This window comes from Crotalus tigris, unplaced genomic scaffold (genome assembly GCF_016545835.1).
Source record: "Crotalus tigris isolate CLP2741 ecotype Arizona unplaced genomic scaffold, ASM1654583v1 scf7180000018301.7375997, whole genome shotgun sequence".
Classification (NCBI taxonomy): domain Eukaryota; kingdom Metazoa; phylum Chordata; class Lepidosauria; order Squamata; family Viperidae; genus Crotalus; species Crotalus tigris.
Genome location: NW_024096931.1, coordinates 6,425,209 through 6,566,542, shown reverse-complemented (window position 1 = coordinate 6,566,542; position 141,334 = coordinate 6,425,209). Strand labels below are relative to the sequence as shown.

Genomic DNA, 141,334 nt, shown 5'->3' with positions numbered 1-141,334 from the left:
TCAGTCTCCTAATCATCATCGTTGCTCTTCTTTGCACTTTCTAGAATCTCAACATCGTTTTTCTTTTATATCGTGGCTATATATATATATATATATATATATATATATATATATATATATATATATTTCTGAGGTTTTCGCGGGTGTTTGTATGTAGATCCTTGGTTATTCGGGTTTTCTCCCACGTAAAATTGGAAGTGTCTTGGTGACGTTTCGACGAAGTCCCATTCGTCATCTTCAGGCTGGTGTTTTTGGCTTCGTTTCCTAGAAGCATGAAGCCGAAAACACCAGCCTGAAGATGACGAATGAGACTTCCTCGAAATGTCGCCAAGACACTTCCAATTTTACGTGGGAGAAAACCCGAATGATCAAAGACCTATATGTATATGTATGTATGTATGTATGTATGTATGTATGTGTATATATATATATGTGTGTGTGTGTGTGTGTGTGTGTGTGTGTGTGTGTATGTATGTATACACACATAGAATGACCAAAGACCTACATACAAACACCCGCGAAAACCTCAGAAAACATATATACATATACATACACACACACAAACATATATATACACATACATACATAGAGAGAGAGAGAGAGCCTTATTCTTTTTCCAAGGACATGTTCTGTCTCTACAGCAATCTTCCTCAAATTGCTGCCTTTTAGAAGTACTGGGATTAATGGATTTTTTTTTTTTCCTGCCAGTGTGATTTTAGCTTTGAAGACTTAGAACTTCCCAAGGGGTCTGTCTCTGAAATGGCCTCCTGCAGGGCTTGCCACGCAGCTTCTTCCCCTCGTTTGCCTTGAGGGTCTGGCTTTCAGTAACACGAAGTCTTTGGATCTAGAAGTTCTATTTCGCTCTCAGGCTAGTCATGAATTATGGGCTTAGGTTACACTCGCATGGCTTGGAACAACGTTCTCTGGTGCCTATGGGAGGTGCCAAATGGTGACAGATTGAGATGTAATCCTTAAAAGAGAGAAAGACTAAATGTTCATGAGCCCCAAGCGCTGAGATATTGGCTTCTTCCCTCCTGACTTGTGGCCATGGAAGAACATCTTTTCCGTCCTCCTTCTCTGCAGTCGATCAATGAGAAAGAAAGATGAAAAATCACTTCGATTAGAACAGCACATCTGGCTGGTTGGCTCCTGTGGCATCAGCCTAGCATGACCTTGGGGAGTCTTCCCTAGAATATCTCCAGAGATCTGGCCGAGCTTCCCAGATTTCAGGCAGAAGACCCTTCATGTAATTATTATTCGAATTGATATGCACTTTGTTGCTAGAGATTCTGGATGACTACTTGCAGTTACCCTGATCATAGCTTTTTCCTTGCCACCCCCTTGCAATTCCAGGTGTTCTGCGAATGCTCTCTATCAGGGGTCTTCAAACGTGGCCCTTTGATGACTTGTGGACTTCAACTCCCAGAATTCCTCAGCCAGGCACACTGGCTGAGGAATTCTGGGTGTTGAAGTCCACGAGTCATAAAAGAGCCAAGGTTGCCTACTCCTGGTCTAATCTAATGAAGAGAAGGACAAGGGGGGGACGTGACAGATGTCTTCCAATATCTCAGGGGCTGCCCCAAAGAAGAGGGAGTCAAGCTTATTCTCCAAAGCGCCTGAAGGCAGAACAAAAAACAATAGATGGAAACTAACCAAAGAGAGAAGCAACCTAGAACTAAAGAGAAATTTCCTGGCAGTTAGAACAATTAACCAGTGGAACAATCTGCCTTCGGAAGCTGTGAACGCTCCAAAACTGGAGCATTTTAAGAAGAGACTGGACAGCCATCTGTCTGAAATGGTATAGGGTTTCCTGCCTGAGCAGGGGGTCAGACTAGATGACCTCCAAGGTCCCTCCCAACTTTATTATTAGCATTATTACTAAGCTGAAAAACGGAATGTCTTGTCTCAGGATGAGAATTGCACTTGGGGGGAATTCTTTATTTTGTATTCCTAGGTTATAAGGGATAAAATAAGTGTCAACCTGAAACAGATCTTACACTTCATAAGTAATTGAAGAGGTCCACAGCTTCCCACTCTCCCGACATTACCAGCGCTGCATGAAATTTGAGCTGTGCTTTGTTGCTTTGAGAATGAAATCCATTCAGGCTTGATCTGCCTTCAAAATACAAGCGTCCCGAATCAGTGAACTGTAACAAATTATTCTGCGTGCTGCTTCTTGTCATAGGAGCCATCCCCCCCCCCCCCGGGAATAATTCCCGGCATTTAATATATTTTCTTCCATGACAGAATGCAGTGACGTATGTTGCTAGCAGAAGAAAGGAGATCGGAGTGATTTGGGGGCTTGTGAGGGTCCAGGGAGTAACTTACTTTAGGTAACTTTCTGATTTGAATTGCACGAATTACTATAGAGCAGTGGTTCTGAACCTTTTTAATGCTGCGACCCCCAACCGGTCGTAAGTCGAGGACTACTCAACTGGTCGTAAGTCGAGGACTACTCAACTGGTGCAGCACCGTTTGCAGAATGGGACTTTTGGTGGGCTCAGCAGGGCTGAGACAGCCTGGACAATTCCTGTTGGCTTTGGAAAGCCAATAGAATTAGACTCTATTCAAGAGAGTCTATTCTATTGGCTTTCAAAAGCCAATAGAATAAAAGGGAGTAGCACAGCTAAGGAAAAGGGGGGAAAATTGACGGACTGCATTGTTTGGCGACCCCCGTGAAATGGTCGTTTGACCCCAAATGGGGTCCCGACCCACAGGTTGAGAACCACTGCTATAGAGGAAAGATTATGGCCATTTAGTATTCCTCAGTTTTAAAATGAAGAGTCATTAAATTGGCCGTTGAGGACATCAACCCTCACTCCCACCCCCACCCCCCAAACTGAGAAGCATGAGACCTGAAAGAACTTGAAAGAGGTGAATGAAATGTGAAATTTAGTTCTTAGGGCACAAAGACAAGCCTTGAAATCTCATCACTCTTTCCTCCCGTGTTGTTGTTTTCCACTCTGGTGATCAATTTTATTTCTCTCTTCCAAATTTGTCCCAAGTTTCTCATATCCGTTTCCTTCAAACCTGATGTTCTCCAGATGTGTCGGGAGTAGAATTCTCTGTGGCCATGGCTGGGTATCAATTCTGGTTCTTTTGCTTTTAGTTTTCTTTCCTTAATGCGTAAAGACCTATATGCCATCTCTGTGGAATATTTTGTATTTATCTTAATTGCTTCAAAATGACTTTCTGCTTTAGCTCATCAGCAGTAATGCTACGTTGATGCTCCCCTGATTTCTAATGAGTAGATGTTGCACATTAACATAAACAGGAAGGAGCACCTAGCCTTCTTAATAAAATACTGCTTTTCTGTTTATTAATCATCATAATCTTTGAGCATGGCTAATCCTCGACTGAAAATGGTTTAACAACCATTTTGCTTAACTCTTAAATTTCATAAACTGATTGTACTGCCGGGGTATAGCTGCATATAACATTAGGGCTTGAAACTCAACATTAAGAAAACCAAGATAATGGCATTTGGCCCTCTCACTTCTTGGCAAATAGACGGGGAAAAAATGGAGGTAGTGACAGATTTTATCTTCCTGGGCTCCAAGGTCACCACAGATGGAGACTGCAGCCAAGAAATTAAAAGACACTTGCTCCTGGGGAGGAAAGCTATGGCAAATCTAAACAGCATACTAAAAAGCAGAGACATCACCCTGCCAACAAAAGTACGTATAGTCAAGGCCATGGTTTTCCCAGTTGCAATGGATGGCTGTGAAAGTTGGACCACAAGAAAGGCTGAGCGCCAAAGAATGGAGGCCTTTGAACTATGGAGCTGGAGAAGACGCCTGTGAGTCCCGTGGATTGCAAGGCGATCAAACCGGTCAGTCCTGGAGGAGATCAACCCCGACTGCTCTTTAGAAGGCCAGATCCTGAAGCTGAAACTCAAGTCCTTTGGCCACCTAATGAGAAGGAAGGACTCACTGGAAAAGAGCCTGATGCTGGGAAAGATGGAGGGCAATAGAAGAAGGGGACGACAGAGAATGAGGTGGCTGGATGGAGTCACTGAAGCAGCAGGCGTGAGCTTAAATGGATTCCAGAAGATGGTAGAGGACAGGAAGACCTGGAGGAACGTTGTCCATGGGGTTGCAATGGGTCAGACACGACTTCGCAACTAACAACAACAACAACATTAGGGCTGCTATTCCCAACCATGATTCTGTCAGGATTTTTACTCTAATTCTAATAACACTTCCCTAATTTGCTTTCAACGGGCATTTCCTGCTGATAGAAATGTTTTTCTTGCATCTGTGATGCGCTAAGAAAGCACAGAAGATTTTGCCTTTTCAAAGAGTGCTGTGTGCCCACTTGTGATTCGCCCAGTCGAATTAAGATTCGGAAGCTGTAATCCTCAAATTATTATTCTGAAATTCCCGTTGCCTGTTGCTTTGAGCTAACTTGCCCACTGATCTCGCTCTGCAGTCACTTTGTAAAAGAAAAATTCCTACAGATGTAACCGAGTTTACGACAAGAGGAAAAAAAGAAATGCACTGATCAATAATGCATTTTATAGCCAATAAAAGCAACTGGAAATTAACCAACTGTTACATTTAGAGCAATCACGGCAGCACTTGATTGTGCCTTCTGCAGTTAATTTCTGTATGTATTTATTCATACATTGATTGATTTTTCTGTGACCATCAATTCATCCTGACTCTTAGCATCCCCACAAAAACAATCACCAAAAATAATAGGCGTCAAAATGAGCAAAACAAATCGGCAACCCAGTGTGCCTCCTAGAGCAGCGGTTCTCAACCTGTGGGTCGGGACCCCATTTGGGGTCGAACGACCATTTCACGGGGGTCGCCAAACAATGCAGTCCACCATTTTTTTCCCCTTTTCCTTAGCTGTGCTACTTCCTTTTATCCTATTGGCTTTTGAAAGCCAATAGAATAGACTCTCTTGAATAGAGTCTAATTCTATTGGCTTTCAAAAGCCAATACAAATTGTCCAGGCTGTCTCTGCCCTGCTGAGCCCGCCAAAAGTCCCATTCTGCAAACAGTGCTGCACCAGTTGAGTAGTCTTCGACTTACGACCGGTGGGAGGTCGCGGCATTAAAAAGGTTGAGAACCACTGAGCTACTGTATATTAGGTCTGTTCAGCAAATCACCATTAGTAAAATTGTGACTTAATGAATCTGTATTCCCAGCTGATGACTTCTAACATGATTCCTGCAACGACATGGGAGCCTGATCCGAAAGCCAGAGGAGGGCACGTTATGCCTCAGTCTTTTTGATAAGATAGAGAAGAGAAGAGAAGATAACCTTTATTGTCATTTTTTTACTGTGGGCACAACGGCACAACATCAAAAAGGAAATTTAGTTGCCCGCTCTCAAAGTGAAACACATACATGACACACACCTAAACATACTATGAACAGCATATGTATAGACCCACATCCCTACATATACGTAGCAAATAAATATTAAATACTGTCCATCTTGAATATGTAACGGAAGGAGGAAGCTTGAGAGTTCACAAGGTTAATGCTGTATGGAATGAAACTCTGGCTGAATCTGGATGTTCTGCTTCGGATACCACGAAGCCCCCTCCCCCCAGAAGGGAACAAGGAAAACAGGCCGTGAAGAGGATGTGTAGTGTCCCAGATAATCTTACGGACCCTGCTCAAGCAATGCTTCTGTGCTATGTCCTGGATGGGAGGGAGGGAGCTGCCAATGATCTTTTCGGCCACTTTCACCACTCTCTGCACTGCCTTCCTGTCTGAAGCAGGGATGCCTCCAAACCAGACTGTGATGCTGTATGACAGGATGCTCTCAATTGTCCCCCTGTAGAAAGTGGTCAGGACAGGGGAAGGAAGATGTGCTTTTCTCATGCGATGCAAGAAATGCAGGCGCTGCTGTGGCCGCGTCACCAGTTTCTCACTGTTGAGCGACCAAGTCAGCCTACCGTTAGCTGCACACCCAAGAATTTGATGCTGGTAACCATCTCCACAGGTGAATCATTAATGCACAGAGAACTGTGGCTGTGCCTGCCTTTTCTGAAATCAACCCTGATCTCTTTGGTTTTTATTGCCCGTATTATTTTAATAAAGCCTCATTTAAATTGATGTTGACGTGCTAGATTTTTAACTGTTAATAAAGAGATTGCCTAAAGAGGCTGGCCAGCCTTAAAGACGTATGATAGCAATTAAAGTGAGTTCTCAGCACTTCACCGTACATTTCCTTCTCTGAAGGATTCCTGCGTTTGGGGATCGATTATCCTCCTCAATCTGGAGTTGCTGCCAAGAAAGGAAAACCATACTTAATGTCTGTAACCGTATTTTTTTCTGGGTTGTGTCCTCGGTTGCTCTTTTGTTTCACTGTCTTTCTTTTTTGCCTCTCAGGAACTGAGAACAGAAGCAATTGGAAGACCCCTCGAGATCAACGAAACCGAAAAAGTGATGCGCGTTGCCATCAAAGATATTTTGGTAAGGACGAGGGGGTTTTCAACTGCTAGTCAGTAAGTTGCTTATTTTTTTCAGTTCAGGTTGTCCTTGACTTACAATACTTCATTGAATGACCGTTCGAAGTTACAACCGCACTGAAAAAAGTGACTTGTGAGCATTTTTCGCACGTACGACTATTGTAGCATCCCTACGGTCATGTGATCAAAATTCTGGCGTTCATATTTATGACGGATGCAGTTGTCCCCGGGGGTCACGTGATCCCCTTGTGTGACCTTTTGACAAACAAAGTCAATGGGAGAAGCCAGAGTCACTTAACAGCGGGTTACTCATTTATCAACTGCAGTGATTCACTTAACAACTGTGGCAAGGAAGGTTATAAAATGGGGCAAAATTCCCTTCACTGTCTCATTTAATGATGGAAATTTTGGGCACCGTTGTTTTCGTAAGCCGAGGACTACCTGTATTTGGACTTTTCAAGATGGTTTCCCTTCTGGAGCTTTTCCATCTTTGTCCTTCCTCTTTCGTCCATCTCACGCCCACCTATCGTAGACTCACAGGTGGTCACTCAGCTCACCTCTGCTGCGTGTGATCATCATCTCCTCCTCCTCCTCCTCCCCCTCCCCCTCCCCCCCCTCCTCCTCCTCCTCCTCCTCCTCCTCCTCCTCCTCCTCCTCCTCCTCCTCCTCCTCCTTCTTCCTTCTTTTTGTAGGAGCAAGTCCAGAAGACCAACGACATGCTGAGCAACGTGGCTTCTGATGAAGCCAGTTTGGAGGCCAAGATCGAAAAGAGGAAATCCGAGCTGGAGAGAAACCACAAGCGGCTGCAAACCCTGCAGAGCGTTCGGTAGGAGCCGCGTTCCTCTCTGTCCTGCTTAAGAGCGTGTGTGTGTCTGTGTGTGTGTGTATGTGTATGTATATATATGTGTGTGTGTGTGTGTATGTATGTACGGGGACACACACACACACACACACACACACACACACACACACACACACAGACATATATAGGAGCTTTCGGCTCCTAGAAGCACGAAGCTGAAAGCACCAGCCTGAAGATGACGAATGAGACTTCGTTGAAACGTCGCCAAGACATTTCCAATTTTATGTGGGAGAAAACCTGAATAACCAAAGACCTACACACACACACACACACACACACACACACACACACATATATATATATATATTTTCTGAGGTTTTCGCGGGTATTTGTATGTAGGTCTTTGGTTATTCAGGTTTTCTCCCGCATAAAATTGGAAGTGTCTTGGCGACGTTTCGACGAAGTCCCATTCGTCATCTTCAGGCTGGTGTTTTCAGCTTCGTGCTTCGAGCAATGTATGAATCCACCTTTTTTATCCTTACCAGCCCTGCCTTTATGGATGAATATGAGAAAATTGAGGAGGAGTTGCAGAAACAATATAGCTACTACGTGGAGAAATTTCGTAACTTGACGTACCTGGAACAGCAGCTGGATGACCAACATCGCATGGAGCAAGAGAGATTTGAGGTGAGCGTTTCTAAATAAATGACTGTACTTGAATTGCTTTAGTCATAATTTCTACCATGTATGTCCCTGAACACCAGTCTGTTGTCTGCTGTTTTATCCTACATGTTGGGGTATATTCAGTGTTGGAGCTTGATTCTCTATATTCTGTAATCCTCAGGATACTGATTTCCATTTTTTCAGAACTGCCCTCTTTTCAAAGAATGGCCAAATTCATAAAAATAAAATTATAAGATAACACCTGGGTGATGAGAGACACGGTGGAATAAATGGAGTTATAGCAGAGCCATTTGTAATTGTGAACACCGTTTTCCCCAGCATTATAGTAAAGTACATTGACCCATGCACTGGATTCTAGTTATATAATTCATCTTTCAAGCTTTTTATTAAAAAAATTACCTACAGACATTTTAAGGAATTACAGAAGTGCTTTGGGATGGGTAAGTTAATTATTTTACCTCTCCAAGCCAATAGCTTACTTTTTTGCAGTGAGAAACATCTTTGGCACATTAAACTTTGCCTAGTTGCATTTAAAAACATCCTAATTTCACAACAATATATTCCTCTATAAACTAAGGGAACTATTCCTTTTAATCTTACACTAGTGTGCCTATGCATTATAGTTTCAGCTTTCCAATTGGGAACTATAGATAGAAAACAAAACACAAGCACTAAATACAGACTTAATATGTTTATATTATACTCTGACATAAACTTAGATGTCCTTAATTCTTATTATAAGTAGTTGGTCTATATTATGTTTGTTTTCTTTTAGTATGCAGCTTTAGTTAAGTTGATGGAACTTACAGATTGTGTTCTTATGGGTTTTTTTCTACATTATTTGTAACTTTTAAGAGTATCAATACATTTATAGAAAAATTTTGCAATTAAAAATTCAGGTTCTTCCTTCAAAGAAGTTAAAGGTTCTTTGGAATCTTCATCCCTGAATGCTTTTAAAATGAGGTTTTAAAGATGGCCAAGGGTTTGAAAAAATAGCTTTTTTTTTTCCTTTTTGCCGTAATAATTGCTTACCTCTTCAGCATATTTGCCAGAAATGTTTACTGCCAAGGGTGGGAAATCATTTATTCCAGCCATTTTTGGAACTGCAACTACAGTCCTTTGTAATCATTGTCTCCTTCATATTAACAAAGAAATTAGAAATTAAATTGCAATCTTTGTAATGGACCTTTGCTGGTATTCTTAGTTCTGAATTGCCTTTTTTTGCCAGTTTAGCAAAAACTTTAGTAAACCTAATGGAAAGAAAATAACATCCTCTGCCCTCTATTTCTTGAGAGGATCAAGATTCTTGGTGATGTGTTTGTTTTCCTGGAGTGTTTTTAAGAAATGGTGCTTTTTTTTCCTCTCCTTGCCTGGGGGAGAAATGAATGTTTATAAGGTGATCTACTTCTAATCTTTAAAACGCTTGGCAAATACAGTGCGTTGTGTTCTTTCTTCTTATGCCGCAGCTGGTGATATTGGATAGATTACATTTTTAATTGGAAAGAGAGACCCAAAGATTGAGCAAATATTTTGTCATCCAGCTGAGACCCTCTGGATTACACGCAACCAATTTTGACTCCTGTTTATGATGGTTGCTGTGTCCCAGGATTACGTGATCCCCCTTGGCAATTTTCTGTAAAGCAGAGTCAATGTGGGAAGCCAGATCCACTTAACAACGGGGTTACTAACTTCACAACCATGGTCACTCACTTACCTTTCTTGTAAAAATAGGGCAAAATTCACTTAACAGATGTTTCACTGAGCAACATAAATTTTGGGCCCAATTGTGGCCGTAACTCGGGGACTACCTGTAATTGCTAAGAAGGTATTTCTCAGAGTCTTGGGATATGACATTAACAGATGCTCCATAATGTGGCATTGAAGGCTCTAATCATGCTTAGCTCCATCCAGTCGTCCCGACTCTCCCCCGAATTAAGGGATTAGTGGGTTGTAAAAAGGGAGTTACTAACATTGAATGCTCCGTGTTAGAACCCAGTGGGAAACAATGCACATAAAATAAGATCTTCCAATCCCAGTATTCACAATTCTCTCTCCCACCCTAACTCCTCGTCGGCCTGTCCCAGATGCACAGATGTCCCTTCTGATATGCACCAAGATAACTGTGACATCCTAAGCTAGTAAGATTTCTTTTAGCTGGCTCTCAGCAGCCCCAGCTGTTCAACTAAGTCCTCTGTCAGAATTAATTTGCCTGACAAACTTTCTCAAGCATTGCAAAATGTTCCCGGGTTTTTATCCCACGGACTCATCAGCGTATTCATATAAAGCCTGTGCATTCAACCAGCTCACCCAAGTAAACTAACGCCATAGAACTTTTTAACCGCATCGGGAGAATAGCAAACGAGCTTTGATTGAATCATTACAATTCATGCTTTCGCCAGCTCCAGGGAGAAAAGTAAGCAAATAAATAGGAGACCTGTTGAAGTAATTTCAGATACAATGGAAAACACACTCGATTTAATTGGAGATGTCCCTGATTGAAAAGCTTTGCAAAGAGCGGGCCATTGAAAAGAAGTACTCATTATGAGAAACGTACACTGGTAAACACATTGTAGTCCCTTAGTGATTCTTTTTAAAAAAGCAAAACAAAAAACAAACAAGCGACAGCAGTGTGGTTTTCTGATCTCAGTTACCAGCATTTACCTCTAGTTCCCATCCCTGTTGACCTTCTCTCCCAGACATAATTTTAAATTTAAAGCTCTTTGTGTCTGAGGATACATTCTGTTCAAGCAAAATAAATAAATAAATAAACTTTTGTGAGTTGGAATTTGGCATTTCCAACTTCTTCCCTGGATTCTGTGCTTGTCGCTCTTCAATTGCTGCATAAGATTTAGGTTTCTTGCTCTAGCATGTTAAATATGGAAGGATTGCAAAAACTAGAGGCCCTTCTGGATTGAGCTGTGAGGATACGAAGAGTATCTCTTGGGTCGTTGAGTGTGTAAGGGAAGGGAAGCCTATAAGGAGTTGCAAAGAAGCAAGAAGTATCAGCTCCTCTGGCTCTCCTTCTCTTTGACTATTTTGGTGAAAGTGCTAAGGATGTTTTAAGGACATGTTTTAAGCAGGAGACCCTATACCAGGGGTAGGCAACCTTGGCTCTTTTATGACTCGTGGACTTCAACTCCCAGAATTCCTGAGCCAGCCATGCTGAGGAGAAAGGGAGAGGTTTCCATGCTTAGCCATGCTGGCTCAGGAATTCTGGGAGATGAAGTCCACGAGTCATAAAAGAGCCAAGATTGCCTACCCCTGCCCTATATCATTCTAGACAAGTGACTGTCCCATGTCTTCTTTAAAACCTTCAGTGATGGAGCACTTGAAGACAGGCTGTTCCACTGGTTAATTGTTTTCACTGTTAGGAAGTTTCTCCTTAGTTCTAGGTTGCTTCTCTTCTGGACTAGATTCTATCCATGGTTCCTTGTCTTGCCTTCTGGGGCTTTGGAAAATAGGTTGATCCCCTCATCTCTTTGGAACCCCTCATATACTGGAACATTGCCATCATGTCACCCCTACTCCTTCTTTTCTCTAGACTAGCCATACCCAAATCCTGCAACCGTTCATCGTATGTTTTAATCTCCAGGTCTTTCATGTTTAATTAAATGTTCTTCATTTAATTCCTGAGCCATCCATGCTGAGGGGAAAAGGAGAGGTTTCCAAGCTGAGCCATGCTGGCTCAGAAATTCTGGGAGTTGAAATCCACCAGTCATAAAAGAGCCAAGGTTCCCCACCTCTGCGCCTAGATCAGGGGTCTTCAAACTTGGCAACTTTAAGACGTGTGGACTTCAACTCCCAGAATTCCTCAGCCAGCCAGGTGAGGGAATAGAAGGGGAGCTAAGCTGGCAGGAACACCCTAGAATCAGGGGTGGGGAAACCTTGGCTCTTTTATGACTCGTGGACTTCAACTCCCAGAATTCCTGAGCCAGCCACGCTGAGGGGAAAGGGAGAGGTTTCCATGCTTAGCCATGCTGGCTCAGGAATTCTGGGAGTTGAAGTCCACGAGTCATAAAAGAGCCAAGGTTGCCTACCCCTGGCCTAGGGCATACAGAAGAAGTTCAAATATTTGGGGTTCCCTCAGCAAAGAAGCCCTACAGACTGGGAAACCATGCGTTCTAGTTCCACTTTAGGTCCAAGGGTGACCTTGGGGCAGCCCCTCGCGTTCAGGAAGAAGAAGGCAATGGCGAACCTTCACGAAATCTAGCCAAGAAAACTGCAGGGACTTGTCCAGGCTGTTGCCAGGAGTCAACCAAGGCCCAGAGGCACACCCAGACGCCAAACCAAAGGAAGGAGAACCACTCAGCACTGCTGCCATGGCTCGTAACATTGATTCTCAAGTTAACTTTAGTTGTATCAAGTCGGGTGCTAAGGAGAAGGCCAATTTTTTTGTAGAGCAGAAGGAACCCACGAGAGCTACGGCTTGTGTAAATTGGAAGAACCGAACAAGGCAATGCGGCTTTTGGGATGAATCCAACAGTGACTCAAAGGGATCAAGAGACCACAAGGCAGACTCTGGACCAAAGTCATGAAGGCAGCTTCATCCTATGGGATAAATCAGATTGTGCATTGCCCGTGTTGATCATTAACTGGTGTTTTCATTTGTTTATTCTGCAGCCGGCTTTGTTCTCGGCTTTTTAACCCTCTTTGGGAGATAGCTATTCAAACTCAAGTATAATTCAACTTCCAGAATCTGCGTTCTCCTTTTATACTTTTCTGTAAGATGATTTATTACCTCGGCGCTTCCAGGAGTTTTTCCCTCCCCTCCTCAGCTTAAACACTGAAGAGATAAGTTCTAGGGTATTAAACAGGCTATTAATTAGTCCATGATCAATAGAAAGAAATGAATGCTTTCACCGGTGCATTGCTAAAGTTGCGTCTGCTTTATCATAGGCTGGAAGCCTCCTATGGTGCAAATTAAAGCAAGACCAAGACAGAAGGAAAACAGATAATATAATTTATACCAGAAACAACCTGGGTGGTTCTCTTCCCTCCCCTGCTTCCCCCCCCCCCCCAATAACTGGATCAGCTCTGCCCAGATCTTGAAGTTTGGCTTGTTAATTCTAGAAGCACTGAAGAACATTAAGTTGGAATTGGAACATGGTTGTGCTGACAGATTTCAGGATAGTTGTCTCCCCATAGGGGAAAATGGAGTTCCAGAAGCAAATGCCTGTGATGTGTGGAGCAGAGAACACACCGTTCCACTCTGCTTTTGTGCATCACGTTTTGTTTATTTGCATATCGTCGCTAGGCCATCACAGATGAAAAGCTTGAACAATGGGAACTATAGATCTGTTTTTCTTTAAATTACAGCTTAACGTGAGTGCAATTGAGTCAAACATCCCCATTTATGTCAGTCACATTTTATATCGTCAACCTGTCTGGCAAAACACAGCCTCCTGTAGACATTTTGCTAACCTCTGTAAAACAGAGGAACAATTGCAACCTTCACATTCTGAATCTCCCTGCTCCAAAAATTCCTTGAATTTTCTCTGTAACTTCGATTCCGACAGCTAGAAAACGTGGCACTTTACAGCCAGGTAAGTTTCTTGCTTGCAGAAAAGATAAATTGTATTCTCAATTAAGTCTCCCATGTCTCAGTCTAAGAGCTGACTTAGGTATTATACAGAGGCTAATAGATGTTCAATGCCCATCTGTTTCAAACTGTAAACATGCTGCAAGAGTGGATTTAATCAGTGATCAAAAATGAACAGGAGAAACCAGAGGCACAAATCGATGAAAAGTTTGTTTTGCAAGCAAGAGAGGAATTTTATTTTTAGTGATCTTCTACTCCAGGAGACTTGTGAGACACCGAGTGAGGAGTGGTCTTGTCTAATGAGGAGAAGGGTTAAGGGGTGACCTGACAGCTGCTTTCTGATACTTGAGGGGCTGTCTCAGATAAGAGGGGCCCGATCTATTCTCCAAAGCACCTGAGGCCAGGATAAGAAGCAGCGGGGAGAAGATCATTAAAGAGAGATACAACTTAGAATTAAGTAGACATTTCCTCACAGTGAGAACGACTGGAGTGGTGGGTGCCATAGTCCATAGGAAAACACGATGCAAACAGAAGAGAAGTCACAAGCAAGACGAACAGACCAGGATTCCAAGAAGCACTTTGCAAACGTTTGCCTTCAGCAACCAGCACCGCCCACACCTCCTCTTTTTATACAGCAGTCCCAAGGTGTTGCCTCTCATTGCCTTCTCCTTTTACTCTGGAGTTGCCATATTGACTGCTGCTGATTTACTCTCACTAATTGATGACGTGTGCAAGCATCAATTAGCAAGTCCATCAGGTGTGAGTCTTCCGAGTCTGACTCAGTCTCCTCACACAGCTGAGCTTCATCAGGAACACGACTGGAGGGCCCAGGCTCTGCATCAAACTGTGAGTCCTGTAATTCCTCCGAGCCTCCCTCTGCCCCTGATGGTCCTTCAAATGCCTCCTCCACCTCCTCCTCAGATTCTTCAGACTCAGCTGTTGGGAGCACAGGCTGGCACGGAATCACAACACCTCCCAGCCCTACAATTCTATGTCTACCTGGGTTAGAACTCCATTCCTTAGTGTGATGTAGCATATCAAATAGTGCTGACAGTTGTCAGTAACTGGTACATCCAGGATCTTCCTTCTTCTCAGCAATTGCCAACTTTTTTCACTAACTTTTCTGAAGTATCAGAATGACACTTCTGAAACGCCACCTTCCAGATTTTGCTGCCTATCTTTGTGTGTGTGGCTTTCTTTAGGAGTAATACATATTTAATATGAAACTTTAGTTCTTCAGTTCTTTATAATACAGAGCATTATAAAGCTTTTCCAGGGCTCTTTTTTTTTTTTTTTGAAGTTCAGTAATTTAAACATATTCCTTCCCTTTAAATGCTGGCTGTTAGTGGTTGGTTAATCACGAAGGCAAAGGAATTATGACAGTCTAGCCACGGAGATAAAATATTTTCCACATGTATCCCTGAAATAATAAAAATGGCATTTAATTATCTCTCTAGTGTCTGAGGTTTTTTTCCCCCCTGTCTTCTTAGCTTAGCCAACATGCTTTTGTCACTGCATTTGTAAGCTTTTTTTTTTTAATATTCTTTTTTACAGTGTAAGCTGAGACCGCATATCATGTTAATTTCTGGATTTTGTGCTTAATGAGGATTTACAGCTTTGTTTTGTGCCTAGATTTTTACCCAGAAAGTGAGTCGTAGGTTTTCATGAAGCTGTCCTTTAAATCGTTCTAGCTCCCTACAAGTCTCCTTTAATGAAGGACAGAAGCAAACCATGGTTTACATTCTGACTATTGTCCTGCAGTGTTTTGAGACTATAGTCTGAACAGTTAGTCCTTGACTTACAACTGGTCACTTAGCAGCCGTTCAGAGTTCCAAGATCTATCTGGGGGACTACATCACCTCGATTTGAAACCGGATACCGGCGGTCCTCAATTTTAACGACCACAACTTGAGCCCAACATTTCAGCTGTCAAGCAAGGCGGTTGTTAAATGAGTCATGTCCCATTTTGTGACTTTTTTGCCTTCGTTGTGCTGCAATTGTTAAGTGAATCTGGCTTCCCCTGTTGACTTTGCTTGTCAGAAGCTCCCTGGGAAGGTTGCAAATGATAATCCCAGGACACGGCTACCTTCATAAGCACACGTCAATTGCCAGGCATCCACTTTTTTTAAAATAATTTTTTTATTTATTATTTTTCCAATCTCTCCCCCATACATATACCGTGATATTTATCAGATGTTAACATACATTCTTTTTACATTCATATATAAGATACTTTTAATAAAATGAAATAAATACATACACATGACTTTTGGTGTTGCTCGCCCATTTCCCCTTTCACTGTATCCACACTCGTTCTTCTCTACCTTCTTTCTCCCTTTCTTCTCTTCCCTACTTCCCTCTTCTTCCTCTCCTCTTCTCTTTCCTTCACCACTTCTCCCCACTTCTCCTCTTCTCCTCCAACCTTCCTACTTCCTTCTCCCTTCCTTTACTCTTTTCTCTCTCCTCTCCTTTCTTCCCTTTCATCCCTCTTCAGATACAATTCAGGGGTAATGTCTGAACAACTTCTCTCTCCAAATTTCCCTATCTGTATTATATACAATAAGATTAATTTTCTCTTACTTTACTACTTCTATTTATCTAACCTTCTCGGTATATACTTCCATAAATATTGATACAACCTCCAGTTATTCAATACTGTGTCACCTGGGTCTCCCTCTTTTGATTGTGTCACTGTGGGGATCCTGCAACAGCCATTACTGTGAACACTGGTTGTAAATCACTCTTTCAATGCCATTGAAACTTTGACCAGTCATTAAATGAATGGTTGTAATTCGAGGACTACCTGTATGACCATTTGGATGGTCTCTACGCCCCCCTAGTCACGTGACTTCAGTACAGCCATTTGCAGCATCCTGCAGTCACATGACTATATTTTACGACGGTTTTGCCCAACACCAGCATTGCTGGAACTTCGCTGGAACTGCTGATATTTTCAGGGTTTTTTTGTTGTGTTTTTAATTGTGTGGAACTAAGCTGTCTTTCAAAAGCCCTCAGTCTTAACTCTTCTCACATCCCGTCTCTCTCCGAAGCCGAAGGAATTCTCGATCAGTTGGCCGTCCTGATTTTTTTCGATCTTCCCTACAGGAAGCAGAAAACACTCTGCGCCTGATGCAGAATAAGCTGAAGGAGGAAGAGAAACGTCTGCTGAAGAGTGGAAGTAAGTTATTTTTTTTTTTCCCCGTGCACCGGGATAGTTCTGTGGACTTTGTCCAACAATGATCTTAAGTCACTTTTTTTAGTGCTGTTGTAACTTTAAATTGTCACTAAATGAACTGTTATAAGTCAAGGACTACCTGCAACCTTTGTTGCTGTTCGCCTACAGCAGAGGTGGTGAACCTATGGCACGCGTGCCAGAGGCGGCACTCAGAGCCCTCTCTGTGGGCAGGCGCGCCGTCACCCCAGGCCCGCCTCCCCCTACGACCCCCTCCTCACCAGCAACCCCCCCTGGAGGAGAGTCACCCCCAGGCGCGGCCCACGCAGAGCAGCGCAGCCAAGGACATGGCAGCCGGGCAGCGTAGACAAGACTCTGCCCTCACAGCCCATCCCACACAATTGATGCTGTGGGGCGTGAGCAGAGGGTATGGCCGCCATGGCGCTGCTGGGCCGCCTGGGCGATCTGCAGCGGGCCCTGGAGGCAGTGGGTGGCCCTATGGGCGGGCAGGGTGGGGCGGAGGCAGGGCAGTTTTGGGGCACTCAGTCTCTAAAAGGTTCGCCATCACTGGCCTACAGACAGCACATGGCCAGACTAAAACAACTACCATATTTTCCGGCGTATAAAACGACTCGGCGTATAAGATGACTCCCGACTTCGGAGAAGATTTGCATGGTTTAGAAAGTCGTCTTATACGCCGGAAAATACGGTATCTTCCTCAGAGGCAGTCTGTGAACTGCTAGAGGATCTATCCGTCTTTGCCCTCTTTCTGCGTCCCAGATCATCCAAGCTTCGCTGCCTCTTTGCTCTCTGCAAAGCAGCCCCTCCCACCTGGGAATCCAGACTACATTCCACCACATCTGAGAGCAGATCCCTCAGTCTATACCCCCACCCTTGCCTCAGCTAGGAGAAAGACAAATTAAGCACGTAGACCTAACATTTCTCACCTTCTCTCATATTGGTCTCTCCTAAATGACATAGTGTTGGCTTTTAAAGTTCTCTCTGAGCTTTTCTCAAAGCTTTTGAGGGCCACAGGACACCCTCGGATTTCTGAGGACGCATTTGGCTTTTAATCAAATATACTGAGGTTGAAAACTTCAGCTTGCAGAAGATAGGTCTTGGCAGGGAAATGTATAGCCATTGCTGGATCTAGTCAGGATTGAAATTGATTTCATTTAGTAATAGTAGTAAAGTTGGAAGGGACCTTGGAGGTCATCGAGTCCAACCCCTTGCTCAGGCAGGAAACCCTACACCATTTCAGACAAATGGCCATCCAGTCTCTTCTTAAAAACTTCCAGTGTTGGAGCACTCAACCGCTTCTGGAGGCAGGTTGTTCCACTGGTTAATTCTTCTAACTGTCAGGAAGTTTCTCCTTAGTTCCAGGTTGCTCCTCTCCTTGATTAGTTTCCATCCGTTGGTTGCTTCTTGTCCTGCCTTCAGGCGCTTTGGAGAATAGCTTGACTCCCTCTTCTTTGGGGCAGCCCCTGAGATACTGGAAGGCTGCTATCATGTCCCCCCTCGTCCTTCTCTTCGATAAACTAGACATACCCAATTCTAGCAACCGTTCCTTATATGCTTTAGCCTCCAGTCCCCTGATCATCTTTGTTGCTCTTCTCTGCACTCTTTCTAGAGTCTCAACATCTTCTTTACATCGTGGTGACCAAAACTGGACTCAGTATTCCAAGTGTGGCCTTACCAAGGCATTGAAGAGTGGCATTAATACTTCATTCATTTACTCAGGTTTTTCATTTGATTTATTTCCTGCAAGGGACAGCTTAACAATCTGGAATGAAAATAATCTTCTTTCTTCTTTGTCGCCCCTTGATCAGATCTCTCTGTTAGAACATATCCCTTCGAGGGGGATCTCATTAAGCTGGACATTGAAATAGATAACAACATAAATTATTAACGTAATAACATTTGACTGGAAAAAATCAGTAATAGATTGGGATAATTTATTGGGGAGCTTCTGCCAGCCGTTTTGAGTCATCTTAAATAAGACGTCAGCAAAGACCCTGCCGATTAATCACCTGGGCAATTTTAATATTGCCAAACAGAGTTAATTTGAACTGAACAGAAAGTCCCTAGGGGGATCAATTAAGGAAATTTAGCCGTATGTTATCATGCTTGTTGATTTTTCCATTGGCTTGTGGCTTTCCTCCGTTCAACATCTTTTTTCCGCGATGCAGAAACTAACGTTTGTACGCTGATAGTATCAAGATCGCCCAAACTGGTAGTACTGCTTTATACTGCGCTGGTGAGATGACACTGGGTCCAGGTTTGGTCACCACAGTAAAGATGTTGAGACTCTGGAAAGAGTGCAGAGAAGAGCAACAAAGATGATCAGAGGACTGGAGGATAAAACATACGATGAATGGTTGGGGAAATTGGGTATGTCTAATGAAGAGAAGGACTGGGGATGACGTGATAGCTGTCTTCCAATATTTGAGGGGCTGTCAGAGGGAAGAGGGGGTCAACCTATTCTCCAAAGCCCTTGAGGGCAGAACAGGAAGCAACCAGTGGAAGCTTATCAAGGAGAGATCCAATGTAGAATTAAGGAGAAATTTCCTGACCGTGAGAAGAATTAATCAGTGGAACAGCCTGCCTCCAGAAGTTGTGGGTGCTTCAATACTGGAGATTTTGAAGAAGAGACTGGCGACCCATTTGTCCAGAATGATATAGGGTCTCCTGGAGGTTTGACTAGAAGACCTCCAAAGGTCTTCTGTTGGAAATTCTCTATTCTATTCTGTAAATTACAGAACAAATGACTGGCCGCACACTGGAGTGTTGGATCTAAACGGACAACTGTGCTGTACAAGGAAATCTAGAGGACCTTCTCTCTTTCAAGATTCACTTTAAATAGCAAAATCCTGCTAATGTTGTCAGGAAAGCTGGAGACGGTAGCTCCGTGCATACCCCGAGGGGCAACAGATTTTAGAGGAATTTGATATCATTTAATCAGGGGTATCCAATCTTGGCTACTTTAAGGCTTGTAGACTCCCACTCCCGGAAGTCCGCACTCAGCCAGTTGAAGCCCACAAGTCTTAAAGTTGCCAAAATTGGGCCCTCCTAATAGAGGTGAAATATTCCTTTTTCAGATTTCAACCTGTTGCAGACACCCAGACAATTGAAAAAAGAAATACTCCCTCTATATCGGGGTGTCCAACTGTGGCAAGTGATACACTGCAGATAATGCAAATATCTACTAAGTGAAGCTTCTTAATGTCTTAAACCCGTGGTGGCGAACCTATCGCACGGGTGCCAGAGGCGGCACTCAGAGCCCTCTCTGTGGGCACGTGCGCCGTCGCCCCAGTCCTAGGCCTTCAGCTGGGCTTTATAAAACCTTTTCGCTTTAGGCCTCCGCCGCCGTGTGCAAAAAAAAAAAAAAGGTTCAATCAATCAATCAATTTCAACTCGCGGGGAAAAAAAAGATCTTGCCAAGTTGATTGATTGAACTTTTTAGTCCCACCCAGTCTGCCATTACCACCGCAGCCACGTCCACCCAGTGGGCCACGCCCACCCAACTGGTCACACCCACCCAATGGGCCACACCAGCACCCGACGATACATAAGTGGGTTTGGGGTTACAGTTTGGGCACTCGGTCTCTAAAAGGTTCGACATCACTATCTTAAACTAAAGGTTTAAGCAAATATCCTTGAATTTGTGGGCGAATTAATGCCTTCCTTCTTTGGAGCTGTTATCCTTCTTTTCTTTAATATTTCTTTCACCGCGGCTATTTTAGGTGGGCGAAGAGACTGTCTGTTTGGCTTAGTTACCTTTCTGCTGAAAAAGGCGTCGTTCTGTGAAATCTTTTTTTTTTTTTTATTAAAAAGTTTTATAAATTTTACAGAAAATAAAAGACAATACAAAAACAAAAAACAACATATACAAATAAAAAACAAACATTACCCAACAAAACCCCCCTTCCCCCACCCCTACCCAAACCCCCCCTTCCCCCCCCCCAGGGCCTCCCAGAGCAGAATATAGGCTTAATTTAAAAAAAGTTAAAAAAATTTATATTTGTAAAAAAAGAGAATATAAAATAGAAAAAATATATAGAGAGAGAGTTAAAAATTATGAAAAAACTATATAGTATTTTTATATCAAATTTAAATTGTATGAATTTTATCCATTTATCCCAAACAGCAAGAAATTTCTCTTGCGTTTGTCCCTTTAAGAAAGCCGAAATCTTTGCCATTTCCGCCAAATGAGACACTTTAAGAAACCATTCCTGCAATGTAGGCAAAGATTCCTTCTTCCAATATTGTCCTACTAACAGCCTCGCAGCTGTAATCAAATTTAACATCAATATAACCTCCTTTGTATCACAATCAATAACTATACCTAACAAAAATAATTGTGGAGTAAATTTTACCCTCCTTTTAAAAATTCTCTGGATATTCCACCATATCTTAATGAGTATTGAAAGGCCTAAAAGAGAAAAGACGGATGGGGGGGGGGACACATTCAGAGATCTTGCATTTTAAGAACGTTTGGCGGGTTTCATCCCCATCACCTTAGACTAGCAGTCAAAAATGAGCATTTGCCTAAGGCCACAAAATAAGAGTCTGAGAGAAGTACAAGGAAATCAGTCCCTGTCAAGTGCTGGATATGGAATTTTTCCCCAGTGCAATCTTTATCTCAGTTCCCACACAGCGCGTCCTTATCACAGACATCCAGACGGGTTGTTTTATTTGTTAGCACAATGCCATAACAATCCAGGCAAGAGACTGAGTTCCCGAGCCGGCCATTCAAAGGAGTTGTCTCACGGATTTGCTTTGCTAAATAAATATTTGAAGCTCCAGAAAAGAACAGCATCGGAATTACCAGGCCACCCCACCCCCGCACCCTCCGCCCCAAGAAACAGGCAGATTCTTTGGGTAAATGCAAAGGACATTTTGTTCTTTGCTGGAACAGAAACAGAAAAAAAAGCGACCGATCTCCCTGTAGGATTTGCCCGTTGCTGCAGTGGAACCAGAGTTCAAAAAGGCAGGCGTCAAATGCCAGGGAAATCTGGAGATTCAGATTCAGTTGGGTATAAAGATTTATTGCAGGCTTTAGCTCTCTGACCAACTGGTGGTTAAGGGAAATGAGCGGGAGATAAGAGAGTCATTCATGGTGGGCTGGGCTTAGATCTCTTGTGGGCACTTAGGGACTCTGAACTTATGACATGTTTGACCCCCCCCTCCTTCGGGCTCAGCCTGGTCATCTCCTGCAGAAGGACTTATTTTGCACACTGGGGATTAGGTAGGTGCTGTCCTCCTTTCAAAAACGTGCCTTTCCTCTCGACTCTTGCTTATTCTGTCCCAGAGGTCTGTGTGTACATTAAGAGTGTCCCAGAAGCTGTTGTGCATTTGTGACAGCACAAATCAGCAGACTTCTGGAGTATTCTTGATTTATTTTTCTGCGTGAAGCTGTACAGAGGAAGCAGGCAACATGTCTAAATTAGATTGCACTGAGCACTTTATAGCCCCCCAGAAAATCTTACACAGCTGTAGATCATGCCTGATCGTTGGCCACATTGTCCATGCCTGATGGGAACTGGATCGCAGTGGGTCCTTGACCTAGATTCTCTCCAGGATCCTACCATCTAAGATCCTTTCGAGGGGAAATTACAGGGATGGAACCCAGACCCATCTAAGCGTAAAGGATGTGTTGTAAAAATTGTGTGGTGGACTTTCCCATTCTATCCTGTTTTCTCCCAAGAGGCTATGGCCGGACCCAGTAGATGAAAACCACAGGGAAATAATTTCAGCAGAAAGCATGGACTTCCTAACATTAATAACAGTTGTTCAGATTAATTAAGTTCCAGTTAAACTGATTTATTGCCGATGCCTGTATGCAAGAATGTAGTCCACTAATGGTCAGCACTAAATTGGTGCTAGAAAAGCGTTAACAGAATTCAAGAGAAATGGACTTAGAGCATTTGTGGGAACCTGAGGACTCCAGGCTGATTCCTCTCTTGACTCTGCCTCCAGGCTCTGCCTGCTCTTCTCTTATAGATACCATCGTAGCAAAACTTGGATTGATTAGAGATAGACAGCAGTTGCTCTCCAAATTTAACATTCAGCTACTTTCAATTGGTTCCTTTTCTTTCCTCTGTAAATTGAATTTTATTTTACAAATGCATATATTGCAGCCTTAATTAATAGGGCCATTTACTTCCCTAAGTCTAAATCTCTTTTCTTCTGTCTCCACTGTTTTTTTTGTGTCTCCGAAATGGTCTTTCCTCTCTGACCAAGAATAAATGCTTTATTATTTTTATCTTAACACGGGTTGGGTGCTATTGTAACTTCTTTCCTGACTGTAGAGCACTGTTCCTCAAGGCTTGGCTGTCCGCTCATCTCAGAGTTGCCGAAGTTGGAAAAACACACACCCACAAACACACACCAAGACTGTACAGAAGTGAATGCTCTCCTGTGCTCTTATTTGTATCTCAAATAAGACTCGGCTAAATGTTGCTAAATATCAATCATTGTAAAATGCATACAGTATCAATACATTAGAACAGTCGTGATATTGTTCAAAAGCTACTAGTTGGAAGTTCAGTCGTAGGGTCTCCTGCTTGTGCAGGGGGTTGGACTAGAAGACCTCCAAGGTCCCTTCCAGCTCTGATATACGGTTACCATTACTGAATTAGGATTGCAGAAGGACAAGGAGAGGCAGATTTGTTTTAAGGAAAGCCCAAATAAAAGGCAGAGAAGCAGCCAAGATCTTACGAACGAGCAGATCCGTTTACAAACAGAAGTATCATTCCGAAATCAAACATTTTGGCTTGTCTAATTGAAAAGCTGGTGATTAATAACCCTCCTGCTTGTGTAACAGGGGGTGGCCAGTGGTACCTCAGGTTCCCTTAGGATGTTTTGAGAAGGGCAAGTAAATTGATAGCATCACTTATTTGCCAAAGGAGGGAGGAGCAGAAATGGCTGGGGAGATGCTTGGCTGTTCTCCAAGGGGCGTCTTGGCAGGCTAAGCCGAGCCCAAGTGTCAGTGCTGCGATCTGTGTAAATGTGAATCTGTGAGTGAGACTATATAGGTCAGTTGACAGCAAACACATCTGGGGTTTATCAACCTTGACCTTCTGTTTTCCTGACGAATAACCGGCTGGCAGGCAAGACGGCATAGTCTGCGCCAGCCAGCGAATGGCCTGCTGGATGTTGTAAACATAATCAGTGCAAGATAACGCATGAAAAATGCCCAGCATGATATCATTCGGCCTGATGCAGATAGGACAATTTGTCTGATGTGTTATCGGTCGTGTGAGAGAGAGAGAGAAAAAAAAAAAATCAAAAGTACCCAAAAAGGAATACACAGCATTACTCAAAAGGGAAAGCAAATTGAAACTTAATAATGATGATGATGATGATGATGATGATGATGATAAAGTTGGAAGGGACCTTGGAGGTCATCTAGTCCAACCCCCTGCTCAGGCAGGAAACCCTATACCATTTTGGACAAATGGCTGTCCAGTCTCTTCTTAAAAACTTCCAGTGTTGGAGCATTCACCGCTTCTGGAGGCAGGGTGTTCCACTGGTTAATTGTTCTCACTGTCAGGAAGTTTCTCCTTAGTTCTAGGTTGCTTCTCTCCTTGATTAGTTTCCACCCGTTGCTTCTTGTCCTGCCTTCAGGTGCTTTGGAGAACAGCTTGACTCCCTCTTCTTTGGGGCAGCCCCTGAGATATTGGAATTCCAGGTTGCTTCTCTCCTTGATGAGTTTCTATCTGTTGTTTCTTGTTCTGCCTTCAGGTGCTTTGGAGAATAGCTTGACTCCCTCTTCTTTGGGGCAGCCCCTGAGATATTGGAAGACTGCTATCATGTCCCCCCTCATCCTTCTCTTCATTAGACTAGACATACCCAATTCCAGCAGCCGTTCCTTATATGCTTTAATCGCTTTTAGCCTCCTTCGTAGAAACAAATTGGTCCATTGATGCTAACTGGGGTGGCTATTCTGAATCTTTTGCATTGTATGCAATCTTCTAGTTCACCTTTTTTGCAATCTGAAGTCACCTCAATCATAATTGCCCCAAAGCAGTGGCTTTCTTTTCCTGCTCTTTTGAGGCCAAGAAGACACCAAAATTGCTGTTGGCTTTGAAATAGGCTGTTTGTTTGTTTTTAATGCTTTCCGATTGTTGCTCAGCTCATCTAGCTGAGAGCACTTTTCCCCTGAAAGCGTTGGCTTTGTTCACACCTACCCCATGTTCCCTGTCATTGCCTCTTTGGTTCTTTCAAAGGGTACATAGATGCTGGGGAGACCAGGTGATCACCTCATCTTGCCTCTCGAGCAGTTAATAACTTGAAGGGTTCTTGTTTTTATTCAGGTCATGATGACTCAGACATGGAGATTCACGAGGATGAGGGGTCGGATAGCGACATGGACGACCGGCAGCTGATCAAGCAACACACAGCCATGGAGATGCTCATGCAAGGTGGGTCAAGCTGCCCCGTCCTCCCAAACGTGCTTTCAAGACACGGCTAGCTCGCTGTCAAATAGTGCAGCCTGTACTCGTGACCGTGCAAATGAGAAAAATGTTTTTTAAGAGATAAAGCAATGTCAGGTTGTACCAGCGTAAATAAAGATTCCTCGGGTTAAAATTCTAAAGATTGCCTTTAGATTCTAACTGGGAAAGCTTTTGTAAGTAGACGGCCAACAGTCTTAGACCAAGTCAGTTTCCTTTACCTTAAGCCCATCTTACCTAATTCAACCAGGAAAAGGTGCTCCGTGGAGGGGTTTGAAACCCCACCAAAAAGGTGTGCCCATTCTGACAGGTGTGAACATTTTTACTTTTGATAGCTCTGCCGACAGTGGAAACATCCATGAACCGTGAGCTTATTTATTGATAGTTCTGCCAGAGCTTGGCTTACATTTTTGTTACATTTTCTGACAAATACTGTGTGTTTTAGGGCGGCCCAGCAAAAGGATTGTTGGAACTATGCAAGGGGGAGACACAGAGGATGAGGTAAGTGACTGTGGCTGAAGTCCCGTGGTATTTTTAAACGTGTTCACCTGCACCTTTTTGCACATTAAAAGAAAAAGTTATTTTAATAAGGGTTTTTTTTTTCCTGCTGGAAAGCAGGAAGGTTTAGCTCCTTTCCCGCCACTGAACTTTTGTTATTTGTTTATGATTAAGCCCAAATCCATTTCCTCGACATTTAGTTACACTGGGTTTAAAATAACAAATCATTTAATGAACTTTGAATGTCGGATTTTAAGTATCCCTGCCTCTTATTTAAATTTTATATCCTGTTTTTATGTTTTACTGTTTTATTTGTACACCCACAGAGTCCCTCTGTAAGGCAGATGGGTGGTTTCTAAATTTGATTAATTCATTAATTAGGCAAGGTTGGACCTTCTTCTTTAAATCAGAGGTGAGGGATAAGCTAGGATTGTCAATAATCTAAAGGTAGTATGTTCCACTATGAACATGATTTCTTTAGCTTATGCTTGTCTCTGAATGTGTTTTTCATATGAATAGTGCAGGTAGTCCTTGACCTTGTTTAATGACCGTTCAAAGTTACAATGGCATTGAAAAAGGTAACTTAGGGCCATTTTTCATAATTATGACCTTTACAACAGTCCCATGGTCACGTGATCAAAATCTAGATCAGTGGTTCTCAACCTGTGGGTCGGGACCCCATTTGGGGTCGAACGACCATTTCATGGGGGTCGCCAAACAAGGCTGTCCGCCATTTTTCCCCCCTTTTCTTTGGCCATGCCCCTGACACCCGGTGATGTATAAGTGGTTGGGGGTCACCACAACATGGGGAACTGTATTATGGGGTCGCGGCATTAGAAAGGTTGAGAACCACTGACTTAGGGTTAGGGTTAGGTCACCATGAACACATAGAGCAAAATGGACCTCGCCAACAAATTGGGAGTGCTTGGATATGGTTAGGAGGGCACTGACTTTTCTAGGCTGCCCTATCTATGTTTCCTGGTAAAATACATGGGAAAATCCCATTGGAGGAAAATTCCACTTAGGGTTAGGGTTAGGTCACCATGAACTCAGAGAGGAAAATGGACATTGCCAACAAATTGGGAGTGCTTGGGTATGGTTAGGAGGGCACTGACCTTTCTAGGCTGCCCTATGTTTCCTGGTAAAATACATGGGAAAACGCCATTGGAGGAAAATTCCACTTAGGGTTAGGTCACCATGAACACATAGAGCAAAATGGACCTCGCCAACAAATTGGGAGTGCTTGGATATGGTTAGGAGGGCACTGACTTTTCGAGGCTGACCTATCTATGTTTCCTGGTAAAATACATGGGAAAACCCCATTGGAGGAAAATTCCACTTAGGGTTAGGGTTAGGTCACCATGAACACATAGAGCAAAATGGACCTCGCCAACAAATTGGGAGTGCTTGGATATGGTTAGGAGGGCACTGACTTTTCTAGGCTGACCTATTATGTTTCCTGGTAAAATACATGGGAAAACCCCATTGGAGGAAAATTCCACTTAGGACAGTGGTTCTCAACCTGTGGGTCGGACCCCATTTGGGGTCGAACGACCATTTCATGGGGGTCGCCAAACAAGGCTGTCCGCCATTTTTCCCCCTTTTCTTTGGCCACGCCCCTGGCACCCGGTGATGTATAAGTGGTTGGGGGTCACCACAACATGGGGAACTGTATTATGGGGTCGCGGCATTAGAAAGGTTGAGAACCACTGATCTAGATGCTTGGCACATGGTTCATATTTATGACAGTTGCCATGTCCTGGGGTCACGTGATCCCCTTTTGCAACCTTCTGACAAGCAAAGTCAGTGGGGAAGCCAGATTCATTTAACAACTGGGTTACGAACTTAACAACTGCAGTGATTGACTGAACAATTGGGACAAAAAAATGTTGTAAAATAGGGCAAAACTCACTGGAAAATAGTAATAACAACAACTACTACCTACAAATAGAAATAGAAAGACTGTGGCAAAAGCAAGCAAGGGTAGTACCAATAGTCATAGGCGCCTTGGGTGCAATCCCAAAACAACTGGAGCACCACTTGAACACCATTGGCATTGACAAATTCACCATTAGTCAATTGCAAAAGGCGGCCTTACTAGGAACTGCTTCCATCCTGCGACAATATCTGTAATACCATCAAACATCCACATCTGCCTATCCCAGGTCCTTGGTAAGGACTCGATAGGTAGACAAAAATGCCAAATCCAGTCTGAACATCTGGCTGACTGTGCGATGATCAATAATAATAATAATAATAATAATAATAATAATAATAATAATAATAATAATAATAAGTTGGAAGGGGCCTTGGAGGTCATCTAGTCCAACCCCCCGCTCAAGCAGGAAACCCTATACCCTATAAATAACCCTATAAATGTCTCACTTAACAACAGAAATGTTGGGTTCAGTTGTGGTCATAAGTCGAGGACTACCTGTATATTCAAATGTATACATGTGCTCTGCATACTAAAAACATCTGGGATTGCGAATAAGCTGTGGATGATTTATAGAATTCACTTTGATTCAAAGTGGTCGTGAACACTGAGAACAAAACTGCTTTGCAGTACAATATCCTCAGAGGCCCTTAACTACCTATTCCTGAATCTTATTTAAATACTTGATTTTGCAATTCCTTTCTTCGTCTGATTGCTTCCAGTGAGATTTAGGAACGCTTAAGTATTTTGCTTTGGGCACACAGGAGTCAGTTACATTTTTACACAGCCTTTGTATAAGACGCCCTTTTGATTTGGACATGAACGGCAATGGAAACACACCACTTATAATTTGCTGCTCTACAATATGGAAAGTCCTTGACTTACAACCCTTCACGTTCAAAATTACAGCAGGCCTGAAAAAAAAAAAGACTTACATCCAGTCCTCTCACTGACCAATATTGCAGCCTCTCCAGGGTCACGTGATTCCGAATTCAACCAACCTGTATTTGTGACAGTTGCAACATCCCAAAGTCACAGGATCACCACTTGCCGCCTTCTGCCAGCTTCTGAGAAACAGCCAGTGGCGGGGGGGGGGGGAGGCAGATCTCCTTAACGACCATACGATTCACTTAAAAACTGCAGTGATTCATTTCATAAACATCGGCCAAAAATAATAATAATCCGTAAAATTGGCCACGCTTCTCTTAACCATCACCTTGCTTAGCAAATGGGGGTCCCAAATGTGGGCTGTAAGTCGAGGACTATTTGTAATAATAGCTTTAGTTTGAAAGTACTTTTCTTTTACTTTATTTGCGGAGCTTACCACCTCTCAAAATAGGTCTGTTGACTTTGGGCCAGGTTTAAGGGTCAACAAGGTCTGAAAATGGCTTGCTGGACCGGGCTATAACAACAGCAATTGCCTGCCAATAACAGACAACACAAGAGCCCCATGGAAGTAACACAGCCTCTGCTCTACTAACGTGTAAAACTAACCCTAAAGTGTCTGCCTTTAAGCAGAGACTTGGCCCATGTGCTTGAGCCAGTCCTGCTGCTGAGCTGTCTTCTCCAGCCTGGTTTGGATTTGAACTCTCTCTTTCTCTTTGCCTTTTTCCACTCACGCTTTTTTTAACCCTCTCTGGTGTCATTCCTCTGATTCCTTTCTACCTCCATCTTGCGTGGCCTCGCATGCTGCTGCTCCCTCTTCCAAAGATCGGGACAGCCCGAGCCCGAACCAAAAAGCGCAAAGCTTCCCGAGCCAAAGCAAAGGTGCGTGACTCTCCTGTCTGCCAATACTGGCTCCCCATCTCTTGCCCCCGTGTCCCTTGCCTCTCTTCTCTGCTTCTTGGGTCCTGCTGGCCATCAGAAGCCATGGGCGGTTGGGAGGACGAGGGTGAAGGTAAGAAGCAAGAGCTCGTGTGCCATCTGCCAGGGATGGGGACCATCCACAGCAGCTTCTTCCCAACCTCAGATTGGGTCTGGAGACCACCAGCAAGGGAGGTGGGGTTGGATCTAATGCAGTGCTTCCAGGTCTTGGCGACTTGAAGATGGGTGGGCTTAACTCCACGCTGCTTCAACCTTGGCGACCTGAAGATGGGTGGACTTCAACTCCCAGAATTCCCCAGCCAGCATGGCTGGCTGGGGAATTCTGGGAGTTGAAGTCCACCCATCTTCAGGTCGCCAAGGTTGAGGCACATGGATGTTATGGATGAAAGTCACTCCAGAACTAAGAAACAGAGCTTTCTCGGGACTAGTTTTGCCAAACCGTGTTTAGGCATAATTTTCTGGGCTGTCACCACGTGTTAAGGTTTAAATTGTGTTTTGGTAAACCCACTGGGTGATGTGGGAACCAGGAAGTGTAATTTTCCTGATTCTGTTTTAAAGAAAAATGGAAAGGCAAGTTTGATAGTGTAAATCTGTTTTCCCCCCTCAAAACTTCCTCTTGTCATTGTGTTTCCGTGTATCTTCAAGCAAAAAATTTCAGAGGATAGGTTGCTATAAAGGGGGAGAGAGCCTTCTTCCAGGCTCCCCCCATCTCTCTGACACACACACGTACACAAAATGCTTTGTTCCTTAAAATTACAGCTTTTATTCACAATAAACCAAAGAGACTATAGATTATTTAACTGGATAGCAACTGTATTCATTCACTCTTATGGACAAATATTATCTATATTACCGTAATTTTATTCACAATAAACCAAAGAGACTATAGATTATTTAACTGGATAGCAACTGTATTCATTCACTCTTACGGATAAATATTATCTATATTACCGTAATTTTATTCACAATAAACCAAAGAGACTATAGATTATTTAACTGGATAGCAACTGTATTCATTCACTCTTACGGATAAATATTATCTATATTACCGTAATTTTACTCACAATAAACCAAAGAGACTATAGATTATTTAATGGGATAGCAACTGTATTCATTCACGGATAAATATTATCTATATTAATTCTTCAAGACCAGGGTGTATTTTTTTTAAAATATCGGATAACGATATTTATCCGCTTTTTCCCACAGGAGGACTCAGAGGAAAGTGAAATTGATCTGGATGATGACGATGATGACGAAGATGATGATTTGGAAGATGACAGCATGGACATCTCGCCCACCAAGGCCAACCGGAGGGTCAGGAAGCCGGAGCCATTGGAGGAGAGCGATAATGATTTCTGAGGAACCTCAACAGGGACACCAAATGCCAACTTGCCCATGTCTATGCCTATGACGAGGCCATATTGAGACAGTATAAGCTGTCCAAGAGAGCCAAGATAGATATATTTTAGGCCTCAAAGCTATTATTGCTTCATGAATTTTACAAGCTTTAAAAATTGAGGACACAAAAATTACACTTAACACCAGAAGCCCTGGCAGTCCTATCGTGCTGATGGTCAAAGAACCCCATCATCTTCAAGTTAGCAGTCTGGGAAAAGAAATTTTGGTCAGTGCTAAGATGAGTTTCTCAGCTATTTCAAAGAGAAGTTTAGGGTGAATTAACAGCCTGAGTTTGGGTCTACTTTACAGATTGCAGTTGAAAAAGCCAACTCTCTGTAACAGAGGAAAAATAACTTTTTTTTTGTCAAAGATCAAGACAAAATTGTCACTTGAGCAAAGTGGAGAAAATCCCCCAAAAGGAGTGGCTGATGGCCCCTCCCATTTGTCCTTGAAGCTATTGGTAGAGCCAATTCCAAGTTGGCCTATTGAGGAGAAACTCTCACCTGAGGAAAAAATAGCTCTAGGGAAAATAGAGTTTATTTTCACCAAATGAATCATATACAACTCTAATGCAATCCCTGGTCCTTCTCTTTTCAGATTCATTGAAGTGTTTGATAGACCATTTTGCTCAAGCCAACACGTATTGTTCTGTACCGATCAGCTCAGTTCTCAACTGTAGGCCAATAAATAACATTTTTGTTTTCCTTTTGATTTTGACCATAACATTCTTGCATTTTGCAAGTAAATTGCTCCTCGCCTCCTCTCCCTTTCCTTTGCTCTTGTATCTTTGTCCCCAGTTAAGAAATTCAAGAAACGTTATTCCAAAATCAACCTATTGGCCTCTTTCAAATCAGTTTTGTAACGCTGCTTCATCTGAGCACCCTCCTCGCAGGAGCAAAAATCAAGAATGTCATGATTGGTGGAGAGTGAGTTGGGCTTCTCTTTGATCGCAGTTTCATGGCTGCATCTCCCCTTCAGGTCTGTCCTGGGTCTTCAGGACACCCATCCTTTCACCATGTCCTCAGTCAATGGGCCGGGCACAGGGAAGGCATCCATCCAGGGGAGAGTGAAACGTCACACTCTTCTTCCAACATAGTCCCAACTGTGCTTTATATCTCCACCACACAGCTGGGGGTATTTGCTCGGATGGCGTCGGAAATCACCTTAGCTCCTGATTCACCAATTTTATTTCCCAGTAAGCTGTGGGAGAGAAGAAGAAGAAGAAGAAGAAAAAGCTTTAGACTAAGCAGCTATCCAATTGCGTCCAATTGGAAGGAGATGTGGCTTCTAACTCCCTGTTGACACTTACCTTTGCATTTTGTGTCCAAAATATCTAAGTTTGTAGTCTACTATGCCAGCTAAGGCACACCTATAGGACCTTAATGATGACCATTTTCTAACCTGCTGGTGAGTGAAAAACTCCATATGGTCTTCATTTCACCATAATTGTGGCAGTAGGAATTTCTAGAGCTTCTAGACCAACTTCTCCAGTAGGCATCAGCTTGGGAACGACTGTTCTAGTTCATCAAAGGTACTTACTTGATGTAGGTGAGGTTGTGGCTTCCCGTCAGTGCTGTGGCAATGCAGATCGCCCCATCCATGCCCAAGGAGTTCTCCTGGAGACTGAACAAGGACACAGAAACATCTGACTATATGCACCGATAGGAAGTTCTAACATTGTTAGCATGTTAAGCGAACCAATTTCTTGTCATTTGTATTTGTGTTTTAGTCTTTGGCCTCATATCTGCTCTGGCTTTATTTTCTACAAAAGATCCCGAGAAACACCAAAGGAATACTAAGAATCAATCAAGACTTATGCCTGAAAAAGAGTCGTATACAACTCTAAAGCCATGTTGGAAACATTCACTGAGGCAACAGTCTTGTTTTGCATTTCCAGTTTCCTTGAGTTTTAGGGGTTTTCTTCCAGCTTAAGACATTTCAAGGCAGCCAGCTGATTTAGGAGCAAAAATTATGGCATTCTTGTAATATTGATAAGCCTTGTACTTTACAAACCTAACAACTGCCTGATGATATGTACAACATTGGTTAGAATAGGCTCCTAAGGCCATCTGCTGCTTTCTTTGTCTGGATAATAAATGCAAAACCATTTGAGTCTGAGCCAAGCAAAATATATATAACCCCAATGTTAGGAGCTGGAACTTGCTCTCAGAGCTAGAAAAACCAATTATTCTAGATACAGAGGAGATTGCTTCCAATTTCAGCAAGAGGGTCCATCCTTGGCGACTTGAAGACTTGTGGACTTCAACAGCCAGAATTCCCCAGCCAGCCACACTGGTGGGGAATTCTGGGAGCTGAAGGTCACAGGTCATAAGTCTTAAAGTTCTGGAATTGTGGAAGTTGAACTCCATAAGGCTTGAAATTGCCAAGGTTGGACAACCCCTCGCACACAGTCAGAATTCTTCATAAGCAGCCTTTCCCACATGCACTACTTACTTCAACCTGCGGAGGGTGCTATTAACTTTCAAGGAGTGGGCCATAGCCTTGGCTCCCCTCAAGCCAATGGAGTTTCCTCTAAGGCTGAAATCAGAAATAAGGAAGAGTTGTGACAAAGAGGCTACAGGCTACAGTTCCCCCATCTCGGAGATAGAAAGGGAGAGAAAGACACCATTTCCATAATCCAGGCAAGGAATGACCCCCTTCCCCAATGTTCCCAGGTGGTTTCGAAGAAACACCATTAAATATCATGAATGACAGAATGAATCTCATGAGAAATTGGGACAGTTTAAATCAAAGTAGGTTTCAGAGATTGCGAGAGGGCTCCAAGACCGAATTCTTGAATTGGCAAAGTTGGCACAGCCTGTAAGTTATTTTCTCAACCTCAGCAATTTTAAGAGAATAGAATAGAATAGAATAGAATAGAATAGAATAGAATAGAATAGAATAGAAAATACGGAATTAGAATAGAATAGAAATAGGAATGAATAGAATAGAAATAGAAAGAGGAATGAATAGAATAGAATAGAAATAGGAATGAATAGAATAGAATGGAGTGGAATAGAATAGAATAGAAAATATGGAATTAGAATAGAATAGAATAGAAAATATGGAATTTAGAATAGAATAGAAAATATGGAATTAGAATAGAATAGAAATAGGAATGAATAGAATAGAATAGAATGGAGTGGAATAGAATAGAAATAGAATAGAATGGAGTGGAATAGAATAGAATAGAATAGAATAGAATAGAATAGAATAGAATAGAATAGAATAGAATAGAATAGAATCTTTTAAAATTTAAATTAATAGTTTCCCCTTTTTCCCACGAGAAAAGAGATCTCCTGATGGGAGAGGTGAGTGTACTTACTCCAACACGGCAAGGCTCTTGTTAACCACCAAGGCTTCTGCCAGTGCTGTGGCCCCACTTGCCCCGATTGCTGCCACCTGCAGGCTGCAAACAAATCAGCACTTTTAAGAGGGGTCCAACTATGCCAGTTTCCCATTCGGTAAAGTACGAATGCTGTGTAAGAGAACCTTTGTAGCGCAGGATTAAAAGGAAGGGTCCTTGGTGTTCTCTGGGCTTGGCGGTTGACTTGAAGACATTTCATTACCAAACTGGGTAACATCCTCAGTGTGAGGAAGTGTGGGTGGGTGGAGGTATGGTGGGTCAAGCTATTGTATATAAACAGAGAACCAACTCCATCCTTCCTAGTACTCATTATGTTACCTAATTGGGTAACGAAATATCTGCAGCAAAACCAGTTCAGAGAGCAACAAGGACTTCACCATTCCTCAGAGCACCCAGGAACTCGATGGGATGAATGGTCAAAAGAGGGGAAGGTTATAATTTTCACGCCGAGCGTGAATGCCCGTGGGATTCTGACTTTGATCACAAAATGGGTCGACTTTGCTGCTCTCTGTTCTCTCTGCTTTCCATACTAACACGATGAAATACGTAGGAGAAGCTGGTGAGGTCAAAACTGTTCTGGGTTGGCCCTTGAACGTACAAAATCCCTACGGAAAATGAAAGTCCCATTCCACATTTTAGCGTGATTTACGCCGTTCAGTTTTTCCATTCACAAAAGGACCACAAGTTCGGTTCTCTGGGATTTGATGTCCTCAGGTTGAGAAAAGGAATCTAATCGTAGTTCATTGAAGTCTTCCCGTGTTGAAAATAACAGAATGGCAGATCAATCATCAGCCACTAAACACACAGGTGGACCTCGAGTTATGAACACCACTGAGCCCAAAATTTCTGTTGCTAAGCGTGACAGTTATTAAGTGAGTTTTGCCTCACTCTGCAACCTTTCTTGCCACAGTTGTTAAGTGAATGACTGCGGTTGTTAAGTTAGTAACATGGTTGTTAAGTGAATCTGGCTTCAAGGGCATCCCACGACTTTGGGATACTGCAACTGTCATCAATATAGGCCAATTGTCAAGCATCCAAACTTTGATTGGGTGTCTATAGGGATGCTACAGGGGTCATTAAGAGTGGGAAAACGGTTATAAATCACTGTTTACAGTGCCATCGTAACTTCAAATGGTCACTAAACAAATGGTTTTAAGTTGGGGCCAACCTTGAGGAACTCATCCACAGCAGTCCAGTTTTAACACAAGACAGGCACAACGGTCACAGACAAGTGGCGGGTCAACTGTTTGGCCAGAGTGAAGTCTTGGGCCAAGAGTAGCTGACCTCATCCACCGAATCCTTCCGCCCACCTCTCTTTGGATCGATGCACTGCCCTTCTAAGGAGCAAAGCAACTTACTAGAGTGCCTCAAGCGTTGAGTTCACCCGCAGAGCAGAGGCCAAAGCAACCGTTCCTTCATCCCCGATGGCATTTTCTTGTAAACTGCGAGACAATCGATGCAAAGGATTAGCTTACTTCACAGCTCAAGATTGGTGGAGTTTTGATTTGATTATCAGCTCAAAAGTGGAAAAGTTTGACCGTACCCGCAATGGAAGAACAGTTTTGAAAAGGATGAAATTTGTGGAGATGACTTCTTGGATTAGAGGGAGAGGAAAAAAAAAAACGCTATCTTGATGGTTGACCGGAAACATCTTCTAGAGTTTTTGCATAACGTTTGCGTAATGGGAGTCTACCTATACCTAACTCACGTCTTTTGACCAGCCAAGAATTCTCTTGAACCAAATCAAATCCAGTTCTGTTCTGTTCCTTTCGTTCAACAGATGCCTTTTGTGTGAGGCAGTGTTTCCCAAACTTGACCATTTTAAGGCATGTGGACTTCAACTCCCAGAATTCCACAGCCAGCAATGCTGGCTGTGGAATTCTGGGAGTTGAAGTCCACATGCCTTAAAATGGTCAAGTTTGGGAAACACTGGTGTGAGGATTCCAAATGGTAGCATCAACGTGCTCTCAATGGCTGGCTTCGCGCAAGCTAAACTTGGTGAATTTTAACTTTGGTTACTTTGCTTTGTGGATTCGCATGTTGGGCAATCCCGGCCTGTTTCACTAGTTTAGGGTTGGGGGTATGGAGGAGGTCCAGTTACCACATGGCAGGTGCCCACTGCTGGGGTATACAGTGTAATATTTATTAAATATTTAATATGCAATTAAAGCAAGGTCATCTCAAAGCATTCTGCTGCCACACAAATTCTTCCATGTCTAAAACAACCCTGAGATTTTAGAGAAGTGGGTTTTTTTTCATTCATTCATTCGTGTGAGATCTAGGTGAGGACTTACTCCAAGATGGTCAGGCTCTTGTTACATTGTAAAGCCAGGTTCAGGGCCTTGGCTGCTTTGGCCTGAATGAAATTCCATTGCAAGCTAAAAGAAGAGAGAACAATCAGAATAAAAGTCAAATCTTCTAAAAACATATCAGTTCAGAATACGGGAGCTATGAGTCTGAACTGCTGTCCTACTATAAGTCCCAAGTGAGAAGGTGACTGCCCCATCCTTTCTTCAAAGTCCTTTCCCCAAATCCTCCCTTGAGTGAAGTTTGGGGTTCCAGTTATTCAAGGTGAAGGAAATGTTGTTTTGTTTTTTTTAGAGTCAAAATAAACCTTTTGTCACTTAAATAAGTACCTCATATGCCCAAGGATCTTCCTTGGACAGCAAAGGCGACTAACAAGCACGTATTGGAGCGCATAACCCCAAATACAAGAAAAGAAGAAATAGGGGTGACATGATAGCAGTATTCCAGTATTTGAGAGGCTACCACAAAGAAGAGGGGGTCAATGTATTCTCCAAAGCATCAGAGGGCAGGACGAGAAACAATGGTTGGAAACTGATCAAAGAGAGAAGCAACCTGGAATTAAGGAGAAAGTTCCTAACAGCGAGGACAATTAACCTGTGGAACAGCATGCCACCAGAAATCATGGGTGCTCCATCACTGGAAGTTTTTAAGAAGAGGCTAGACAGTCACTTGTCTGAGATGGTATAGGTTCTCCTGCTTGAGCAGGGGGCTGGATTAGAAGACCTCCAAGGTCCCTTCCAGATTCTATTCTATTCTATTTGCTATTCTGTTCTATTTGCTATTCTGTTCTGTTCTATTCTATTTGCTATTCTATTCTATTCTATATTTGCTATTCTATTCTATTCTATTTGCTATTCTGTTCTGTTCTATTCTATTTGCTATTCTACTCTATTCTATTCTATTCTCTATTTGCTATTTATTCTATTCTATTCTCTATTTGCTATTTTATTCTATATTTGCTATTCTATTCTATTTGCTATTCTACTCTATTCTATATTTGCTATTCTATTCTATTCTATTTGCTATTCTATTCTATTCTCTATTTGCTATTCTATTCTATTCTATTTGCTATTCTGTTCTGTTCTATTCTATTCTATTTGCTATTCTGTTCTGTTCTATTCTATTTGCTATTCTACTCTATTCTATTCTCTATTTGCTATTTATTCTATTCTATTCTCTATTTGCTATTTTATTCTATATTTGCTATTCTATTCTATTCTATTTGCTATTCTACTCTACTCTACTCTACTCTACTCTATTCTATTCTATTCTATTCTATTCTATTCTATTTGCTATTCTACTCTATTCTATATTTGCTATTCTATTCTATTCTATTTGCTATTCTGTTCTGTTCTATTCTATTTGCTATTCTACTCTATTCTATTCTATTCTCTATTTGCTATTCTATTCTATTCTCTATTTGCTATTCTATTCTATTCTATTTGCTATTCTATTCTATTCTATATTTGCTATTCGATTCTACTCTATTTGCTATTCTATTCTATTCTATTCTCTATTTGCTATTCTATTCTATTCTATTTGCTATTCTACTCTATTCTATTCTATTCTATTCTATTCTATTCTATTCTATTCTATTCTATTCTATTCTATTCTATTCTTAAATATGTCACTGGAAGGCAAAAATCATGAGCTGTGTCTTACTTATTTTGGCCATGTCATGTAGGGGAATTCACCAGAGAGAGCAATTATGTTTGGAAGGGTTTGCGGTGCGGGAAAAGAAAACGCGGCCATCAAAGACCACGGTGGCTGAGACACCATCAAAGCTGACCCAGCTAAAGCATAGGAAAACTCAAGCAGTCCAAGATCAGAAGGGGAGGAGCGACCTGGTCCACAGAATCACCAAGAGTCAGACAGGACTGGATGGTTAACATCATCCTCATCATCAAAGGCAAGGAGCAGCTTCAACTCAGTGAAAGTGGTTTGGTGAGGCAACTTTGCAAATTGGACCATGAGCTTCATACTGCAAGGTCTGATGGATAACGCCAACCCTTTTGTGAGAGGCAGAGGTTATGCTGCGGATCTGGTCCCTCCCTCCCCCCCCCCCACACACTATTTTTACAGTGGAGCAAGAAACTCAAGAGCTTCTGGGAGACTTCCTATCCCTGGTTGGTGCTCTGCACTTGGCTTTGTGTTTCAGAAACATAAGGGCTAAATCCCCGGAGGAGGCCATGCCAAAAAAGACAGCAAACACCACCCACACACACGTTCCCACAGCTCACTGTAGGGAAATCAGGGCTTGGTTCTCCTTCAACGCTTGGGCAATGGCGTGGATCCCTTCGTCATGGAGCAAGTTGGCCGCCAAGCTGGAAGAAGCCCCCAAAGAAAGGAGAGTTAGCAAGGTGCATGGATGCTGTTGAAGATTTAGCTTCACGGGAGTATTTCAAAATAATATAATATACTCATGGCTTCCTGGTTTCTTGCCCTATGCCTTTAATTGAGACACCAACTTGGGTCTCAAATTAAAACTATCAAAGCAGTAATTAAAATAACCAGCTTCCAAAAGCTTTAATATGGTGCCTATGACAAATGTTTTGCTCTTTGCAGTTAGGCCCACAATAGATCTTTTTGAGAAATACACCCCTAAGTGTCCCAATAAACCAGGGGTGTGAAACTGCCGGCCCGCAGGCTGGATGCATCATGGCGAAACCGCACCCACCCCACTGCCGGCAATGGAAAACATTGCGTGACATTGCAAGTTTGACACCCCTGCAATAAACCAGTGAAACACATCTCAATACAGGTAGCCCTAGACTTACCATGCACAGGATGGGACAAATTGCCACAGCCAACTCACATGGCCAACTCGCTGGAGGACAAGTCACCACAGCCAACTCGCTATACGTGAATATATAATAGCAGTATTCCAGTATCTGAGGGGCTGCCACAAAGATGGGGGGGGTCAAATTATTCTCCAAAGCACGAAAGGGCAGGGCAAGAAACAATGGATGGAAACTGATCAAAGAGAGAAGCAACCTGGAATTTAGGAGAAACTTCCTAACAGCAAGGACAATTAACCAGTGGAACAACTGGCCTCCAGAAATCGTGGACGCTCCATCCACTGGAGGTTTTTAAGACAAGACTGGACAGTCACTTGTCTGAAATGGTATAGAATCTCCTGCTTGAGCAGGGGGCTGGACTAGAAGACCTCCAAGGTCCCTTCCAGCTCTGTTGTGATTCTGATTTGCTGGGGGACCGTTTAACAATTCTATTGAATTATTTAAAATAAATGTTAAAAAATCATTTCAATTTTTTGGGCCATTCACATTTCATTCTGTCCTTCCTTTTGCACCCTTTCTTTAATTATTCTATTCCACCATTTCTTTGATATTAGTGTGATTCTTGTCCCGCAGCGAGTTGTCCCGTGGCGATTCCAATCATTTATCACACACAGACATGTGAAGTTTGAAGTCAAACACAGGAGAGACTCACTCCAGATCCTTCAGGGTACGGTTAACTCGCAGCGCGTGGGCGATGGCTTGTGCTCCCTCTTGGCTTATGGAGTTTTCCCGTAGACTTTTTTAAAAAAAACAAAAATAAAAGGAAGAGAAAAACCGTTATTGGTGTTTTCGTAATACCTTCGTTTGGTACAACGCTCCAGTCTGACTTTAAAACATAGAAGAGGATGGAGATCTGCATCCTTACAAATTCACTTTTGTGATGATTTAATTGCTAATTATTTTGTTTATACGCCCCCAACAAGAGGATGACGAAGTGGGCACAAAGGACGAATGATTCAGATATCCCGAGCAGCTGGTAATCTTTGGGGAGGTATATTATAAGTGTAAGTGTGCCACTACAAGAGAAGATTCGTAGCTCAGGGTTGAACTGTGGGGTCCTTAGTGCTCTCTGAGCTTGTTTTCTTGCAGACGTTTCATTACCAAACTAGGTAACATCATCAGTGCTAGAAGGGAGTGGGATTTGTAGAGAGGAGGAGGGGGAGCAGGAGGGGGGGAAGAGGAAGAGGAGGAGGAGGAGGAGGACTGGTTCCTTTGGTGCTCTCTGAGCTTGGTTGTTTTCTTGCAGACATTTCATTACCCAACTAGGTAACATCATCAGTGCTAGAAGCGAGGAGGAGGAGGAGGAGGAGGAGGAGGAGGAGGAGGAGGAGGAGGAGGAGGAGGAGGAGGAGGAGGAGGAGGAGAGGAGGACTATGGGGTTCTTGGTGCTCTCTGAGCTTGGTTGGTTTCTTGCAGACATTTCATTACCCAGCTAGGTAACATCATCAGTGCTAGAAGGGAGTGGGATTTGTAGAGAGGAGGAGGGGGAGCAGAAGGAGGAGGAGGAGGGGGAAGAGGAGGAGGAGGAGGGGAAGGAGGAGGGGGGGAGGAGGAGGAGGAGGACCATGGGATCCTTGTTGCTCTCTGATCTTGGTTGTTTTCTTGCCAACATTTCATTACCAAACTAGGTAACATCATCAGTGCTAGAAGGGAGTGGGGTTTGTGGAGAGGGGGACCACTATGGAGTCCTTGGTGCTTTCTGAGCTTGGTGTCTTTCTGACAGACATTTCATTACCAAGCTAAGTAACATCATCAGTGCTAGTGCTGAAATGTCTGCCAGAAAACAACGAAGCTCAAAGAGCACCAAGGACCTGACAAACGCAAATGTGTGGGGATCATCACTGTTGACTTTGGCCGATGGGGTAAGCAGTCATAGCCAGCGGTATATTCTAAATATTCCTCCTTTGAGAATTGTAGGTAAAGATCGGAAAACTTCATAGGCGGCAGCACTGGGCACACCGCAGTGTGGACCTACTTGAGGCTGGCGAGACCTTGGTTGCAGCAGAGAGCACGTGTGAGTGCTGTCACTCCGGTGTCGCTGACGGAATTGCTCTGGAGGCTGAAATGCACACACACAAAAAAGGGAAAATGAGCTGGATCTCTTCCTAATCGTACCGTTCCTGTTCTGTACGAAGTTTTTACACTGAACAACTGCGGTGATTAATCAGTGGAAGGGCTTGTCTTCAATAGTTTTGGGTGCTCCATCACTGGAGGTTTTTAAGAAGAGACTAGATAGTCACTTGTCTGAAATAGTATAGGTTCTCCTACTTGAGCAGGGGGCTGGACTAGAAGATCTCCAAGGTCCCTTCCAGCTTTATTCTGATTGATTGCATTGATTAACTTAATAAGCTTGGCAAAAAAAAAAAAAGGCTTAAAATTGAGCGTGACTCACTTAACAACTGCTTGGCTTAGCAATGGAAATTCTGGTCTCAATTATATAGATATTTATTTGTATCTCACCTTGATTTTTTACAAGCAAAGCAACCCGAAGTGGCAAAACATATCTAACACATCTTCCTCCTCCTGTTTTCCCCACAACAACAACAACCCTGTGAGGAGGGTTGCAAGAGAGAGGGACTGGCCCAAAATCATCCAGTTGGCTTTCATGGCTAAGGCGGGACTAGAACTCACCATCTCCTGCTTTCTTAGGCTGGTGCCTTAACCACTAGGTCAGTGGTTCTCAACCTGTGGGTTGGGACCCCATTTGGGGTCGAACGACCATTTCACGGGGGGTCTCCAAACAACGCAGTCCGCCATTTTTCCCCCCTTTTCCTTAGCTGTGCTACTCCCTTTTATTCTATTGGCTTTTGAAAGCCAATAGAATAGACTCTCTTCAATAGAGTCTAATTCTATTGGCTTTCAAAAGCCAACAGGAATTGTCCAGGCTGTCTCTGCCCTGCTGAGCCCGCCAAAAGTCCCATTCTGCAAACGGTGCTGCACCAGTTGAGTAGTCCTCGACTTACGACCGGTTGGGGGGTCGTGGCATTAAAAAGGTTGAGAACCACTGCACTAGGTCAAATTGACCGTGTAGTCTCTTTCCAAGGGCAGAGAAGAAGTCACCCCAACAGACAGAGATCAGCAAGCCACTTACTCCAGGGTTAGAAGGGTGTGATTCAACCTTAGTCCTTCAGCCAAAGCTGCTGCACCCATGTCACCAACACAGTTTCCCGACAAACTATAGGAAGATAAATGTCAATAAGCCACCAGTTGATTTTGACCTGCAGAAGGACCACTCTATCCATGATTATAATTTCAGTTTCCATTCCACCTGATGGACAGAGTTATCCTCTTTCAAAGGGACAGAGATTTCTTTATTTAAGAATGAAATGGCTGCCCAACTAATTCTTAGTGTCTCTGGGCAGCTTATAAAGATAGAAATTCAATATAAAAACAATTAAAAAAGGAACCACCCCATCCCCAACCCAACTCTCTTGACAACAACAGTCAATCAAATAAGCCGCTTGATGGGCTCCATTCCCTTTCTGGGATCCCCAGGCCTGTTGGCAACTAGCATGTGTACTTATATATACCACATGGATACACACACACATATCTATACACCAGCGTGTAAAACCAGGTCTTCAGGCCCTGAGAAAGAGTCTCAAAATGGGGGGCAATCTTTTCTCTGGAGGGATGATGTTCCACAGGGAGGGGAGGGAGCCACCTTGGAGAAGGCCCTTCTTCTTGGTCCTATGAGATGGACCTTCTTGGGAAAAGGGATCCATAGCGTTCCCTGTTTCCCCGCTCTGGTGAGTTGGGTAGATGTGACCCGGAAAAGACAGGAGATGGAGCCCAGCCAAGTGAATTCAAGCGTGGCACATTCTGTTCCTTCTAATGGCTTCGTACGTGGTCCGATTCCTACAATAGGTGTGTGATGTCCTGACGCCCATATGAGGTGACCGAGCTCATGCTACAATATCGTTGTTTTCCCCCCTCTGCAAATCCCCATGGACCGGTCTGCCATCTTATGAATGGCCACCATCTATGGTTAATTACTCCTGCTCCAACCCTGTTGCCAGCCCAGGACTGAGGGGAGGCATTCCGTTTCTCACTCCTCACATGAGGTCCCTCAGGCCCCAGTTCTTCTTCAGGGCTTCGGCCAGCTGCTTTGAACCTTGCGGTCCCACTCCGTTCTTCTGGAGGCTGGGAAAGGAGAAGGAGATCGTTAATGGATCCAGACATGGAGCATTGTCCTTCTAAGTCAGTGTTTCTAAACCTTGACAATTTTAAGGCATGTGGACTTCAACTCCTAGAATTCCACAGCCAGCAATGCTGGCTGTGGAATTCTGGGACTTGAAGTCCACATGCCTTAAAATTGTCGAGGTTGAGAAACACTGTTCTAAGTGGTGACTCTCTTCTTCAGAAGAGAGCAAAATTGAAGGGAGGGCCATGGACGTTTAGGGTCAGGACGGGGTCTTTTCTGATTTGAGGAAGGGCCTGTCCCCAACTCTGCTTCCCTCTCACTCTCGCTCTCTCATCATCTATTTATCATCTAGCTATCATCCATTCATCTATCATCTATCTATCTAATATCTCTCTATCTTTATCTATCTCAAGCTATGGCAAATCTAGACAGCATACTAGAAAGCAGAGACATCACCCTGCCAACAAAAGTATGTATAGTCAAGGCCATGGCTTTCCGCAATGTATGGCTGTGAAAGTTGGACCATAAGAAAGGCTGAGTGCCAAAGAATGGAGGCCTTTGAACTATGGTGCTGGAGAAGACTCCTGCGAGTCCCCTGGACTGCAAGGCGATCCAACCGGTCAGTCCTGGAGGAGATCAACCCCGACTGCTCTTTAGAAGGCCAGATCCTGAAGTTGAAACTCAAGTCCTTTGGCCACCTAATGAGAAGGAAGGACTCACTGGAGAAGAGCCTGATGCTGGGAAAGATGGAGGGCAAGAGAAGAAGGGGACGACAGAGAAGGAGGTGGCTGGATGGAGTCACTGAAGCAGTAGGCGTGAGCTTCAATGGACTCCAAAAGATGGCAGAGGACAGGAAGGCCTGGAGGAACGTTGTCCATGGGGTTGTGATTGGTCGGACATGTTCGCAACTAACAACTACCTATCATTATCTATCTATCTACAGTATCCATCTATCTATATCTATCTATCTATCTATCTATCTATCTATCTATCTATCTATCTATCTATCTATCATTATCTATTTATCTATCTCTACCATTTATTTATATACCATTTTTATTATTTTTCCATTAAGGTGACAAACACACCTAATCCCCTCCTCCTCCTCCTCCTATTTTCCCTACAACAAACCTGTTTGGTGTGTTGGGCAGAGAGGCAGAGGGTGGCCCAAAGTCACCTAACCGCCTTTCATGGTTTCTCGCTTTCTAGCCTGGTGCCTTAACCATTAGATATTTAATATTTAACCATTTCATATGATGTCAAGGAGAAGAGCAGATTAAAGACCCCTCTGCAGAATGGCTGGTTTGGAATAGAGGCAAGCAGTCCAGCAGGCCAACGTCCTTTGCCCAGCACTGCCAGAAAGGGCCGGGACGGATCAGGACCTCCCAGCACTGCTTCAGAGGACAAGTGGACGGTCTCAACCGAAAAGCAGCCGAGGGCCTGCAATGCCAGCTGTTGCTCGGGAAGAGGGGTGGGTGGGAACGATGCAATGTGGCCGCGATGGGACAAACTCACTGCAGAGTCATCAGAGTTTGGTTGCTGACAAGCACCTCCGCCAGGCCAGCTGCCCCTTTGTCCTTGATCAGGTTGCTTTGAAGGCTGGAAGAAGAGAAGGACCACGTTAGGGGCCTTTTGGCCGAGGGTCCAGGTAGTCCTCAACATGCAGCCCTTCAGTGAGGAACCGTGCAAAGTCGTAACTGTGCTGAAGGAAGTGACTGATGACCAGTCTTCCCACTTACAACCGTCAGAGAGCTGGGGAGCCCTGAGGGTGCAGTACTGCAGGCTAACTCACTGCCCGCTGCCAGCAGTTCGATGCTGACCAGCTCAAGGTTGACTCAGCCTTCCATCTTTCCGACATCGATAAAATGAGATCCCAATATGCTGACTCTGTAAACCACTTAGTGAGGGCTGTAAAGTACTGTGAAGCAGTATATAAGTCCAAGTGCTATTGCTATTGCCCTTTCTTCCTTCCTTTCTTCCTTCCTTCCTTCCCTTCCTTCCTTCCTTCCTTCCCTTCCTTCCTCCCTCCCTCCCTCCCTCCTGATCCTAACTGACTCAAGGTTGATTTGACGTTCCATCCTTCCAAGGTTGGTAAAATGAGGACCCAGATTGTTGGGGGCAAGATGATGATTCTGTAAACCGCTTAAAGGGGGCTGTAAAGCATGTGAAGCGGTATATAAGTCTAAGTGCTATTGCTATTGCCCTTCCTTCCTCCCTCCCTCCCTTCCTTCCTTCCTTCCTTCCTTCCTTCCTTCCTTCCTTCCTTCCTTCCTTCTTTCCTTCCTTCCTTCCTTCCGATCCTGACGGGCTCAAAGTGGATTCAGCCTTCCATCTTCCCAAGGTCAGTAAAATGAGGATCCAGATTGTTAGGGGCAATGGTGACTCTGTAAACCGCTTAGAGAGGGGGCTGTAAAGCATTATGAAGCAGTACATAAGTTTAAGTGATACGCTATAGCTATAGCATCCCCACGGCCATCTGATCAAACTTTAGGCACTTGGCAACTGGCATGTATTTACAACGGCTGCAGCATCCTGAGGTTACATGATCGCCATTTGCGACCTTTCCAGCTGACTTCCCACGAGCCAAGCCAGTGGGGGACTGTGGATTCGCTGCCGTAAAAAAGATCATAAAATTGGGGAATGACTCATTTAATATCCGCCTTGCTTAGCCATGGAAATTCTGGTCCCAATTGAGCTTGTAAATCGAGGATCGCCTATGCAAGGCTTGTGGGTTCAAGGCCGAGAAAGTGGAGATCTCCTTACTTTAGCGAAAGCAAGTGCTGGTTGTTTTTCAAGGAGTCAGCAAGCACCTTTGCCCCGTTGGGCCCAATGGCATTACTCCGAAGACTAGCAGAGGTAAAGAAAGGAAAATTAGCTGCACGCCGATAATCTCCAGACTTTGCTATCAGCTTGGAAGCAGGATTTTTAAAAAGGCTTTTAAAAACACGATGAATTTTAAGCAGAGATATTTCTCCTTTGGGGCAGGCTCAGCTCAATGGCAGCCAGTTGCCGACCCCTCTCATAGTGCCACAATGTTTTTAATCACACAAAATACTTACTCCAGAGCTAAAAGGCTCCTGTTGACCATCAGGGATTTAGCGAGAGCTTTCGCTCCTTTCGTACCAATCTGGTTTTCTGCCAAGCTGCCAAAAACAGGTAGTTTAAAACACAGTTAAAGGCATTAAAAAAAAAAAATCTCTCTTCATTAGGCGTGCAAATTCTGTCCGTCAGATATTGCTATCATTTTAATTTAAATATGTTGTTTTCATGTGCAGTATGGCTTTGTTGTGAAATTGATGTTGTCTTATGGGAAAGGGACTGGACCCTCTCCCAAATAATAATAATAATGATGATGATGATGATGATGATAAAGTTGGAAGGTATCTTGGAGGTCATCTAGTCCAACCCCGTTCAGGCAGGAAACCCTATACCATTTTGGACAAATGGCTGTCCAGTTTCTTCTTAAAAACTTCCAGTGTTGAAATTAATTCAGATTAACTAAAATAGAGGGGTTTTTTTGAGGTCCAGCATGAGCAGCAAAGGAAAGCTAAACATGGATTTAATTTTGTGATTAGAAGAGCTGAAAGAGGCTTCAGCCTTGGTGAAAAGTTATGATTTCACCACCAATGAGCAATCGTTACATTAGAATTTGTATAAATCTAGGATACCGCATCTAAAAGAATTTTGTGCTCAACTGAAGCCACTGTATAACCCAATCATTTACAAGTCATTTTTGATCTCCATCGCTCCATCCTATCTATAAGAAATTATTGCAAAAAATATAGTCTTCTACTTCAAATTATGGTGTCAGAGGAGATATTAATGGTCATCAATCATAAGAAACTGCATTATTCAATATTTGTTCTTTACTGTCCTACAAGTAATATAATAAAGCCTTGGCACATCAAGAAAAGTGACAGCCACAAGGAATTTGTCTGTTGTGTCTCAATTTGGCACTGCTAGTAATCAACAGAGATAGGATCTCTGATAGACAGATCAGGGGAGGAGAAGCAGAAAATGAGTCATCCCCCCATTTCTATTACGAGGTGGCAGTCTTATTGTCAGAAGGGAGAAAATGACGATGATTTCATCCCAAAACAAGGAGAATTTCTTCCCCACATAGGGGATAATTCTGCCAGCTGCTAATCATTTCCAAGCATAGAAGCCTACATATAAAATGCCCGTATTCAGTCTGTACAGAGAAGGAGAGAGAGAAGGAGAGAAAGAGAGAGAAAGAGAATGGAAGAAAAAGAATGAGAGAGAAAGAAAAAGAAAAAGCAAGAGAGAGAGACAGACAGACAGACAGAGACAGAGCGAGAGAGAGAGAGAGAGAGAGAGAGAGAGAGAGAGAGAGAGAGAAAGAGAGAGAGAGAGAGAGAATTGTTGTGTTGATGAGAAATACCTGAAAAAGGTGAACTATTTGGGGGTTATATTGACAAATACAAACACAAAGCTATTTCAAAATAACTATGTGCCTTTCTGGAATGGTATTAAAAAAGACTTACTAAAATGGGATAAACTGCATTTATCACTGGTAGAATTTCTGTAATTAAGATGGATGTCTTAACACAAAGGTGTTCTGTTTTAGAGGTTACCAATTCTTGCAATTGATACTCCATTTAAACAATGGCAGGGGGGTATTTTTAAGTTTATATGGCAAGGGGGAAAAAAAACCAAGAATCAGATACAAACTACTGCAAGATGTTAAGAAAAGAGGGAGGTTGGGTTTACCCAATTTGAAACCGTATTTCGACACTTGTTGTTCGGTCTGACTAAAAGAGTGAGTGAACCTCCAGAATAAGAGGCTACTTGATTTAGAAGGTCATGAATTAAGATTTGGATGATACGGTAATTGATGGTATGACAAGGTTAAAGTTTCAACCATCACTGTGTTAGACGTGCTATTCTAAGAGTTTGGAATAAATCTAAAACAAGGTTTTCTACAAAGATGCCTCTTTGGGTATCCCCCCAGGAAGCTTTTTTTTTTTTAAAGAAAAGAAATGGTGGCGAAGCCAAACTGGTGGACTTACGGTAAAATAATATCTTTTAATTTTGGTGATCCTATCCTCAGATCTAAGGAAGAGCTAGAATCAGAAGGACATGTCTGCCACTGGTTTACCTATTTAAGCTGAAAGAAAGATTTAAATTAGACAAGAAGAGCTATGGGTTTGACTTTGTTAAAAAATGAACTGGAAACCCTACTGCGTGGTAGTGATGAATATATCATTGCTAAGATCTATAAAGTGTTATTCAATTTGAATTTGGAAAATTAATATGTAAAGCATTGTACGGTTCAGCAGGCTAGGAACTTTGGATATAATGTAAAGCTTGAACAATGGGAGAATAAGTGGATGAAAGGTTTAAAATTTACATTAAATTACAATTTTAAAAAAAACATTTTTATAAGATGATGTATTGATATTTAACACCAGATAAGTTATCAAGAATGTATAATGGTATTTCAAGTGAATGTTGGAAACGCAAACGTAAAGAAAGGACTTTTTATCATTTATGGTGGACATATGATAAAGCAAAGAAATATTGGAGTAGGGTTCATATTTTAATACAGAAGATTCTTAAAGTGAATCGAAAGGTAAAATCAGAACTTTTTCTCTTGAGTTTAATGGAAAAAGACTTGGAGGGGGGGAAATGGAACTTTGATGTTATATACGTTGAGGGCAGCAAGATTATTTTATGCACAAAAATGGAAGGATGCTTCAATCCCCACAATGGACGAGTGGTTGCAAAAGCTGGTAAGAGTTAGCAGAGATGGCTAAATTGACTGCTTTGATTAAAGAAAAAAACAGAAGTACTTTTGCTTCTACTTGGAAACCGCTTCTGGACGTTGGGCTTGAGATGGGAAAAAATAAAATTTAGAAGTACCTGAGTTTTTGAATCTGGCAGTCTTTTCTGCTCAGAACACTGCCAAGGAGGTCCATGGCACTGTCTTTCAGTTGGTTGCAATCCAACCTTGCGGGGGAGAAAAGGAGAAAACAAAGCATTTTCAATTAATCCCAGGTGGAGAGAGGGAAGAAATGGATGGGTTATTTGAGTGTGGATGGAGAAATGTCGGGGTGCTGCTAGTGGCTGTTAGAGCATTTGGCCAAAGGGGGTTGGATGGGAAGGAAATTGACAGAGGATGAACCCAGGCTATCATCTGTCTTGAACGGTTGATTTGAATAGGAAGGTCAGGACTGGACAGAACAGGGAGGCTTCAAGCTCTAGTTTCCCTCAGCTACAGAGATGTCTGTGGAGATGCTCAATCATCTAGGTCGGGGTAGGCAACCATGGCTCTTTTATGACTCGTGGACTTCAACGTCCAGAATTCCTGAGCCAGCATGGGGGAACTATGGCCCCTTCATGACTTGTGGACTTCAACTTCCAGAATTCCCAAGCCAACATGGGGGAACTATGGCCCCTTCATGACTCGTGGACATCAACTCCCAGAATTCCTGAGCCAGCATGGGGGAACTATGGCCCCTTCATGACTCGTGGACTTCAACTCCCAGAATTCCTGAGCCAGCATGGCTCAGCTTGGAAACCTCTCCCTTTCCCCTCAGGAATTCTGGGAGTTGAAGTCCACAAGTCATAAAAGAGCCAAGGTTGCCTACTCCTGAACTAGATCAAGAGTTCCCAACAGGGGGTGCGAGACGATATTCCAGGGGGTACGAAAACTTGGGTTTAGAAGTTTCAAAATTACAGTGTATATCCATAATTGGTTATTTTGAACTTGTGTAAGGGGTGCGAGAATATATCAGAAGCGTTCTAGGGGTGCGGGGTATAGAAAAGGTTGGGAACCACTGATCCAGGTCATAGGTTGTGCTTTTTTCAAAAGGCAGCTGGACTTTATTGTTGTTGTTTTTTTGTTTGAAAGAGTTGCAGTTCTCATCAAGAAGCTTCTTCAGAACTGAAGCTACTTGGATGAGAAGGGAAATGTCTTCAGGCAAAAAAAAACCAAGAAACTCTAGCTGCCTTTTGGAAAAAGTGCCTTGGGGACGTGGGCCACAGAATTTCTCAGAAACCACCCAAGAAGTGTTATGGGGAAGGAGATAAAAGTACTGAATGAGGAGGGGGAGGTTCCAGGCTCTAATTCACCCCAGCCATGGAAGGTCCAGGGGGATGTTAGGCCAGCTTCTCTCTCTCAACCCAGGAGGTGTGATGGTGTAGTGGTGACGGTACCTGTTGTGGGGGAAAATATGAGGGGACACTTTGTGCACCACCATGAGCTCCTGAATGAAAGTCAGCATATGCATCTAACAACTATCTAAATAATCAAGCTCTGGTGAACCCCATCTCATTTCACATCCTGGGTAAGACTTACTTGAGACTGTGGCAGTAAAGAAGCTGGGAGAGAAGACTTTGCAAGATGTGATAAGTGAGACAGTTAGAGAGATTGGCTTCTTCCACACATGCCTCTGATGTCTGTAGAACATAAGCCAAAGCGGAGCAATTAATTGGGGTCAACATTCCAGCTAAGTTCTCGGTTTTCAAGGCCTCCTCAACGTTGGCAGCCACCTCAGTGTGCTGAAGCTCATGTAAGCACCGCATGAGGTTCACAGTCCTACAGGAGACAATTTGGTCCACTCCCAGAAAATTCTGGAAGAGGCCGACCACATGACTCCGGTAGCCGTGGTGTTCATCCCTCACCAGGAACCAATCGGACAAGACTTTGTTTACCGGTGAGGAAAGGAGACCAACCAGGAAGCGTATAAAGATGTCCAAGTGTCCATCCTCGGATTGTAAGGATCTCTGGATGGCATTTTTTACATGGTTGACAAAGCCCAGCTTGGGCCAAGACATGCCACTTTCAACGAAGAGGTCAAATAGGGCACGCTTTGCCACAGAATAATAATAGGTAGCAGCTAGGTATTCCTGAAATGTTAGGTGAGAGAAATAGTAGATGACAGAAAATGGAGTCTCTTCCTTAAGCAAGATCCTACTGGACAAACTGGAGTGGAGGGAAGAGAGGTCAACTCCGTAGGCTTTCATGTCCTGCTCAAAAAACATGTACTTTCTCTTGATCAGGCCGTAAAATGCCAGCCGGCCCAGCCCGCTCATCATCTTCTTGCAGTTGTTCACCATAGGTTCAATCCGGAGGACTTCCTTCTGTTTCCCTTGCCAATCATTGCACAGCAATATTTTAAAGTAATAGGAATAGATCCCCGACAAAGTCTTGGGAACCGCTGAAGTTTCAGGAGAGAGATCAGCACTCTTTAGTAAATGGCCCATTGAGAATCCACAGATGCAGCAAAATGCCGGCACGGTGCAGAGGGCATACAAGGATCTGTTGGTCTTGAGTTGTTGCATCACGCCCTCTGCTAAGCTTTGGTTTTCAGTGAACATGTGATCTAAATAGTTTTTGATTTCCGTATCTCCAAAACCTTGTACCTCGGTCATCCGATCTACAAGACCGCCTGGGATTTGGCTGGTTGCTGTTGGCCGGGAAGTAATCCAGATGGATGTCTCTTGCAACAGGTTGCCTCGGATGATGTTGGTGATTAGGTTGTCCACTTGGATTTCCTTCTGGAGGTCTGTGCACACCGCTGTGCTGGAAAAATCTAGAAGCGTCTTGAATTCATCCAGTCCATCAAGAATCAGAAGGGTTCTGGCACTGCTCATCACGGGAAGAAGGCTCTGATCCGTTAAATGGGGGACTGCCAGCCTGACCAGCTTCTCAGCCGAGAGCTTTTCATAAGCGTTCAGCTCCCGAAAAGTGAGGGGCAAAACAAACGTAAATTTTTTGCTGATCTCTCCCTTTGCCCAAGCGTGGACAAAGAATTTGACCAAGGTGCTCTTGCCGATTCCCGCCACACCGATCGTCACCGAGATCCTTGGAGGTCTGCTGAACTTGGAGAGAGGCAGGAAGAGCTTCTCCAAAGGGATCTTTTTGGAGACGTCCCTTAAGCCGTTGGTGGTTTCCATCTGTATAAAATCGTGTTGCTTCTGCTGGAGATCGCTCAGCCCTTCCAAAAGGAGGAGATCGGTCAACTTCTCCAAAGGGATGAGTTCTGGGTTAGCACCACACCAGGTCTGAAGACCCTCAATGTGCCTTTGGACCATTGGTTCTGTGAAAAAAAAAGGAAGAGGATGACCTAATGACAAGAGATTGAGGAAGGGTCACATCAGGCATTGGGGTATTTGTCTAATACAATACAGGCTGCAGATGGCTGACAAGACCTTCACTATACTCAGAGAGGATGAGAATTTGTTAAAACAAATAAAAGATCAAAGACAAACCCATATCAAAAGAATTTATGGGGTGTTAGTGGAACTGGATTCAGAAGCAGAACTAGTTAAAGATTGTATGGTTAAATGGGCACAAAATTTTAATGAATCGGTTCCATTAGATACTTGGGAGATTATTTGGGTGAGGAATGTTAAATTTACACAAGCCCAAAACCTACGGGAAAACTTTTATAAAATGTTTTACAGATGGCACCTTGATCCACAAAAAATGTCTCGTATGTATTCAAACTTGCAGCCTAAATGTTGGAGATGTGGTTGCTTGGATGCTACTTATTATCATATTTGGTGGTTATGCAAAAATATAAAAGCTTTTTGGATTAAGATATGGTGGAATATTCAAAGAATTTTTAAAAGAAGGATAAAATTTACTCCACAATTGTTTTTGTTGGGTATTGTTTCCGACTGTGACAGTAAAGAAACTATATTAATGTTAAATCTAATTACAGCAGCTAGGTTGTTAGTAGGGCAATGCTGGAAGAAGGAATCTTTGCCTACTTTGCAAGAATGGTTTCTTAAAGTTTCCTATTTAGCGGAAATGGCAAAGATTTCGGCTTTTTTGAAAGATCAATCGCAAGAGAAATACCTTTTGGTATGGAAAAGATGGATAAATTTTATACAATACAAGTATGATATAAAAAAATATTATTTAGCTTTTGAATAATTTATATTTAAAGTTTAAAATATTTTTTAGATATTTTTTCTCCTCTTTCTAATTTCTTTTTTTCTTTTTTTTTCTTCTTGTTTCTTTTCTTTTTCTCTTTCTGTTTTTCAAATATTGGTGTTAAAGTATTTTATAATTTGTTTAATTATTGTAACCAAATTTGTATATGGTTTATTTGTGTTTAAAATTTCTTCTTTTAAATCTTAATTAAGCCTGTATTCAGCTCTGGGAAGGTTGGGGGAGGGTTGGGGTGGGTTGGGGTGGGTTGGGAGGGTTTGGGGAAGGGAACTTTTTTGTAAAATTTTAAAAAATTTCAATTAAAAAAAAAGACCTTCACTATAGTTCAATGGGGCTGACGGGGAGGGCTCAGTTCCAAATACATGCCGTCTTTTTCATGAATCAAATAGTATGATGCTCAGCACTGAAAGATGCAGAGTAAGTCGCTCCCCTCCAAAACTGTCAGCTGAAGGGACCAAAGACAACTCTCTGTCAGTGTTGGTTTCAATGGGAAATGAAAGTTAAAGTGATATCCTCTTTATATATTTGGAATGTCCCATATGTGGAAGAACCCTAAACCAATATCCATACAAGGGCAGGAGCGGCTGAAGCATCTTGAAAAAGTTGTGGGCCATGAAGTAAAGGTTTTGTTTTGGAGGGTTTTTTTGCTAAAAGTTGTTCTCATCTTGAGGTTAAAGACTAGCAGGACAAACTCTGCAAAACTGTTCAGATGACTGGCATACAAAAGTAGAGGAGGAGGAGGAGGAGGAGGAGGAGGAGGAGGAGGAGGAGGAGGAGGAGGAGGAGGAGGAGGAGGAGGAACAGCAGCTTGGTTTCTTGATTGTTGTCTTGCAGATGTCTCATTACCAAACTAGGTAACATCATCAGTGCTAGAAGGGAGTGGGCTTTGTGGAGTGGAAGAGAAAGGAGGAGGAGGAGGAGGAGGAGGAGGAGGAGGAGGAGGAGGAGGAGGAGGAGGAGGAGGAGGAGGAGGAATGATCACAAGATGTAAGCTTTTCCAAGCTGTTTTTTTGCAATTGACAAAATCCCGTCAGTCAATTGCAAAAGGCAGCTTTATCTGGAACAGCTTACAGCCTGCAAGTTTATCTTTAACACCGTCAAACAACATCTGTTTATCCCAGGTCTTTGGGAAGAACTCAACAGGTGGGCAAAAATGCCAAAGTCAGCCTAAACATCTGGGCTGCCTGTGCAACCAACCATAATAAAGTAGAGCAAGAAGGCATCCCCTAGTAAGACTATCTACTCACCATCCATCAGAGGTCTGCTGGGATCATTAGCTGCAATAGGGCATTGACGGCATGTAGCAGACAATTTCCACCTCGTTCGCCCTTCACAACCCTCTACTTAATGCATGACATGGGACGTCTTATCGGAAAAGCCTTTATCCATGATTCTGAAGGAGGAAAAGAAAAAAGATTATTGCTAAGGCAGGAGATGAAAAAAGGGAAAACAACCAACTCCATCATTTCAGCACATCACCGTGTCTTCTCTCTATTTCTATTGTTGTATGTCCTTCTATTGTCCTAATAGCAGTGCCCAAATTTACCACCTGGCTAGTACCTTACAGGAAAAAGTCAGAACATCAGAAGAACAAAAGGACTTGATCGATCTCAACTCCCCATCTTTATCTAACAAGGTGGCCTCCAGGAACAAAGAGAAGAGTAGGTCAGCCACCTCTGAGATGGAAAAATACTCGGGATTATGGTCTTCATACAAAAACAACTTTGTCTAGAAACCTGGAGCTCAGCAATTGCTGATGCAACATCCTCAGTTGTCCTCAGCTGTCATGCTCAGTTGTGGACACCTACTGTTGATAAATTGAACTTTTTTTATCGTTACACTGTTGGACAATAATTGGTAAAGCGAGCAGACTCAGCTGGAGCAGGGCTTTCATTCCCCACCCCCCAATATCCTTAGTTGCTTTTCTAACCACCTCTCCAATTTCCAGTCTTCACTCCTTCCCTGTCTCCTAAACTCACATTTATCATCTCTAGTAAATGGTACTTTTCAGGCCATTTCCCTTCGCCTAGACTTACGTTTCATAGCTCAGTGATGATGAGAACCCTTATTGGTGAGAAGGATTAGCAAAGAAAACATGGAAAACAAGGTTCTCTTACTCTCTACATTGATGTATCACTGGATATTCCTGGCATCATAGCAAGAGAATTGGGACCTGTGTTGCCTGATGACTAGGGCAAGGCATCTTCTTTTATTGACTATTTGATCAGGAACACTAAGCTGGTTTCATTAACTATGGTTGTAATTTGTTAAGCAGTGCCATCTGACCTTCCTCCTCCTCCTCCTCCTCCTCCTCCTTCTTCTCCTCCTTTTTCTTCTCCTTCTCCTCTCCTTCTCCTCCTCCTCTCCTCCTCCTCCTCCTCCTTTTTCTTCTCCTTCTCCTTCTCCTTCTCTTCCTCTTCTTCTCCTTCTCCTCCTTTTTCTACTTCTTCTTTTTCTTCTTCTCCTCCTTTTTCTTCTCCTCCTCCTCCTCCTTCTTCTCCTCCTTTTTCCTCTCCTTCTCCTTCTCCTCCTCCTCTTCTCCTCCTCCCCCTCCTCCATTTTCTTCTCCTTCTCCTTCTCTTCCTCTTCTTCTTCTCCTCCTTTTTCTACTTCTTCTGCTTCTTCTTCTTCTCCTCCTCCTCCTCCTTTTTCTTCTTCTCCTCCTCCTCCTCCTCCCCTGCCTTCTTCTTCTCCTCCTCCTCCTCCTTTTTCTCCTCCTCCTCCTTCTTCTTCTACTCCTTCTTTTTTCTTCTTCTCCTCCTCCTTTTTCTTCTTCTCCTCCTCCTCCTCCTTCTTCTTCTTCTTCTTTTTCTCCTTCTCCTCCTCCTCCTCCTCCCCCTCCCTCCCTCCCTCCCTTCCTTCCTTCCTTCCTATCTTCCCTTCCCTATTAAAGTTACCCAGGCAGAGTGTAGTCTGTAAGCCCAAGATATGAATGCCTTATTTGAAATAAAACTTAACCCCTTGCAAAATGACTTGGAAGAAACCTTCCTTCAGCTGGATAGAAAAAAAAAATGGCAACAGTGCAATTGTTAAAATGTTTAGTGACTACCATCAACAAGTATTTGCCAAGTTCCCCACCTACTAAGATAGTTGCCAGCAATGGTAAAAAACCTGGAAAAGTGGATTTCTGCTGGCAGTTCAAGAATGGAAGAGCAGCGTTGGAAAATACGCAATGATGGCAAAATGGGTGGTCCATATTCATAACTGAAACTGGACTAAATTAAAGCAGGAATGGCCCCCTTATGTACCGATATAGCACCCAGCAGTCCATTTTGGTTTCTAAGCAGAAGAGTTAGGAGATCAATTTTAAAATATCAAATGAAATCCTGTAAATAAATAGTAGCAACAATCTCCAATATTTCGAGGAAAGCAAAATACTTCAGTCATTAGTGGCTTGGGATAGTGAAAGGGAAAAAAAACACGAGCTATTGAAAATGATGATATTTTAATGCTTTTCTTTTTTCGTTTTGTTTCAGGGTCCGCTCTTTTCTGCATTGGTCCTCTGTGTCCTTTGCTATCATCTTGAAGAATGACTGAATGCGTAGGATAAAATTTCATATTTTTTTTAATTGAAATTTTTATAAAGTTTTTACAATAAAATCCCTCCCCGCCACCCTCCCGCCACCCCCCTCCTTAACCCTCCCCCCCTTCCCAGAGCTGAATACAGAGCTAAAAACAGCAGAAAAAAAACATAAAAATTAAATAAACATCAAACAACTATATATAAATCCTAAAAAAAAAATTAAAAAAACCCTTCATTACACTGAAATCAACATTAAAATCAACAAATCTAACCATAACAACTTTACTCTATAAGTTATTCGAAAGCTAAATAATACTTTCTAATCCCATATTTATATTTATTCTGAACAAAATTTATCCATCTTTTCCATACAGAATTATATCTCTCTTGTGAATGGTCTTTCAGATAAGCCGAAATTTTAGCCATTTCTGATAAATAAGAAACTTTAAAAAACCATTCCTCTAAGGTTTCATATTGAAGAGGAAAAAACCCACATAGCTAGCTCTGCAGAAATCTTGTGGAAGACGAAAGGACTCTTACGAATTCCAGAGGGTTTTAGCAGAGAGATTTATTGCGCAGGTTCAGAAGCAATAGCAACAGCAATTCTGAATCCCAGGGCAGGTTCAGACTTCAGTTTTATACTTTCCTTTTTTTTTTCCAGGAACAAAGGAATACACATTGAAATACTCATTGTAATACATTAGGTTCGTTTCTCATGGGTATACAATGGAGAGTTTGCTACATACATTGTATCCAAGTGCAATGCGCATTAGGTTACTCACATACTACTAACACAGCACCATTCCAGTAATTATGCAGACACATCATTATTCCAGTGATTGTTCATTATTCCACATTAAAAGGGTGTTGATTCAGACAGAACCATCTTTTCAGGAAAAAACAAACAAACCTAAAAACTCCTCGGTTGAAGAGCTCTGCCAGGCAATACACATGGTGGTAGGACAAGACCCAAGTCTCCAAAGACAAAAATGAATTTGAATTTTGTATCATAAATACAAAACTCTCGCTCTCCATTTTGTGAAGCTTGGTTTTTGTGATTCTGGGTCAAAACTACAAATGTTTCTTGCAAACATCTTTAGCCTGCTGTTACTTTAAATTTAAAACTTCACAAAACTATCCCACACTGGTTGCACATCCCCTTGTGGATATCGGCACATCAGTGACCACAAGACGCTATGATGTATACTGCTTTCAGAAGACACACACCCATTTTAAGCCTTGAAGGAGCAGGCCAAATCTTGGCTACAGAGTAGCTTGCCTTCCTTGTGACTTGTGACTACCTTACCGGCAGAGAAATTTAAAATAGTTTTCGCTTCCTCCTGTTTTTTTTAACCCCCCACCCTGCCATCCCCAATATACAGATTACGATCATAAGGGAGCTCAAAATTTCTGTTGTTAAGTGAATTTTGCCCCATTTTACGACCATGCTGTTGTTAAGTGAAGCGCCGCAGTTGTTAAATTAGCAACACGATTGTGAAATGAATCCAGCTTCCCCAACTGACTTTGTCAGGTCGCAAAAGGGGATCGCGTGACCCCCCGGGCCATTGCAACCGTCGTAAATATGAGTCAGTTGCCAAGCATCGGAATTTTGATCACGTGATGACCCCGGGGAGGCTGAAACGGTCGTCAGTGTGAAAACCGGTCACCGGTTGCTTTTTTCAGTGCCGTCGTAACTTTTGAATGGTCACTTAAAGGAACTGTTGTAAGTCGAGGACTACCTGTACAATTGGGAACACAGATTTAATCTCCTACCTTCTCCGTAAATACTTACATTTCTTCAGGTTCCTTCCAGATTTCTTGGAGCTTTCATTTTAAATCCAACTTCCAACTGCAGAGAGCCAAAGGTCTGGATTTTGAGCACTTAAATTTTTGAGTCCGTGTCCTTGTTTAGAAGAACCCAGTTTTGAACCAGGATATCCTGTCTTGATCAAGGGCTGAGAGTTTTTATGATAAAAGCTGGATTCCAGTCTCTTTTTGGATGCCCTCCAGTCCAAGGACAAAGTCAGGATGAGGCTTACTCACGTTGCAAGCAACCGGTTTTTTTCTTCTCACTGAATTGCAGACAAGGTTCCAGCAACGTTGCATTGTCTTTTTTTTAATGTTTTTTTTTTGTTGTTCAGTTTCACTATGTACACCTCTTCCTGTGCTGCGGATCTAATTTCATCTTCCTTCCTGTTCGCTGCGCAGGCTACAAGACAACCTGGTGCAGTGAGGTGACCACCGAGGAGCAACTTGACAGAGAGTGAACCACAGAGTGCCTTGGTCGATGCTAACAGACTGTGGCAGAGAGAGAGAGAGAGAGAGAGAGAGAGAGAGAGAGAGAGAGAGAGAGAGAGAGAGAGAGAGAGAGAGAGAGAGAGAGAGAGAGAGAGAGAGAGATCACCTCCCTTTTGGATATTTGATGGGAAAAATCAACTAGGTGGGACCCCATTCAATCAATTCAGACAGAGTTATGATTCCAACAGAAGAGAATGTTTGTAGCTAAAGGTTGAACGGTGAAATCCTCAGTGTTCTCTGGGATTTGAGGGTTTTTTTGCAGATATTTCATTCCCCAACTACGTAACATCATCAGTGCTAGAGGGAGTGGAGTTTGCACTCTGTTTATATACTAGTGCCAATAGGAAGAGAATATTTGTAACTCAAATCTGAACTCTGGCGTCTTTGATGCTTTCAGAGCTTGGTGATTTTCTTGCAGATGTTTCATTACCGAACTAGGTAACATCATCAGTGCTAGAAGGGAGTGGGCTTTGTGGAGTGGGGGAGGAGGGAGGAGGAGGAGGACTCTGAGCTTGGTTGCTTAGTTGTTTTCTTGCAGATGTTTCATTACCAAGCTAGGGAACATCATCAATGCTAGAAGGGAGTGGATTTGTGACGTGGAAGGAAGGAAGGAAGGAAGGAAGGAAGGAAGGAAGGAAGGAAGGAAGGAAGGAAGGAAGGAAGGAAGGAAGGAAGGAAGGAAGGAAGGAAGGACTGTGGGATCCTTAGTGCTCTCTGAGCTTGGTGGTCTTCTTGCAGATGTTTCATTACCAAACTAGGTAACATCATCAGTGCTAGAAGGGAGTGGTGTTTGTGGAGAGGAGGGGGAGGAGGATCCTTGGTGCTCTATGAGCTTGGTTATTTTCTTACAGTACCAATAGGAGGGAATATTTGTCTGTACTCTGGAGTCCTTGATGCTCTCAGAACTTGGTGGATTTCTTGCAGATGTTTCATTTCCCAATTCGGTAACATCACCAGTGCAGAATATAATGAATTTGCAGGGGTCGTGCTCAAGGTTGTTCTTTTTTTGGCACAGCTCGCAACCACTTCATGCCTGGAAGAACATTTCCAGTGGAATCGAACGTGCAGATCAAAACAGCTTGCTTAAAAGCTTTTTCCCCTTAAAAGAAACCAAGAAGCAGAGGTCTTGTCCCCCAAGGTGCTTTTCCACAAGGCAACTGGACTTTCTTGTTTTCCTTTGAAGACGTTTCACTTCTCATCCAAGAAGCTTCTTCAGCTCTGACTGGATGGTGGGGAATGGAAGGATTTATACTCCTTACAGAAAAACTGGTCATTTGCCTTCTTTTAGAGAGCCGTTGAGGCCATTTGAGACTCTCTAAAAGAAGACAAATGACCAGCTGTCTGCAAGGAGTATAAAGCCTTCCATTCCCCACCATCCAGTCAGAGCTGAAGAAGCTTCTTGGATGAGAAGCGAAACAACTTCAATAGAAAAAACACAGAAAGTCCAGTTGCCTCCTGAAAAAGCTCCTTTGGGACAACCCTGACCTGGATGACTGAGAATCTCCGTAGACATTAAGCAGGTGTCTTCTTTCCATTCGTGGAAGGGCTCTTATAAAGTTGACAAGCAAGCGGTCATCATTATCTGTCTCAGGGCTTTTCAACCTTTTCACCCATTGTACCACTTTTAGGATAGGGCAACATCCGAGGACCACCAGTCGCCTAGCAAGGGGTCAAAAACTTGACAAAGTACAGGTAGTCCTCGACTTACAACAGTTTGCTTAGTGACTGTTCGAAGTTACAATGGCACTGAAAAAAGTGCCCCCCAAGCCACAGCCGAGCAAGGCACCTGCCTGCCCACCTGGCGGTGCTCTTCCTCCTGTCTGAGATTTTCATTGTTGTGAGCATTTCTGTTAAGGATTGGCAGTGGGGGTGGAGTGGGGGGTGTTTGGTTTTTATTCCCCCCGTCTGCTGGGTGGTTGCAGCAGGTTTTGGTCACTTCACATGACCCTGGGACACTGTGACTGTCATAAATACGAATCAGTTGCCAAGCATCTGAATGTAAATCACAAGACCCAGGAGATGCTGCAACATTCCAGCTGTTCGACGCTTCTTCTGGGCTCAGCAGAAGCGTCAGGATCAGTGCTGCTTTCCAGCTGACTGGTGCTTTTTCAGGGCTCAGCAGAAGCACCAGGATCAGTGCCGAGCTCCAGCTGGAGCCTGGTGCTGATACTGGCTCTTCTGCTGAGCTCTGACAGCCCTGCAGCTCCAGCCATCTCTTGCTCAGGCTTGTGCGGTGCTGCCATCGGTTCAGCTCATTCCCCTCCCCAGCTACCACTTTGCTAGGATGGTCGCATACCACCTGCCAGGTGCCAATGTACCACAGGTGGTACCCGTATCACTGGTTGAAAAGCCCTGATCTATCGGATAGGTTGGAAAGACTATTTTTCCCCGAATAATTCATGCAAATGTTTTTCTTTTAAATTTAAATCAAGAGTTTTCATTTTCCTTTGTTTTTAATTTTATTCAGAGTTTCGTTTTTTCATTTCACATTCAGGGAGTTAGTATGGTGAAACTAGACCAGGCTGGTCTTCTTTTGGAGCCAGGAAAAATCAATCTTCATGGGTTGAAAACTATTTGATTCCGTTCTGTTTCACGTAATTGACGGTTAGCTGGTTATTTTTTAAATTCACAACTTTTTAGGAATCCATGTCCCTAGATTCTGACACAGGTCAAGCAGTTTGCTGATGATGCATAATTGGGGTGGATCCAGATGTTATCAAAAAGATATTATCTTAAACGAATTACAAAATAATTAACAACAATATATATATATATATATATATATATATATATATATATATATATATATATATATATAAACAAAATGTAAAGTAATGTATCTAGATTTATTTTTATTTACATTTTATATTTTTCTTAAGATTTTTTGAAGAAACCCTAATTAAGCCTATATCCAGCTCTGGGATAGTCGGGGGAGGGAAGGGGAGGGTTGGGGAGGGATGGGGAAAATTGTTTTGTTTTTGTATTGTAAAATCTTAAAAATTTTCAATTAAAAAAAAAAGATATTATCTGTCAAAGTTCAGCTATATCATTGTCTACCCCAACTTGACTACTCTTTTCCTGTTCTTTGGGCATCATCAACTGTACTTCTGAGAATGGGTAGTAGACGCTGAGTATTAGATCAGCTCCCTCTTGGCATTCTTCAGGTGTGCTACTGCTTCAAGGCCCCGTGGCTGGAATGCTAGAAATTTTATTTATTTATTCTGCAACTGTATACGGCCACCATTTTAAGCAAATAATTCTGGACTGAACCAGGGTGCCAGCCTTTGGTCAGCAACTGTTGAAGGCCACAGAGTAGATGAAGAAGCCACATCTGCCAAGTGGGTGAAGTAGTTTGATTTTTTTTTTTAATTATTGTGGTAAGTTTATTTTAGACCTTACGCTACGGTTTCCATCGCCTTCCTGTTTTAAAATGACAAGAAATGGCTCCTTCAGTTTTCTACAGTCAAGAGTGCATTCATAATTTCCAAAAAGGGAGTGTTAGAGGTTTGCAGCTTGCCCAGTCCTTACGTGAACTGAGAACTTCACTCAATTCAAGGCTGACATTGACCTTTAAAAAGCAATGTGTTTGAAGCCAAACTGTGTTGAATATTGTGTGCTCTGAAAATATTTGCTCATTCATCCTAGGTCCCTCCCGCCCTCCCTCCCTCCCCTTTCCTTTGTCTTTCTTCTTTCTTTCTCTTATATACACACACACCCTCCCCTCCATCTGTATATCCATCTATCCGTCCATCTGTCCATCCATCCATCCATCCATCCATCCATCCATCCATCCATCCATGCAGCCTAGGTCAACTATCTCGTCTCCTTGTCACTTTGCTCAGATGGCTACAGACTTGTGGCATGCGAGTTCTCGTATCAATTCAGCTTGTAGACAGGAAGCAGAAAACCACATTTAAAGAAGAGAAGGCAGGGATCTTTTATGACATGTCACTTCTATAACAAAGCAAGGGGGGGGGGGAAGCCCTGAATACTTCCAAATCAGACGCCCAATTTGATTATTCTGAGTTTAGGAGAGACCAGAAACGAAGTGTCATTGACAAGGCCTACAATCAGGTAACTGATCGCTGCCAGTCAGAAAACCTTATTAACCATGTTCAGGTGTGTTATCTGCAAACACCATAGGTCTGTTGTGAATGTGGGGGAAATCCAAGAAACTTAAGATATTAGAAGGGCAAAAGCAGATTTAACTGGTCCATGTGCGGACGCTGGGGGCCTGGGAAAACACTATTGAATAAATCAGAGGGGCAGATTATAAGAGAAAGCAGGTATCAGAAAATCAGCTCTATGGGAAGACTATTTTTGTTGACTTGGTTGTATGAACAGAATCTTGCCATTTTGTTTGTGAGGACCTTCCCCCCCTCCCCTTATACTCCAGTGAATTGGGGGGGGGGGTTCTGAGCTGCTTTTAAATATTGTTACCATGATAGCCCACTTTCTGATTAGATTTTTGCATCTTTTCATTAAGTTCATCATGTTGACTCTCCACAATGGTGGATATACAGGACTGGATCCAGCATCTTTGAAAGAAATCAATAGCTGTATAGATTGGATTTTGAGGACTGAGTTCTGGAGCACAAACTTACTGTATTCAGTGGGTGGGTGTTTACATGAGGTTGAAGAAATTAATTCCTGTGCTGGTCTCTTAAGAGCAATCTCTACAGAAAGCAGATGTTCATTTCTTTCTTTTTCTTCAAATAAAAGAGAAAATAAAATTTTCACCCATAATGCCACAAGCAGCACAGGAGGGGTTGTCTTCAAGTGACAAAATGTCAAGTTATTTAAGAGTTTTAAACCGAGGGCAAACTTTTAATTTTAACACAGCCACAAATCTGTGGATTCCTGTTTTGAATCTGTAGAACTACCTTCCATTTGCTCCACACAAAGTTCCCAGCAGAATAGGTGCTCAAATGGCTTTTGAGGATTCCTGTGCCATTTTTCCACGAGAGGCCATTTACGAACTGATGGGACACGTGTGAATCCTGCATGCTTGTTTTAAAGCAGTTTTCAGAGACGCGCCAGATAGCAGCTTAAATCCTCCCCACCCAAATCTCTTTAGGACTACTGGCTCGTTTTACAAATAAATGTGGCCCCATTTAAAACAATTCTGAAGTCTGTAATCGTGGCTTATCTCTCATTCGTTTTTTACTTGGGTCATCTGCTGTTTCATAAACCACCCTGAAGATTTATTTGTACTGAAAAGCGGAGATTATATCCGCATTAATTCTATAAATAACATCTATCCAAGTTAAGAATTGCTCAAGTAGCTTCTCCCCCAAACTTTTCTTCTGAAGAAATGGAGATTCTTATTTAGTCAATTAAGACCACATATATACCACTCTATTTTTTTTTTTCCTGCTGGTTGGTCCCTTCTTGACTTCTGGTGAGTGTACGGACAAGGCCACACATAAACTAAGTTCTACAAATTTTAGCTGCTTGCTGTAAATATAACTGGCCGTTTGATACTCATCGCAATTAGTTACAATGTGCTTTGTCTTAGCTTGTCAGGTTGACTCCAGCCAACCATGGTCTATCCAAGGAACTATTGAGAAGCCAAGTAGGGTGAAGGTAACGTTACCGGTGTCTGTATCTGGGCTGATCAAAACAATCTTACATTAATACCTTTTCTAATATATTATGCAATAAGACAGAAGGCCATATAGGGTTATGATAAAGCATATTAAGACTGAGATGTCACTTTGCACTTGATAGACGTTATAAGAGGCTTGAATGCCACCTGCTGGAACACCAGAGACCAATTTTTGTTGCTGCAAATCATACTGGTGGATCTCCAGCTGCGTTGAGCTATTCTGGTCATCCCTAGTCAACATTTGTGTATCATCTCTGTAAAGAGTGGGGTGCAAACTAATAATGAGTTACTTCCAAACCAAGGATTGGATCCCCTTCTCTGAAAAGAACAGAAAAAAAGGAAGGAAGGAAATAAATCCTGCCACGAATGTTGAATAGATTCTTGCACCAAACAAGAGGATTATAGTTGATGATATAAATCCTGTGAACTTTAGAGATTCTTATTGTTAAGTACATGTACGCCAATTTTTATTATAATATCTCAGTGTTTAAAGGCAATGTTACACTATGCCGTTTCTGAAACTTCATAATAACAGTGAAATATTCAGTGGTTTAAAACAGAAAATAAAAGCCAGCAAGTATTCAGTTTTACTTCCATATGGACTTATTTGGTAATGTTAGGAGACTGGTGCCCTTAACCATCAGTCAAATACGTAGTTAATAGCAGCTAATGAAGTCCAGACAAAAATTTGAGCTCATTGGAAAAATCAGTCGGATTCCATCATGTGAAACGATTTTTAAAATTGTTTTATTTGGATAGCCAAATCAGCCCCAATCTCCTCTGGACAAAACAACGTGTCACCAAAATCAAGATGAACCAATAGGCTCACCCTCAATTCAGAGCACTGGTTATTTTTAGGAGCCTCAGAGTAAATACCTAGTATGGCCCAATGAGAAGACCTGGGGGGCAAAATATCAAGAGCTGCTAGCACGAAGTAGCAGACCTGGGCGATGCCCATGATGTGCAACAACACAAACAAAAGGATTCCTCTTCAAACAGAATTTAATGGAAACTAACATGCCAGGATGCTTCCCAATCTAATTGAAGTGGAGTGGCTAATTCATCCTCCAAACAAACAAAAAGCATATAAAGCTTGTGTTACGTGTGTTTTTAGGCGGGAACCAGAAAACTGGAATTTTTACGTTTTTCAGCTGAAGTTGTAGCTTCCTCCTTCCAACCTACTTCCAACTCTTAAAACTCAGGGGTGTCCAACCGTGGCGACTTTAAAACCCGCGGACTTCAATTCCCAGAATTCCCCAGCCAACTGGCTGGCTGGGGAATTCTGGGAGTTGAAGTCCACAGGTCTTAAAGTGGCCAAGGTTGGACACCCCTGATACAGATGTTAGCTGAAGCTGTTCTATACGGTACTGCAGACCGACAGCCCGTTTTTTATGGCTGGTCCTTGTTATAATATAACAGAAATACTCAGCACTCTACCAAGGGTTTACAATTCAGGAATGTGTAAATACAAAGAGAGCATCTTATGGGGTAGAGATACTCATCGCATTGCCCCAGAGCAAGCTTCAGTAGATTTCTCTTTCTCTGTGCTGATGTAGCTAGGACCTTGTTTTTCAAGACATTTTAAACAGTGATAGGACCCTCAAATAGATCATTGAGCACGCCAAGTCACAAAGATAAGCTTTTAATGTGAATCAGACTGGCAGGACAACAGCACTTGACTTACATCTTGTTACTTAGACCAAAACTCCTCAAAAGACATGGGAGGAAGGGGAGAACATGAGGGGTGGGGAAGGGAGGAAGTGCTGTCACAGATCAAACGGCTCAGCTGCAAATACTGAACATAAAAATCCTCACGGAAGGGATGGGTTCCTAATGCTTTGTACATTTCACGTGATTTGCCTTGCCAGTTTTCTTCTCCTGGACCCATCAACCTTTTAAGGTGTGTGGTGAGATTTAAAATTCCTGGGAATGGGCTGTTTTAGATTTAAAATTCCTGGGAATGAGCTGCTTTAGATTTAAAATTCCTGGGAATGAGCTGTTGTAGATTTAAAATTCCTGGGAATGAGCTGTTCCAATGGGATCTCTCTGTGACTTTGAATCTGGGGCGGGGGCACCTTCTCACAGCAAATGTCTCTGCTTCTATCCATGCAATCCTATGCATGAAGATCCGTGCCCACGTTGCTCTATCAGAAAAAGTAGCAGTGATAGCAAAAGAGGAAAGAAACTCAAAACTCGGCATTAGGATTAGGACAATTCTGTTAATCTCTCCAATTTGGGGGATGAAGCCAAAAAAGGGGCAAAAGGGAGGAGATATAGAAGCGGAACAAACGTTTTCCCCAGTTTACTAGACTTGGGGTGCCTGCTATTAACTTTGATCCGCTTTCAGTGGTCATTTATTAAAATTCAAGCTGTTGTAACTTTTAAGCAGATCATAGCAACAGCAGATTATGGTCCGTTATCTCACTGATTTCTTACCAACCTATAATGTTTAGTTTATCACGGAAAGTGCAGCACTATCCGAGTTTTTGACCAAATAGATTTCTGGGGATCATCCGCCCCGGGAGGACACCTCTCAACAGGGTCTTTGATGAGGTTCCTTGTTAAGTGACAAACTAGGACACGTGAACCAAATTCAGGAACCCAAATCCTTTCCAAAGGTAAGATTTGGTAATAAATGAATAGGCTGAAGAATAGGCAAGGTGTAAGAAACTACACCGAAGAGCAGAGCGCTGAGCAAAATAATCCAATCATCATTTAAATTAGAACGCCGTGTTAACTTCACCAGACTACAGATACAATGACCCTAAAAACGAAAAACCCTATCCAGTTGAAGCAACTTGTCCCCAAATTTCAACAAGGGTGCATGTCAATTAAACTGCTGACTTGTTTACACAGAGTTGAATGTTTGAAAAATACGGAATAGGAAACCCCTAAAGCAGTGGTTCTCAACCTGTGGGTCGGGACCCCATTTGGGGTCGAACGACCATTTCACGGGGGTCGCCAAACAAGGCTGTCCGCCATTTTTTTCCCCTTTTCTTTGGCCATGCCCCTGGCACCCGGTGATGTATAAGTGTCACCACAACATGGGGAACTATATTATGGGGTCGCGGCATTAGAAAGGTTGAGAACCACTGCCCTAAATGAAGAGGTTTACAGGAGAGGCCAAAGGCATCCCCATCTCTTGAAGTTCTTTCAGTTAGGGTACAAACTTAACTTGGCTACAGAAATGCAAGTGATGCTTTAAAGTGAGCAGGTGAGGATACTGTGTGTGTGTGTGTGTGTGTGTGTGTGTGTGTGTTTTTAAAGCAGATGGCAATCCCTTCTCGTAGGATTGCTTTCCAGCAGCTGCGTTCTGCTTCTAAGGTATTAATCTGGGTGGATCCCTGGCTGCTGGATCTCTTTAGGCTTAATAAAATCAAAGTTTGGGTCAATGGGCAGGGAACTGTCATTGCTAGCTGCAGAAACGATAAGAAATTCAGAACTACAAAAGGATGTGCTGTCTTCCGTTAATATAAATGAGAGATTTGGGCCGTGTAGAATGCTTCTCAAGACTATTTACAGTACAAGAAGGGTCTCGTGGCGGGAGCTCAGATCTCGCCAGCTTCCCTCTCCTCCGACCTCTTGGAGCGAGATTTGCCATTGGTGCTCTCGTGCCGCCGTTCAGACGAACTCTTCTCTTTCTTCTCCCGGTCCCGAGATTTCTCTCTTGAAGATCGATCCCTAGAGGATCTGAAGTACAAAGCGAGCAATGTTATAATAAAGGAGCCACTACAAAGGCACCGTAGTTCAAGCTACATATATATACACAAGGAAGGTGGCCAGGAGAAGGAACTGTAATTTTTTTTTTTCTCTTGTCCAATTTTCCTTCCTGGAGCTGGCTAGCTGGTGGGAAAGAAAAATCACTTTTCTGGATAGGCAGGAAGGGGTGATGAATCCTCATTCAGCACAAGCTATCTAAACTGGTCTCAAAGATAAGAATTCAAAGGATTTTTTTTTTTGAAATGCAGTACATCACCCCCAAAGAAATGGCACAAAAGAATAAGTGAATCACAGAAGGACTCTCCAAATAGAATTCAGGTTCCCCACATAGAGCTGTTTTTTTTTTAAAATTCATTAACAGAATGCTTCAAAATCCAGATTTAAAAGGACGCCAATTCTTAAACTATGAAATTCTCCTAGACAAGAACGCCATTCAGAGGGCACTGGCCTTGAATCACTCTAATATAAATTAATCCCACTCCTCCAACTTTGTAGCAATGGATGGAGTCAAAAGCAAATTCTTTATCTCGGGAGTCAAAAGCAAATTCCTTCAAACGGTCACTGAAAAGTAGTGATAGCAATAAAAATCTTTATTGCTTCTATCAAGGAGCCATACATGTTCAGGAAATAAAAAGCTGGCAATAAAGAGACACATGAAAAAAGCCTTAGCACCTGAACAGAAGGGAGCATCATAATCCTTCCCAAAGTGAGGTTTGGTAATTAATAAATTTGCTCCTGTGACTGCTGGGACCACCAGCCAGCCTTGCAGAAGAACTAAACATAATTCAGTCTTGTTTTAATTCATTCACATCCTAAGAGTCAACGGTGACATCAGCATCAGGGTTTTTCCTACTCTGCGTCACAGCAAACACAAAGGAATTTTATGATAGTCTATACATTATCGCCCATTTTTCAATTTCTTCAACCCAACTATACTATTATTCGTTCTCTGCTACACATTTTAAATTCCATTTCCAATCTGTACCGGACAGTCTCAAAGATGCCTTTTTTTTTTTTTTTTTGGCTTCAAAATGCAACTGGACTGTTTTTTGAGGAAAAAAAGAAGTTTCGCTTCTCATCCAAGAAGCTTCATCAGTTCAACTGATGCAGCTTCTTCTTCTTCCTCCAAAAAAAAAAAAAAAAAAAAAAGGTCCGGGTGCCTTTAAAGCAGGCATGTCAAACTCGCGACGTCACATGACGTCGTGCAACGTATCGGGCCAGTTTTGCCATTGCCGGCAATGGAGTGGGCGCGGCTTCCATGTGATGCATCCGGCCCACGGGCCGGCAGTTTGACACCCCTGCTTTAAAGGCACCTTTGAGACAACTATGACCTGGATGACTGAGAATCCCCATAGACAGGTAGCAGACACTGTTCCCCTTCAACGGCTCTCCACGGGAACCAGGGCTACGCTATAGTATTAGAAGTTTCCCCTCTGATCCTAAACCCCAGCTTACCAAAAGAGTTCTCCAAGGATGGCTTGGTCAAGGAATCGTTAGGCAAGACAGTTTTATGAATGGCCCAACCTCTCTCCCCTTAACGATAATAAATTCACTTGCCCTCTCCTTCTGAGTCCAATCCATACTGCCACCCAGAGAAAAGCACAAACCATGATGTTAGTGCTCAAACAGAGGAGGGAAAAAAAACAGGGAGAAAAAAATAAGAGTCAGGAATTCCGAAGGTGGTTAAGAGTCCTTCTTCAGCATCTGTGACTTGCTAACTCAAGTTAGCACTAGCCAACTTGTACACCAGCCTGACTGCTAGTTTCAGTCTATAAAATGGGAAGCAGGTGATAAGCCTGGATAATTCCATTAATCTGGGGTCCTCACCCAAGTGAACAATCTCTCCATTTTCTCTCAAGCCTGGTTTACCACGTGGAGATGGAATATGCCATCTTTCAACTGCTAAAAGGTGGGGAGGACACAAGGTATGAAAGCAGTCCTCGATTTACGACACCTGCAACCAGAATTTTCACTGCTAGGCAAGGCAGTGAGTCATGCCCAATTTTACAACCTTTTCCACCACTTTTAAACAAACCACTGGCGTTGTTAAGTGAATCAGGGGGTTGTTGAGCAAATCTGGTTTCCCTTTGCTGGAAACAAGCTGGGGAGATCTCAAAATGGTGACCACAGGACCCCAGAACGCTGCAACTGTCGTAAACGCAATGCTGGTTGCCAAGCGCCCGAATTGTGACTGTGGAGATGCTGTGACAGTCGTTAAGTCCGAAGATTCGGTTGCGAGTCACTTTGGCCAGCCCAGTTGTAATTTCAAATAGTCACTAAACAAAGTAGTCGTTGAGGACTACTTGTGACCGAGATTGTACTTTTGCAACTACAGGACCATGGTCTGAATTCAATTTCACCAAACAGTCTCTTCTCCAGCAGGATGGGCCTCCAAATGAATTAGGATGAATTAGGATAAATCCCATCCTCTCTAGCTAGCCTATGAAGGGTATCTAAAGAAGACGACTTTACGGGATACAGAATGATCACTTGTTTTTAATTATTTCACTGGCTCAGTACACTGAAGCCGCTGTGGACCTACGCTCAAAACAAAGGTATTTTCTGTTCCCAAAATTGTATCCCAAAAGCTTTACCTGAGAAGGAGACCTTTAGACTCAGGTGTAACCTTGCTCCATGAAATTAAAACAAGGGCCCTCCTCCCGCCAACAACCCCAGTCGTTGACTAACGCTTTCGGACTTACATCTCTATTGCAAACGAAACAAAAAGAGAGGAACCGTCCCACGTCCATAAATGTCACGATTCCTTTATCCAGGATCACCTCTCGTATCTATTTTTGCACTTGCCAGATACTGTCTCTTTCGAAGACGCCGAGTTTTTAAGAAATTGCAGCAGGGGATTGTTTAAAAGAAATAGGAAGTTTTACAATCTTTTATGTCCTCTCCCGGTTTCTGGCATTTCCCGTTTTTCCAGAAAATATTCTCCATGCAATTCTTCCCCCTGGGTGGGGAGGGGGCACTTTATGAGCTAGAGCACATTCGAGTTTTCTGAAGTCTTCCCTTACCTGCTCTTTAGAGTAATAGTAATTACAGGGTCTTCCTCATTTCCTAATTGTCCAAACTTCTTTTCTTTAATGTTCATGTTTAAGACAGATTTAAAAAATGAATTTAGTATCTCAACCGTGAGTTAATAGTTTCCACACATTTTTATAATATCTCTCGCTTTCAATCCTTGCTGTGCAGAGAAAAAGAGATAAATACTCTCTATTTTCACTCACTCTTCCAACGGGTGAGGTTATAAATCCGCTTTATCATTAGATAAATGAGATTTTTCAAAGGCGTGTGGTCAACTTGTAAGCGGGGAATAAATTACTTCTCTTAAACTTTTCCTTCTGTAAGGGCTAGAAGGGTAAGTATTAAGTGGAATTACTAGGTGCAGACTAAAAACTAAATCCATCCCAACATCATCTCTAAAAACAATATGAGAATCTTTTGTTGTTGTTGTTGTTCCTAAACAGGATTAAACTGTGGTATCCTATACCATTAGTTAATTTCTGTGTAAAGGACCACCAGTTTGGGCCAGTTTTGTGCATCCATGTACAGCCCTATCTCAATATTTTTAGAAAGGCTAACACCTTCCTGATAGCAACACGTCATTTACTCACTAAGTGAACGGCATGCCTTCGGCAGAAACGAAAAATGTTCGAAGAAGCAGGGAAGTCGTCTCTTACACTGGGGAAAACGGGATTTGCAGGCCTGGCAAAAGAGTTCAAAATGGCTGCTGGAGCTTCTGGTCTTTTTCACATGGATGAAATCTCTGCATATTCTAGTCTATTCACAAAGGAGAAAACAAGAGCTCGGCCTTCCCTGCTTCTTTGCATCTTGACAATCACACTTTTTAATCCAACATGTTCCCTGCAGGGGGGGCTTGGAAAACTGGCATCGTTATTTCTAAATGTATCCTGGTTTCCTTTCAGCTTTTAACATGTTTCCTCTGGCTAAACTCCACGCAAAACAAGCCTTCCCCTCCAAGCGGCAGTGAGAATAGGCTGGCCATACTTATGCTTGGAACTCCGGTCTCTGGATCCACGTCGGTGACCCCGACTATGGCTCCCGGAACGGCTGCGGTGGCGTCGGTGCCTCTCTCGTTCCCGAGACTTGGAACGGGATTTCCGCTTCTCGCGGGAAAGGGAGCGGGAACGTCGGCGCCTCCGCTCTCGGGATCGCGATCTGCAGCGGGAAGGTGGAAAACAATTCAGTTCAGCCGTATCAAAGAGTCTTCCATTAAGAGTAACTCCGTTACCTCAGTTTCTTTTCAGATAAATACACACACACACACAATTTATGCCCGACTTTTCCTCTAGGAGGAGATAACAAGTGCTTGCCTGTATTTTATCACACAAACTAAGCCAATGTTGTACCTTGAGTACCAAGATACCAAGTACAGCGGTCCCTTGGTACTCAACTGCTTTGAAATTCATTGAATTTGGTACTCAATGCATTCTGACATGACAATTTTATCCCGGTACTGTTTGTTTGGTACTCAACACAAAAGCTAGAACTTGACAGTGTCGGCTGCCTTGTGACTCACTAAATTATTCCTTATGAGAAAAAATTGTTTGGTATTCATTGTTTTTGGTACCCATCGCACCTCCCGGTACCAATAAATGATGAGTACCGAGGTACCACTGTATTAAGAATGCTTTGTTATGGATGAAAAGGGCATCCTTAAAGATCAATACCTTAAGTTCACGGAAAACCAGATTCTATTCTTTCCCCTTTATTCTCTTACGGCATTCAGCAATATACAAATTAAATAATTAATACAGTTGGCCTTTATTAAGAAATGATTCAAATGATTTTCAGATTAGAGTCCATATAAATTAATGACAGAACAGAGGGGCTTAGCTTTTAACTTCATGCCCTTTTAGCTCTGCCTTATAGTATTTCTGGATGACTCTATGCGTGTGAACCACAATTATACAAAGACTTCCACAAGAAAATCATTGGAATGTACATATGAGACATTACGTCCAAAGAGGTTACAACTAAAACTTTGCAAAATGGTATTCCAATTCCTTATTGATATCCCTCCAGATATTTTACAAGTCTGCAGAATTTGAAGCCAATGCTTTTGTAGCTTCTGCTGCATCATACAAGAACTGCATTCTTTCTTATGCACTGTCTCCACATAAAAAACCTATAAATTCAAATTTAAGAAAGATTAAACAATTGTATTTTAGAGATTCTCTGTGGAGTTTTCTCCAAAGTGCCAGCAAAAAAATGATTTTTGCTCTTCCTCTCTGCTAAAAGGGGATTTTTTTATGCTAACATGACAGCATTTGCAATGGATCTGTGCAGCATTCTAAATAACGGAGTGCGCTGAGTTTTGGAATTGAAAATCCCTTTCAAGTGAGGCTACCTAGCCTTTGTGGGTAACTGTACTAAAGGCCTCATGTGCCCTTTCAATTGCCTGTGGGCAGGTTAGACCAGGAAAAAAAAACAATAATTCAAATTAGTTGAGAACTACTGCTATGCTAAAATCCATGTAGTTACATTGCTGGTTACATAAAGCAAAACATTTCAACATAAACATAAGATAGTTTTAACATTGTAGACAATTTCTGTTCTAAAGACTGCTGAAGGAGATCACCAAGCTATTGAGCAACTCAACGTTACTTCTATATATCAAAAAGCCATCGTAATTTATAAAAAGCGAACAGCAAGGGTGCCAACCCAATGTAGCTCAATTCAATGACAATTTAACAGGGAGAAATAGTAACAGACTAGGAAGGATTGGGGGACTTGTCTGCTTTTGGGTCTGGAGAAAAGCAGCAAATGGAGAGCTGCCAAAAGCTATCACAGTGGTTCTCAACCTGTGGATCGGGACCCCATTTGGGGTCGAACGACCATTTCACGGGGGTTGCCAAACAACGCAGTCCGCCATTTTTTCCCCCCTTTTCCTTAGCTGTGCTACTCCCTTTTATTCTATTGGCTTTTGAAAGCCAATAGAATAGACTCTCTTGAATAGAGTCTAATTCTATTGGCTTTCAAAAGCCAATAGGAATAGTCCAGGCTGTCTCTGCCCTGCTGAGCCCACCAAAAGCCCCATTCTGCAAACGGTGCTGCACCAGTTGAGTAGTCCTCGACTTACGACCGTTGGGGGGGGTCGCGGCATTAAAAAGGTTGAGAACCACTGAGCTATCAAGAAGCTCATTTGAGGACCATCACCTCAATGTATATGTACCCTTCACTCATACACACACAAGCTCTCTTACCTTCTGCGATCTCGATTTCTTGATCCAGATCTAGAAAAAAGGAACAGCACTGATTTAAAAGGAGGCGCTGGAGACAGTATGCAAGCACAGTTAGGAGCGTGTTCTGATGAAGCAGGATTCCTTGCTCTAAAAAGTGCCGTACACTTTTAAGACCCCAGAAGGTAAAACGCTGAAAGGGCCAAGAATGAATTTGGCAAAGGATTCCAAATTCTAAACAGTAAAGAAACAGATGTCTACTCAATACTTTTCATCTTCTATCAAGCAGCCCTGCTATTCTACTGTTGGCACTCTTACGTTCTTCTTTCTGCTTCCAAATTCTACTGATTTCAGAGGGCCAAAAAGGCACCAACATAGGTTTGCCCTGCGCCTGGGGACCAAACACAACCCAGTTTCTACTGTGCTGCTTCTTTGAGATCTTAGCGCACCAGAAGACCTCCTATGCCACTGAGTCAGGAAGCCGCACGCTTCTCCTCTGCAATCCGAGGTGGCGCAGCAGTTAGGCCACTTTAGCTGACTGTGTTCAGCAGGTCAGCGGTTCAAATCTCACCGGCTCAAGGTTGACTCAGCCTTCCATCCTTCCAGGGTAGGTAAAATGAGGACCCAGCTTGTTGGGGGCAATGTAAATATATATATACACACACATTGCTTACTGGTGTACACCGCTTAGAGAGTGCTTGCACTTAAAGCGGTATATAAGTCTCATAAATAAATAAATAAATAAATAATCCCTCACCGTTGTCCCACACGTTCTTCCCGCTCTCTTTCTTCTCTCCTTCTCAACCGGTCTTGATTTCTCTTCTCCTGTTTTTCAGCTACGGTTTTCTAGAGTGAGACAAGAAATGTTGTCAAATGTAATTGGGTCATTCAAAGACAGTTGGTGGCAACATCTTCTCCTACTAGGATGTTCCTATTTAAGTGACACGTTTAGCTTAAGCAACTAAAAGATTAGAAAAAATACAGCTACTTAAAAGCAACACCAAGTAGTGGATGTGTAAAAACCACTTAAGACTGTTATCTGACTACATATCAGTATGTCCTGATGTATTTCTGATGTATTGGGTCCACAAATCTCAATAAGCATGATCAATGTTCCCACCAACAGCTTCCAAATTAAAACCTTTACCGAACAACCGATAAGCAAATTATGAGGAAGTTGCAGAGATTTAACGTGAAACAGGCAACATATTAATACCAAGGCACAAGCTGAAGAAAAAAGCACCCCTGTGAGAATAATTTGCCAAAATATAAAATACTCAAGCATGAAGAAAGTGATCCTTTGAGAAACTCCTCAGTTTTTGAGGACCCCAAAAAACTCAGAATACTACAAAATCAAAATCTAGAGACTAGCATTCTGATACCAACATTAATGTAACCCTGATTAGTCTTTAATTTCTTTACTAGGAATGAACATGATGCCTCTCACACTCAGACTGCAGAGAGTCCAAAACTGGAGGCAAGGCAGGGACAGAAACATCAGCCATGTACTAATTTTACAAGTTTATGGGCTGACAAAGTGTTGGTTTTATATACAGCATCTTAAGTTACCCCTTAAAATGAGAAGTATAGGAAGTGTTTATTTAGAACAGTGGTTCTCAACCTTTCTAATGCCGCGACCCCATAATACAGTTCCCCATGTTGTGGTGACCCCCAACCACTTATACATCACCGGGTGCCAGGGGCATGGCCAAAGAAAAGGGGGAAAAATGGCGGACAGCCTTGTTTGGCGACCCCCATGAAATGGTCGTTCGACCCCAAATGGGGTCCCGACCCACAAGTTGAGAACCACTGCCCTAAGTGGAATTTTCCTCCAATGGGGTTTTCCCATGTATTTTACCAGGAAACATAGATAGGGCAGCCTAGAAAGGTCAGTGCCCTCCTAACCATATCCAAGCACTGCCAATTTGTTGGCGAGGTCCATTTTGCTCTATGTGTTCATGGTGACCTAACCCTAAGTGGAATTTTCCTCCAATGGGGTTTTCCCATGTATTTTACCAGGAAACATAGGGCAGCCTAGAAAGGTCAGTGCCCTCCTAACCATACCCAAGCACTCCCAATTTGTTGGCAATGTCCATTTTCCTCTCTGAGTTCATGGTGACCTAACCCTAACCCTAAGTGGAATTTTCCTCCAATGGGATTTTCCCATGTATTTTACCAGGAAACATAAATAGGGCAGCCTAGAAAGGTCAGTGCCCTCCTAACCATACCCAAGCACTCCCAATTTGTTGGCAATGTCCATTTTCCTCTCTAAGTTCATGGTGACCTAACCCTAACCCTAAGTGGAATTTTCCTCCAATGGGATTTTCCCATGTATTTTACCAGGAAACATAGATAGGGCAGCCTAGAAAAGTCAGTGCCTTCCTAACCATATCCAAGCACTCCCAATTTGTTGGCGAGGTCCATTTTGCTCTATGTGTTCATGGTGACCTAACCCTAACCCTAAGTGGAATTTTCCTCCAATGGGGTTTTCCCATGTATTTTACCAGGAAACATAGATAGGTCAGCCTCGAAAAGTCAGTGCCCTCCTAACCATATCCAAGCACTCCCAATTTGTTGGCGAGGTCCATTTTGCTCTATGTGTTCATGGTGACCTAACCCTAACCCTAAGTGGAATTTTCCTCCAATGGGGTTTTCCCATGTATTTTACCAGGAAACATAGATAGGTCAGCCTAGAAAAGTCAGTGCCCTCCTAACCATATCCAAGCACTCCCAATTTGTTTGCGAGGTCCATTTTGCTCTATGTGTTCATGGTGACCTAACCCTAACCCTAAGTGGAATTTTCCTCCAATGGGGTTTTCCCATGTATTTTACCAGGAAACATAGATAGGTCAGCCTAGAAAAATCAGTGCCCTCCTAACCATATCCAAGCACTCCCAATTTGTTGGCGAGGTCCATTTTGCTCTATGTGTTCATGGTGACCTAACCCTAAGTGGAATTTTCCTCCAATGGGGTTTTCCCATGTATTTTACCAGGAAACATAGGGCAGCCTAGAAAGGTCAGTGCCCTCCTAACCATACCCAAGCACTCCCATTTGTTGGCAATGTCCATTTTCCTCTTGAGTTCATGGTGACCTAACCCTAACCCTAAGTGGAATTTTCCTCCAATGGGATTTTCCCATGTATTTTACCAGGAAACATAAATAGGGCAGCCTAGAAAAGTCAGTGCCTAACCAATCCAAGCACTCCCAATTTGTTGGCGAGGTCCATTTTGCTCTATGTGTTCATGGTGACCTAACCTAAGTGGAATTTTCCTCCAATGGGTTTTCCCATGTATTTTACCAGGAAACATAGATAGGTCAGCCTAGAAAAGTCAGTGCCCTCCTAACCATATCCAAGCACTCCCAATTTGTTGGCGAGGTCCATTTTGCTCTATGTGTTCATGGTGACCTAACCCTAACCCTAAGTGGAATTTTCCTCCAATGGCGTTTTCCCATGTATTTTACCAGGAAACATAGATAGGTCAGCCTAGAAAAGTCAGTGCCCTCCTAACCATATCCAAGCACTCCCAATTTGTTGACGAGGTCCATTTTGCTCTATGTGTTCATGGTGACCTAACCCTAACCCTAAGTGGAATTTTCCTCCAATGGCGTTTTCCCATGTATTTTACCAGGAAACATAGATAGGTCAGCCTAGAAAAGTCAGTGCCCTCCTAACCATATCCAAGCACTCCCAATTTGTTGGCGAGGTCCATTTTGCTCTATGTGTTCATGGTGACCTAACCCTAAGTGGAATTTTCCTCCAATGGGGTTTTCCCATGTATTTTACCAGGAAAAATAGGGCAGCCTAGAAAGGTCAGTGCCCTCCTAACCATACCCAAGCACTCCCAATTTGTTGGCAATGTCCATTTTCCTTTTTGAGTTCATGGTGACCTAACCCTAACCCTAAGTGGAATTTTCCTCCAATGGCGTTTTCCCATGTATTTTACCAGGAAACATAGATAGGTCAGCCTAGAAAAGTCAGTGCCCTCCTAACCATATCCAAGCACTCCCAATTTGTTGACGAGGTCCATTTTGCTCTATGTGTTCATGGTGACCTAACCCTAACCCTAAGTGGAATTTTCCTCCAATGGGTTTTCCCATGTATTTTACCAGGAAACATAGATAGGTCAGCCTAGAAAAGTCAGTGCCCTCCTAACCATATCCAAGCACTCCCAATTTGTTGGCGAGGTCCATTTTGCTCTATGTGTTCATGGTGACCTAACCCTAAGTGGAATTTTCCTCCAATGGCGTTTTCCCATGTATTTTACCAGGAAACATAATAGGTCAGCCTAGAAAAGTCAGTGCCCTCCTAACCATATCCAAGCACTCCCAATTTGTTGGTGAGGTCCATTTTGCTCTATGTGTTCATGGTGACCTAACCCCTAACCCTAAGGCAGTGGTTCTCAACCTTTCTAATGCCGCGACCCCATAATACAGTTCCCCATGTTGTGGTGACCCCCAACCACTTATACATCACCGGGTGTCAGGGGCATGGCCAAAGAAAAGGGGGAAAAAAATGGCGGACAGCCTTGTTTGGCGACCCCCATGAAATGGTCGTTCGACCCCAAATGGGGTCCCGACCTACAGGTTGAGAACCACTGATTTAGAAGAATAATAGACTTCCCTGTTGATAACGACAAGTTTCTGATTTCAACCTACAGATTTATCCCATGGACAAAGGCAACAATTAAATGGGAGGGTCAAATTTGTTAATCCTAATAAACAAATCTGACTCACACAAGCCTGTTTACTTAATGACAACCATGCAGCTACATAAAACATCTCACATCAATGAGGCCATTTCACACATACATTACAGGATTAAGAATTTTACTTAGCAGAGAAAAGGAGAGAAAAATCAAGTTACACACATGCATGAACTTAATTGTGTGAACGTGAAACTATCCTTACTCTGTAGGATTGTCTGACATTGGCTATTCACCCATTCTAAGTTTTAAAGAACAAGAGACAGTTCAAACACTGATTTACCTAGACCAGGGGTAGGCAACCTTGGCTCTTTTATGACTCGTGGACTTCAACTCCCAGAATTCCTGAGCCAGCCATGCTGAGGGGAAAGGGAGAGGTTTCCAAGCTGAGCCATGTTGGCTCAGGAATTCTGGGAGTTGAAGTCCACCAGTCATGAAAGAGCCAAAGTTGCCTACCCGACTTAGACCAATATTGTGTCTACCCAATTGTTAAAATTAAAACTGTCTCTTTTCATACAAGAGTACTTTACCCCTGAGTAACTACAGCCCTTACCCGCAACTGGTCCAATTTCTCACGGATCTGAATGAAGCCCAAATGCAATTTGCCCCCAAAATGATCAGCCAGACGACGATCGTTGTCATGGAGACCGAGGTATGCAGAACAAACCTCGCAAACACGCAGCTTCTGTTGCTGGAAACTGGATGCAGGCATAGAATTGCGGTATTCCTCCTAGATCAGAAACAGGTCAAAATGAAAACTCCCATCGCTCACCTTTCTGACTTCCTTCTCCCCACCTTTGCCAACGACTCATTATTACCTTGCCTAATTGCAACACGTCACAAGTAACACTAGTGACACCCATCTAATATAGTAATGCAGCATTAGTCAAAAAGGAAGATCAACGTTACAATCTCCTTCTCCGTTTTTCGATAGAGGTAAACCCGTTTCGCTTGGTTAGTTACATCCTAGGCCAGTAGTGGCGAAGCTATGGCACGGGTGCCAGAGGCGGCACTCAGAGCCCTCTCTGTGGGCGTGCACGCCATCGCCCCAGTCCTAGGCCTTCAGCTGGGTTTTATAAAACCTTTTCGCTTTAGGCCTCCGTAAAAAAAAAGGTTCAATCAGTCAATTTCAACTTCTCGCGGGGAAAAAAAAAGATCTTGCAAAGTTGCAATTGATTGATTGAACTTTTTAGTCTCACCCAGTCTGCCGTTACCACTGCAGCCACTCCCACCCAGTGGGCCACGCCCACCCAACTGGCCACACCCACACGGCACTCGACGATGCATAAGTGGGTTTTGGGTTGCAGCTTGGGCACTCATCTCTAAAAGGTTCGCCATCACTGTCCTAGGCTTAAAAAGCGGTAAATCTGCATATTCAGTTCAGAAAGAACAAACCTCTGCATCTTTCTTCTTTGCACGGACTTTGTCCACTTCCATCAGGATCTTCTGGGATTCATCCACATTCCCTTCAGCTCCTAGCTGCTCAGCTTTAGCCAGGAGCTTCCCAATGTCTTCGTTGAGTTCGTGCACTTTCTCTGCCTAAAGAATGGACATGGGTTTGGGGTCATTTGTTTGACTGAAGAAAATTTATATGACTCACTCTCAGTGACTCCAGTCAGCTTACAAAGATAAGAACCCAATATAAAAACAATTAAAGCAATAATTCCCCCCCCCCAATAACCCCACAGTGACAACAATCAAACCCACAAATGGATGTTGGTCATACTTCCAAGCAAGTGGATTTTTTTTAATCATCCAAGGAAGAATATATATCCCCTCTTTAAGGCTCAGTGCCATCCCTAAACCTGGAATGCCGTGTCAGGGGATCCATATCAAAATAACAGCTAGGTCAAGGGCTTAAAATCAAATCAAACCAATTTTAGTGTTAAGTTAAACAAAAATCCAACTCGTCTATCTTAAATGTGATTCATAGGATCACACCCTAATAATTTTCTGTCACATTAAACCGACTGTTTGAACCGAGTGCAACTTTGAAAGGGCTCAGGGTAGCATCATACATCCCATGTGGGAGGTATTTTATGTTTAGAAGTTCTGGCACGAAACAGGCTTAAGAGAAACCACGTTCATTTTTAATCTCCTGCTTCAACCACTGCGTCTCTGGTTTTGTAATGAATTTTAGCACTGGCAGAAAGCCATGAGACAAAAGTTAACTGGTAAGTAAAGCCATTGTTCTATAATGTAAAAGCACACGTGCTTGGTTTATTTATTTAGCATGGGAAGCATGAATAGAACAGATATGCAATTCTCCACACAATCTCATGGATAAACTAATGTTATCCCTAATGTAAATACTAAAGAGCAGCTATGCTCTTTATTTGACCTTTAAATCTAAATTCTATCTAAAGGAATTTCAAAGTGGCTTGAAGAGCGATTTCATGCTTACAACAGCTACGGTATTTCCGGTTCTTAGCTATCTCAGATGTCTTCACGCAGATGTTAAGCCTAGATTGCCACTAAAGCAACGTATGAACCTACAGGATCCCTAAGATCACCTAGATGAGTTTTGCCCAATCAATTGTATAAATCAGAGGTCCCCAACCTTGGGGGCACCGGGGACCAGTTCCATGGAGAAAGGTTTTCCCACAGACCAGAGGGTGCGTGGTTTTGTGTGCTACTCGCATCCCACAGATGGGGCTTTGCTTGTTTGGGCGGACCGGTTGCTGGCATGCTGCAGTCCAGTACCGGTCCACAGACTGGGGGTTGGGGACCCCTGGTATAACCACCAGAAGCCTTGCACAACAGCCAGTTAATTTGTGAATTTCAAGAGTCTCGGCATTTTACCAAGAACACAATTGCACAACAGAAATACCTTTGCAGCCACTTCAGCGCTGATCTCCTCCTGGGTTTCTGCAAGTCGTTTTTTAGCCAGTTCTGTTCTTCTATCACACTCAGCAATGAAAGATTCCAAGTGATCCATCGCCTGTTTGTATAGAAACAAGACAGTGCTAATGTTAGAAAGCCAGTCCTTACACATCCTTATTTCAGTGATAAAAATCAAGGGATGAAGGCGGCATGAAAGGCCCAATTTGAAAATGCTTCTCTTCAATGCAGAGCCTTATTTCTCTTTACTTGTTTTAAAATATATATATTTTTGGTTGTTTTACAATAACAAGCTCCAGTGCCTGGTGTACAACGTCTTAGTTTATATATTTGGGGGGAAAACCCACAATAATAGTTAATTAACAGTCAATAATGATTCTTCAGGCAGAAGAAGAACATCATGGCTTCAAAATCTAAGGGACTGGTTTGAACAAAACTCAGCAGCACTTTTTCGTGCGGCTGCTGATAAAAACAGGATCGCCAATGTCCGATAACGGATATGGCCCAAGAAGAAGGATTGATATTGATAATTCCATAATTGGTATATTAGTTAATATTATACTTCTTTGATCTTCCCTTCTCCCAATTGTATTCTCCTTCTTCCACCTTAAACAAATATAATTCTTAATATTTTCAATGTACAAATGATTAAATATAGACATTTTTTCATATTTGTACAGATAACGATAACATCTATGTATAACTTTTTTTTAATCGGCTTGTATTATTCTTATAAAAATCATCTCATGAGATGAATTTCTCTTTACTTCTTATTGTCATGTCAACAAGCCACTTCAAAAAAGGTAATTAAAGAGACGGAAACGAGAGATTTTCTTCTGAAGAACTGGAGATGTGGCTTATGAAACTTTCCCTCACACCTAAAATAACAACCTAACAATGTTGCAGCCCCATTATTACAACTTTATAATATCGGTTTAGGGTTAGCAACAATAGAAAGGAAAAGGGAACACACTTAGGTGAAAGTTTAGCTTTTAAAGGATTCAGACTCTCTCCAAAGTTGACACGGATAACCAACTTTTAAATCATACTATTTAGAATTTGAAGAGGCTAAACGTAGGAGCAGGATGAACTACCGGATCAATACAGGCAGTCCTCGGCTTGCAACTGCTCATTTAATGACTGTTCAAAGTTGTAACAGCACTGGAAAAAGTTACTTATGACCGTTTTTCACAATTACGACCGCAGCAGCATCCCCATGGTCACGTGATCAACATTCAGACGCTTGGCAATTGGTTCATATTTATGACCATTGCTGTGTTCTTGGGGAGGGGGTATATGTGTGTGTCATACGATCATCTTTTGTGATCTCCTGACAAGCAAAGCCAATGGGGAAGCCCAATTCGTTAACAGCCGTGTTAATAACAACTGCAGTGAGACTCAAGAAAAGTCATAAAATGGGGCAAGAAAAGTCGTAAAATGGGGCAAAAAACTCATTGAACAAATGTTTCGCTTAGCAACAAAAATCTGGGGCTCAATTGTGGTTGTAAATTGATGACTTCCTGAAGACCCCACTCTTCTGTGGAGCAGGGGTTGATCTGCAACCGATCCGTACAGAACCAAAGCATTTGGGGTTATCAACACTTACCAGGACATACGCTAGAAGTTAACCCGTTAAGAGCTCTGCCACATTGAAAAAACTGCAGCCTGTGACAAGCACAGAATAATCTGCACTGTCTTCAGTCTGCAGAAAAGCCCTTGATGCTTCCTAGCGTAAATGACTACCTTTTTTATTCATCTCGTTACAATAAAGTGTGTAACATTAAGTAACAGCCACAGAGGAGCACAGCCACGAACCTGCTCAATGTTTTGCCCAGGTGACACAGCGCTTATGCCTACTGCAATAACGGTACACAACAGAGATATCAAACAGCTGCTTGAATCCGTTTATTATTATCAAAATGTGGAGCACTTACATCCAGCTCAAAGAAAAGGTCTCTCTCTTTGCTTGCAATCTCGTAATCTGCTCTCAGCGCCAAATCATGAATCTTGGTACACTCTCCAAGGTCCATACGCTATTGAAGAAAAAAAAAAGGATAGGAGACAATATCATCAAACAATCCAGCATATTACCATAAGCAAAACATAAAACAACTAGTGATTAGCAAATGAATCAATTATAATGATATGTCAGCTGCTCAGCTGGTTTCCTATTCCAAAGATCATCATACAGATTGGATATTCCATCGCAAAACAGCCATAAACATACCGGGAAGCCTCAATATTTATAAAATGCAAGATCATACAGCACAATGTTAGAGTTCCTTTGGGATGCATACGTCTCATTTCAGATCATCTAATTAGAGCACTAGTTAATATAGAGAATCACTTTTGAAAATGATCCCAAAGCTTCATGTGATCCAAATGACATCGTATTACAAAGGGCTGCATTATCTGCTTCTGGCACTGAAAAAAGTTATGACTAGTTTTCTTTCTTATGACCAGTGCACCATCCTCATGGTCACGTGATCAAAATTCATGAGCTTGGCAACTGGATCCTATTTTTATCATGGCTGCAGTGTCTGTCCCAGGGTCACGTGATCCCAATGGGGAAACCATATTTACTTCACTGTGGCAAGAAAAGCCATAAAATGGGGGGGGGGGTAGAAACTCACTTAATTGTCTCGCTTAAGCAACAGAAATTTTGGGCTCAGTTGCGGTCGTATGTTGAGGATGTGCCTGTGCCTCTACTGCAGTGGTTCTCAACCTTTTTAATGCTGCGACCCCCAACCGGTCGTAAGTCGAGGACTACTCAACCGGTCGTCAGTCGAGGACTACTCAACTGGTGCAGCACCGTTTGCAGAATGGGACTTTTGGCGGGCTCAGCAGGGCAGAGACAGCCTGGACAATTCCTATTGGCTTTTGAAAGCCAATAGAATTAGACTCTATTCAAGAGAGTCTATTCTATTGGCTTTCAAAAGCCAATAGAATAAAAGGGAGTAGCACAGCTAAGGAAAAGGGGGAAAAATGGCGGACTGCGTTGTTTGGCAACCCCCGTGAAATGGTCGTTCGACCCCAAATGGGGTCCCGACCCACAGGTGGAGAACCACTGCTCTACTGGGAAATCTGGGGAGTGGCAATTAAATATACTGAAGGGAGCAGGCTGAGGAATCAACGCTGAAATGAAAGAGGGACCCCAAGATGAGTGGGGTGAGGAAGGGGACTTACCGTCCCTGCCAAGATATCGTGAGGACAACAGTCCAGAAGATGGCTCTTGCAGACCCGTTCATCTGTAAACTTCACCCTTTGTCTGGTTTCATCTCCTGAAATTCATTTTTGGTTACAAATATGAAATATTGTTACATGTTGATGAAGCATGGCAAATTACGGTACGTTTAATTTTGCCTCATTACGCAGATAAAAATCATTCACGAACCCCAGAACTGATCAGAAAATTATAAAAGCGCAAGTTAGATTTTATTTTTTTCTTTCACAGCTGAGAATCAAACTATGCACAGCATTTCATATCATGTGCACCACTTACTAAGTATGGTGTTGACCATAATTACATCCGTAGTCAGATAGTTACATAAAAATACATAATCTGGGTCCAGACCCACAAAAGATCTTTTCTACAAAGAAAGCAAAGGTTCAGAAAACCAAAACCCATTTTAGCTGAAGGCCGTGAATCACACTCCGAAATTTTACTAGGTAGCCATTTATGAATCAAGTATCTTTTCCTTAAATACTGCTGATTCATACATATTAACACACATTGAATGTCTAAAGGCCACCGGAATATTCTCTAAAAAGTGGTGATTATCTTCTGCCTCCCCTTTCCCACCCTCATTTGGGAGCCATTTAAAACAAGCAAAAAAAAAAAAAAGAAAAGTTAGTTCATACACACTGCGAGCTCCAACACATACTATACCCATCTGCATTCTTCAAGACCTCAGCTGCAGAAATTTATGCCCGCTGTTGAAAAGTTTTAAAGGAAAAGCTTTCTTGCCCAAACCTGCAGTAAGGAAGTCAGGGGAATGATACATAAAAGGTAAAGGCAAAGTGGTAATGGTATGTGACAATTGTTCTTAAAAAAGCTAGTCTGTGTATGACTATAGATCAGGATTTGCAAGCATCCGGTTGTGTCTACTGAAAATGTTTTTATTTTCCTCTTTCCTTCTTTTCTAAACTATACTTTTAAAGTTACTTGTGAAAAAAAGCAGCAAACACTTTTTTTTTTTTGTTATAACAGCTTTAAAAATTGGTTGTGACTCACGGCTCGATGAACATGAGGCTTTTCTGCAACTCCCTTGCAGATTGATGTAGGCAGGCAAAGATACACTGAACCTTTATAAATAAAATAGAGGGGCCACAATTGTTCAGTTTGTATGAAATAAAAATATGGGAAGCAATTAAAAAAAACAACTCAAATACACAAAGAAAGAACGAGCACTTTTATTCATTTACGAAACCAAGTGCAAAAAGTTATCAGTAGAGTTTTTGCAAATGTGCCAGACTTTCAGTAGGGAAGCAGATACAAACCTTGTCAGGAATGCACAGCTTTTCAGGGGAAATATATATATTTTTCTTTCCGGGGAACATACTTAAAGTCCTGTTTCCGTGCAGAACAGGCCTACCTTCGTGTTTTTACACACGAAGCATTATGTCTACAGGCGAGTCTACAAAAGAAAAGCCTCACCATATAAAACCAGAAAAGTCGGGCTTTCAACTCACGAGGCAGAGTTCTAGCCGACGTATCTGGGGTGCAAAGCCTTATGTTTTATAGGGCAGCTCCAATTGTCCAAGTTATAAAAAATTAGTGTAATATGTATTTCCCTGACAATGCTTTTCAGAAAGCTCTATAAATGTACAGCATAGACCAAAACTTATGTTACTTCCAAAGCTCGATTGTCCCCCCCCGTACCATCTGTACCCGCATTTTATATCACTGAACAGATGTTTCCAGGCATCAGATGTTACATCAAGAACCCTACCACCTGCTTGAGCAGGTAGCTGGACTCGGCTAGCAAGAAGATGCGATGACGCAGGTGTCAGGGACTTGTCTATCCTGCTTGAGCACCTGTCACCAGAAGCTACTCTGAAGACCATTGTGTCACCCATGTTACCAGGACCAGGCTGCTGCACTGCCAAACCGGCCTGACTGGTTTGCCTTTTGGCTGGCTTTGTTTTGCTATGGTGATTAGTTTCCTTTTGCTAAAGATGGCCTGAATAACTAAACAAGAACTTTGCCAAAGGCTAAAGTCCATTTCTGGGTATTCTGTGGCCACCGTGCCTGCTGGAAAGGGCATCAGAAGGGGCAGTGAGACAGCAGCTCTCCCTGATCTTTCCTCCCCCATTTCACCATACAGGTAGTCCTCAACTTACAACCCTTCCTTGAGTGAGACCGGTTGAAGTCATAATGGCACTGAGGACTTACAACCCTTTTTTTCACACTTACAACTGTAGCAGCATCCCCAGGGTTAGGTGACCAAAATTCAGCTATTTTGGCAACTGGCTCATATTTATCACTGTTTGCCGGATCACGTGATCTCCTTTTGCGACCTTCTGACAAGCAAAGACACTGGGGAAGACAGATCCACTTAACAAAGCCGTGTTACTAATTGAATAGCGGCAGTGATTCACTTAACAAGTGTGGCAAAGAAAGGTCGTAAAATGGGGCAACTTTTATGAACCGCTGTCTTGCTTAGCAATGGAAATTCTGGCCTCAATTGTGGTCGTAAGTCGAGGACTACCCGTATACACTGCCTCTGGATTTGGAAGCTCTGCTTAGCTGGCACATTTAACGCCAAGTCAAGCAGCAGAGGAACCCTTCCTCTTTTCAAGTTACATTCCCCTACCGCAAGCAGGAGCCTTGACTGATGGACGGACGGGTTACATTTTTTACCACATCCATCTCCCTGATAAGCTGACTTTTCCTCTTTGCCCCCCCCCCCCTCCCGGAGGAAGACAAATTTTATTTCTTCTATTCATTTCTTCCATTTAGTTAGCTGGGGATGCAGATCAAAACCCCAGGCTGGCATTTTAGGCTGAGCAGGGTTTCCCCCCTTCCCCCCAGTTAGAACCAATGGCAGGGCTCAAGCCAGCTAACCTGTGAAATAACAAAGCCCCAAATAATAAGGTAAAAATAAATGTCTTTTTTTTTCTTTTCTCTTTTTCCAATTCTTAAAAAAAAGGAAGGGCTCTGCAGCTGATCCTCCCTCCACACAGCCTTCCCCAGCCCCAAAAGCCCTCAGGAATTAATCCTTGGGGGGGGGACCCCAGATTTAACAGCGCTGCTTACCTGTGTGGTATTATTATTTTGGGGAGGGGGATATATATATATATATATATATATATATATATATATATATATATATATATATACATACATACACACACATACACACACACATATATATATATACACACACACACACACATAGACATACATACAGATATATATAGACATATAGATATACAGATATATAGAGACACATATAGATATATGTATATATGTATATGTATGTGTGTATATATATATCCCCCTCCCCAAAATAATAATAATATATATATATGGGGGGGTCGCACAGAGAAGCGACAGCTGCCTGTCCCTGTCGTCGTACCAAGCAGGGGTGCCAAAGGGGGTCGTGGGGGGGGAGGGGAGGGGGCGACGCGAAGCGAAGGGCGACGAAAAGAGGGGAGGCGGCGGGTCGCCTCGTCCAGGCCTCGCTTCGAAACCGTCCACGCCGGGCCCGAGGCGCGCGGCCTTCCTTCCTTCCTTCCTTCCTGCAGGCCCCCGCCTCGCCCGCCACAACTCACCGTCCCGGGCCGTGCCCATCAGCTGGTCGAGCAGCGCTCGCATCTGGGCCTGGGCCGACATGGCGGCGAGGCGGCGGCGGGGACTCTCGCGTCTCCTTGGAAACGGCGGGGAGGGGGGGGAAAGAGAGAGGGAGAGAGGCCCGGCGCGAGCCTGCCTCCGGCGCGAGCGGCTCTTAACGGCCTGCTGGCGTCGCCTGCCGCCGCAAGGCACGATGGGAGGAGGAAGGAAGAGGGCGGAGCGGCAGAGAGAGAGAGAGAGAGAGAGAAAGGAGCAGGAAAGACGGAGACGACGGCGAAGGGTGACGTCACCGCGCTCGGCCGCTTCCACGCCCGGCGAGCGAGGCACGCTGGGAGCGGAGGTCGACGCCTAGAGGCAAGATGGCCGCCTTCCTTGGCAGAGGCTTTCGGGAGTTGTAGTTCCGCCTCTTTCCTTTCCCCCCCCCAGTGCCTTCTGGCTGGGAAATGGCGGCGTTGAACTTCACACGTCTTAAAATTTGCTAAATGGGAGACTGCGAATTTGTTAATGAAGGCAGCCGGGGGTGCCTTGGTTTAATAAATCGTAGTAAATACAGCTGTGAGGGCTGTATGCAACGAAATCTCATTTTAACATATGCTAACATATGCCGATGAGTGTACATTCCAAAGTGACGATAAAGTTATCAATTCTATTCTGTTCTGTTCGGTTGACTTGGCCAGGATTATGCAGTAGGAACCCAACCAAGAATCAGCTTCTTGGTTAATTTCATACAACACATTTAAAAAAATGTTGAAAGAAGGAGAGAGAGATAGCTTTTTATTCTATTTTTTTTTTATTCTTATTTTTATTTTTTTCTCATCAACGTATGTTAATTTTTCCAATCAACAAGTTGTCTGGAGTTTGCTAAGCTAATACATGTTCAATTCCTAATCCTTCATTCTTTTCTCCAACCAAGAATAAAATAAATTCCAAATTTGATAGTAGTCTGTATCTTCTTTGTCTTTCAACCTCATAGTTGATCTGTCCATCTCTGCACATTCCAGTATTTTCCTGATCATTTCTTCCTCTGATGGCAATTCTTCATTCTTCCAGTATTGTGCAAAAATTATTCTCGCTGCTGTGGTGATGTGTAAAAATAAATATAATTTCTGCTTATTAGTCTTTTCAGGCATAATGCCTAGTAGAAAAAGTTCAGGTTTAAAATCCACTTGTTCGCCCAATATTTTTTCTAACCACATATGTATATTTTTCCAATAAGCCTTTGCCTTCCCACATGTCCACCAAATATGATAATACGTGCCTATGTGATGTTTACATTTCCAACATCTATCTGACGTATTTTTAAACATTTTTGCTAGTCTTGCTGGTGGAAGCTTTTTATTCTATTTCAGTGGTTCCCAACCTTTTCTATACCCCACATCCCTAGAACGCTTCTGATATATTCTCGCACCCCTTACAAAAGTTCAAAATAACAGCAACGAATTATGCATATACACTATAATTTTGAAAACCCAAGTTTTCCCACCCCCTGGAATATCATCTCGCACCCCTGGTTGGGAACCCCTGTTCTATTTGATAGCAAAGGAAAGGGCAGCCCAGCCAAAACGGTGGGGCTACTCAAGTTGAGCTAATACAAGTAGTCCTCAACTTACAATACTTCATTTAGTGACCAAAGTTACAACAGCACTGAAAAAAGGGACTTAGGACCCTTTTTCACACGACCATTGCAGCATTTCCCCATGATCACATGATCAAAATTCAGATGCTTGGCAACTGATTCACATTTATGACGGTTGCAGTCCTGGGGGTCACGTGATCCCCTTTGGCGACCTTCCGACAAGCAAAGTCATTTAGCAACCATATTACTCACTTAACAAACTGCCATGATTCACTTAACAACTCTGGCAAGAAATGTCGTAAAAGAGGGCAAAACTCACTTAACAAATGTCTCACTTAGCAAATAAAATTTAGGGTTCCGTTGTGGTCGTACATTGAGGACTGCCTGTAAATTTCTGCTTGCTGGACGAGTGGTAGAGTCTCATAAACCCGTATCTTACAATGTGTAACTCTGATTTTAGACAGCAGAGGTCACTAAGCATTTACATGTCTCCAAGCATCATTCAGTGAGGACAAATTACTCTTATTACCGCATAAACTTTCTGCAAACTGTCAAAAGGTCCCTGCTGGAGGTTGTGGAAAATCATTCTCAGTTTACAAAAATCTAAGATAGCCGTCGCTAACATAGAGTTTCCCAGATCAGCATCTCTCATCTAAGATGAACCGGGAAGTATGGGCCCAACTGGCTGGGGATGATGGAGATTGTAATCTAATTGATGGTCAACAGGCTCAAATTATGAAATCTTGAAATGGGAGAGGGTATCTCAGATTCTAGCCCAGATTTTTGAATGAACTCACTTCACTTCAGCCACAGGTTTAGATCCAGCAATACTTTTAACGAACTGTATTTGTATATTTTTTTGTCTCAGTCATGGAGACTTAAGCGATTAAGCATGTAATTGTGCTAGAAAGTAATTATGATTCTGGAGTGGCTTGAATGACTTCTCTGATTCAGCTTGGTAAACCATTGGACAGTGGAACAGGAAGAAGCGAGTAGCTTCTGGGTCAGAAAACTCATCTACCCAAAGAGGAACTAAACTTTATCCTTACTTGAGACAAGCTTCAATTAAATAAAAGAAGCACCTTCCAGTTCTAGATAGACTACATCTACCATTGAGAGGGACCACTGGGTCTTAGGATATAGCCTTTCCAAGCTAGCTGCCCTCTGAATGTATGGGCTTCAACTGTAGAATTTCTCCACCAGCTTAGCTCTTGTGGAGATTTGTGGTGAAATCCACATATCTAGAAAGCCTGGAGGCAGATAGACAAGTTGGAAGGAATTGATGTTGCTCTCAAGTCACATCTGAGCCTAACTTGAGCAAAATTGGAATGTAGCTGTGTTCATGCATCCTGCCAACCATAGGGTGTTCAATTATGAACCTACTACTGCTTTCTCACAGTCTGCTCTATCATGAGAGGATTGTTTGTTTGTTTAGTATTTCAGTGTCGAGGTTGGCAACTCTGGAGAACTTACAGATAAAAGTTACTTCCTGGTTAAGCATGTTGTGTGAACACTGCAGTGAGGTTTTTGGACCTAGTCCCTGTCCAGAGAGCTCTCTTTCTCCTTTGATTTTTCTCATTGTCCATCTTTTGAGCCATTCTTTTGCTTTGTCATCTCAGGGGCCCCCAAAATAGCAACCCGGAGTGAGGTGAGGGACTTCTACTGCACCCTAAATGTGGACTGCACTTCTTCTTCTTGGCCTCCATGCCAGAAAAAAATCAATAGCTCCAATATGTTAGCACTCCAAACGAGCTCCAATGTTACACGGCCATTAGCCCAACGAGCACTTAAGTTATCTTCTGCCCATTAGGCGGAACACCAGGTTGTACCTTTCCACATGCTTGTATTCACCAGCATAACAAGGACATAACAAGTGCACGGACCTCTGAGAGGAGTTACGGAGGATTGAGCATAAATTGCCCGTTGTTTTTATTGGTACCTTTGAGTTTGCCATATTGGATCACAAGGAAGGCTGAGCCGCGAAGAATGGATGCTTTCAAATGATGGTGTTGGAGTCCCTTGGACTGCAAGCTGAGAGGACAGACACCAAAGTGGACGCTCCACTACTTTGACCGCCTAATCTGAAGAGAGGATTTATTGGAGAAGACTCTGATGTTGGGAAAGATGGAAGACAAAAGGAGAAGACGGCAGAAGGACAGGAACTGGAACCCTAAACCTTTTGGATAGCAACATTCATCAACGCTTGCCAAACAAGAGCAACAGCAAGGGATTGTGGGAGATACTGGACCGGAATCCAGCTCTTCTAGGCTAATTTCTGTGCCCCTGAGGCTTCTCAATGCTTTATTTCCAACTTTTGGAAATGCTAAAGGCTTTGATGTGGGCAGCCCCAACTGCCTCCTCTACATAGAAGGTTGATTCTCCGTAGGATTGGCAAAAGTAGCCGGCTTGTCAAATCCACTGCTTTGCACAAAGGGACAGAAGGTCTGGTTCCCCCGACTCTCAGGGTGTGTCTTTCGCCGGTGCCCTTTGCACAAATGACGTGCAAAACCCAGCCCCGTATGGGAGTACTTTGTCTTCTCCAAACATTGCCTCTGGCAGCCCTCCTGCCTCCCAGGCAGCTATCTAACCCATTTGCAGGCTTGACAAACAGATCCGAGCAGTAGCTGATAAGGCAGTCATTGCTCCTCCAATATGCTCCCGTTCATCACGTCACCGAGGCTGCTCCTGGCTCCCCCAAACCAGCAAGACCGATCTTTCAAGACACGAGGTAGATCCATTCTTAGGATCCCTTCTGCGCCACCCTAGAGGAGTAGATTGTCTAATTCTTTTTTTTTTTTTTTTTTTAAATACAGGCAATCCTAAGACTTACAACTGCGAGGGAGCCCAAAATTTCTCTTGCTAAGCGAGACAGTTGTGGAGTGAATTTTGCCCCATTTTACGACCTTTCTTGCCACACTTGTTAAATGAATCACTGCGGTGGTTAAGTTAGTAACACAATTGTCAAGAGACTCTGACTTCCCCATTGACTTTGCTTGTCAGATGGTCACAAAAGGAGGATCACGTGACTCCGGGACACTGCAACCGACATAAATACATGCCAGTTGCCAAGCCTCTGAATTCTGATCACATGACCATGGGGATGCTACATCGGTTGTAAGGATGAATTGTTATAAGTTGAGGACTACCTGTAACTTCAGAGGGTCACTAAATGAACTGTTATAAGTCCCTGTGGCGACAACGGTTGTCTTACAACCATTGTTCAAAGTAATGACACTGAAAACAGTAACGTATGACTGTTTTCCACAATCATTGCAGCATCCTCACGGGCACGTGATCAAAATGGGCCCAAACTCACTTAACAACGGTGTTACTTTGCAACAGAAATTTTGGGCTCGGTTGTGCTTGTAAAGCAAGGACTACTTGTAGTGATCTTTCTCCTTCTCTCACCTTTTCGTTTCCCTGGCGGAAGCGCGGGAGAAGAATAGAGCTTCCAAACCTGGCCTGCAAAAACCTGGACAAGCGCTAGGGGCAGCAGATACTGTCTGTTTGCTGTCCTGTAGTGGCTCTCTGCATATTGGTAGTCCCAAATCTGATAGCCCTGGAGGGGGAACGTTTACTATCCAGCCTGAGAAAGGAACAGAGATTCCTTCAAAAATCTTGCTTCCTCATTATGAGACTCTCTTGACTTCAGTTCTTCTCCAAAAGGATGGGGGGCAACCTACTGAGAATAGGATAGTCCTTGTTTATAACTGATTATTACTCCTTAGATCAGAGGTCCTCAACCTTTTGGGCTCCAGGGACCGGTTCCGTGGAGAGAGGTTTTTCCATGGACCGGAGGGTGCGTGGTTTTGTATGCTGCCTGCGTCTCATGGATGGGGCTTTGCTTGTCTTGTGCGGACCGGTTGTTGGCATGCCACGGCCCAGTACCGGTCCACAGACCGGGGGTTGGGGACCTCTGCCTTAGATGCTATCAGGTTTTCCCCTGTCCAGTTCTGTCTGACTCTAGGGGCCGGTGCTCATCTCTGTTTCCCAGTTGATGGAGCCAGCATTGTTCGAAGGCATTTCTGTGGTGAGGTGGCCAGCATGACTATATTACGAGATGCATGGAACCCCACCAAAGTGGTACCTATTGATCTACTCGCCTTTGCATGCTTTCGAACTGGGAGGTGGGCAGGAGCTGGAGCGAGGAACAGGAGCTCACCCGTTGCATGGAATACGGGTCTTGAACAGGGCTATCAGCTTTCTTTACCCTCTGAGCCATCACGCCCCGATTGTTGTCAGTGTCCACTCTAAGTGACCACCCAGATCTTTCCAGGATGATCTGTCCTCTAGTGTTGTGTTGGATGTGTTCCCAGCCTTGAGTTATTTGCAAAAATAATAAAATTGGGAAACAAACAAACAACAAAGATGATTAGGGGACTGGAGGCTAAAATATATAAGGAACGATTGCTGGAATTGGGGTATGTCTAGTTTAACGAAGAGAACGACAAGGGGGGACATGATAGCAGTGTTCCAATATCTCAGGGGCTGCCCCAAAGAAGAAGGAATCAAGCCATTTTCCAAAGCGCCTGAAGGCAGGACAAGAAGCAATGGGTGGAAACTAATCAAGGAGAGAAGCAACCTAGAACTAAGGAGAAACTTCCTGACAGCTAGAACAATTAACCAGTGGAACCACCTGCCTCCAGAAGTGGTGAATGCTCCAACACTGGAGGTTTTTAAGAAGAGACTGGACAACCATTTGTCCGAAATGGTGTAGGGTTTCCTGCCTGAGCAGGGGGTTGGACTAGATGACCTCCAAGGTCCCTTCCAACTTTACTACTATTACTAAAAAAAGTAAAGTTTTTTCACTTTACCAGGATATTGTAAATAGGGAAACTGTCAAATAGGGCTGGCAAGCTCTCATTCAATTTTTTTTTTTTTTTTTTTTTTTTAAGCCACGGAGAACTTGAGTGGCTTTGAACCAGTCAGTAAATCTCAGATCATCCTATCTTATGTGTGAAGTCTCCACTGTACTACTTTTACTCCCTGGGGGAAAAACTGGATTAAAATGGTAAATGCAAGGTTTTTTTTTTCTTGTTTTAATCAGTTAACAGGAAAAACAAAAGATTGCTTTTTTGAAATTCTAAAACCGATATTATTGTAAGGTAATTCTTTGAGGAAAGTGTCGTGCAGGGATATGGGCAGTATGGGTTTAAAAAAAAAAAAAGCAATATGGTGGCCATGTCACACATAAAAGCCAGCCAGAGCTTTGATTGTTCCCATGGCTACCTCTATCTTGCCTTTTTTGACCACACTTTGGTCAATAGGTGCTGTGTTTCAAAAGTTCACATGCCTACAGTGTAGGAAAAATTCTCCACGCCTTTCTTTCACTCTTTCTTTTCCTAATGCTTTGTTATTATTTCCCTTTGTGGTCTGTTTAATAAAGACCCCCAGTTGTTGTTGTTGTTTTCCATCTAAAATGAAAGGAACCCCAATATTTTCTACTCCAGCAGCTTGGCCCTTCCAATCCCCCTCTGTATCCTAAAGCTCGCATTTCCTTAGAAAAAGGCTTTTTCCAATGAAGAGAAGAACGCCAGCATCTCTTGTTTGCTCACAAATTGTTAGATAAGCATTACTTTTCTTCTGGAGTTGATTCCTACTCCTGAAGTCAAAAGACCATGAAATTTAATTTTATGCCTATTTGACCAGGATCAATTTAGTCTCCAAATCAATGTGAGAGATAAAGACCGATGGGCGCCAGGCGGTTCGGCAGCTGGAACTGCCAAGCGCGGAGGGAACTCAGCGGCCATAACACTTGAAAATCGCCCAGGAAGTCCACCATTAATGGTGAGTCCCAATCACCCTTCCTCGCTGGCTCCTTGTCGACGGTGTTCTTCGGTTGCCGGGCACTAAAACAAACCCGAGCTTTGTTTACGGAGTCTACAATTACAATGCAGGCTCCAAATATTTGCTAGTCTGCAATCTTGCAGCTCCACTATAAATACTTTGGCTCCAGGTGGATGGGCGGAGAACTAGCAGAGAAGGAGGCAGAGGGGATTATCTGCAGAGATCAGGTAAGCATCCTGGAGATTACTGGTGGTGGGGGGGAGGGGCTGGCCTTTGAGTCTCTGGCTTCTTGCTAAAGGCCCATGGAATGGAGCAAAATGAGGGGTACATCATTAATTCAACTCTCCATTATGCATCTAGAGTCAGATGTCTCCTCTTTGGTCTTCCTAGTAAGTCTACGAGATAGGTCTAGTGGTCAATTTTGTACAGCTCCAAGTCAACTCAAGGAGCAATGATAGAGCAGAGGTCCAGACCTGGCACTCATAAGACTCAAAACAATGGGCCACTTTCATGCTGGAAGGGAGGGAGAAGGGCAGATTACTTCTAAAGCTTTCTGGAAAGAATGAAAGGTGAAAACAGAACAGACCACAATAGTAGCGGGTCCTTATTTAGCCTGCCTTGTGCAATGCTAATTTTCTATCTGCAGGGCCTGGACAAGACAGCAAGGAGCATTCAGAATAATATTTGTAGGTGGCCTGAATCATATAGTGCAGGGGTGTCCAACCTGGGCAACTTTAAGACCTGTGGACTTCAACTCCCAGAATTCCCCAGCTGGGGAATTCTGGGAGTTGAAGTCCACAGGTCTTAAAGTTGCCCAGGTTGGACACTCCTGCTTTAGTGCAACCATTTCTTCAAGAAATGCCATCTTACTTACAGCGTGTGGAACTTCTAAGATGAAGAAGACTGAGTTGGATAGACAGTCACTTTGGACGTAGGAAAGGTCTTTTTCCCCCCAATAAACCATCATCATCCAGGATTCTCTGGATATGGTGAACTAGCCCAATATAGACAAAATGTGGTTCTTTCCATAATATACGTATCTTCCTCGTGTAGGGAGCTCATTGGGTAGCCCACAGAGGAGAAACACTGAATATTGCTGTAGTTAATCATACAAAATTATGCTTTAGGTTTCTGGGATCAAAATTGGGGTTCTTTCCCTGTTTTATGCAGGGTGTTTGATCCTTGGAGACAATGGCAAGAATGTGATCTAGACCCAGAATTCCTCAAAGGAATGTCTCTGTTCTGCGAACAAGATCCCAATCCAAAGGGCAGTAAAAATCAGCTTTTTTCTGGCATGGTGACCACCAGGTGTATTGAATTATAGATCCCATCATCCTGTCCCACTATGGCACGGAAAAGGCAGCTATTAGCAAAGATGAGGATACTGGCAAATAAATCCAATCTTATTTCTTCATTTTGCTTTTTTTTTTTCAAATGACACAACTTTTGCTCTAGAACCCAGGACTTTGGTCTATTTTTGATATTGAAGGTGTTGGTTTTAACAGAATAACAGAGTTGGAAAGGGTCTTGGGGATCTTTTGTTCAACACCCTGCACAAGCAGGAGACCCTATACCATTTTAGATGAAATGGTAGTCTGATCTCTTCTTTAAAACCTCCAGTGATGGAGCATCTACAACTTCTGAAGGCAAGTCGTTCCATTGGTTGATTGTTCTCACCATCAGGTTATTTCTCCTTAGTTCTAAGTTTCTTCTCTCCTTGATTAGTTTCCATCCATTGTTTCTTGTCTTACCATCTGGTGTTTTGGAAAATAGTTTCACCCTCTTGTCTTTGTAGGAGCCCCTAAATATTGGAACACTGCTATCATGTCACCCCCTAGTCCTTCTTTTCAATAAACCAGACATATCCAATTCCTGCAACCGTTCTTCATATGTTTTAGTTCTCACCCACCCCTAATTATCTTTCTTGTTCTTCTCTGCTCACTTTCCAGAGTCCCAACATCTTTTTTATATCGTGGCAAGCAAAGCTGGATGCAATATTCTTGGTGTGGTCTTACCAAGGTATTGTAAAGCAATTGATCCATTTAATGTCGCCTTTCTGTCCATTTCTTCAAGGGTTTGTTCAATGGGATTGTTGTTTAACATTGACCTTGTTTCAATCTCAGGAAGACAGTTTAGAGATGTTACAAGCCAACTAACTTTCTTTTCCTTTCTTGGTGGCCCCATCCTGGTCTCCAGGATTTGTCCCTAGAAAGAGATAGTGACAGTGTTGATAGGATCTAGTCTCATTGTGTCTTTGTTTTCCAGCAGCTGACTCCCACTTTTTCTTGGCCTTTCTTTGATCCAGAAAGTCAAGCATTTGAACAGCAAAGAGGAAAAAGATGGCAGCTGGGGTGATACAAGCTCTAAGCAAGTTCAGGCTACCCACCGAATTCCAGTATCCATTTCTGACCTCCCTAGCTGGCCAGGAGATGAGCTTCCAGTATTTATCCGGAGAAGAAGACACGGAGGAGGAAGAGGAAGATGAGACAGAAGAGGAAGGAAGGGAAGACATGGACTTAGAAGAAGATCTGATGAGTTCTGTCCACGAAGATGCTGCCATGGAAGCCAACCCCAGCGTCAATAACACTAAAAAGACAATGCAGCTCCTCCAATTTGCCGAACGCATCAGCCACGACATCCAGAGGTATTTTGGCAAGAAGAACAAAGAGCAGGAAGATGAGGAAGGGATGGAGGGAAGCAGCTGCAACACTTACGAGGACTTCTGCTCCCTACCACTGTCAGGACAAGTGATGTCCTACACAGATCTGACCAGGATTTCTCAGCGCGAGGAGACTGATGATGAAGAAGACTTTTCTGACCCCCACAAGACTTTTGAGCAGCTCTGGAGTGAGAAAGGCAAAAAGTTGGGCCCCCTGGCTGAACTTTTTGAGTACGGTCTTTGTAAGTATCTTCAGCGACATCTCTCTCCTGATAATAAGAAACGGATGAGGCTGGAGAGGAAATTTGGATATGTCACCCCCATGCAGAGCAGAAAGCTACCTCAGTCCTTCTGGAGGGAGCCAACGCTCAGCCCCATAGGTACCCCAAGTGGCAATCCTCCAGACTTTAGTGATCTACTGGCGAACTGGACTTCTGAATCTGGTCAGGAGGATCTGAATGCCAGCCGAGAGCAGCTTGGTGAGATCACCAGTGATGGACACTAAGAAGCCTTCCTTTCTCTCATTGGTTCAACGTGCACATTGCTAAATGCATCTTCAGAGAAATGTTGCCCTCCACCAGTACAGATAGTCCTTGACTGACGACGACAATTCAGCCCAAAACTTCTGTTGTCACGTGAGACCCTTGTTAAGTGAGTTTTGCCCAGTGGTGGAATTCAAATATGTGAACAACCAGTTCTCTGAGTAGATGCCGCTTCCGGAAGTCCATTCTGGGCCTGGGCAACCAAAAATTAGCTACCGGTTCTCCCGAAGTGGTGCGAACCGGCTGAATCCCACTACTGGTTTTGCCCCAGTTTATGACCTTTCTTGCCACAGTTCTTAAGTGAATCTCTGCAATTGTTCAGGCAGTAGCACGGTTGTTAAGCAAATTTGGCTTCCCCACATTGATTTTGCTTGTCAAAAGGTCACAAAAGAGGGTCACATGACCCCGGGATACTGCAACCGTCATAAATGTGAGCCGGTCGCCAAGCTTGCAAATTTTGATCACGTGACCAAGGGGGAATGGTGCGACGGTTGCAAGTGTGAAAAACGGTTGTAAGTCACTTTTTTCAGAACTACCTGGATTTAGTTTTGATTCTGCAATTCAACCCCTGCCTCAATTTCATTGATCCTTCCATTGTAAGACAGTTTGGCTGTAACTATAATTGCTTTCACCCCCATATTACACCAAAATAATTACATTGCCCACTTACTAATTGATACTGTTCAAAGCTCTGTAGAGGAATATGTGGATCTGGAACAAAAATAATGTGGATTTGGAACAAAAGCTGAAGGGTTAATATAAGAAGTCGGAAAAGACAAGTGAAACGAAAATGGACCAAGCAAAATAATCCCACTGTTCTGTCTCTTCCTATTGATTAAAAAGAAAAAAAAATCCAGAAATCAGAAAGTACCAATCCATTTTTGAAAGCACACCTTTGTCCTCAATAACCATAAACAAAACAAATTCTTAATCCCAATGAGCAACTGCACACACACAGAAAAGATTGTGGGACTTTGAAATCCAAAGGGGATGAGGGGGGGGATCTGTGCTTGGGTGAGAAATATTTTAAAACAAACTTCAAGGGGAACAAAGTCATTTGTCTTGTAAACAAACCTGTCCCTTTGCTTAGGAATAGGAAAGAAGGGAGGGAGGGAGGGAGGGAGGGAGGGAGGGAGGGAGGGAGGGAAGGAAGGAAGGAAGGAAGGAAGGAAGGAAGGAAGGAAGGAAGGAAGGAAGGAAGGAAGAAAGAAAGAAAGGAAGGAAAGACCAGCACCTTAACCACAACATCAAACTGGGCGAGGAATTATGGGAGTTGAAGTGCACACATCTCAAAATTCCCAAATTTGAAAAACACAAGGAAATGTCTGGTGCTCCAGCTTAATTTTCACCAGAAGAACAGAGGCAAAAGATCACCTGGATGGATAATTCAGCCCTTCTAGTTTGACAAGAAAGGCCTGAATCACGATCGGGGGTTTTAGACAAAACGTCCACTAAAGTTGCCAAAACATTTCAAAATTTTTGTCAAAGTGGCTTTAAACTAACAGTTTAGCCCCAATTTATTGTAGCCCCAATCTAGGGTTGTTGGTTTTTGTTTTGTTTTTTGAGTGGTCCCTAATACATCTCTCAAAATTCAAAGTTTGGTTTAAAGAAAAGAAAACCTGGCCCTTTGTGTCATTCAGACAACTCAGTGCTGGGAAATCACACTTCAGCCCTTTTCTGGGACAATCTTTCCTCACCTCCCTTTATTTTGGGTAGCGTTCTTCCAGAAAGTTTGATTTGAGTTTGTTAAGTTGGCTGTATTCCTTGGTGGAGGGAAGGTCCGTCCCTCTTTCTGCACCTTATTAAGAAGTCGAGAGCCACGCTTGCTAGCAACGGGAGTTGATAGCAACCCTGCCTTCAGCGGGCAGAACAAGGGGGAACACCCTTGCTTGCCATTCAGACAACATTCTTCGGCTCCTTCCTGGATTTTGCTCCGTAGAGGCAAAGCTTCCTCAAACTCCATGGCCAAGGGTCCCGAGTACAGCAGCCTCGGCACTTTCCATGAGCAAGTTCAGTGCCTCACCAATGAAAATGTAAGTGGATGAAAAAGTTAAGTGTTCAAATCAATGCTTTCCTATCCTATTATACTGATATTATAATCACCACAGTCCAAGAAGCAGAGATATCGAGAACACGTTAAACTCCGCTTTCAAAGAGACCACGGCAGCTAATGTATCTATCTACAATATAACCTCCAAAGCAATTCTGCACCATTTTTTTGGGGGGGGGGAGATTTATCCTCCTATTGTCTGTCTGTCTGTCTGTCTGTCTCTCTCTCCTCTTTCTCTAATTTTACTATCTATTATCTATCTATCTGTCTGTCTGTCTGTCTCCTTTCTTTCTCTCTCGAATTTTACTATTATCTATCTATCTATCTATCTATCTCTATCATCTATCTATATCTATCATATATCTATCATCTTTCCTTCTCTCTATACATATAATCTTTAACTATGTGTGTTATCTCATATCTATCATCTTTTATTCTCTTTATCATCTATCATGTCTTTCCTTTTCTCTCTCTCCCTCTATATAATGTATATGTCTGTCTGTCTGTCTGTCTATCTATCTATCTCTATCTATCTATCATCTATCTATCATCTATCTGTCTATCTATCATCTATCTATATCATCTCTCTATCTATCATCTATCTATCTATCATCTATCTATCTCTATCATCTATTTATCATCTATCTATCTATCTATCTATTATCTATCTATCTATCTATCTATCTATCCATCCATCCATCCATCCATCTATCTATCTATCTATCTATCGCTGTCATCTTCTCCCTAATTCTCATCTGCATCTACTGAAACTAATCCCAAACCAGAGATACTCCATTTGCCACATCCAAACCTGTTTTCCATTTTCTTAAGTTTCCTCCCAACATGCTGTCGAATTTCATAGTGCAAATGTTTGAAAATTGGCAGGGCAGCTGGGTGCTCCTGTGCAGCGGGAGATTTGTATATTTCCTGTATCATGCACTTTACCATTGGTATGATGTGATAGAAATTAAAAACACACCAAAAAACAACAACAATAACAAAAACATTCCTTCCCAAAACCCAGGACAAAGAAAATCCACTCACTGATATTATTGTGATACCCCCTGTGACTTTAATTTTTTCTTCTGTTCAGTTGTGTTGGAGATGGCCTGGACAAGTCCTTCCAGTTTCCTTGGCAAGGTTTTTTTTAGAGATGGTTTGCATTGCTTCCTTCCTAGGGCTGAGAGAGAATGCCTGGCCCGGCTGTCTTCATGTCTAAGATGGGACTAGAATTCACTGTCTCCCAGATTCTAACGTGATGACTGAACCACTACACCAAACTAGCTCTCCTCTGGCTTTAGCATCCCTCAAACTATCTCCTGCCATTCTGAAAGGAAGCATATAGCATTTTATCATTTAACAACTTTGCCTTCATCTTCCTCTCCTTCTGCTGTTGCTTCTGTCAGTCAACTTTTCGACTGCATTCTTCTTTTGGCTAGAGACCATCTCTCCATAGCTACCATCTCCTCAAGGTCTCATCCACTTCCATTTTGGCCAGGTCTGGGACCTCACCAGCAACCAACAGATGACCCATGTAGGACCTGAAGTTCAGTTGAAAATGCCCGTTCTTGGAAGCTTTTTAGGGCACTCTTGTTCTTCTTACACTGAAAGATGTCAGAATTAAAGTCTTCTCCTGGAGGAATGGGACAACCCACCATGGCCAACTCTTCATGGGACATTCATTGCTGCAGGACAATTCAATGTGGGATAACTCAAGACAGAGACAAGTGAATTTGCAGCTTCAAGGGCTTCTAACTTGAGAAGGCTTAAACCTAAAGCAAGACCAGGCTCACTGCAATTCACTCGTCCCTCTCTTGAGTTATCCTGCATTGAATTGTAATAATAATAATAACAACAACAACAACAACAACAACAATAATAATAATAATAATAATAATAATAATGTGCGATGATCAATAATAATAATAATAATAAAGTTGGAAGGGACCTTGGAGGTCATCTAGTCCAACCCCCTGCTCAGGCAGGAAACCCTATACCATTTCAGACAAATGGCTGTCCAGTCTCTTCTTAAAAACTTCCAGTGTTGGAGCATTCACCCCTTCTGGAGGCAGGTTGTTCCACTGGTTAATTGTTCTAACTGTCAGGAAGTTTCTCCTTAGTTCTAGGTTGCTTCTCTCCTTGATTAGTTTCCACCCGTTGCTTCTTGTCCTGCCTTCAGGCACTTTGGAAAATAGCTTGACTCCCTCTTCTTTGTGGCAGCCCCTGAGATATTGGAACACTGCTATCATGTCCCCCCTGGTCCTTCTCTTTGTTAAACAAGACATACCCAATTCCAGCAACTGTTCCTTATATGTTTTAGCCTCCAGTCCCCTAATCATCTTTGTTGCTCTTCTCTGTACTCTTTCTAGCGTCTCAACATCTTTTTTACATTGTGGTGACCCAAACTGGATGCAGCATTCCAAGTGTGGCCTTACCAAGGCATTGTAAAGTGGTATTAACACTTCACGTGATCTTGATTCTGTCCCTGTTAATGCAGCTCAGCAGTGTGTTGGCTTTTTTGGCAGCTGCAGCACACGGCTAGCTCATATTTAGGTGATTGTCCACTAGGACTCCGAGGTCCCTCTCACAGTTACTACTATTGAGCAAGGTGCCACCTATGCTGTACTTGTGCATTTGGTTTTTCTTGCCTAATTGCCTAATTGTCCCGCGGTGAGTTAGCCAGGGTGAGTTGGCCACAACAAGGTGTCCTACCTAGGCCCTTTCCAGGAGCACTGAATCTCCCTCTCTGCTCTCTCAGGTTCAGCTACAAGATCGAAATGAAAAGCTCTACAGCAAAGTGGAAGAATTGCAGGAAAAGCTGGGACAATTGGCTCTCTCTAAGGCGGACATGTCCTCCAGACTGATTTGCAGTGAAGAGGAGAAGCTCAAGGTAACAAGAAGAGAAATTTGCTGCTTTGAGACATGCAGAGAAGCAGTTAGTGGTTTTTTTCCCCCTTTCCTCCTGGGTTCAAAGCACTTGGTTCCTCAAATAAACCCAGACACCTGTACAAACATTAAAAATGTCCCTCATGCAGAAGACCACGTTCAGCTGCTTCTGGGGCCATCTACAACATGAGTTTTGATTTCAAGGGGGCATGTAGGGCACAGGATGAATGCTTGCTGATTTTTTTGTGTACAAAGTAAGCATGGTGTATTTGTATCCATAGATTTCCAAAGACTTTGTCGATTTCCAGATTGATACCAACAAAAAGAGAGAACAACACGAAGCCGAGAACTTTGAACTGAAGAATCTGGTATGTGATCTTTCATTAAGAGATTTAATTATTGCACCTTTATAAACCGGTATTTGGTTTTTTTTCCCCCTCCCATGTTTCATCTTAGGTCAGATCCCGCTCCCAGCTGGCTTCTGTGTCCACCCAACACAGCTGCATCATGGGAAGTGTAGATTTAAGATGGGATCTACTTTCCTTCTTGATCCATGCCTGTTTTATTCCTCTCTGGATTTACTCTGCCAGATCTTGGGCTTGGAGAATCGTATTCTGGAGATTGAGCTCCATGATGAGAGGACTACCGGAGAACGGGATGCTTTGCAGGAACGCCTGCAGACCTTGGAGAATGACCACAAGGAGCTGGCCAATGAGTACCTTGCTTTGAAGAGCAACTACCTTGTATTGGGCAAGGAGCATGAACAGGAAGTATGAGCTGCTCAAGAATAATCCTTCACCTGCTTCAGACACTAGGCAACCATCAGGTTCCAAAAACCAAGAAAGACATGTAGTGTTTCTTTCAAGCAGGTTATTGTTCGTCACCCATAGACAGAATTTTGCCAAACTGAAACAAACTACTACCTGCACAAGGCACATATTCTGGGAGTTATTAGGGAGGGAGGGAGGGAGGGAGGGAGGGAGGGAGGGAGGGAGGGAGGGAAGAAGGAAGGAAGGAAGGAAGGACCCTAATATGGATGGATTGAAGGAAGGATGAATAGAAAGAAGGGACATTGGAAGGAAGGAAGGAAGGAAGGAAGGAAGGAAGGAAGGAAGGAAGGAAGGAAGGAAGGAAGGAAAGAAGGAAGGAAGGAAGGACACTGATATGGATGGATTGAAGGAAGGATGAATAGAAAGAAGGGACATTGGAAGGAAGGAAGGAAGGAAGGAAGGAAGGAAGGAAGGAAAGAAGGAAGGACACTGATATGAATGGATGGAAGGATGAATGGAAAGAAGGGACATAGGAAGGAAGGAAGGAAGGAAGGAAGGAAGGAAGGAAGGAAGGAAGGAAGGAAGGAAGGAAGGAGGGAGGGAGGGAGGGAGGGAGGGAGGGAGGGAGGGAGGGAGAAGGGGAAAGGGCAGGGTAGGAGGGAGGAGGATGGGAGGGAAGGGAGGGTCAAAATTCCAAAACAAAGAAAAATACTTAGTGATTCTTCCAAACAGATTTCTTTATTGTTCCTCACCCATAGACAGAATCTTGCCAAACTGAAGCAGACTGTACCCCCATCAATCATGTACTCTGTCTTACATGATCTCCGCTTTCTCCCTTGTAGCTCTCTAAGAGTGAAGAACTGAGCAGAGAGTTACTTAACTTGGTTAAGTCCAAGCAGGAGCATCCACATCACGTCCAAACCAAGAGCCTTGAGTCCCAGACTGAGGCTGAAGAACCATCTGCTGAAGTAGAGCGGGTGCAAACCTTGATCCATCGCTTTTCTGCCCGCAGAGCCAAGGTGTCTGGATTCTTTGCTCCTCTCTTTGTGATGAACAAATCATGATATTTATTGACTTGATTTGTACAGCTGCTCATCTCAGCAAGTGACCCTGGGCAGTTAAAAACACACAACAATTAAAACGATTCAGATGCTCCTCAACTGTCCTTTAGGTAGCTCAGTCCCAAGCCAAGATATTGTCTTCAAATGACTATGAACATGATTACGGAACCTTTGTCCAGAAATGTGAAGCTTTCTATAGGCCGACTAGCAAATCTTGCCTCTTTCTGAGAGCTCTTAAAAGAGGATCTCTTAGATATTTTAAAAGATACTAGTTGATTTAATATTAAGGATTTAGATCTATAAGAGAAATAAAAAAAATAGTCACTAGAATAATAGTCTTGGATTATAATATAGAAGTTGGATTGAGATGATAAATGTTATTTTATTAGTAAGTGATGAGGTATTAGGATGAGAAATAGGATAGGTTTGTGAAATAAAGTAAAAAATTATCTGAGTAAATAATAAATGTATTTTAGATATGACAATTATTTTGTAATGAACTAAGGGAACTTTGGGTTACCCTAAATCTAAAGACTATGGATATTAAGCTAACTGGAATACTGTAATTGAAATTAGGTAAAATTTAAAAACAGGACACGAAGGCGTATAAGTTAAAATATTTTGATAAATGTCTTAACCGACTGAGTTATAACTAGCAATGTATTAATTTGAATGTGATACAATAACCAAGGGAAATAGGAGATTTTTGATGATGTAACCTGACATATGTATGAAAGAGCTTGTTATTACCCAATCACCACGTTGCTTCCTTAACACTTGGAGTTTTGTAAAGTTGGAAAATTAATAAAACTTGTTTTTTTTAAAAAAGAGAGGGTCTCTTGAAAGAGTGGCTTTTCTGCTTGTATCAGGAAAAAGGTGAAACTGTCTTTTGTTACTTTACTTTGTGTTTCTTATAGACAGAAATCAGTTTAGAACAGTCTTGTCTCCCTCATTAGAAAAAGACAGAGATTCCTATCCAAATTGCATACATTTCTTAATGGCCCCCGTTTGCACAACACTCTTTAAAATGTTATTTAGATTGGGGTTTTAAAAGTTGGGGTAGGGGGCATTTAGGGGCTCTGATTGCTTTACATTTTAGTTGTGATCTTAGTGGTTTCCTAGTGACAACTTTTAATTGTGTCTCTTAGCTGTGTCTCTTGATGATCTTAGCTGTGTCTCCTAGTTGTCTGAAATGGTATAGGGTCTCCTGCTTCCAATTACATTATTCCGAAGTCTGTATTCTTAAATTGGATTGTAAGGAGATCTGGTATGGATTCCATGTAACAACCATTCCAATGCTTACTTCCTGTCTTTTAGCCCAAAGATGTGGTGGCAGCTTCAGAACATGAAGACCAAAAATTGGAGAAAAGTGTGAGTTTTAATGGTGCAGTGATTTCATTCCCCCAAATTATGGAGATTGACTCAGCCTTCCATCCTTCCGAGGTCGGTAAAACGAGGACCCAGATTGTTGGGGGGAACAAGCTGACTCTGTAATCTGCTTAGAGAGGGCTGTAAAGCACTGTGAAGCGGTATAAAGTCTATTGGCTATTGCTGTAGCTGACTGGATGTTGCATTAGGAGCAACTGTTGGAGAGGAAAACAGCAATGGTTAGAATGCAACATTTCAGGCTGCCCATAGCGAGCAGTTCGATCCTGACTGGCTCAAGATTGACTCATCCTTCCATCCTTCCGAGGCGGGTAAAATGAGGACCCAGATTGTTGGGGGCAAATATGCTGACCCTGTAAACCGCTTAGAGCAGTGATGGCGAACCTTTTAGAGACCGAGTGCCCAAACTGCAACCGAAAACCCACTTATGCATCATTGAGTGCCGTGTGGGTGTGGCCAATTGGGTGGGCGTGGCCCATTGGGTGGGTGTGGATGCGGTGGTAATGGCAGACTGGGTGGGACTAAAAAGTTCAATCAATCAATTCCAACATTGCAAGATCTTTTTTTTTCCGCGAGAAGTTGAAATTGACTGATTGAACCTTTTTTTTTTTTTTTTTTTTTTGCACATGGCGGTGGAGGCCTAAAGCGAAAAGGTTTTATAAAACCCAGCTGAAGGCCTAGGACTGGGCCACGGCACGCGTGCCCACAGAGAGGGCTCTGAGTGCTGCCTCTGGCACCCGTGCCATAGGTTCGCCACCACTGGCTTAGAGAGAGGCTGAAAAGTACTGTGAAGTGCTATATAAATCCAAGTGCTATTGCTATTATAATCTAAATTAATCAGACAGAAAAATATTCACAAGAACAGTGACGAAGAGGCATAGCTCTGTCGGAGTGATTGCTGTTTTCCTCTCCAACAGTTGCTCAGAAACCAAGGTCACATCACTGAAGAGATGGAAAAAATGAGAGAAATGTACAGTTCCCAGCAACAGAAATTGGAGGAGAGAATGTGAGTAAGACCTCTACATACGTGAGTCCTATTAAAGCAATTGTGCACCCTGTGCCTTTCAGATTTTTATGACATTCTCACATTGAACTGTCCAATTGTTTTCTTGAAGAAAGAGTGGAAACCGTTGTCTAAGGTACTGGAGAGCTCTGTCATAAGTTTCTTCTTCATCCTTTAACAGATATTGGACCACAACATTTCAAAGTATTTTAAGAAATTCAAAGACAGGAAACTTGCTGGCATATCAAATCAAATTCCTGTCGCTAAAGGAATTTTCTTTGTGCTGCATTATCTTAGCATATCCAGAGTCTTCTTTCTGTCCCAGGATTGACAAGATGATATTTGTTATAATTGCGTGACCTCTTCCTCCTTTTTTAAATCATTATATGTCATCCCCTTCTTTTTATTTGGTCTCGTAAGAAAGCAGGACAATATAGGTAGGCATCTCAAATGCTTCACCCAACTAGAGGAGGAGGAGGAGGAGGAGGAGGTGGAGGAGGAGGAGGAGGAGGAGATGATAGTGATGATGGAGGAGGAGGAGGAGGTATCAGTTCAAAAGAACCATAACAAGAGTCAGCAATACAAGAAAAGCAAGCAAGAGAACTTGAGTTCAGGACCACGGAGAGGAGCTCTAGAGATGGAATTGAGAGAAGTTATTCCAGCTTTTTCCTGGAGTTATGGATTGAGATTGGACAGCTGGTCTTCCTGGAAGTCCATCTCTCAAATACTTCAGTTAATATCCTTTTCCTGCCAACCTCTCCTGAATGTTGAAAGTTGGGAGATGTGATCACTAGGCTAGAGAAAGCTCATCCATTGGCTACACAATGTGGAGATCTGCTCATCTGGTTGCAGGTTTCCAATGTGGAGTCCAAGGCAGAGGAGATTGGCTTTGAGTCATGATCACTGGACATCTCTTATTCCAAACCCTTGAAAAATGATGGAGCAGATTCACATTTTCACCTGAATGGCAGCCAGATCATTCCTGCCCATCCATTGATCTGGTTAAAAACATATTGCACAGGAAACAAGAAGGAAGCAGAATGAGCCAGATGTGGTCCTCCTCGTAGCACCTGTCTATGGAGATTCTCAGTCATCCAGGGCATGGTTGTCCCAAAGGTGCTTTTTCAAAAGGCGATGAGACTTCCTTGTTTTTTGTTTTTCCTTTGAGAACATTTCAATAGTCATCCAAGAAGCTTCTTTAGTTCTGACTTCAGAAGAAGCTTCTTGGATGAGAAGTGAAACATCTTCAAGGAAAAACAAAGTCCAGTTGCCATTTGAAAAAGCATCATTGGGACAAGAGTGTAGCACCTGTGTTCTCAGGATCTCATATGACTCCTATTTTGGCACAACCCAGAGCTTCCCAGACACCAAACCTTGATATCCTGACATTTGGAGGAATGAAATACATTGTTGTTTCAGTTTAAGAATAAAATAAGATTGACACAAGGAAATACAGCCCTGCCTCCAAAGAATGGCAAGTGCCAGAAAAGAGAGGCCTCGTTAATTTTGCGTAATTTCTCTATCCCATGTATCTACCCAAAAGCGTTAAACAGAACTTCTGGCCAATGAAGGGTTGCTCACCCACAATAAAGGGCAAACGGCAATATTTGTGTTGTTTTCGGTGTCTTCAGGATCACCATGGGCAAAGAATTGCAGGAGGCCAAGAAAGCAATTCGGAACACCCAGCATAAACTGGCAGAAGAGTCGGCGGTGAGAATCATTCAGCTCTGCTTTGTAGGCAAAATCCAAAGCAAGGATGGGTCATGGTGTGTGGGAATGGCCTTGGGATACAGGAGAGAGAGTCAGAGACTGGAAAAACCCCATGTAAAAGGTATCTCAGCCCAGAAAAGGTAGCAGAGGGTGGAGGACATTTCAAATGGGCTCCTCTCTAATTTTCCAGAGAGTAAAAGAGAAGGAAGAGAAGGGTACTGTTAATGCAACCGTACCATAAAGATAGCGCTAGTACTCGTGGTTGTGCTTTTTGCCTGGAAGGAAGCAAGAGAAATTAGCTTCATCAGCCATTACTAGAATTAGAGATCCATCAATGACCTTCAATCTATAATAGCTTTAGAGCAGGGGTGTCAAACTCAATTTCACTGAGGGCCGCATCAGCATTGCGGTTGCCCTGGGGGGCCCGGGTGGGTGTGGCCAGAGTGGGTGCAGCCTACTGGGTGGGCGTGGATGGAGTGGGTGTGGCCTACAGGGTGGGCATGACCAGTTCTACATCATTCGCATCAAGGGTGCCTGTGGGGGCCTGGGCAGGAGTGGGACAGATCTGGGGGTCTCTGGCAGAAGGGGGTGGGACCGGGGCAAGTGTCAAGGCATGGTCCACCGGGACAAGTGCCAAGATGGCCACCACAAAATTGTACATTGGCTCCCGGCTGGCCTGGGCCAGGGCCAAGGCAGCGGGGGCCGTTCCCTCATTCTTTCCAGGATGGCTTCACGGGCCACATGAAACCACTTTGCGGGCCGCATCCAGTCCCCGGGCCTTCTGTCTGACATGTCTGCTTTAGAGCAAAGGATCTCCAAACTTGAAGAGTTGTGGACTTCAACTCCCAGAATTTCTCAGCCAGTCAGCTAGCAATTCTGGAAGTTGAAGTCTACAAGTCTCCAAGTTGCCAAGTTTGGAGACCCCTTGCTCTATATCAGTGGTTCTCAACCTTTCTAATGCCGCGACCCCATAATACAGTTCCCCATGTTGTGGTGACCCCCAACCACTTATACATCACCGAGTGCCAAGGGCGTGGCCAAAGAAAAGGGGGAAAAATGGCGGACAGCCTTGTTTGGCGACCCCTGTGAAATGGCCGTTCGACCCCAAATGGGGTCCCGACCCACAGGTTGAGAACCGCTGCTCTAGAGTGAACAAAAAGAAATCATTCTATGCAGGAGCTTTTCTTCATTTTATCTCTTGTTAGAGCACCCAGATTGATAGCTGTCAAGCTCTGTTGCTCTTCAGAAAAACATGTCAACCCTTGGCGGAAAACCAACCCCTCAATGACTTTTAGCTGAGACAAGCAGGGCTTGAAATATATATGTTGCAGCCAGTGCCCCGAGCTCTTTTTCCAAGACACTCCATTCCATTCCTTCTTCTGTTTTTTTTTTTAATTTTTCATTCCACCTTTATTGCTTTATCCATCTAACAAAGAATATTCCAGCACTCCAGAATCAAAGGCATATGGGCGTTTGGGAATATGGGATGCACCAGTCTCCGTTTCCTTAAAGCGAGTTCCAATTTTGGCCATTAAGCTGAGGACTACCTGTACATTTTTCTCTACTTGGGCTACAGATCCTGTTGTCCTCTCATGGGCAGCTTCAAGAGGTTGAATCCGAAAATTCCAGGCTACAGTTACAGCTCAAAGAGCTGAACGAGCAATACCGCTCACACCTTGTTCAGTACATCACAGATCTGGCGGTAAGCATTTTCTCACCGGGAGTTGATCCAGATGCCTCTCTTAAACTTGCTTCACCCCCCATTAAAGCAACCCGAATCGAGAGCAACCCAAACATTGTCAGAGTCAAAAGAAAACACCCACATTTGGGTGTTATGGAACCAGTAGGTAACTATCCCCATTTTGCTCCTGTTCATCACGTTTTGAAAGCCGAGCCGCAAAGGCACAAGTTAGACTGCAGGGAGGGTGGTGAGAAGGAACAAGTATTAGATATGTTGTCTGCCTTGAGTTACTTGCAAAATAATAAAGGTGGGATAAAAAATGAATGAATGAGTGAATGAGTGAATGAATGAATGAATGAATGAATGAATGAACTGAGCAGAGAGCGCTAAGCAGTTAGTGCTAGGGTGCCCCATTCTGTAGTCTCACCAAATGTATTTGTATGTCAAGGAGTACACGGATAGTAAATCGTCAGCTGCTACAAAGGAACCCGCTCAAATGAAGCGTTTTGTGGACAGCATGCTGAAAGACATCCGGGCTTCCTACAAATCTCGGGAGGAACAGCTAGCTAGAGCTGCTCGCGGCTACAAGAAACGCATGCAGAATTTGGTCAAGAAGCATGAGGGCCTACTCGTGGCTTACAGGTAAGAGAAGGGGCCAAGCTGGAGGACAGCACACAGCAGAACCTAAACTGAGACCCAAGTCTTGTTGATATTGCATCTTCTATGTACCTGGCTCTGTGGCAGTGGTTCTCAACCTGTGGGTCGGGACCCCATTTGGGGTCGAACGACCATTTCACGGGGGTCGCCAAACAACGCAGTCCGCCATTTCCCCCCCCCTTTTCCTTAGCTGTGCTACTCCCTTTTATTTTATTGGCTTTTGAAAGCCAATAGAATGGATTCTCTTGAATAGAGTCTAATTCTATTGGCTTTCAAAAGTCAATAGGAATGGTCCAGGCTGTCTCTGCCCTGCTGAGCCCGCCAAAAGTCCCATTCTGCAAACGGTGCTGCACCAGTGGAGTAGTCCTCGACTTACGACCGGTTGAGTAGTCCTCGACTTACGACAGGTTGGGGAGTCACGGCATTAAAAAGGTTGAGAACCACTGCTCTATGGAGTCTTGGTTGCTTGGTTTTGTTACCCAACTAGGTAACGTTATCAATGCAAGTATGAGGTTTGCTCCCTATATATAATACTTCGCCTTGCCAGACCCTGTACCTATTTCTGGAGGGAGACTATTCCATAGAATGGGGGCTATTTCAGGACAGTCCTGCTCTCCCAGGCATATCCCATGGACCTCATCAAGGGAAGGGAACTTTCAGCATCTCCCCCCCCCTATCTCAATGATGGGAACCGGACAGGCACATTAAATTCTAGCAAGGTGTTGGAAGATGCTTTACTAATGTTTCTGGTACTGACATAAGATCTCTAGAGCGGAGACTGTAGGCCAGTGGCCAATAACATGCTTGCTTGGTGATAGGATGCAACGTGAACAGATCCGGTCCCTGGGCTCTCCGGATCTGGATCCTGGTCCACCGGAGCACCATTTTTCCATCACGGATGCTGAACTGCTAACCAACACCTCGCAAGAGTTAAATCGGTTACGGGAAGACAAAGCCAGCCTGGAGGGACAACTCTATGAGCTACAGATGAAGGTGACTTCACAGTGTACTTTTTGCCCGGAAGGGGAACTTACGAGATATGGCTGGGAAGACCAAGCCTTGAATAGACCTGTCCTGCAGTGCATTCAACATTAGAAAAGAGAAGGATACAGCTTCTAAAGCAGTGGTTCTCAACCTTTTTAATGCCGCGACCCCCAACCGGTCGTAAGTCGAGGACTACTCAACCGGTTGTAAGTCAAGGACTACTCAACTGGTGCAGCACCGTCTGCAGAATGGGACTTTTGGCGGGCTCAGCAGGGCAGAGACAGCCTGGACAATTCCTATTGGCTTTTGAAAGCCAATAGAATTAAACTCTATTCAAGAGAGTCTATTCTATTGGCTTTCAAAAGCCAATAGAATAAAAGGGAGTAGCACAGCTAAGGAAAAGGAGGAAAAAATGGCGGACTGCGTTGTTTGGCGACCCCCATGAAATGGTCGTTCAACCCCAAATGGGGTCCTGACCCACAGGTTGAGAACCACTGGTCAGCTTGGTCTCTGAGAAAAGAATCTCAGGTGTTTCAGACCTAGGAAGGACATCCAGCTTCTGCTTATTGTGCCAGCCTGGTCCATCAGTACCCCCACCTGCGTGAGGGTCTTCCTCCAGCAAGTCTCCCAACTCTCTTCACTGCATGTCAGACATATATTCAAGTTAAGACGTGCCGGATCAAGCCAGCATTGTATCCCACAGGATCAGCTGGAACTCTGTACAAAAGAGAATATAAAATTTTAGTCACCCGCTGTTATCCTCCCACACCTGTTGTTCAGAGGTACCCTATTTCCAAAGATTTTGAAATGTCATTTGAAATATCATGCACCACCTGTCACGTGCTGCAGGAGTTTGACTCTACAGAAGGACTAGAAGCTGGGCAACTGGGAGTTCTAGTTCCATCTTAGGCGTGAAAGCCAGTTAGTGATTTGGGGGTAGTTCCTCTCTCTCTCAGTCTCAACCCAACCCACCTCACAGGGTTATTCTGAGGAAAACAGCAGGAGAGATCACGGTGTTACATCTTGAGTTGTACAGAAATAAAGGCACAAATCTAATCTAATCACAAATACATTGTGTTTTTTTTTTTCCTGTTTCTGTTGCTTTAGGTAAAACTAAGTGAAAAAATGATCTCCGGGACATCTTTTCAGTGAGTACGTCTCCCTCTCCATGGGGTTTATATGAATTCAAATCTTTACTACAGCCAAAAGCCAGAGAGAAAAGATAAAACTGAAAACCGAACAGCTAAGATATCATTAAGTAAAAGTAATACAGGTAGTCCTTGACTTATGACCATAATTGAGTCCAAAATTTCTGTTGCTAAGCAGTTGTTGTTAGTTGCAAAGTCATGTCTGACCCATCGTGACCCCATGGACAACGTTCCTCCAGGTCTTCCTGTCCTCTACCATCTTCTGGAATCCATTTAAGCTCACGCCTGCTGCTTCAGTGACTCCATCCAGCCACCTCATTCTCTGTCGTCCCATTCTTCTCTTGCCCTCCATCTTTCCCAGCATCAGGCTCTTCTCCAGTGAGTCCTTCCTTCTCATTAGGTGGCCAAAGTATTTGAGTTTCAGCTTCAGAATCTGGCCTTCTAAAGAGCAGTCGGGGTTGATCTCCTCCAGGACTGACCGGTTTGATCGCCTTGCAATCCAGGGGACTCGCAGGCGTCTTCTCCAGCTCCATAGTTCAAAGGCCTCAATTCTTTGACGCTCAGCCTTTCTTATGGTCCAACTTTCACATCCATACATTGCAACTGGGAAATGGCCTTGACTATACGTACTTTTGTTGGCAGGGTGATGTCTCTGCTTTTTTAGTATGCTGTCTAGATTGGCCATAGCTTTCCTCCCCAGGAGCGTCTTTTAGTTTCTTGGCTGCAGTCCCCATCTGTGGTGATCTTGGAGCCCAGGAAGATAAAATCTGTCACTACCTCCATTTCTTCCCCATCTATTTACCAGGAATTGAGAGGGCCGGATGCTACTCTTGCTAAGCAGAGTAGTTGTTTAGTGAATTTTGCCCGAATTTTATGCCCTTTCTTGCAACTATTGTTAGTTGAATCACTGCAATTGTTAAGTTAATAACTCGACTGTTAAGTGAATCTCTTTCTTCCCCATTGACTGTGCTTGTCAGAAGGTTGCAAAATGTGATCACATGCAACCGTCATAAATACAAGTCAGTTGCCAAGCATCCCAATTCTGATCACGTGACCAAGGGAATGCTGCAATGGTTGTAAGCATGAAAAACAGGTCACTTTTTCCAGCCTTGTTGTAACTTCGAACAGTCACTAAATGAACTTTTGCAAGTCAAGTACTACCTGTACAGGTGGTGTGTGTGTGTGTGTGTGTGTGTGTGTGTGTGTGTGTTCTCGTGGGGCCAGCCTTCCCCATGGTTATGTGGGTCCCTGTGTCCCCACAAAGCCAGGTTTTGACCCCTTTGCAGAAGGCCAAAAGATTGGGACCATTCCTCAAGATGTTGCACAATGTTTATCACGTTTGCAAAAAGGGTGGGCGGGCAGACCCAGTACTCCCCCACGCAACAACAACAATAACAACAACAAAAATCCCTTTATCTATCCCCTTTCCTAAAAGCACAGAGCCTGAAGAATCTTCAATGGAAGCATTCACAATTAAGCCCAACGACATCATTAAAACGCCGGGGAAACATTCACAAAACTGCATAGGCCGATTGTCCCCAAACTTGTACGTTATTAATGCTTTATTTTGTCCAATCTGGCCAAAAAGGCTGTTCAAGAGGGCTAACAATAAACGCCCACCTAAAATAAAATTTAAAAACACACACACAGAGACACAAAACCTCAGAGCTGATCAGTGCAAACAACACCACCTTATTTGCCTTTATAAACGAGCCAGACCTGGCGGTACAAATGTCAATCTCTCTTTCTTTTAAAAAAATTCTTGAAAGAGAGAGAAAAGGGACCTGGAGAATTCCTGGCGGCAATGAACTTGCCCTCTAGAGGGCGCTCCGGATATCCCAAATCCTCCCCCCCTGCCCCCCCCCCCCGCCATGTAAATTGGAGCACAATGCATTCCTCGGCCCATTCCATTCTTTTAATACAGTCAGAATTCTCCAAACATCAAATGTGACCTATATTTTACTTATGCGGGACTCGGACCAACTCAGCCGAACTTTCCCACGGCCGGCTCGCATATTTCCCCACGATTAGATCACCTATCCTCAACCCCCCACCCATGAAGTAGGGGGATTTGCTCCCTGAAGGAGAAAAAAAACAAACCCCAAAACACCCCTCAACCAGAATGGAGACATAAAAGATGGGCGAGGGTCAAGATGGTGGCGCCTCCTTCCCAGGGTTCTCACCTCCATTTTTTTTTTTTTTTTTTTAGAGAATGTTTCCTCTTGTGTGGGGGAAGTAGGAAGTTTGGGTTTGCAAGTGGCTCAATCAATCGAGGCTCATCCAGGGATGAATCTGAGGTTGCAGACCGAATTGATGAAGCGGCCTTAGGCAGAAGGAAAGCGACAAACCCATCCGCTTGATATCGGCCCTTCCCCTTTTGACATCCCTCCCTCCTTCCTTTCCAGTCTTCCTCCCTCCCTCCCTTCTTCCTTCCTTCCTGCCATCCCTCCCTCCCTTTCCACTCTTCCTTTCTCCCTCCCTCCTCTTCCCCTTCCACCATCTCTCTCCCTCCGTCTTCCTGCCTTCCTCCCCTTCCCTTCCCCTTCCGCCATCTCCCTCTCCCTTCCTTCCTTCCCTTCTGCCATCTCTCCCTCTCTCCCGTTCCACTCTTCCTTTCTCCCTCCCTCTTCCCCTTCCACCATCTCTTCCTCTCCCTCCGTCTTCCTGCCTTCCTCCCCTTCCCTTCCCCTTCCGCCATCTCCTTCTTCCTTCCTTCCTTCCCTTCTGCCCTCTCCCTCTCCCTCTCCCTCGCGTTCCATTCTTCCTTTCGCCCTCCCTCTTCCCCTTCCACCATCTCTCTCTGTCTTCCTGCCTTTCTCCCCTTCCCTTCCCCTTCCGCCATCCCCTTCTCCCTCCCTTCCTTCCCTTCTGCCCTCTCTCCCTCTCCCGTTCCACTCTTCCTTTCTCCCTCCCTCTTCCCCTTCCACCATCTCTCCCTCTCCATCTTCCTGCCTCCCTCCTCTTCCCCTTCCACCATCTCTCCCTCTCCCTCCCTCCCTAGTTTTCCTGCCTCCCTCCCCTTCCCTTCCCCTTCCGCTCTCTCTCCCTCTCCCTCCTTCCCTTTCCAATCTTCTTCCCTCCCTCCCTCCTCCCCCATTTTCAGGGTTATTGGTACTACAGTTCCCACCCTTCCAGACAGCAGGTGGTTGTAATCCAGTGCCTAAGGACTGTAAGAGACCCCGGTTACCATAGGTCAGGGGTAGGCAACCTTGGCTCTTTTGTGACTTGTGGACTTCAACTCTCAGAATTCCTGAGTCAGCCATGCTGAGGGGAAAGGGAGAAGTTTCCAAGCTGAGCCAGGCTGGCTCAGGAATTCTGGGAGTTGAAGTCCAAGAGTCACAAAAGAGCCAAGGTTGCCTAGCCCTGCCATAGGTTTTCTCCAGGGATACGGTTGCGGTTTTGGAGACATCTGAGCTTGAATATGGAACCCAGGCACGCAAAGCAGAAAATTCTAGCACAGAGCCAATTTAGTAGGCATCTCCTCATCACAACTCCATCTCCTTGCTGTCTACTTCCTCCTCTTTTCACTGTCCTTAAATTGACTCAGATTTTGTTCGTCAGATCTTTTGTCTAGGCTGCGGCTTTTCCTCCCATCTCCCAAGGTTATTCTCACAGCCCTTTACAGTGGCTATTCCACAACATCCTTATCTAGGTCCCTTACAAACCAAGTAGCCGCATCGTATGTAACCTTACTGAACATTAAAGTTGGTTGGCTGTTTTCGTGACAATGTGTGGGATGAATCCAGGTTGCTGGGTTAGTTAATGGCTTAAATCAGTGGTGGCGAACCTACGGCACGGGCGCCAGAGGCGGCACTCAGAGCCCTCTCTGTGGGCACACGCGCCATCGCCCCAGTCCTTCAGCTGGGTTTTATAAAACCTTTTCGCTTTAGGCCTCCGCCTCTGTGTGCAAAAATAAAAAAGGTTCAATCAATCAGTCAATTTCAACCTCGCGGGGAAAAAAAGATCTTGCAAAGTTGGAATGGATTGATTGAACTTTTTAGCCCCACTCAGTCTGCTGTTACCACTGCAGCCACGCCCACCCAATGGGCCACACCCACCCGGCACCCGATGATGCATAAGTGGGTTTTGGGTTGCAGTTTGGGCACTCGGTCTCTAAAAGGTTCGCCATCACTGGCTTAAATGTTTCGAGAGATGAGTGAGTTCGGCAGCCAAGGTAAGAGAGTTATCTGTACACAGCTCCAACAACGGGGGGGGGGGGCTCTTTTTAATTCACAGTCCTCTGCCTCCCCCTGTCCCTAGTCTGCTGGAGGGAGACGGCTGGGCTGAACTGAGGAAGCAGCTGCGGGAATTTACCCACGCTACCCAGGTAAGTAAAACTCTTCAAGAATCTGGCAAGGGCTTTTGGGGTGGCATTCTTCCAAGCCCCCTTATTGCTTGATGTGATATTGGTATGGGAGAAAGGCCTTGGGAGACTGGTCAAAGAGATGTTGTGTAATGTCAACCGTCCCACTGCATTTAACAGCAAAGGAAACTCCTGGAACATTTTTTTTTCCCTCCATTCTTACTGAAAAGCCCTATGGGTACAGAAGCAGAAAAGCCAGTCCTGACACTTTTGCACGCAAAAAAAGGATAGGAAAACTTTTCCTTCTCCCCCCCCCCCACCCCCGGACCTCCCACTGTCCATTATCCACCAATCATTTGCACTTGCTTTATTTGGGAAATAGCCAGTCTGCCTTGGAGGTTCCCACTCAATGGCCTTGGGCATGGGTCTGCCTCATGCTTCTAGGCAGCACATTTGCATTCCAGAGTTCCTTCCTAAACCTCCCTTAGATTCCAATGCCTTCCTTCCCCCCCCCCCTCCAGTTACTGTTGTCTGCTTGCGAGCAGGGCTGCATAGCGAGTCAGCCATGACACATAGGGAACAGTAAGATAAGAGATAGCATAGCCCATAGCTGGATAGTGGGCAGATCAAAATACTCAGAAGAGACCCTCCCTAGCCAATTGGGCTGCAAAGGAAGGGGGAAGATTAAAGAGACATGGTGGCGCAGGGGTTAGAATGCAGTATTGCAGACTAACTCTGCCAACCGCCAACAGTTTGATTCTGACCGGCTGAAGGTTGACTCAGCCTTCCATCCTTCCGAGGTTGGTAAAACGAAGACCCAGATTGTTGGGGGCAAATATGCTGACTCTGTAAACCCCTTAGAGAGGCTATAAAAGCACGGTGGAGCAGTATATTAGTCTAAGTGTTATTGCTATCTTCCTTCCTTCCTTCCCAGTGGTTAGAATACAGCACTACAGGCTGACTCTGCCCACAGTCAGAAGTTTGATCCTGACTGGCTCAAGGTTGACTCAGCCTTTCATCCTTCTGAGGTGGGCAAAATGAGGACCCAGATTGTTGGGAGTGATAGACTACATTTATTTGCCAGCCATCTCACCCTGAGGTGACTCTTTAGGACAGCGGTTCTCAACCTATGGGTCGCGACCCCATTTGCGGTCAATTGACCATTTCACGGGGGTCACCAAGCAAGGCTGTCCACTATTTTTTCCCCTTTTCCGGCAGGTGCCTTACCTCCCTTGGGCTGGGCCAGCTGGTGGCACAGCCGGTGGTCGGCCTGCTCTGTCTCTGCCGCTTGCCAGCTACACCTCGGCCGGCGCAGGGGGCGGCACCATGCATGCGCGGCGCTCCCGGGCAGGGAAAGTCCTTGACTTACGACCGGTTGGGTAGTCCTCGACTTACAACCGGTTTAGTCCTTGACTTATAACCGGTTTAGTCCTTGACTTACGACCGGTTGGGGGTCGCGGCATTAAAAAGGTTGAGAACCACTGCTTTAGGATAAAAATGAGGACTGAAAATGGCACACTCAAGAATTTCAAGATTCTGCAACTCTACAATAAAAGTAGGTTTAGTATTTACAATTGGGGCTCAAATCTTCTCCACTGTGAAGGGCTGAGAGGTCTCCTCTACAGACATTAAGTTATTGGCCACCCTTCATGCTTGCTATGTCCCTTCCCACAACGTCAGGTGGAACTGGAAAAGGAGAGAAGCCAGCTGCTGGCCCGGGCAATGGTAGCAGAAGAGCAGGTTGCTGAACTGCAAGAATATGTGGACAAACATCTGGTGAGGTGAGAACCAAAGGCAAAACTTTTCTTTGGGCCTCTAGCGTTGTCAGTTTTCATCCTGAGCTTTCAAAAAATCCAAGATGAAAGCTTCCAGGTCGCTCTGGTTCCCAAATGCTGCAGGAAGATACAGGTTAAATCTTTCCCAGGTGAGTTTTTCCCCCGTCTCCTGCCCTTTGGTCTACTTGATTTATTTTTCACAATAGAAGCTGCTGGGCACCTGGATTTTATCAGTAAAAGTAAGTATAGCGCCCGTTATCTCCTTCCATTGCAGATACAAGCAGGAGATTGTGAGAATGCACAAACTCCTAGGAACTGACGGGTCCCGAGAATTGAGTGCTGGAGCATCTGCGATTCCAGTACTTTTGATGTCCCAAAGGAACCTCAATAAGGAAGTGTAGTTTTCTTGTCAGAATCCTTGCAAATGTTCTCAAGAGGCGCGAGTAACAACTAGGACCCAACATCTGGTACACATTTATCTTCAAGAGATATTAGATTGAAGTCCTCCATAGTAGCCATGTGGGTTCCTGGGTGAAATTTAAGCTTCCAAAATGTGAACGTTTTGTTCAACGCTACTCCAAAATTCTGGAATTTGTCTGTTTATGAAGAGCTTTTGGATATAACACTGTGTATATATACACAGTGTGTGTATAAGAGGTGATTATACATTCTTGGAAGGGCATCCTGTGTAAATGAAACAAAATCTGTCCGCACTTTATTTTGACTTAGTATGGAAACAGAAGATCACATATGATTCCATTTGGTCTATGTTTGATTTGTTGATTAAAAACTGTCTATCGCGATTTATATAAATATAATTTTAGTTTCAGTTCACTTGTCAGTTACTGCATCGTATTAATCTATTTCAACTTTTTCTTAACTTTGCCCTTTCCCTTTTAGATACGCTGTTTATCTTTCTTTTTTCTTTTTAGCACATACTACATATACACGGGCAGTTTTGAACAGTCCATCTCGGCATTTGTAAATACTGTATTCGATTGGTATCACCGGTACAATTTAAGTAAGACTCAATTCAATTATAGCAACAATTAACCAAAAGAATTTAGCACCAACGTTCATTTTATCCTCACAGCAAAGTTGCAAAGTGAGGCAGATCGAGGAAAAATAACCAGCCTAAGACTGTTCACTACGTAACACAAGGAGATGTGAATCCGAGGTTTGGACAGTCAATCCAAATATAACATGAGCTCTTGAATAACCACAAAGAACACATTTCTCGCTGAACTGCATTCTCTTCCATCCCATCCTATTCTGAGTGTCCTTCATCATCTGCTGGTCTTCAGAAATAAGGTCTAAAAAACAGAATTACATTCTCTCTCTCCTGTCCTCCTCCAAGGCTCCTCCACCAACTGCTGGTGTTCCTAGTGAAGTCTAAGAAACTCAAGTCGCTTTCAAAAGTGACCCCCAGCCAAACCGCTTCACAAATGTTATCACTCATGTACACATCTATGCTTGTACAATGTAGGGCAAGGGTCGGCAACCTTAAACACTCAAAGAGCCACTTGGAACCGTTTCCCAGAGAAAACACTGGGAGCCGCAAAACTTGTCTGCACGCGTGGGAGAGGGGGAGCTTGATTGAAGAGTTTAATTAAAAAGAAATAGAGGCTGCTGTGCATCAGTTCTCTCCCTCCCTCTCTCTCTCTCTCTCTCTCTCTGCTGCTGCTTCTTCCTGCTTCCTGCGGAGACACAGCAAAGGCAGGAGCCCCGCCCAATGAGCTTATCAGCTTGTCGGAGAACAGCGTGAGGCCATTCTCTTTTTTACACACACACACACGGGGGGGGGGGGAGAAGGAGAGAGAGAGAGAAGGGAAGCACAAATGCCTCTCTCTGTCTCTGCAAATGGCGGAAAAGGCTGGGAGCTGCAGGAGAAGGCTCAAAGAGCCACATGCGGCTCCGGAGTCGCAGGTTGCTGACCAGTGATCTAGGGGATCATAAATATATTCCTTCTGCCAGCCCACCATTCTCAATGAGGATTGGATTTGAGAAGGTAGGGACCTCACATGCTGCTTGGGACTAATCAGAAAGAAAGGAAAACTGGCACCAAGATCCTTGCAGTTTGCCAATCGGAACAATAAACAGGCACACTGGTCCCAAATGAATGATTTTGCTGACCAATATCCTTTTCTGCTGAATCTTGAAGGGGACAGGAGGGAGAATGGCTTTTTTTTTCTCCTAAAAACCTACCACTCCTCAGCTTAAATAGGCTGTTGTTTCAGCAAAGGAGAAAGGAATCTTCTTAATGGCCCATCAGCCAGCAAAGATGCATTGGGTTGTTGTTGTTGTTGTTTTGAGAAACTGGCATATCCAAGGTGACTTATTCTCACACCGGACTCCCTTCTAGCTCATCCTTCTTCAGTTGCCGGATCATCTTGACATCGTATGCCCAGGCTTGGTTCACACCTTCTCCAGCTGTGTCAGTGTGGGTCCAGTTGGGAAGAGGAAACCGCCCAGCCACCACACGAGCTTCTTCTGGAAGTTCCATCAATAGCTTTTTCTCCAGAAGCATCAGCTAGGAAGAGAAGAGATATCCTTCTGAAGAATCTATTAATCAATAGGGAATAAAGACAGACCAAAAGAAGCAAATATTTGTTGCTCAGGTTGAGCTGTGGGGTCCTTGGTGCTCTCTTAGTGTGCTTGTTTTCTTGCAGACATTTCATGACCCAAACTGAGTAACATCAGTGCTAAAAGGGAGTGGGGTTTGCAGGGAGGAGGTGGAGGAGATCAGAGGAGGAGAACGAGGACTGTGGGGTCTTTGGTGCTCTCTGAGCTTGGTTGTTTTCTTGCAGACCTTTCATTACCCAACTAAGTTACATCATCAAATGATGCTACCTAGTTGGGTAATGAAACGCCTTCAAGAAAACAACCAAGTTCAGAGAGCGCCAAGAAACCTGAAGATAGCTGTGCATGTTCGGCTACAGCTGAAGCTCAAGGAGATAGCATCACCTTTGAAGTGGAGATGAAGTCATGGCTACCAACTTGGCCGGCTTCAAGAAAGGGTTGGAGTATTTCATGGAAGTCCTGGGGTCCCTGGCCCTTAGCCTGTAGGGCAGTAGGACTGATCTTGAAGACCCTCTTCTGGGAGACAAATAGGTTTCTTTCTGTGAGAACCGACCGCTGGACTAGGTGGATCTAATCCAGGAAGGACTTGTTCATATGTATATGTTCATATATTCAGAACAAGAAGCACTGGATGGAAACTTATCAAGGAGAAGACCAGCCTAGAAATAAGGAGAACTTTCCTGACAGCGAGAGAACAATTAATCAGTGGAACAGCTTGCCTTCAAAAGCTATGGATGCTCCATCACTGGAGGATTTTGAGAAGAGACTGGACAACCTTTTGTCTGAAATGGTCTAGGGCAGGGGTAGGCAACCTTGGCTCTTTTATGACTCGTGGACTTCAACTCCCAGAATTCCCGAGCCAACCTGGCTCAGCTTGGAAACCTCTCCCTTTTCCCTCAGCATGGCTGGCTCAGGAATTCTGGGAGTTGAAGTCCACGAGTCATAAAAGAGCCAAGGTTGCCTATCCCTGGTATAGGGTCTCCTGCTTGAGAGGGGGCTGGACTAGAAGACCTCCCAGGACCCTTCCAACTCTGTTATTCTGCTCTGCTCTAAGCAATCATTTAGTTCTTCAGTTGCTACAAATATCCTCTTATTTCACTTCGCTCACTATCTGAGGTCTTGAGGAACCTCCATCCTTTTAGCCTTCTAAACGAGGACCTGGCTCTTCCCCCAGGAATTGGGATGGAATGGGATCAAGCTGGGACCTTGTTTGGTCTGTCACATGGGGGAGGAGGCTGGTTTTGCTTTGAATCTTTGCTTTTACGGCTGGTTGCGAGTGGCCTAGAATCCTGATGGGAGGCCATATAAATCCTGTACATAAATAAACTCACATGCCATGCTAAGCCATGGTTTGCTGAATAGCCACCCTGCGTGGGTGCACATGTATCACTAGGCTAGAATCCATGATTTAGAAACTCAGCAGGGATGGCTTCAGAGAACATATTCAGATAAATCGGCACAATTTGATGGCTACGGGGCAGGACATGGAAGACGCAGACTTCGGGGAAGGACATTTGAGGGTCAGCAACCAGAAGCCCCGAGGAAGAGTCTGCCTTTCACACCCCAAAGGCACTCGTGCCCCCGACTAAATTAAACCAAACATACCCGACTTTTACCAAGGCGAAAGGCCACATCTCCTGAGCGTTCCCTGTTGCTCGGGGTTAGAAGTTTATACATTCATTTTTCGTTTATTTAAAAACTATCCTCCATCTGCTATCATTTGGCAGATCCAGAGGTCCCCCTCCTTTCAAAGAAAAACTTAACTTTGTTTTGTTTTGTTTTGTTTTAAAAAAGAAAGCCTGTTTCTTCCTGGAAAGAACAACAACGACGAAAATACTCCGCTGATTTGCAAACAGGATTTGCTCTTATTTCAGGGAGTCCTCGACTTAGCGACCATTCGTTTGGTGACCGTTCAAAGTTACGGCGGCACTGAAACAACTGACTCATGCAACTCGGGCTTATGACTACAGATAGTTCTCCACTTACGACCCCACTTGAGCCCCAAATTTCTGTTGCTAAGGGAGGCAGGTGTCAAGGGCCTCATTTTACGACCTTTCTTGCTACAGTTGTTAACTGAATCACTGCAGTTGTTAAGTTAGTCACCCGGTTGTTAAGTGAATTTGGCTTCCCCATGGACTTTGTTTGTCAGAAGGTCATAAAAGGGGAAGACGTGACCCCAGGAAACAGCAACCGTCATAAATATGAGTCAGTTGATCATGTGACCATTAGGGATGCTGCAAGGGACCTAAGTGTGAAAAATGATCGTTAAGTCACTTTTCTCAGTGCTGTTGTAAGTTTGAACGGTTGCTAAACGAACGGTTATTAAGTCGAGGGCTACCTGTATTGTAGCATCCCCATAGCCATGTGATCAAAATTCATATAAGTCTAATATAAAAATAATAACTCCCCAGCTAGTCAGATATCCAGGCTGTCTGGGTCCATTTCATTGACAGTGGCTACGGTCTAATCCAGTGATGGCAAACCTTTTAGAGACCGAGTGCCCAAACTGCAACCCAAAACCCACTTATGCATCGTCCGGTGCCAGGTGGGCGCGGCCCATTGGGTGGGTATGGCTGCGGTGGTAACGGCAGACTGGATGGGACTAAAAAGTTCAATCAATCAATCCCAACTTTGCGAGATCTTTTTTCTCCATGTGAGAAGTTGAAATTGATTGAACCTTTTTTTTTCCCACACGGTGGTGGAGCCCTAAAGTGAAAAGGTTTTATAAAACCCAGCTGAAGGCCTAGGACTGGGGCAACGGCACGCGTGCCCACAGAGAGGGCTCTGCATGCCAGCTGTGGCACGCGTGCCATAGGTTTGCCACCACGGGTCTAATCATTTTCTTTTGCTTTTGTTTTGTTACACGCCACACTTTACCACATCAGTTTTGTAATCGTTATGTTTTACTGCGTTTCTCCCATTCTATTTTGGACTTTGTTCTCGAACTGATCAGCGACAGTAATAATATTTACTGTCACCACAAACAGGGCAATTCACCACCACGACCCCCGCCTGCAGTTTTTGGAGAAAAACCTCTCTCTTCTGGAGAAATATTATACATACCACACTAGGGGCCAGGAACACGGCTACATTCTGACAATCGGATAAGTTCACCTTTAAAAAAAAAAGAAAAAGACAAAACATAAAATAGAAAAAAAAATAGATGACTTTCGTGCAATGTTTAAGGCCGTTTCCATTAAAAAGATCTGGAGCAATCAGGGGAAAAAAAATCTTTCTTGGTCCAACTCACTGGGTGGGTCTTCGCATTTAACTCACAAGCCATCAATAATATTGGCTTGGCTCTGGCTCAGAGGGCTGTAGAAGCCAAGAGATTTTGGTCTGCAAAGGAGAGCTTTGGGAGTTTGAATTCAGCCAAGTGTAATTCGTTCAAGAAGCTGAAGCCAAATAAACCACAACGCAGCACCCTGAGTCATTTAGTTGTTGCAAAGACTGATCAGGATGTATACTTCACAGACAGGACTGTCTGGAGAACGTGGGTGCAAACAATTGTAGGCGTTGGACAAGACTCCCAAGAGCAGCCTGGACGGGCAAGGAAACGCACAAATGGATCAGGGAAGAGATCAAGCCATAATTTTCATTGGAGACGCAAATGACAGGTCAGGCTGTCACATTTGGGGCACATCATGTGAAGACCCATCTCTCTTGAAAAGTCCATAATGCTGGGAAGGGAAAGGGAAATGGGAAGGAAATGGAAGGGGAAATGGAAAGGAAAGAGAAGGGAAAGGAAGAGGAAATGGAAGAGAAAGGGAAAGGAAAGGGGAAAGGGAAGGGAAAGGAAAGGAAGAGGAAATGGAAAGGAAAGGGACAGGAAAGGGAAGAGAAAGGGAAGCAAAAGGGGAAAGGGAGAGGGGAGGGGAGGGGATGAAAGCAAAATATGTGCCTATCTGTAATTTTTTTAAACAGATGTGCCCTTCCATAGCTGCCCTGATGTGCAATCCCACGAAAAGATGTGCTCGAACAAAGAGGTTTTATTCCAGGGGCACAAACGTTATGAGTGAACACAGATAGTCCTTGACTTACAACAGTTCATTTAGCGACCATTCAGAGTTATGACAGCGCTGAAAAAAGCGACTTAGGACCGCTTTTCACACTTATGACCTTTTAGAGCAGCAGTTCTCAACCTGTGGTCAGGACCCCATTTGGGGTCGAACGACCATTTCACGGGGGTCACCAAACAACGAGTACACCATTTTTTCCCCCCTTTTCCTTAGCTGTGCTACTCCCTTTTAATCGATTGGTTTTTGAAAGCCAATAGAATAGACTCTCTTCAATAGAGTCTAATTCTATTGGCTTTCCAAAGCCAATAGGAATTGTCCAGGCTGTCTCTGCCCTGCTGAGCCTGCCAAAAGTCCCATTCTGCAAACGGTGCTGCACCAGTTGAGTAGTCCTCGACTTACAACCGGTTGAGTAGTCCTCGACTTACGACCGGTTGGGGGGGGGTCGCGGCATTAAAAAGGTTGAGAACCACTGTTTTAGAATATCCCCAGGGTCACGTGATCCAAACTCAGGTGCCTGGCAACTGGTTCATACTTAGGACTGTTGCCATGTCTCAAGGTCACGTGACCCCCTTTTGCCACCTCTGAACAGGCAAAATGGGGCAGCCAGATCCACTTAACAACCGTGTTACTAACTTAACAACTGCAGTGATTCACTTAACCACAGGAAAGGTTGCAAAATATTAACAAATGTCTCACTTAACAGAAATTTTGTGCTCAAATTTTTGATCATTAAGTCAAGGACTGCCTGTACACTCAAACTGGGTTTCGATGTCCTGGCGTTACGTTCAGAATTCCAAAGTCTTTTTCTCACCTTCCAAAGGTCTTCCTTGTAGTAAGAAACCTTTCCATAACACCCAGCTTTCCACGCCCGATAGCTGGAAAGGCGCAACAGCCACGGATTGAGTTCATAGCCAACAGCTGGCCTGAAACCTTGTTTGTAAGCTTCCAGGACCTGCAAATATAGACCAGGTTTGTTTATTTCCTAGTTCCCTCAGAAACAAAGGGATCTGCTTTCCAGGAGATCAAACAATCCATCTTAATCTAGTTTTATTCTGATTTGACTGCAGCTCTCTTAGGATTCGGGGGAAAGAGACATCTTCGTCTCCATCTTCTAGTTAATTTTTAATTGGGAATATCCAGAAGTGAACCTCAAAGCTTCAAATGGTGTCATCTTCCCATTTTTAACAGAGTTTGGGAGAAGGTTATGATCTCAAAAGAGCACCAAAAATCACACAATACAGTAACAGAACAAACCCACAGAAGAAAAAAGCCAACATCACTGAAATACTACGCACAGCTCTGAAATGATGCCATTTCTGTGGCAAAATAAATGTAAAATATTAAATATCAAAATAAAATAAAATGACATTTGTAGGATAACGAGCAACAGGGCAAAGTAAACTTCACCAGCCTGCAACTGATTTTAGGGCACGCAAAAGAAGCTTTTTTTTAAAAAAAAAATAAAAATAAAAATTTAAAAGGTTAAAATACAAAATTACAATTAAAAAAAGGAAAGGTGCGGATCAACAGAAAAAGTTTTTTAAATGGCCTAAAACCACAAAGTAAGTAAATAAATAAATGTTTCTTTCCACTCTTTTCAATACGGATACGGTTACCTCATAAAAGGCACTTTTATTTTCAGTTTAGCAAAAGAAAAAAAAAGATACAAAACTAAAAATATAAAGATATACAAATGAAATAATAACAACAACAAATGTATAACATCATCAGCAAAAGAAGATTTTCCAAGAATCAGGGGTCATGAGGAAAATCAGAAAAGCAGGTCAGACTCAAGATATCCTGGCCAAGCCAGAGGTGAGTAAACTTTAGCCACAATTTTCTGTTTGAAGCCTGCATCACCCTTTGTTTGCACACACACACACACACACACACACACACACACACAAATTTCAGCCTCATGGTTTCCTATCGTTTTTCAGGCAGAAACCAGTATAAAATGCTTAAAATGGTTAACTAAAAAAAAAGAAAACTCTCTCAAAACTCCTATCAAGAGAGACCCCAAAAACACCCATTCCCTCATGCTCATAATACAGGTAGTCCTTGACTTCTGACACAACTGAGTCCAAAATTTCTGTTGCTAAGCGAGACAATAGGTGAGTTTTGTCCCATTTTACGACCGTCCTTGCTACAGTTGTTAAGTGAATCACTGCACTTGAGAAGTTAGTAACACGGTGGTGAAGCGAATCTGGCTTCCCCCACTGACTTGGCTGGTCAGGTCACAAAAGGGGAAGACGTGACCCTGGGACGCTGCAATGGTCGTAAGTATGAACCGGTTGCCAAGCATCTGGATCTTGATCACCTGACCATGGGGATGCTGCAAAGGTTAGGGTTAGGGTGAAAAACAGTCACTTTTTTCAGTGCCGTTGTAATTTTGAACGGTCGCTAAATGAACTGTTGTAAGTCAAGGACTATCTGAATTATACAGTGGTGGGCAGACTTTTCCTAAATGTACTATGCAGATAGATTTGTAGTACAGATAGTCCTTGGGGGCCGTTTACTGAACCCCAAGTCACTGAAAAAAGGATTTACAATCGGTCCTCATACTTACGGCTGTCACAGCCGTGTGATCACATGATCAAAATTTGGGTATTTGGCAAGTTAGTAACCCGGTTATTAAGTGAAGCTGGCTTCCCCATGGATTTTGCTGGTCAGATGGTCGCACGAGGGGATCACGTGACCCCGGAATGCTGCCACCGTCAAAGATAGGAGTCAGTTGGCCAAGCGTCCGAATTTTGATCACCTGACCCTGGGGAGGCTGCAACGTTTCGGTGAAAAATGGTCAGAAGTCACAGTTTTCAGTGCCACTGTAACTCTGAACAGTCACTAAATGGACTGTTTGTAAGTTGGGGACTACATTTATAAGGCTGCCCTGCTTGCATCATCACTCTTACAATGCTCTGCTGTTCTCTGGATGAAGTTCAGTGCCTGGCTGGGGACATCACAAGCTCCTCTGTGAGCAGCAAAGGATCTTTTCCACATAGAATCAAGATCAGGTGAAGTGTTAATACCACTTTACAAGGCCTTGGTAAGGCCACACTTGGAATACGGCGTCCAGTTTTGGTCACCACAATGTAAAAAAGATGTTGAGACTCTAGAAAGAGTACAGAGAAGAGCAACAAAGATGATCAGGGGACTGGAGGCTAAAACATATAAGGAACGGTTGCTGGAATTGGATATGTCTAGTTTAATGAAGAGAAGGACGAGGGGGGACATGATAGCAGCCTTCCAACATCTCAGGGGCTGCCCCAAAGAAGAGGGAGTCAAGCTATTCTCCAAAGCGCCTGAAGGCAGGATAAGCAACGGATGGAAACTAATCAAGGAGAGAAGCAACCTAGAACTAAGGAGGAATTTCCTGACAATTAGAACAATTAACCAGTGGAACAACCTGCCTCCAGAAGCGGTGAATGCTCCAACACTGGAAGTTTTTAAGAAGAGACTGGACAGCCATTTGTCCGAAATGGTATAGGGTTTCCTACCTGAGCAGGGGGTTGGACTAGAAGACCTCCAAGATCCCTTCCAACTTTACTACTACTACTACTACTACTACTACTACTACTACTACTACTATCTTTTATGAGCAAAACAAGGACTTCCCATATTCAAAGTCTCAGAGGAACCCAGTAAAGCAATGAGGTTTTTCTTACAATTCTGCCATCCCCCGAGCCCAGATCTACGATCTTCCCCGAACGTCCTTTGAACAACCGCATGACGTTTTTGACTTGTTGAGCGCTTGCTGGGATGTAGGGGACCTAAAAGAGAAAAGAGAAAACCGGTATTCTATCCTGGAGTAAATGTCTAAGGAGATTCTCAAACCCATTTTCTCCCTGGCCTGCACAATTCAGCGCCACGCTCCCCTTAAAAAGTCTCATTCAGTTATTTAGTTTTTACCTGCAGTTTTAAGGGCACTTTGCGAAAACCCGGCATAAGAATTCCTGCCCATACGATATAGGCCGTCAAGCCGGTGCCGGCTGCAATTTGCAAAACATTCCAACCGTCCATTTTCTTGCCTTGCAATTCAGCGGCCACTTCTTCAGCATCTTCCGGATCCATCTCTTCTGTAAATGAATTCCATTTAATTCAGTGGGGTTTACCACTACAGTTGTCAATTAGAAAGCTGGACCATAAGAAAGGCTGAGCGCCAAAGAATGGAGGCCTTTGAACTATGGCAAATTTAGACAGCATACTAAAAAGCAGAGACATCACCCTGCCAACAAAAGTATGTATAGTCCAGGCCATGGTTTTCCCAGTTGCAATGTATGGATGTGAAAGTTGGACCATAAGAAAGGCTGAGCGCCAAAGAATGGAGGCCTTTGAACTATGGTGCTGGAGAAGACTCCTGCGAATCCCCTGGACTGCAAGGCGATCAAGCCGGTCAATCCTAGAGGAGATCCACCCTGAAGTTGAAACTCAAATACTTTGGCCACCTAATGAGAAGGAAGGACTCACTGGAGAAGAGCCTGATGCTGGGAAAGATGGAGGGCAAGAGAAGAAGGGGACGACAGAGAACGAGGTGGCTGGACGGAGTCACTGAAGCAGCAGGCGTGAGCTTAAATGGATTCCAGAAGATGGCAGAGGACAGGAAGGCCTGGAGGAACGTTGTCCATGGGGTCGCAATGGGTCAGACACGACTTCGCAACTAACAACAGCAACAAAGTTAATTCAATGCGAAGGTTGCAGTTTTAGTTGTCCTGAACATTCTTCCCCCCCCCCTTTCCATATGGGGTTTGAAGGGCAAACCACAAGGACTTTGTAATGTGTTAGCTAACATAATTACTTTATGTTTTGATTTCACTTTTCTATCTTTTAAAATGGTGATAAGGTTTTACAAAACCATTAGACTGGCATGTAGGAAAACTTCCTATTCTATGGCTGTATGGATTGATTAGATAGCTTCTAACATCCCTAAACTGAAAAGATAAAAGTTACACAGAAGGGTGGCTGGATACCAACTCCTGATAAGAAAATGTTTTTTAGCATCAACTGGCATTTGGTTATCTACAGCCTTTCTGGTTGATTTACTGTGCAAAGGAAGGGTTACTTTTATCTTGTTCTCTTTCCTCTTTCATTTTTTTCTTTGTTATGTTAACTATAAAAGGGGATGTAAGCTAAGGATGGACCAATGTATGGCTGTGAAAGTTGGACCATAAGAAAGGCTGAGTGCCAAAGAATTGAGGCCTTTGAACTACGGTGCTGGAGAAGACTCCTGCAAGTCCCCTGGACTGCAAGGCATTCAAACCGGTCAGTCCTAGAGGAGATCAACCCTGACTGCTCTTTAGAAGGCCAGATCCTGAAGTTGACACTCAAGTCCTTTGGCCACCTAATGAGAAGGAAGGACTCACTGGAGAAGGGCCTGATGCTGGGAAAGATTGAGAGCAATAGAAGGAGGGGATGATAGAGAATGAGGTGGCTGGATGGAGTCACTGAAGCAGTAGGTGTGAACTTAAACAGACACCAGAAGATGGTAGAGGACAGGAAGGCCTGGAGGAACGTTGTCCATGGGGTCACGATGGGTCGGACACAATTTTGCAACTAACAACAACAAAGCTAAGGATCAGGGTTTCCTCTTTAAATGAGAGGAATCCCTTTTGTCTGAATATTCTGATAAATTGTTATAAAATGATCTTCCCGTCTCAGTCTGTCTCATTGGAAAATATGCGTGCCAAGACATTTGGCATTTAAGTCGCACATCTAGTTAAAATTCCCAGGGACCCTGCAAACACATTCAGGCCACTGCACGGAACACATTTTCTTTTGCAAATCAAGATTTGACTATTTAATTGGAACCCCCAAAACAGATCGTTCAGTAAGACTTCTGGACGACAGGCAAGCAAAACATTTGCTACATTGTTCATCCTGCCAACAGTATAAAGCACCACAATAAACAACCCTGAGCCTCACCTGAACCCCTCTCAGCCCGTCCTACTTTGCAGGGCTGTTTGCCAGAGGGGAGGAGAACAATATGGTACCCCCTCCCCCCTTTAATTGCCAAGAATGCCTGCCATTCTCCGTGCCCAGGACGGAGCATGCAACTTGTATTCGGCACAATTGCAACATGGACGGTCCAAGCAATAAAATAACGCAGAGGGAGAAGGTTGTGTTCCTGGGCATGGGCAGAGTGCATGCCCCAGCTGGGGACAAGAAACTGATTTGCATCCACACAAAGAGGCGGCTCCTGCAAATTAGCACCCAGAAGCCCGCTTGGTCTCCCCCGTTCCCGCTTTCTTTTTAAATGCAAAGAGTCAAGTCTCTGTCTCCCACCCCCTGCAAAAAAAACTCCCTCTCCCCCCCCTCCCCGACCCCTTCCCACGCTTCTCCATCCAGACCCGCTTCACCTACTACGGAGAAGGCACTGCCTCGGGAGCCACGTGGCTCACCTTCCTGGGGAGCCGCGCGCCGCTCGGACGCTCCGTGTGGAAACGAGCGACCCGGGTAGCTTCCGTTCCCGTGTCTTTTCCGAGTGGAAAGGTTGCAGATCCGCGGAGCTTGGGGGAAAAGTTGCGCGCGTGGGTCGCTGGCTGCAGAATTGCAGGCTCCCCCGGGGGTTGCAGAATTGCACGGCCTCCCGGCTGCGTCCTTGCTCAGTATTTGGCGCAGCGTTGCATTTAATAGATTTAGTAACTGATTTACTGACCGAAGAGAGAAGCAACCTGGAATTAAAGAGAAACTTCCTGACAGGGAGGACAATTAACCAGGGGAACAACCTGCCTCCAGTAGCGGTAAATGCTCCAACACTGGAAGTTTTTAAGAAGAGACTGGACAGCCATTTGTCCGAAATGGTGTAGGGTTTCCTGCCTGAGCAGGGGGTTGGACTAGATGACCTCCAAGGTCCCTTCCAACTTTATCATCATCATTATTATTATTAACCAGTGGAACAACCTGCTCCAGAAGCAGTGAGTGCTCCAACACTGGAAGTTTTTAAGAAGAGACTGGACAGCCATTTGTCTGAAATGGTATAGGGTTTCTTGCCTGAGCAGGGGGTTGGACTAAATGACCTGCAAGGTCCCTTCCAACTTTATATTATTATTATTATTGTTGTTGTTATTATTATTAATCTACCTTATATCTATCATATCTTATCTCTTTCCTTCTCTCTATACGTATAATCTATAACTATGTATCTGTTATCTCATATCTATCATATTTTATTCTCTATCATCTATCATGACAATAACCTGTCTGAGATGGTATGGGGTCTCCTGCTGGAGCAGGGGGCTGGACTAGAAGACCTCCAAGGTCCCTTCCAGCTCTATTCTATTCTTCTTCTTCTTACAATCACAATCAAACTATTACTATACTGTCATAAAAGCCTAAAACAAACAACTATCTCTAACTTTTATTAGTTCAATTTGCAATACTGTACAACGAGCCCGGCCATTCTCAGCATGAAGCAATCTGCTTTATTGAACAAATAGGTTTTAGAACCCTTGACGTGTACAGGAGTCCTTAAATTAATTGACCGCAATTGACCCCTAAGTTTCAGTTGCTAAGTGAGAGATTTGTCCACTGAATTTTCAGTTCCTGACCTTCCTTCCCACGGTTGTTAAGTGAGTCACTGCAGTGGATAAATTAGTCACACGGTTGTTAAGTGAATCCGGCTCCCCCCCATTGACTTTGCTTGTCAGAAGGTCGCAAAAGATCATGTGACCCCGGGTCACGGCCACCGTCATACATACATGCCAGTTATCAATTCCCCAAATTTTGGTCACATGATTGGGGATGCTATCATGGTCATAAGTGCAAGGATCACTTCTCAGTCGCTCTTCACTGCTGTTGCAACTTCAACAGGTCCCTAAAACGGGTCCCCAACCCCCAGTCCGTGGACCAGTACCACGCACTCTCCTGTCCACGGAAAAACCTCTCCACGGAACCGGTCCCTGGTGCCCAAAGGATGGAGATCTCTGCTTTACAAGCATGGCTGTTGTAACTATTGGCTGCATTTGCCCTTCACACTAAGCTAGCAATTTAAGGATGGTTTAACGCCCTGGCATTGCCCAGTTCAGGGGTCCCCAACCCCCAGGTCTGTGGGCTGGTACCAGGCCGTGGCATGCCAGCAACCGGTCCGCACACACAAGCAAAGCCCCATCCACAGGATGCAGGCAGCACACAAAACCACACACCCCCTCCGGTCCACAGAAAAACCTCTTTCCAACCCTGGTGTCCCAAAAAGTTGGGAACCTCTGCGATAAACAAATGGTTATACCTGAAAATCAACTTGAAGATCAGCCGATGCCAACAAGATCCAGTAAATCCAATTATAGGGGGAAATTAGAAGGAAATTCTGCCCCTAGTCCCACGGCCCAGTTTTTCTCTGACCTGTTGGGTCAACAGCGGAAGTAAGAATCCCAGATTCATATTTGTCTGACTGCAGTGGCTAAGATCAGGCGGGTTCAGAACGATTGCCCTCCCCTGATCCTTAGTCCTCCTAAGAGTAATGATGCAAAGTTACTTTTTCCATGCAGAAATTCCACATCCTGGGGTGCTCCGTTTATATTCTGGCTGCTGACCTTGGACCCCAATGTTTATTTGCATAGCGTGGGATGAAGGAGTGTTAATTCAAAGAGGCTGAACAGCAGGATATCGCACCACGTAGATGCCTTTAGTGCCTTGTTGGGTGATGGATGTTTTTTTGGGAGATGGATGTTTTTCTTTCCTCTGACCTGGGGATCATATTGTCCACGTGGCCCAAAATGCCTGATGCCAAGAGCTGTGATGTACATTAGCACTTGCTCTCTCTCTCTCTCTCTCTCTCTCTCTCTCTTTCTCTCTCTGCTTTCCTCTCGCTTTCCTCTCCTTCCCCCTCTCTGTCTCTGTTTCTCTCTCTCTCTCTCCCTCCCTACCTCTATCTCTACCTTTACCTCCCTCCTCTGTTTTTGCAAGCTAGATTTTGTTCTTAAGCATGTTGGCTTGTTTCAACTTCAAGAGACAATAAGAGAGAAATCAAGGCAGTCCTGTCTATAAAAGACTGGAATGGAAAACAACTGCTTGACGGGCTAGAGATGAGGGGTAGCCCAGTCAAGAGGCAGAACCCAGAGTAGCCACAGAAACAAATATTTGTAGCTCAGGGTTCAGCTCAGTTGCTCGCTGAGCTTGGAGATGTTTCATTATCCAGCCTGGTAACATCAGCAGTGCTAGGAAGGAAGGGGGTTTGCAGAATGGAGGAGAAAGGGAATGGGAGAAAGAGAGAAAGGGAGGAGGAGATGGAAGAGAAGGAGAAGACTCTGGGATCCTTGGTAATCTCTGACCTTGGTGGTTTTCTTGCAGAGTTTTATTACCAAACTAGGTAACATCATCAATGCTAGAGAGGAGTGGTGAGGAGGAGGAGGAGAAGAAGAAGAAGGAGAAGGAGGAGGAGGAGGAGACTGTGGGACTCTTGCTACTCTCTGAGCTTGGCTGTTTTTGCAGACATTTCATTACCTAACTATGTAACATCATCAGCACTAGAAAGCAGTGGGGTTTGCTCTTTGTTTATATACAGGTGCCAATAGAAGAGAATATTTGTAGCTCAGGATTGAACTGAGCTGAAATCCACGCAATTTAAAGTCGCCAAGATTGAGGAATCCTGCATTAGAGAAACCCAACAGATGTTCTAAGGCAGGCAATGTGGTCCAGTCAGCTCCCCCCCCCATCCATTTTCATGCATTTCTCTTCCATCCTCACTCCAACTTTTATCCTTACCCCCAGGACTGTGTCCAGCCTCCAGCAGGATATGCAGAACAGCTGGATCTGTGAGCGTGGAATCATACCTCCTGCCCGAGACATTTTTGTTTTTTATTTTTTAAAAAAGGAAGGGGTTCAGTGCCAACCACGGTTCTAGTTTCAGTGAGAAGATTTGAGCTTTCCGGAAAAATGAGAGCATCACGGACGAATTTTTCCACCTACGCACGTTCACGGCGTGGAAAGTCTGGTTTATATCAGGAATGTGCAACTGATATCAATTCCAGAATCGTACCAGTCACGGATTGACACCCGCGGGGCTAGGATCCGAAGGAGGCACAGCTAATTTTTATAGCTTGCATTGCTATTTTTTTTTATATAAAGCCATTATTTTCCCAAGCAAACTTGCCAAAGCAATAAACTTGGATCTACCAATTGAGGGTGTGCAGATCCCTAAGGGAATTCTGGATTTTCCTGAACATTCAAGAAAAGCGGCCTCACAAGCAATGCCTGTCTTTTGCTTTACAGATAGTCCTCGGCTTACGATCACATTTGAGCCCAAAATTTCTTTTGCTAAGCAAAACACTAAGCGAATGTTGGCCTATGTTACAATCTTTCTTGCCCAGTTGTTATGAATCACTGCAGTTGTTAAATCAGTAACACAGTTGTTAAGTGAATCTTTGCTAAGTGCCTTGTCTCCACTGCTCCTTGCTGTACAGCGCCCCAACAATTTCCCAGAAAATCTGGACACACACACACACAAATGCACACAATTTTTTAGTAAAGAATTTTTTTTACAAAATCAGAACGTGAAAAATATAGAAGACAAGTGAGAAAGCATTGAAAACAATAGAAAGCCAAAAGAAAAACAATACTTAAAAGAATAGACTTCTGGTTTTTTTTACAGCAGTGAAATACATACTTAATACCTTAATACCCCTTGCCCCACTCAAAAATTACAGAATGTAGATCCCTTCTCCCCCATCTACGTTTTTATTCAGTAAATCCAGATGTCTTTTTTTTCTATTTTCAGCAAAAGGTTTGCAGTCTTTTATAAAAAAAAAAGTATTTATATATGTGGACAGCAGCAAGTCTCTTTTATGCACAAAAATGGAAGGAACTAATCAAGCAGAGAGAACAATTAACCAGTGGAACAACCTGCCTCCAGAAGCGGTGAATGCTCCAACCCTGGAAATTTTTAAGAAGAGACCGGACAGCCATTTGTCTGAAATGGTGTAGGGTTTCCTGCCTGAGCAGGGGGTTGGACTTGATAAATCCAAGGTCCCTTCCAACTTTATTATTATTATTATTATTTCGATCCCCACAAAGGACGAACGGCTGCAAAAACTGATGGAGTTAGCAGAGATGGCTAAATTGACTGCTTTGATTAAAGAAAAAACAGAAGTACTTTTGTTTCTGGTTGGAAACCGCTTCTGGACTTTGTGCTTGAGGTGGAAAAAAAACCCCAAACTTTGATTTTGGGTTTTAATGATTAGATAGATCTGTTGTCATAGAAATGGCTAGTTTATATACCATTATGTAAAAGTAAAATGTTGAGGTTTGATGTTACTATTTTATTCTGTTGCCCCAGAGAGAGTCAGAAGATGCCTTTTTTTTCTTTTCTGCCTTCTTTTTTACACTTTTGCTTTCCCCTTTCCCTCCCTTTCCCTCCCTTTCCTTTCCTACTGTTGGCTTTTGCATTTTATATTATAAATGAATAGAAGTGGCAATTTGCAAAGAGTGCTCTTAAAAGTAGCTGTTGCTCCCTCTGCAATCGAACAAGTGAATTTAGCCATCTCTGCACCTTCTAACATCTTCCCCAGCTGCTCCTCCAGGGTGGCCTGATAAATACATTGTTTTTCCGATGAAAGTTGCTTTTCTTTTTTCTTTTTCTTTTTGCCTTTCCAGGACTGGATTCTTTTTCTCTCCCACCCGCACCTCGTCCCATCTCACTCAGTGCCTCCAAAGGAAATCGATTTGGCTGTAAAGCACATCAAAAACATTCTCAGCTCCTTTCTCTCCCAGGGTAAACCTCATGTCTGGCTAAGCTGGCCGCTCATGGATTGAAAGCAGATTCCAAAAAAAAAAAAGAAAAAGAAAAAAGGAATTGAAAAAGTTATTTTCTCTCTTTGCTGAGAAAGATGCTTTGCAAGTTGGTGGCAATTCTTGACCCTGAGATCAGCAAACTTTGCTTGCGGATCCCTTTCAGGCCAGTCCTGATATACAGCTAGCCCTCAGCTTATGACCACAACAGTCCAAAATTTCTATTGCAATACAATAGTTAGGTGAGTTTTGTCCCATTTTACGACCGTCCTTGCTACAGTTGTTAAGTGAATCACTGCACTTGAGAAGTTAGTAACACGGTTGTTAGGTGAATCTGGTTTCCCCACTGACTTGGCTGATCAGAAGGTCACAAAAGGGGAAGACGTGACCCTGGGACGCTGCAATGGTCGTAAGTATGAACCGGGTGCCAAGCATCTGGATCTTGATCACCTGACCTTGGGGATGCTGCAAAGGTTAGGGTTAGGGTGAAAAACAGTCACTTTTTTCAGTGCCGTTGTAATTTTGAACGGTCGCTAAATGAGCTGTCGTAAGTCGAGGACTATCTGAACTGTCCAGTGGTGGGTAGACTTTTCCTAAATGTACTATGCAGATAGATTTGTAATACAGATAGTCTTTGGTTTACAACCATTCGTTTAGGGGCCGTTCAGAGTCATGGAAAAAAGGACTTACAATCGGTCCTCGTACTTATGGCTGTCACAGCCGTGTGGTCACATGATCAAAATTTGGGCATTTGGCATTGTCCAGGGGGTCCTCACCTTACAACAGTTTGTTTAGGGACTGTTCAAAGTTACAATGATATTGGAAAACGTGACTTATGACCGTTTTTCACCCTTACACCGTTGTAGTGATCAAAAATCGGACGCTTTGCAACTGATTCCTATTTATGACGGTTGCAGGGTCCCAGGGTCATGTGGTCACCTTTGGTGACCATCTGACAAGCAATGTCAATGGGGGGGGGGGAAGCCAGATTGACTTAACAAAATTGTTACTAACTTAACACTCGCAGTGATTCGCTTAACAAAATGTGGCAAGAAAAGTCGTAAAACGGAGCAAAACTCACCTGACAACTGTCTCGCTTAGCGACAGAAATTGTGGGGGTCCGTCGCGGTCGTAAGTCGTAAGTCCCAGAGTCAGGTGGTTATCATTGGTGTCCTAGTGGGCTTCCAATAAGCAAAGTCAATGGGGGGGGGGGAGAGATGTGCGATTCAGGGGGAGAGGGATAACGGCTGTGCGATTCAGTTAACAATTGCAGTGATCCGTTTAACAACCGTGGGAAAAAGGGTGGTAAAATTGGAAGCAACTCACTTAACAACCTCCTTGCTCAGCAATAGAAATTCTGGTCCTTCTTGTAGTCCTTACAGTAAGTCAAGGAGTGCCTGAATGGTATTTATTTATCTGAAAAGAAATTGATTTTTTTAACCAAGGAACTCACCTTGAAAATGGAAGGGTCATCTTAGGCCCGCTGAGAATATGTAAAGAAGAGAGACGCGGTGTGTGGGGGGGTGTCTTTCCATATTCTTTGGGGTACATCTACTGTGTATTGTATTAAATTCGGGATTTTCCACTATTGAATAAATACAGCATTCCTTAATTGGGCTTGGAAGGAGGGCAAGTAGGGGGAGGTTAATAAATCATGGGCAGAATGGAAAATGTGGGGAGAGAAACGTCTTCTCCAGCATTGGGGTGGCTGCCAAAACTAAACTTGCAGGGACTAAGAAAGGGGAAAAGGGCTTATAAAACATAATTAACCATAGAATTTGCTTCTATTAGATGCAGCGATGACAAGCAATTTAGACAGGGGATGAAATTGCTTCCCAGAGGCCTTGTTTGTGGGAAAGATGTAAATTGCCTCAATTTTAGCCCAGATTCTCTTGCCTATTTGTCATCTGCTTCTGATGAAGGGGTGGTGGGGGAGCGTGTTAAATAAAACTCAAGAGGGCAGCTCTGGTTGTGCAACTGAAATAAAATGCTAGGACTCTAAAAAATAGAAGGCAGAGAAGAGCAACAAAGATGATGAGTGGACTGGGGGCT

At 43.5% G+C, this 141,334-nt stretch overlaps 6 protein-coding genes across 28 annotated transcripts in view; 3 read left to right on the top strand and 3 right to left on the bottom strand.

Moving 5' to 3' along the window:
* Positions 1–31,453, top strand: part of CLUAP1 (clusterin associated protein 1) — a 42,536-nt gene extending 11,083 nt beyond the window's left edge. The window contains exons 6-13 of one of the 2 annotated variants that reach the window (XM_039349891.1): positions 6,353–6,436; positions 7,125–7,258; positions 7,780–7,921; positions 16,563–16,635; positions 24,948–25,055; positions 25,531–25,586; positions 29,230–29,286; positions 30,553–31,453. In XM_039349891.1, the coding sequence (XP_039205825.1) occupies positions 6,353–6,436; positions 7,125–7,258; positions 7,780–7,921; positions 16,563–16,635; positions 24,948–25,055; positions 25,531–25,586; positions 29,230–29,286; positions 30,553–30,705 (807 nt within the window). In that variant the 3' untranslated portion in view covers positions 30,706–31,453. The remainder of the gene's footprint in view (positions 1–6,352; positions 6,437–7,124; positions 7,259–7,779; positions 7,922–16,562; positions 16,636–24,947; positions 25,056–25,530; positions 25,587–29,229; positions 29,287–30,552) is intronic. The other variant, XM_039349890.1, reaches the window with a different exon arrangement.
* On the bottom strand, positions 31,109–59,003 carry NLRC3 (NLR family CARD domain containing 3). Of its 2 annotated transcripts, XM_039349888.1 has the most exons (18): positions 58,601–59,003; positions 54,533–54,678; positions 50,682–52,425; positions 49,244–49,330; positions 46,420–46,503; positions 46,124–46,207; positions 44,876–44,959; positions 43,276–43,359; positions 42,308–42,391; positions 41,192–41,275; positions 39,869–39,952; positions 38,659–38,742; positions 36,406–36,489; positions 35,470–35,553; positions 34,070–34,153; positions 33,199–33,282; positions 32,284–32,367; positions 31,109–31,944 (listed from the first exon to the last, which is right to left on the bottom strand). In XM_039349888.1, exons 2-18 carry the CDS (start codon positions 54,537–54,539, stop codon positions 31,854–31,856), a joined length of 3,021 nt encoding a protein of 1,006 aa, XP_039205822.1. In that variant the 5' UTR covers positions 54,540–54,678; positions 58,601–59,003; the 3' UTR covers positions 31,109–31,853. The 2 variants fall into 2 exon arrangements, with proteins under 2 accessions (XP_039205822.1, XP_039205823.1); XM_039349889.1 differs by lacking the exon at positions 46,124–46,207.
* A 6,436-nt stretch (positions 59,004–65,439) lies between these two features.
* On the bottom strand, positions 65,440–89,227 carry LUC7L (LUC7 like). 11 transcript variants are annotated; one of them, XM_039349887.1, is made up of 13 exons: positions 88,969–89,133; positions 86,426–86,496; positions 85,378–85,472; positions 84,126–84,224; positions 82,181–82,291; positions 80,746–80,889; positions 79,904–80,080; positions 75,404–75,492; positions 74,671–74,700; positions 72,452–72,622; positions 72,058–72,148; positions 69,992–70,016; positions 65,440–68,404 (listed from the first exon to the last, which is right to left on the bottom strand). In XM_039349887.1, the coding sequence occupies exons 4-13, from the start codon at positions 84,219–84,221 to the stop codon at positions 68,157–68,159; spliced, it is 1,182 nt and encodes a 393-aa protein (XP_039205821.1). In that variant the 5' UTR covers positions 84,222–84,224; positions 85,378–85,472; positions 86,426–86,496; positions 88,969–89,133; the 3' UTR covers positions 65,440–68,156. The 11 variants fall into 11 exon arrangements, 9 of the variants coding, with proteins under 9 accessions (XP_039205821.1, XP_039205812.1, XP_039205815.1 ...); XM_039349878.1 differs by lacking the exon at positions 86,426–86,496 and having other exon boundaries at positions 88,969–89,224; XR_005557488.1 differs by lacking the exon at positions 86,426–86,496 and having other exon boundaries at positions 68,267–68,404; positions 69,890–70,016; positions 88,969–89,225.
* Positions 89,228–96,525: 7,298 nt separating this feature from the next.
* On the top strand, positions 96,526–99,707 carry PERCC1 (proline and glutamate rich with coiled coil 1). Of its 4 annotated transcripts, none has more exons than XM_039349957.1 (2): positions 96,526–96,577; positions 98,656–99,707. In XM_039349957.1, the coding sequence occupies exon 2, from the start codon at positions 98,690–98,692 to the stop codon at positions 99,512–99,514; it is 825 nt and encodes a 274-aa protein (XP_039205891.1). In that variant the 5' UTR covers positions 96,526–96,577; positions 98,656–98,689; the 3' UTR covers positions 99,515–99,707. The 4 variants fall into 4 exon arrangements, with proteins under 4 accessions (XP_039205891.1, XP_039205892.1, XP_039205890.1 ...); XM_039349958.1 differs by having other exon boundaries at positions 96,551–96,577; positions 98,616–99,707; XM_039349956.1 differs by having other exon boundaries at positions 96,554–96,577; positions 98,619–99,707.
* Positions 99,708–100,828: 1,121 nt separating this feature from the next.
* On the top strand, positions 100,829–121,794 carry CCDC78 (coiled-coil domain containing 78). Of its 3 annotated transcripts, none has more exons than XM_039349864.1 (15): positions 100,829–101,584; positions 104,360–104,491; positions 104,769–104,855; positions 105,078–105,257; positions 106,100–106,276; positions 107,636–107,761; positions 108,622–108,710; positions 110,339–110,417; positions 111,994–112,119; positions 112,547–112,740; positions 113,574–113,748; positions 114,847–114,887; positions 119,148–119,214; positions 120,871–120,971; positions 121,240–121,794. In XM_039349864.1, the coding sequence occupies exons 1-15, from the start codon at positions 101,513–101,515 to the stop codon at positions 121,364–121,366; spliced, it is 1,773 nt and encodes a 590-aa protein (XP_039205798.1). In that variant the 5' UTR covers positions 100,829–101,512; the 3' UTR covers positions 121,367–121,794. The 3 variants fall into 3 exon arrangements, with proteins under 3 accessions (XP_039205798.1, XP_039205797.1, XP_039205800.1); XM_039349863.1 differs by having other exon boundaries at positions 119,124–119,214; XM_039349866.1 differs by having other exon boundaries at positions 100,831–101,584; positions 107,636–107,689; positions 119,124–119,214.
* On the bottom strand, positions 106,240–134,235 carry ANTKMT (adenine nucleotide translocase lysine methyltransferase). 6 transcript variants are annotated; one of them, XR_005557486.1, is made up of 7 exons: positions 133,484–133,828; positions 131,474–131,640; positions 131,230–131,334; positions 128,376–128,516; positions 126,609–126,659; positions 114,337–114,456; positions 106,249–106,367 (listed from the first exon to the last, which is right to left on the bottom strand). XR_005557486.1 is itself a non-coding variant. In XM_039349874.1 (6 exons), the coding sequence occupies exons 1-6, from the start codon at positions 133,704–133,706 to the stop codon at positions 106,350–106,352; spliced, it is 705 nt and encodes a 234-aa protein (XP_039205808.1). In that variant the 5' UTR covers positions 133,707–133,828; the 3' UTR covers positions 106,240–106,349. The 6 variants fall into 6 exon arrangements, 5 of the variants coding, with proteins under 5 accessions (XP_039205808.1, XP_039205811.1, XP_039205809.1 ...); XM_039349874.1 differs by lacking the exon at positions 114,337–114,456 and having other exon boundaries at positions 106,240–106,367; XM_039349877.1 differs by lacking the exons at positions 106,249–106,367; positions 114,337–114,456; positions 133,484–133,828 and adding exons at positions 123,157–123,495; positions 133,960–134,235.
* Between the last annotated feature and the right edge of the window lie 7,099 nt (positions 134,236–141,334).

Bases quoted from the DNA above. Each gene is read 5' to 3' on its own strand.
- NLRC3 (XM_039349888.1), bottom strand. The intron at 44,960-46,123 runs GTAAGGAGATCT...CTCTTCTTCCAG, and splicing joins CAGCACTTGCTTTCGCTAAA to CCTTCAAAGCAACCTGATCA. The intron at 36,490-38,658 runs GTGAGCTGTGGG...CTCTTCTTTTAG, and splicing joins CAAGCCCTGATTTCCCTACA to CTTGCAATGGAATTTCATTC.
- LUC7L (XM_039349878.1), bottom strand. From the start codon at position 89,029: ATGTCGGCCCAGGCCCAGATGCGAGCGCTGCTCGACCAGCTGATGGGC. The intron at 84,225-85,377 runs GTAAGTCCCCTT...TTTCTTCAATAG, and splicing joins ACGATATCTTGGCAGGGACG to CGTATGGACCTTGGAGAGTG. The intron at 70,017-72,057 runs GTGAGTAAATGA...TCTGGGTGGCAG, and splicing joins GAAGGCATGCCGTTCACTTA to TATGGATTGGACTCAGAAGG.
- PERCC1 (XM_039349957.1), top strand. From the start codon at position 98,690: ATGGCAGCTGGGGTGATACAAGCTCTAAGCAAGTTCAGGCTACCCACC.
- CCDC78 (XM_039349863.1), top strand. From the start codon at position 101,513: ATGGCCAAGGGTCCCGAGTACAGCAGCCTCGGCACTTTCCATGAGCAA. The intron at 104,856-105,077 runs GTATGTGATCTT...TTACTCTGCCAG, and splicing joins ACTTTGAACTGAAGAATCTG to ATCTTGGGCTTGGAGAATCG. The intron at 107,762-108,621 runs GTCGGTAAAACG...CCTCTCCAACAG, and splicing joins CAGCCTTCCATCCTTCCGAG to TTGCTCAGAAACCAAGGTCA.
- ANTKMT (XM_039349873.1), bottom strand. From the start codon at position 133,706: ATGCACTCTGCCCATGCCCAGGAACACAACCTTCTCCCTCTGCGTTAT. The intron at 128,517-131,229 runs GTAAGAAAAACC...CTATATTTGCAG, and splicing joins GCTCGGGGGATGGCAGAATT to GTCCTGGAAGCTTACAAACA. The intron at 123,496-126,608 runs GTATGTATAATA...TTCTCTTCCTAG, and splicing joins TGTTCCTGGCCCCTAGTGTG to CTGATGCTTCTGGAGAAAAA.